At 37.5% G+C, this 121208-nt stretch overlaps 1 protein-coding gene across 1 annotated transcript; it reads right to left on the bottom strand.

The window, feature by feature from the left end:
* Window positions 1–7903: 7903 nt before the first annotated feature.
* Window positions 7904–112568, bottom strand: BMPR1A (bone morphogenetic protein receptor type 1A). The gene is made up of 13 exons (XM_072628565.1): window positions 112456–112568; window positions 77751–77866; window positions 39681–39891; window positions 22450–22615; window positions 19768–19870; window positions 19199–19295; window positions 18442–18541; window positions 17395–17539; window positions 14403–14595; window positions 12683–12980; window positions 11588–11763; window positions 10046–10176; window positions 7904–9940 (listed from the first exon to the last, which is right to left on the bottom strand). The coding sequence occupies exons 3-13, from the start codon at window positions 39745–39747 to the stop codon at window positions 9815–9817; spliced, it is 1602 nt and encodes a 533-aa protein (XP_072484666.1). The 5' UTR covers window positions 39748–39891; window positions 77751–77866; window positions 112456–112568; the 3' UTR covers window positions 7904–9814.
* Between the last annotated feature and the right edge of the window lie 8640 nt (window positions 112569–121208).

Genomic DNA, 121208 nt, shown 5'->3' with positions numbered 1-121208 from the left:
TTATTTGTGTTGACAAAAATGACCAGCTAAAGAAGGAGGAGGTTGAAGCTAAAATGCTAAAAATGGAACTATTTAGGCTGTGGAAGGCTGCTCATTTTAGTTATATTGGTCTCCTCCATTAAGGAATTCATCATTCATTAAAAAACAAAACAAACAGAAAATCTATGTACCAGACTACCAGGGCAGGTAAAGATAGAACTGAAACAAAAATCTGCTTCTCTCTCAAGTACGGCTTAACTTTAAAGAAGACCAGACACTCATAGCAAAGTTTATAAATCATCTAAGGCAATAAACTATCACACTGAGGAATTTTTACAAAATCCTCAAACATAGACTTTGTATTCAGACAAAAGGAGACTCTTAAAAGTAGTTATTCAATAAATAATTTTGAATGTTTAAATAATAAAATTTAAAACACTTTTTTCTGTACCTAAAGACACACTCCCTCTTGGTGGATGAGAAGAGAAATTTCTAGAGACCTAGTAATAATTGATTCACAGTCATTAATATTAATGAGACCCCTTGGTTCCTGTATGGTTTTATAACTTCATCCTCTTAGAAGAAAATATCCCTCAACACACCAAGAACCACACTTGAGAGTCATTTTTTTGTGAGGTGGTAAATGTAGGCAAGCATATATGTGTGTGCTGGGTATACACAACTAAATCCAAATAAAATGTTTCCTAAAAGAAACTACTAAGTGCATCTCAAACATAACGATGTACTTGATGGGGTCTTAATTCATCACTTCAAGAATCTGTGATTTCTTTCATTGGCAATGCTATTCCCGCCATTAAAACAGATCAACACCCTCTGTGGCTCAGTGAAAAACCTTCCTGAGTTGCTATGGCTATAAAAAAAATATCTCAGTGGTGGTTAGCCCTCTGGTGATGAGCCTCTGGGAACTCAGCTATATATTACGCAGCAGAGTTCCATTTAGCTATTCAGAAATCTTCCTTCTGAATGTACCGATAATTATAAAGAAAAGAAAATCTCATCTATTAATCATGTGAAATTGAATGTGCCTTTTCACAATCTGCTCTTTAGAGTGTTGGAGATGACATCACAAAACAACATGAAGGAGTGAGGAGAGAAATACACAAGGCATAAAGAAGTCATGGAGAGGTAGGTCAAGGATTGAGGGGCCAAGGTGGGAAGGATGCAAATACCTATTTCATAGGCACATCTAGACTAATGGTAAATTGCCAACATCAAAGACAAGCAACCTCTGTCATAGCAAACTTAGGATCTCATTGGTCATCCAATCCAACCCAATAAAGACATTAACACCTGCCTCCTAGACATTTCCAACTGGACATCCCACAGACACTTCCCAAACCCATTCCCCTTTCAAATCCCCACATGTCTTCTGAGGGAATTGCCATCCTTCTAGTCATCCTCAATCTCTCCCTCTCCCTCAAACCACTAACTCAATCAGTTGCCCAGGCTTGTTGATTCTACATCCAAAGCACTTCTTGCATCCACCCCCTTTTCTCCACTAGCAGGGAGGGCTACAACCATAGTGTGGGGAACTTTATTATCTTCCACCTGGACTAGTTGTAATAGGCTCCAAGATGGTCACTCAGTCTCATCTCTCCCCTCTCTGATCTGTCCTCCACACAGTCACCAAGGTGATATTTTTAAAGTACAAATCTGACCACACCACTCCCCTACAAATAAAAGCTAAGGGTTACCTATTTTACCTTTAGTGGCAAATTTAAACTCTTTAGTTTGGCATTTAAAGCTTAGTATTGTGTTTGGCATGCATCATTCTCCTTCCCATACTCTACAATCCATCTATGCTGACTTGGCTGTTACACACAACATTCCATCTATCATTTCTGCTTTTGCTCAACCTATCTCTCATGCCTGCTGCTAGTGCCTTCTACTGGCCAATATTGCCTTATCGTATATACATATATGTATGTGTATGTATACTATGCATATGCATATGTATATGTATATATATGAGTTCTCTCTCAGAAACTTATGACAAATATCCAGGGAGGTACCAACATCTATCCAGATTTAAGTTTTATAAGAAAAACAAATTTTCTAACAATCAGAGCTGTCCAAAAGTAGACTGGTCTGTCCCGAAGGATCATCAAGACGAGGCTCTAGTGATTTCATTCAAGACACATTTTTAAGGGCCTCGTGAAAGATATTGGGAAAATGAAGATCAAAATGCTTCCCTTGGGGAGCTTATGGCACCATTCAATTAACTGAATATTTATTTATGGCCTGCTATGTGCCATTCACTGCAATACACAAATAGACCCTGTTCTCAAGGATTTACATTCTATCTGGGGAAACAGCAGCCATACATACACACACACACACACACACACACACATGCACAATATGCATATATACATATACATACTTATGCATACATACATACGTGTATATATAATAAGGCAATTTTGGCCACTAGAAGGCACTAGCAGCAGGCCATCCAGAATGTCTTCTGTGAGGGCTTTTAACCCTAGAGAAAACATCTTTCTTTCTTCATTCTTCCTTGTTCATCTTGCTTCGTTTTGGATACTTCTCAATGACTCTCCCCATAGAGCCCTAAATTGTGACAAAGGAGCACAATTGAGTAAGATCAGCCAACACATTGTCTGTCTCTCTGAAAATGAATGCCCCATTCGACCCCAGAAGGCGACCACCTTTCCTGAAGGTCAGTTCTCTGAAGTCATGAATGGTCACTGCATTGATCAGAATTCTGAAATCTATCATTGTTACTTTATTTTATATTACTTTGTTAGTTACATTATTGAATATAAGTTATTCTAGTCTTAGTGGATAACAATTACCATTGGGAGGAGCATGGAGTAGTGGGTGTTGAAGTTGGAGTCAGGTAACTTTGGTTCAGATCAGGATTTTGCTACTTTTGTGGGCAAGTTGTGGAGCCTCCCTGGGCCTCAGTTTCTCCATCTGGAGGTGAGGAAGGAGTGTACTCCAGGTATGGGAGATAACCAAGGCAAAGACATGGAGATGGGAGATGCTGTACAGTATGTGAGGAACAGAGAGAAGGCAAGTTTACCTGGACCTCAGAGTGCAGGATGGGAAGGAATGTATGATGAGACAGGCAAGATAGAGTGAGGACAGGTTGTGAAGGGGTTTAAAACATATGTTTTCTCTTCTCATAGAGTATAAATTCTTTGAGGGATTGCATATTTATTGGTCCTTGTATCTCTGGTGCCTCACACCTGACACAGTAGACAATTCACTGAAATGTTTGTTAATCAACTGATTGCTATTGTTACTTAGACAGTTCATGTGCTATGTTTCTGCACATGACCTATGTGTTCCATTACTGCACACAACTCTTTCACACGTCCTACGTGTCATTTATCACAAGAGGCTTTGGTTTTATATGCGCAATATTGTCACTGACGCTATGATTGTGTGCAGTGAATCAGAGCTGTTTTGTGAACTATAGCTAGCTACCTGAAGTTCTAATGTAGAAAAGGTAGGATAATGCATACATGTGGTTGAATTGTGTTATCTATATTGACTGTGTTCTCTATTAATTTCCTCAATTATTTGATATGCTAAGTTCTACATGTTGCGTTACATATGCATCGATGTGTTGGTGGGTCCCAGTATGATTTTCAGAGACTGTAAATTCTTCATTAGGGAAGGATGTAGAGCAGCACTTAGCAGTGCCTGGCTTCCAGGTACATGTTTAATAAATGCTTGTTGACTTGACTTGATATAATTTGTCCCATTATTATGGCAAAAATCTTTCTGAGTCCAGAGACGTCTCAGCATAAATGCGTAAAACACTTGAGATGCAAGCACGTTTCTTTTTTTAAAGCCTCCCAGGCCAACTCCAATTGTCTTGACTTTTGTCTTGCCTTTGGACTTTGTTGTCTCAGGGAGAGTGAGGTTGACCACTTTGTGCATCTTTGCCTCACTTACATCCAATTCACGAGCAAGTGAAGACATAACCTATGATATCACTGATCCTCTTTGAAAATGAACAATGAACAATAACGGCCATCAGTGAGTCACTTAACCTCCATGAGTTTTAGCGATCTCTTCCCAGGGTAGCTGTGGGAATAAACTAGGAGGTCTGGAAAGTGCCATGTAAGTAAATGTCAGCTGTCATTATGATTCATCCTGAAAAGGGATACCAGAATTCAAGGTTTGCCTTGAGAAAGACTGGATGACAAATTATAAGGGAGAGGCAACATGGAGTACTGGGAATGATACCAGATTCAGTCAAAAGGTCCAAGCTCAATCTGACTTTCCTTTATGAAGCATCTACTCTGTGTTCTTGATGCTGTGCTAAGTGCTGGTTGAAATCTGGGCCCTGCTACTTACCCCTTTGTTAGCTAGTTAGAATTTTCTGAGCTTTGGTTTCCTTCTCTGCCAAATGAGAGGGTTGTACTAGATTCTAAGGGCCTTTCCAATTCAAGATTCCAAGGCCCTTTCCAATGCAAGATTCCATGAGTCTAACTTCATTTTGTCACATATATAACAAAAAAGGACATAAGGCTGCTAGGTGCAGTGGATAAAGCGCTGGATCTGGAGTCAGGAAGACCTGAGTTCAAATCCAACCTTAACCATTTACTAGGTCTCTGCCTTTCCCATTTCAAAAGGAAAACAAATTAAACTCAACAATTTTGAAATTCATGAGATGGATCTGACAAATTGTCACAAAGTACTTTCTCCATTTTCTTCCCAAACACCTCCCCTCTATCTTTCCCTCCTCTCCCACCACAAACATAAGAATATGAGCTGAGAATGGGCACAAGGGTGAAGTTCAAATATAAAGGTATTCCTCAATTATTATCATTTGAAATAAAACCGCACTTTAGCTATCATACTTCCCTCGTTGTTAGCAAGAGAGAAGAGAGAGAAAGGTAGGGGCAGGGAAGAGTGTTAATAGGTTGAAGAGCTCCACAGTTTGTCATCTGTGGCTATATTGATCGATCTAACCATTATTACAGTAGTTACCCAAATTACACCTTTCACACTTTCAGAGATGGTCTTCATGAGTTCTTAAGGTCAAAATAAAAATGATCTAGCAGTCAGCTTTCTAGTGCTGAACCTCAACAAGCCTGGTTAGACTTAGGGTGGTCCTTAGAAACAGGGCTCGAGACTGGGACTCGTGATGATTTCATTGGTATAAGCAGCTTGTGGATGAGCACATTCCCCCTAGCAATAAGGGAACAGCATCATCTCTGCAACGTAGTCTTAGACACTGAAAAGAAGTGATTCTCTCCCTCAGGGACACACACACACACACACACACACACACACACACGCACACACACACGCACACATGCACACACGCACCTTTCTAGGTAGTGGGGCTGGCCAAAGCCTGTATTCTGCTGGCATTATTTTAGAGAATCAGCATCTCTAAAATCAGATGCCTTCTTAGGACTTCAGGAAATATATTATAGTTAATTGTACAGTTCCTTTCCTATATAATGGGGAAATGAAACGTCAACCTTCCACTCCGTGCTCCTGACTAGACTATTGATGGTAGAAAGGGACTTCTAGGTATTACACAGAAACAAACATGTTCATGGTGAAATCCCTCTGGACTTGCCTGAAAGAAAACTAACCCTGGAGGTCCAACACAAGAAAAGTACAGCAGCACAAAACACATTACTAATATGTACTAAAATAAGATTATTTACTTAAAAATGATACATTGGACATAATCTGTGTACAGAACAAAGCAATTCATGGTAAACTTAATAAGGCACCTTTTAAACCAGATGCTGTACAAAATACATTTAGTGTATTACCATTTAAAAGAGTAATCTACACTTCTGGTATCTAAGCGAGAATTTAATCAAACTGTTTATCTTATTTCATTTTCTATTTACACTTTCTCTAAGCAAGGTATAATGTTATTTTCCTTTTATACAATATACTACAATTTAGATTTAAAATGGGCATTTCAAGGGCAGTCACTTGGACTTTTAAAGGTAGTGTATAGCAGTGACGTCAAACAGAAACAGATCCCTACAGGCCAAATGTTGACTTAGAAAACCACCAATTAATATTGTGTTGTATTGTATTTTTATTTAATTTGTTAAACATTTCCCAACAGCATTTTAATCTGGTTAGGCAGTATGGGAGTTTTGCTGGAAACATGAGACTAGTCATGAGTTTGACACCTCTGGTGTAGGAGAAGGAGCTTAAAGTCACCATGAGATGATATTGTATACTTTACTCAAGTGATATGAACCACACTTTCATTATAGGCCTCCCGGAACAAAGTGCCCGATGTTGGCTCTGCACCACCCTGTCATACAATAATTCTACTAGAAGTACAAAACGTGCCACTTCTCTCTCTCTGGTTTCTCATAACAATATAGTGAGGCAAGAGTGAGAGCTGAAAAATTGCCCTGTCAATATCTGATCAGAATAAAGGATAACTATAGCTCTTTCTTTTAAAGGGAATTCCAAAGGGACATTTTAAAATTATATGGCATTTTTCCTATCCAACATTCTTTACTTAGAAAAAACTCAACTTCAAAAGTATTAGGAAAAAACTCAGTGATTTAAATAGGGAACCAATCCTAGGGGGAAAACATACATAAATTCTTTATGGGCAAAGATCTCCTGAGCTGAACTTTGTATCTCTTCCAGAACCTAGAGAGCTCTGAGATACAGTTGGATAAAAGTTTGGTGAATGAATACTTCTAAACAAGACTTTCTGTTTGATTCTAGGGAAACTTGGAAGGTAAGTATTTGAAATTTTTGCTGCTCTCATTTCCAAAGGTGAAGTTAGCATAAGGAAAAAAAATTAAATATAGCTATAGTAAACTAAAAAATAATCTGGCACAATTTGGTTAAATGTTATTTTCAGGCATTTCGAAGTTTAAAAAATTTACTTAGATATTGGTGTTAAATGACAACAGTGGGTAGGGAATAAAAACTCACACTGGAAGGTATTCCAGAAAAATTATCAGAAAAATTGGATTTAGTTTTCACAACTCTGATATTTGTTTGATAAGTTATTATAAGTCTCTAATAAATTGGAAATCATTTTTAAGTTCAAGTGTACCTTCAATTCTCTATTAATAATCTAATTCCTTTATCAATTAGAAGGAAAACTGATTCAAGATAATATATCCTCTTTCATTAGAGTGAAGGGACACTAGGCACATTCCCCTCTGCTCAGTCTCACATAAACAAACATCTCAGCTCAGTTCTTAGCTTCAGGAGGAATTTGCCCTTGGCCACTTGAACAGCCTGACCCTTAGAAGCTAGGTGCCCCCACCACAAGGCAGTCATTAAAGCCTTTGCAGGCAGTGGGCCTGTGCTGGCCTAGAACACCAGGGTCACCTTCAACCCATGCGAAGGCTTTTTAGCTTAAATATCTTAAAGCTTTGGGGACACTCTGTATTTTAAGTATTTTACTATAGGATAAACACACAATTTTGAATGGAAAGAAAGGAATAGAAGAGTTTCCAAATAAGGCAACATTTATGTTTCAAGACAATGTTGTTCCTTACAAATATTCTTACTGAAATCTTTTGAATGTTATGATTTTTAAACCAATTTTCTACAACTAGAATTGAGCACAACTCTGACATTTATGTAGTATACCTAATATTCCGCTTCTGAAAATATTTTGTGATTTAAAAAAAATTGCTGGGAAGAAAGGCTGAATTTTTTTCATATTTTCTCTGTTTTATTAATAATAACATGGATTCTTTGAGAATTTGTAATTTTGTCATGTCCAGAAAAAAACAAGTCAAATTAGGCAACTAAGTCAGAGCTAATAAAGGAGCTTGAGTCACATGGCACTTTAGATTCTAGTACTTGTGTCCTTCTGTACAAACAAATGGAAAAACTGTTCTTTTGAAAGAGCAAGCTCAGGGAACACAGACATCAAATTTTTTGTTAAAAAAAAGAATGCTTCAACTTTAGAACATGACAAAGAGAATCTTTATTTTAGATTGTAAAAATGTAAAATCTTTCCAAATAGTTTCCAGTTAACTGCAAAACTGGTCTGCTTGGAAATACTCAATAGCTTCGACTTTCAATGTCAGTCAAGTTTTGGCAATGGACGGAAAAAGGTTCCAAAAATTATTATTTTAAAAAATTACAGCCCTTCGCCTTCAGTACTTCTGTAGCACAACCCCATTTATTGTCTTACACTGCATCCAAAAGTAAATTGAAGTCTAACTTAATGGGCCCATGAATTGTTCTGCCAGAATATAATATTAATACTTAAAAGACATTACAAAACTGTAATGACTTCATAAAACAGAAATGTCCCTTGAGATAACTAGGATTCTATAAAATATGTAGCACTTTGTTAAATAAAATCTGTACACTGTGATAGTAAAGAAAAACACTGATATTTCTTTCTTTTTTTTGCCTGACCCTTTTTCATTTGTTTTATAAACGATGGAAAAAAATATGTTTTTTAAAAATCCCCCAGATTTCAAATAATGACTAAAGTGGGCTAGACCTACTTAGTTGTTGGTAAGTTCACGTAGGTCCTGAAATATAAATTTCCAATTAGAAGTTTCTCTTATATGGAAGAATTTAAATGAAATTATTATATTGAAAGCTGTTATTGTATGTATATTGTAACAAAGCCCTAGATTAGCAGATATTAATTTGAATGCATTCCTTTTGAAAACCCCTCCACATTTATATGTATAAATGTTCTTCCTAACAATCTTTGGGTGTTGGCTGTTTTCTTCTGTTTACCTTGTAAGCCTGGGCTATGAGGTGCATGTGATCTGGTTTCTATGGCATGAATGGGTGTGGACAAACATGACTATCCAAAGTAAAGGTAAGAGTGATGTCCTGCAAGTCAAGCCCGTTGTGCACAAGATACGGCATTTCCCTTTTCCAAGTCACCTAGAACAAACTAAACAGGACAAGGCTATAGGCACTTAAATTCCTTTCAAAATCATCCCAATGAGTGAGTTCTTCAGGAGAGTCATCACACTGGGAGTTTCAACTAAAGAGACTATGTTTTTCACAATAACAGAGTAAAAACTGCCAAAAAATAAAAAAAAAAAAGAAAGGAAGGAAGAAAAGAAAAGAGGAATGAAGCTCAGGTTTAGAAACGTGGTCTTAATTTCTTTTGGCTTTTCAATTGACACCAACTTTCCTGATTATAAAAGGTGTTGGTAAAGAAGCCGATTTCTCCTGTAAGCTAAATGGCTTTTATGTTACTGGCCAGTCTTACTGCAACAACAATGACAAAGACCCAAAGCACCAACTATCCCCACCTTCCTGGGCATTCATTCCTCATTTTTTTCTCTTAATCCACATGGCAGCAGAGGAATCCTGGCACACACACGCAACACGGATGATAAACTGTTAAAAAACAGAGTAGTATCCCAAAATGATTTATGATCTACAGGCTGTTTTACAAAAGCAAGAATATGAACAGACTAAGTTTTATCAGGTAGAAGGCAAAAGCTTATATTTCTCCATCTCTGTTGAATTCATTTTCTTCTTAAGGCTTTCACAGAAAGCACCATAATATAAACATGCAATTCAGTACCCAGAGTTTTACTGGAGACTCGTGAATGATGACTGAAGTCTCAACATAGCTCATAACCCCTCCTCCCCCCCAACAAAAAAGAAACACATTTAAAACAAGGCTGTCCATAAATGTAGCATGTAGTGAACAGAAGTTCCCAGCATCATATTCTACAGAGTACTGAAAGGTTTCATATTAGCAGCCTGTAAAGGTGTGGTGAGGAAAAAGTCTAAGAACCACATGAATTTCCTCATCCCACTTCCATCCCACCCTTTGGGTGAAGAAAGTTCTTGGAGTCCAATACAGCTCCTGAGCATTATGTAACTGTCAAATCTTTACATCTTGGGATTCAACCATCTTGGCAAGTGTCTTCTTGATCCTCAATGCGGTAAGTCTTGAAGCAGGGTTATGGGCCCAGCATTCTGACATTAGCTTCAAGATAGCTCTCAGACACTGAAACACAGAGGAAAGTAGATAATGACATTTAAAAAAAAAGAAAAGAAAAAGGAATACATTCCTACAGACTTGTGACTATAGAGAGATTAACTTCCAACTTACTTCATCACTATTCCATCGGTTGGACACGATGGGGCGCAGTCGCTTAACACATACAACCTCACGCATATCTTCGTAGGAAGGATCATGAGGTACCATATTGTAGTAGGGCAGTTGGTACTCTTCTGCAATGCCTGTAATAGGGAGAAAAAAATCCAGATCTCTTGAGCGGCAGCAGACAAACAGAACTGATAAATCTACCATAAAGTAACTACATTGAGTTAACCTTCATTAGTTCAACTTCTACATGACAATGTATAACAGTAAAACTACAGATCAAGGTTAACTTGAATTTAGTGCAAATGTTTACAGTTTCTCTAGAAAATATTTGTTACAGATATTCTTTCACTTATCTTCTAATTTACTTCATATAATCAAAAAATAGCAAAACCAGAAAGGACCTTAAGGGGTTCCTTTGGGAGTATTCTTGGGATGCATCCCAATATTCTGTTCTGGGTCTTTTCATCTTCTCTCCCTCTATGCTCCCATGATGAGCTCATCAGCTCCCATTGGTTTAATTATTGTTCTATGCTGAAGACTCCAAGATCTCTCTATTCTGTTACTGTTTGTGTTAGCTCAAGCCACACATAATCCAAACTGGATGTTCCATGACATCTCAGGTTTAACACATCTAAAACATAACTTTCACTTCCAAACCCAATCCTCTTCCAGAGGTACCATCAAGCTTCCAGTTACTCAGATTCCTAAATTCTGTGCCCTCCTCCCTTCCTGTCTCTCATTCCGCATTTGACAATCACCTGCCAAATCTTGTGTCTATCACCACCCCCTAAGAACCTTTATATCTCTCTGCTCACACAGTCACCACCATAGTTCAGGCCATCATTACCTCTCACCTGAACTGCAGTGCAATAACATCGTAACTGCTCTGCTTGCCCACTCCAATCCATTCTTTACACATCTGTCAGAGGTTTTCCTAAAGTACAAACCTACCCACATCTTTGTTCTGCCTATTACACCCGAGACAGCTACGCTCCTCTGTCTGGCATTACAAGTCCTTCACAACCTGACCCTGTGCCACCTTTCCAGCCTGATGACCCTCTGCTCTCTTTCCATATACACTATGATCCAAAAGAGATTTCATCCCAACCTCCACACCCAACACTGCATTTCCCCTACTGATTCCCTTGAGCAGGCTGCCCCCAATGCCTACAAGGTCCTCTCCCTTCACCTCTGTGCTTCTTAGGCTCCCTAGTTTCCTTTGAGGCCTAATTCAAGTATCTATTTCTATGCAACATCTGGAGCAAGTAACTGCTCTAAGGGCAGAGCCAGGATTTGAACCCAGTTCCAGGACTCTTTGTACTACCCTTAACCTCCTCCCAGCTAAAAGACTTTTCTTTTCTTCTTCAACAAAAGTTCTGACCCATTCCCAAAGCATCTCTTCTCCAAAATGTCTAGTGCAATTTCCTTTAATTCAATAAATCCATTTCTCCTCAAGTAAAAAATATAATAAAGATTTTCTAATTATATAATCTGAACAGGTATGGCCTGCTGTTTATCTCCTGGCAGCATCACACAAATACCCACCACCTGTGACACAGCGACGAGCCATCTCCCACATGATCAGTCCAAAGCTATAGATGTCAGCCATGATGTATGGCTGAAAGTGATTTTTATTTAGACTTTCATCAAGCACTTCTGGGGCCATGTAACGCTTTGTACCTACTCGAGTGTTCAAAGGGACATCAACTTCATTTGTATCACTGAAAGAAAGAAAAAACCACCACAAAGTCAGAGGGCAGTACAAATATATTTACTTTCCATTTTCTTAAAGTTAATTTGTGAAAATACAACGAAGTTCACACAGGTAGATTCAATTATCTACTATACAGAAAAATGCAGTTACATAATGTAATAATGTTACTGCTCTATTTCCCATATTTGACCTTTAGGATACCATGTGTATGGGTCTCTGTTGATTAAGCATATGGTTTCAAACTAAAGCTATTTTCTTTTTAATTTTTTTTCACAAAATTTTACCTTCTCTCCCTCCTACCCTGCCCCACATCCCACTAAGAAAGTCAGAAAAACACTACCCTGTTATAAAAAGGCAGAGTCAAGCACAATAAATTCCCTCAATGGTCACATTTAAAAAAAGAAGTGCCCTATCAGCCCTTCACATTTGTCACCTCCACTTGGATGGAAGTTATTTTTTTCCAATTTTTTAACACCTGATTACGGAATCTTAGTTGGAAACTTAAGTCACCTCTTATTTTCCTTTTACTTAATGTTAATATGTCGACTTTTGATCCAGGTATCATTTGTGAAGAAAAGAAAAAGGAAACCCACATTTGTCAGATGGCAAGAAGGGAAACTACTTTAGCTCAACTAAACCCCAAATAAAAGGACTACTTTTAAAGTTTTACATTAAAACACACACACACACACACACACAGAAAAACAAGAAACTAAAGTAGCAGCTGAGCAGCCATAAAGACAAATTCTTGAACACAGTCTTGGCTCCTCCAAGACAGAGAAGGGAGAGCCCTATGATGAACAGGGCGCTGCCACTGAAAAGACACATAAGCATCTATACAAGTGTTTCTGAATCACATCCCTGGGAACCTAAGAAGACCCTTCTCCTCTGAAGCACGAAGACTCTTATCCTCAAGTACAAACTACCTGTTAAATTTCACAGCGAGGCCCAAGTCAGCAATACAACAACTCCCATTTTTCTTGATCAGGATATTTTTGCTTTTCAGGTCTCGGTGGGCAATTGCTGGCTTTCCTTGGGTACCATAAATCTCTGTGTGGAGATGACACAGACCACAAGCAGCTGAATACGCCAACTTGAGTAAGGCCCTAGTGTCCAGAGTGGTACATTTCAGGAAGTCATACAAAGATCCGTTTTCATGGTAGTCAGTGATCAAGTACAACTGTGTCCAAGAGCCTGTGCCCTTGATGTCAGCCGCGATAAAACCTGTCGATAAATGAAGCACAAGTTTGATGAGCTGGTTTTGACTTCCCAGAAGGTAACTGAAATTCAACTCTTGCTGGATGCATGAATCTCTGACAAAAACATTTGCTTCCCATCACTGAATGTCTACACAATATGATGGGCAATATGGTGAAGCACTAGCTTGGAATCATAGGCTGGGGTTCAAGATCCTGTCTCTGATGCTTTAACCTCCCAGGATCTTCCTGGCTCTGTCCCCTGTAAAATGGCCTTGCCAAGTCTACAACATCCTCCCGTGTGAAATTCAGCATACTTTTATAATAAAGGCTAAAGTTACCTACTTCATGAAGATCTGGGGAAATCTATCTTCCTAAACAAAAGCTTCCCTTAAGACTATGAGAGAAGTATAGCAAGAAAAGAATCAAGTTGAACTATAAGCAAATTCACTTGCAGAAGTGCAGGATTTAGGTGAAATGGCTGGCCAAAAAGGGAATCCTGTCTCAGGTTGCATTCATAATGTGCAGGGTAAAAAATGGGGGAGGGGAAGCTCCTGCTTCCTCAGCCACAGACACAATCCGGGCACCACTGTTTAGAAAGAACACTGAGAAGATGGACTATGTCCAGAGAAGGGTAGTAGTATTAAGGATAGTGAAGGAAACTAAAATCCTAAGGATCAAATAAGGCCACTCAGGATGCTAAGCCAAAGGGAATGACATGATCACCACCTTAAAGTATCTGAAGGCCTATCAAGTAGGAAAGGGGATGAGTCTTGGTGTGTTTGGCTCCAGAGAAGAGACAGGAAGAAGGCATGGAAGCTGCAGAGACAGACCAGAGAGTCATATGAGGAAGAGCTTCCTGACAAACAAATGTCCAAAAGTAGGTCAAACTGCCTAGGAGAACCCTGAGTACACCATTATTGGAGGCATTCAGGTAGAAGTGAGAGGTCCATTTCTGGCTCTTCTGTTCAAGTGTGGGTTGGACTAATGGCAAAAGATTCCTTCTAATTCTGACATTCCCATGAGGCTTAGTTTGCTTTGTTTAAAAAAAAAAAAAGGCAACCTAAGATAGGATTTGGGGCCATTCCTATAAGTAACCATGAGATACGTGAAAAGAATGAGCCCTGAATTGAGCTCAGTTTCCTTCTGCTCATTTATCTTGCTTTTCCAGTTTGCTCCTTGCGGTCAGTAGGTTCCATTAAGACCCCAGAGCATGGAAATCAAAAAAGATGTCAAAATGGAACCATCATACATCATGAAGACGTGAGGTTAAAAATCTCCACACAGTACTTTCTACATAACAAAGATATGAAACAATAATAAGGTCAAAGAAGTTACAAATATTACATACTTAAATTTTAAAGTACTTCCACATTTCATCATTAGTTAACTACTATGCCTCTCCAAAACTTGACTCAATATTTTTTCTTCCAATGTCAAATTTGCTTACCAAGGATATTCTCATGACGCATTAGAACAGTTTGATAGATCTCCGTTTCCCGAAACCAACTGGCCTCTTCAGTGGTGAAGAACACTTTAACTGCCACCTTTTCACCCCTCCATTTCCCCATCCACACCTCTCCATAGCGACCCTTTCCCACCTGCCGAACCATCTGAATCTGCTTGGCAATAGTTCGTTGAACCTGTCAGGGGAAAAAATTGTTTTGGTGTATTTTTTAATACCTTGAACAAAAGAATTTAAATTAAAACTAATAAGTTGATTTGCCTGCCAAAGTGTAAAGGTCAACTAAAATGTCAGCTAGGTGCTGATATTATTAGGAATGATAACATACTGAGCTCATGAAATATTAATGACATCAAATAAAAAGAAAACATAATGCATAATTTATCCAAAAGCAAAAGAAACTAATAACCGAGCATTCAATAAACTCAAGGAAAACTATTTACTGTCATGACTTAACAAAAACTGCTAGGAAAACTAGACAACATTTTGGTAGAAATTAGATTTAGGCTGACACCTTAAACTAAGATAAGCTCCAAATGGATATGTAGCCTATGTATAAATGTAGAGTAGCAAGAAAGATCTCACAGATTTATGGTTGGGGAAGAACGCATCATCACCCATACAACCATTCTGGAGAGCAGTTTGGAACTATGCCCAAAGGGTTACAAAAATGTGTACACCTTTTGATCCAGCAATATCACTTCTAGAACTGTATACCAAAAAGATCATAAAAATGGGAAAAGGTCCCACATACACAAAAATATTTATAGCAGCTCTCTTTGTGGTGACCAAGAACTGGAAATTGAAGGGATGCCCACCAATTGGGGAATGGCTGAACAAGTTGTGGTATATTAATGTAATGGAATACTATTGTGCTATGAGAAATGATGAACAGAAGGGACTTCAGAGAGGCCTGGAAGGACTTATATGAACTGATGCTGAGTGAAATAAGCAGAACCAGGAGAACATTGTACAAAGTAACAGCCACAGTGTGCGAGGACTGTTTCTGATAGACTTGTCATTTCACAGCAATGCAAGGACCTAAAACATTCCCAAAGGATTCTTGAGGCAAAACGCCATCCACATCCAGAGAAAGAACAATTGAATCAGAACACAGAATGAAGCAGACTATTTTCTCTTGTGTTATGTTTTGATTTGCTTTGATTTTTCTCTTGATTTTTCCCATTCATTTTAATTCTTCTATGCAACATTACTAATGTGAAAATGTGTTTAATAAGAAAACATATGTAGAACCCATATAAGACTGCATGCCATTTCAGAGAGGGAGAAGGAAGGGAAGGGGAGAAGATTTAAGACTTATGGAAGTGACTGTTGAAAACCAAAAACAATTTATTTTTTAAAAAAGAATATCACCCAAACAAAGGACAGAGAGGATCCTAGAAGATCAAATAAACAATTGGAATTGCAAAAAATTGAAAAGTTTTGTACAAACAAATCAAATGCAGCTAAGATTAGAAGAGAAAGAGTTAATTAGAGAAAATTTTGTGACAAATTTTTCTAATAATGGTTTCATTTTCAAGATAAAGAAGTAATGGAATCAAATTTATAAGAATAAGAGATATTTCCCAACTAATGAATGACCTATCCTTTGACCTAGTAAGAGAAGTAAGTCTATACCCCAAGGAGATCAAAGGTCCTATAGTACAAAAATATTCACCACACCTCTTTTTGTAGTAGCAAAGAACTACAACTAAGGAGGTGGCCGTCAATTGAGGGGACAAGCAAATTTTGGCATATAAATATAATGAAATACTACTGAATTCCTTTAAGAAATTAGATATGATACAGTTTCGGATAAGCCTGGGAAGATATAGATAGATAGGCAGATAGATAGATAGGCAGATAGATAGATAGGCAGATAGATAGGTAGATAGATAGATAGATAGATAGATAGATAGATAGATAGATAGATAGATAGATAGATAGATAGATAGATAGATATGGACTGATGCAGAATGAAGGGAGAAGAAAGAGAATAATTTACACTATAACAACAACGCTACGAAAATTAACAAATTTGAAAGACCTAAGAACTCTAAATAATGTAACAATCAACCGTGATTCCTGAAGACTGATGATCAGGAATATATTCCTGGCAGAGAAGTCTTGAACTTCTTGAAACACAGAATGAGACATATTTTTGTATATGGCCAATAAGGGAATTTGTTTTGCTTGACTATGTTTGTTACAAGGAGTTTGTTCTTCTGTCCCACCTCCATGGGTAAACAGAATAGTGCAAGTATGAGGTATTAAGCGCCTGCCAGGGGACAGCAAGGGATGTTTTTGGCACAAGAAGTGTTACAAAGGCAAAAGACAGAGCTTGGCAGCAGATCAGATATGCAGGGCAAGAGAGAGTGAGGAACTGAGGATGACACCTAGCTTTGCCGGTCTGAGAAACTGAGAACACAGTGTTGCCTCTGAAAGGAACAAGAAAGTTTGGAAAAGAGGAAGGTTTCTGGGGTAAAGATAATGAGTTCTGTTTTGGCCATTACCGTGGGACATCAAGTTTGAAATCTCTGATATGCATCTGTAAATGTGAAACTGGAAGTGAGAAGGGAAACTACGTCCAAGATAAAGCTAAGAATCATCAGCAAACTGAATCTGGAGGAGCTGTTTTTTACCACAGACAGACAGTTTTATCATGTGTTTCCTCTTCAGATACTAAAGTCTGGGACTAAGTTTCACATATCACAGAATCACAGATCACAAAATTTTGTGAGATAAGGGTCCTTAGAAACCAATGAATTTATTTTAATAAAATTTCATTATAATAAAATAGGGTGAATGCCCATGGGTTTGGATGTAAGAAAATTTTGCCTATTAGCAAAAGCAAATCTACCAAATACAAAATGTATGTGTAAACATGCATTATTTTTTGTGAAGACATGGTAAACTGGTGTAAATGCTTTACTCAACAGTAACACTACTGAAGAATGAGGGAAAACAATATACTTACCAGCAAAGGCAGTCCAGATCCACTGCCAGAACTTTGTGACTGGTCAATAAGGTCTTTCAATGACTCTCCAACTGGTATAAAAGCTTCATCTTGTTCTAGGTCACGATTATAGCAACGGCTTCTTGCTATTCTTTTGCAATAGTGCCTTAAAAAAGGACAATAATGCTAAATAAAAAATAGTGCACACTGAATTATAAGTTCTGAAAGTCTCTCAGGTTTATTCTCTCCTCCTGCTTTCAGACAAAAACATATCCAGGTAAGTTAGCCCTGTGTATGGGAGTCCATCTTATTGTAAAAAATACTTCAAAGGAGTGTTAGTGTAGTAAGGGCAGGCTCCCCTTTAGTAAGTCATTCTAACACTTTAAAGTTCTCATTAGAGAATACCAGTTATGTGCTATCTAAATTTTCCATGCTGCAGATTCAATTTGCAATATTTTTAAAAAATTCAACAGTAGAAGGGGGTTAAAGGGGTAAAATTTAGAAAATACATTAAAAGCTGATTGAAAATAAAAAGAAAGGTATGTTAGAATAAAATTCTTAAAACAGGATTTAAATACCCAGTGACATTCAAAATAACCACCATCATCTACAAAAGATTATAAACAGGTATTTTTGAAGCCAAAAATCACTTAAAAACTTACAATGTGAGTAGATTCTATGGAAAAACTACTAATCTACATGTAAGGAAGGACAATGAGTAATGAGAAAATTGGAAGCATTCACGAGTAGAGAGGAGCAGAGAAGTCTGGCAGGAATCGTTTCTTCTGCAATACATGACAACTTCAAAGCCAAACTATGTCAGTCACTTGTGGGGCACAGGAGAAGAAGCCCTCAATGACCTGATAAAGGAGTTGGGGATGCAGAACCTTCCCATGTGAGAAAAAAGGGGGGAAATGCAAAGTAATATAAAGAGTTTCTCAACTCATGTCTCTTGTCTCTTTCACAATGACATTATCTAAAATAATTAGACCACATTAAAGTGTTAGTCTTTCTTATCAAGGACAATAGCAATCTACTTCAATCTTATTAATAAAGCACTGTTCTTACTTGTAACAAAAGCAGCTGAAGAAGATGATCATAGCAATTACACACACAGCCATGGAGACAAGGACAGCTAGCCAACGAACACTGCCATCAAAAAATGGACCTAAAACAAATCATAAAAAACACTGGTGGTAGAGCCTCAAGAGGATATTACTTTACAGTCAACGCAGTCTTTTCAATTTTTATAACATCTGATTTTGAGAAAAAATACTTGGAATGTTCCGAAGACAGCATTATATTTCAATGACACAGCATCAGTTTAAGAAAAAAAAAAGATCACTGTTAATAGCCTCATGTTTCTTTCCCCCAATTTCTGATATTTCTTTTGAAATGTATTTATTAAACAAAAAGGCAATAAAAACTGAACTATCTGTTGACAGATTAGGGCACTTGAACGGCACAGCCTGTGTGATTTAATTCTTATTTCATAGAAGATACTGGTATCACAGTGAAGAAAAGCTGAACCTGTATACAAAGCTTTCTTAGGGAACAAAGGAGAATTTTTTTAATTTGATATCCCATATACCTATGAACATATTAATTTGGTAACACTGAAAAGTCTCCAAGATTGAGAAAGCATAAAAGTTGATCACTGAGAAATCTGCTAATAGTTAACAACTTTCAAATGCAGTGAACACACTGGTCTTCAAGTACATGGCATAATGATAAAGGGTATTCCATTTATTAACAAAAGGCACTGTGTATAACATTTAAAATTAGAACATTTAGGTTGTACTCTTTCTCGAGTCAATTAACCTACCTATAACAACAGGGGGTAGTGTAGGCTGCAAATATTGGTTACACAAATTGGTTCGGCAACATTCAATTGTCCTCCGCAGTTGAGCTTTTGGTGAATCCTGGAGAAGGAAAAGTGTGAAAAGTATCAATGTTTCAAATGTTAAGCAGATCATGTATTCCACAGATTTCATTATCACAGTTCTGGAAATATCTGTACCAAAAAATGAATAAATGAAGTGATTATTTGTGCCAAGACACAAATACTAGACATGGTAGAAAAGGAAAATTCAGCTGAATTTTGGCTGAAATATTACACTGTAGCTCAGGAAACACCACAATAGGATCCTATATTCTCCTATCAGTCCTGATAGAATACCAGGTATAAATAAAGTGAGGTTATAGATTTAAATCTTAGTTTTTACAGGAAGCCTTTCCCAGTCCCTCTTAATTTTAGTGCCTTTCCTCTTTGAATTATTTCCTATTTAATCTGTGCATAGTTCATTTGTACACATTCATTCAATTCTCATCACTGTTTTCAAGATGGCAGCTTGCTGAATAATCTAATCTCATAGGTCTCAAATTAGATCTTACCTTGCACTGAAAATCTGAACCTTCATACTTCATACAGCCTGAAGCTAATGTAGTTTCTCCTTGATCATCTTCTTCTATGATGGCAAAGCAATGACCATTAGTTCTGAAAGAAATGCAAAAATGTGTGCTCAAAATGTACTAATTTCACTGGGCTTCAATGAGATTGTACATTGCCCTTAGCTCTACTATCTACCTCTACTATCTACTGAATGAGCAGTATTTACACAGGCATCCTAGGTAAACTTAAAAACAAAGTGGCCAGGTAAAAACACTCTCCAGCTTTGTCTGAATTAAGACCAACAGCATCCATGAGGCAAAATCAGACCAATAGTTGAACCAGGACTAGGATGCAAATTTCTAGACATGGAGTACAATCTATGCCCCCACACTGACTCAGTAAGAAAGCATATCTAATATCTAATCTAATAGAAAAAAATTACACCCTTGGCAGCTCAGAATGTCTTTGAACAATACTAATTTTTTATGGAAGAATCTGTTTAGTGCAGAAAATACGGGCAACAGAAAATACAAGTTGATTTTATGAAAAGCTGGTGAGAAGGAGCTCTCTGGGTAGCTTTCGCCATCGAACTCGGAAGGATTCTCAGAAAGAGGCTGCCTACTCAGTCACAAAATAAAGCTAATCACCACCAGGGGGCAGACAAGCCAAAGGCAGTGCAACAAGCACAAGACAGACCAGAGGCAGCAAAGAATTCTGGTACTATCAATAAAATATTCTAATACTCAGTGAAAACCAAATACCTTAAATTTGACAATTCATTCACAATCAAAATCCAAACAGAATTATACAACTTTTAAGAACATGGTATTCAACTAACTTGTTCTTTAAGATGTAAAAAGCCAACAAACCAGTAAAGCTGGGCAGCTCAAAAGCCTGATTTACATAGGATGCCTTAGCAAGGTTTTCCTTTTGCATTTATAACTTCACGGAACAATTTATTTGCATCAGCACATCTAAAATCATACAGCACTCACTTAATCAATGAGTTCATCCCTGTACCTTTTTCCTTCCAGCCTCATTTGGGAGAAAGTGAGAATCCATTACTCTGGGTCCTCCCTGAACTGAGCTGAGACAGGCTGGCTGAGGAGTAGCCAAAAGAGTCTGTACATGGTTACGGTCAGTTTCTTTCTTTTTTTTTTTTTTTTTTTTTTAGAATAACAGGGACTATAATCCTCTCCCCAAAGAAATTCTGGTTTCTATGACCATTTTCATTTATGTCTTAGGCTTATGTGATAAAAAAAAAAAAAACAACTATTTAGCTAAGTCTGACCTATGTAAGAGATAGTGTGGCCTAATACAATAGTGCCAAACTCAAATAGAATTGATCCCTTTGGCTGCACAGTGACTCAGAAAACTGCACAGAATGTTATCTAGATTGTACTGTATTCTATTTATTTTGGAACACATTTCTCCATTTCCTCTTCATCTTTTTTCCGAAGCACTAGGGCAGTGAGTCTGACACCTCTGGTCTACTAGACAGAGAGCTGGCCTTAAACTGGGTCAAATTTTGCCTGTAACATGTGGTAACTGAGGGATTTTGAGCCAGTTTTTGTACCTCTGAGAACTCAAGACAATACTGGAAGGTCATCAGAGGCAGAGAAGGTAGCATGCCGAGTTGGTGAAGAGCATTTCCCATACCAGTGAAGTCACCTGTCTTATTCTACTCCAGAGACATGCAAACTCAGGCTTAATAAGATTTAACATGAAAGTCTGGCAAGTTTCTAAAAACAGGCACACTAGAATTCTTTTTGGAGGGTAACGCAAAAGGCCCTTTTAATATATTTTCAGGTGCAGCCTAATGAGTTGAAAATACTAGACTCCTTTTATTTCCCTTCAAAAATCTATTAATAATAACAACCCATATTCATGTGGTACACTGTAACTTGCCCACAGCTTTCCTTACAACTGTCTTGTGAAGTAGGGAGTCTAAGGATTATTCTGCTTAGAGATGAGAAAACAAAGATTCTCAGAGATTGGCTTCCCCTAAAGCCACATGGCTAGTGGGTTTCAAGCAGAGGGACTGAACTCAAATCAATTATGATGTTTATGTAAGAAAACAGGTGCCTTTGGTGGTATTTGCCTATAATTCCTACTACTGAGGAGGATGAGGCTGGTGAGGTGTATGAGTTTTTGAATTCTGAATACAGTATGGCTAAGTCAATCAGGTATCTACACAAAATTTAACAACAAGTGAGCCCCAGAGGTTTGGGGGAGGGGAGGGCAAGGCAAAATCTGTAAGGAAAGGTGAAAAAACCCAGGCCAGAAATGGAACAGGTCAAAGTTTCCATGACGCTCAGTGGTAGGGTTCAGATTCATGAATGGCTGCTGTACTTCCAGCCTGGACCAGATAGCGAGGAGGAAGGCAGAGGGAGAAAGAAGGAGAGGAAGAGAGAAAAAGAAAGAGGGGTAAAAGAGAGGAGGAGAAAGGAGAAGAAAAAGGGAGGAGGGGAGAAGAGAAAGGGAGTACTTACTCCCTAAGCAACATGCTCTATTATATGCAAAACAGAAAGCATTTTGTATCTTCTAAGATGAAAGCTATCATGTAAAATTAACTGTTACTAGTCTATTTACTTAAAAAGTCCTTAGAATAGGTGAGCAAACTACAGTATTTTGTATCTAGCATTATCACTGCCACTATAAAACCTCTTACACATAATACTCACATGCATGTGTTATTAATAGCATCATCAGGGCAATGTCCTGAACAGTGACACTTCAAAAAAGGCAAAGTATCCTCTGGTGCTAAGGTTACTCCATTTTCCTCCTTTTTCTGATTTTGGTCTGACTTCATTTCTGTACCATGAAGGAATCTACTATCTGGATTCTGTCCTGCATATTAACATATAAGAGAATTATAAACATTTTAGAAAATCATTTGAACTGGTTATTAATATTTTCAAACTACTTTATCAGAATAATATAACATTTGACCTTAGATAAAAACAATTCCTTTCAAGCCATTAAAAATGAATCTTTCAAAGATATGACTACATTCTGTTAAGTTGGGAATTTTGCTCCAAAATGTTTATTAAGTTTCACCAAGACACTTATAGCACAGTATAGAGTCTAGAGTAATCTAAAAATAATTCTTATTGCAACTGAGAGGCAAATAAGTTATCTAGATAAATTAAAGATTTCTTTGACATGTTTTTATATTATGTTATTTATATCATGTTTATATCACGGGGTGTAGGGTATGTTCAGGGAGGACTAGTACCTTTGGTGTGATGGCTGCCGAGCCCTTTTCGGGCCTCTTTCCACCTTTGGTGTCCACCTGTTCCACCTAACTCTCACCTGTGGCTGCAAGAAGCTGCAGCATGTGCAGTGGCCACATTCCAGTAAACCGTTTCGGCAGACGGGCCAAAGCAGGTTGAGGGTAACCAAGAGTTCTCAGATCCATTGGTGAGTTAGGGGGATGTCTACCCCAAGAATGTGAAGACTTCCTCTGTTGGAATGGGTGGATGAGAACAATTTGTTCCAAAGGCCATGAAGGCAGATGAAGCAGGTGATGTGAAGCACTCAGAGCTTGGTTAGACACCGAAAACACGAATCAAAAGACATCACCCATACCACTTCACTATTATGCCTCAAAGTAATGTGGCAACAGGCAAGCGATGAAGCAGCAAGTGCAGAAACACTGGGAGCTGTAGTCACAACCCTGCACACAGGCAGCCCAGGCCACAGGGTCATTTCTCACTAGAAGCAGTAGTGGGACTTGGCAGCCCCCTGGGTGTCTGAGCAGCCTTTTAAGGATCACACTGCTCACCTCCTAGTGTGAGGAAGGGGGTTAGCAAAGGTGCCCTAAACATTGTCTGCTTACCCAACCCTGGCCTGATTACCGTGGCAGGCAGGGAATCCCACTATACAATTGAAATACACAAAAAAATGTACAAAATGTTCAAAAACATCTGCAAAGATGATTCCACTCACCATTGGCACACGGGACATGAGCACACTAATAGATGACACAAAATTCAGTAGACCTGAAAGAAGAACTGCTCTTGTTGCAAGAGAACTCAACAGGTATCGCAACCAAATAGCAGCCTTGAGTGAAACAAGGTCAGCAAATGAAGGCTAGCTTACTGAAGCTGGAGCTGGATACACCTTTTTCTGGAATGGGAGCAGTGAAGAGGAACGCCATGAAGCTGGCATGGGTTTTGGAATCAAAACTAATCTAATCAGTAAGCTGCTATGCCTGCCAAAAGGAGTGAATGACAGGCTCATGACAATGCGATTACAACTCGCAGGAAAATGCCATGCCACCATCATCAGTGCCTATACTCCCACCATGACAAACCCTGATAAAGTCAAAGAAAAATTTTATGAAGACCTAGAGACCTTTATCATCAATGTGCCAAAGGTGGACAAGCTTATAATTCTGGGCGACTTTAATGCTAGAGTAGGCTCAGACTACCAGACTTGGCAGGGAGTCCTAGGGAGGAATGGAGTTGGAAACAGCAGCAGCAATGGTCATTTACTGCTGACGACTTGTCCACTGCATGACCTTCTCATCACCAACACTATCTTCCATTTACCTAAATGCAATAAAACTTCATGGATGCACCCTCGCAGCAAACACTGGCATCTAACAGACTGTGATTGTAAGGAGAAGAGACAGACAAGATGTGAGAGTGACAAAGGCAATGTGTGGAACAGAGTGCTGGACTGATCACTGACTTATCCTTTCCAAGCTAAATATTCACATTCATCAAAAGCGCCGCTCCCAAGGTAAAATAATTACCAGAAGAATTAATGTCAACAAATTAGAGCTCTTCTCTGAGCGTGAACAGTTTGTTGCTGACTTGGAGGGAAAGTTGAGCCAACATACAATGGGCAACAATGGAGCAGAAAAGGAGGGGGCAGCTTTCAGAGATTTGGTGTACAGCACTGCATTTGCTCATCTGAGTCAGAACACTTGCAAACACCAAGACTGACCTGATGAAAATGATGGGGAAATTCAGAAGCTGCTAAATGAAAAGTGAGAACTCCACAGGATTTACCAGCAGGATAGTTCATCTACCTCCAAGAAGACAGCATTTAATTCCATCAAAAGCAAAGTATAAGCAAAGCTTAGAGAGATGCACAATTCCTGGCTTAGTAAGAAGGCAGATGAAATTCAGTTTTATGCTGATTAGTAACAATCCAAAAACCTATGGTGCACCACAACTACTCAGTGCTGATGGAGCCACATTGATTAGTAATAAGGACATGATCCTAGAGAGATGGGCTGAATGCCTCCCTAGTGTTCTCACCATCATAAATCAATGCTGAGGCCACTGACCATCTACCTCAGGTTCAAGTGAATCCCTCCTTAGCTGAACTTCCAACTGAAGAAGAGGTTCTGAGGACCCTTACGCTCCTTTCATGTGGCAAAGCACCTAGTGCTGATTCTATTCCAGCTGAGATTTACAAGGTAGGGGCACCACTGCTCGTACAAAAGCTGAATGAAATTTTCCAGGTTATATGGCAAGATGTGGTTATCCCCCAGGAGTTCAAGGATGCCTCCATTGTCCATCTCTGTAAGGGTAAAGGGAATAGATTGTCCTGCGACCATCACAGGAGGATCTCTCTCTTAGTCACTGCTGGCAAAATTCTTGATAGAGTCCTCCTTAAGGCTGATCCTTCACCTGGAAGATAGGCATATATCTGAGATCCATTGTGGCTTTAGAAAAGGCCGAGGGAACAGCTGATATGGTGTTTGCTGCCCAACAATTCCAGGAAAAATGCCAGGAGCAGAACAGAGGTTTGTACACAACGTTTGTAGGCCAAGGCCTTTGACACTGTTAGTCACGAGGGCTTATGGAAAATTATGTCAAAATTGGTTGCTCGGACAAGTTAATCAATATTGTACATCAATTTCATGATGGTATGTTTGCCTGGGTTCTGGATAAAGGACAATGCTCTTGTGCCTTCCCAGTTACCAATGAAGTGAAACAGGGTTGTGTGCTTGCTCCCAAGCTTTGTAGCATGATATTTTCAGCCATGTTGACAAATGCTTTCAATGAGGATGAACTCAAGGTCAACTACTGTACTGATGGCAAGTTCTTCAATTTGAAAAGGATACAAGCCAAGAGCAAAGTGGAGGGAGTGTTGGTGCATGATTTTCTGTTTGCAGATGATTGTGCACTCAATGCAGCCTCTGAAGCTGAGATGTAACAAAGTATGGATCAATTCTCTGCTACCTGTGCTAATTTTGGCCTAACCAAATTAACACCAAGAAAACACAAGTGCTCCATCAGCCACCACCACATCACCTATACATGGAACCATCGGTTACAACAAATGGAGAAGTTTTGAGTGTTGTGGATACATTCACTTACCTTGGTAGTGTATTTTCCAGGGATGTACACATTGACAATGAGGTTGATGGACGTATTGTCAGAGCTAGTTCAGTGTTTGGGAGGCTCCAAAGAAAAGTTTGGGAGAGAAGAGGTATTAGACTGACTACCAAACTGAAGGTCTACAGAGCCATTGTGCTGACCTCATTTTTACATGCTTGTGAAACATGGACAGTCTACCAGCACCATGCCAAGAAACTGAACTGCTTCCATTTGAACTGTCTTAGGAAGATTCTGAGGATCACCTGGCAGGATAAGGTACCAGACACTGAAGTCCTTGCTCAAGCTGAACTGGCAAGTATTCAAACTATGCTTCCAGAGAGCACAACTCCAATGGGCTGATCACGTTGTTTGAATGCCAAAAGTGTGCTTGCCAAAAAGGCTATTTTATGGAGAATTCGCATGGGGCAGGTGATCACATGGTGACCAGAAGAAATGATACAAGGACACTCTCAAGGTCTCTCTCAAGAACTTTGGATTTGACTGTGCAACATGGGAGACACTGGTACAGGGCCACTCAGCCTGGCATGCCCACATTAGAAAGGGTGCTGTGCTCTCTGAGCAAAACAGAATTGAGACAGCACAAAGTAAATGCAGGATACGCAAATTTGGGATATCCACCCCAAATACTGAAATGGACTATCTGTGCCCAACCTGAGGGAGAGCATTCTGAGCTCATATTGGTCTGATCAGCCACACACTGAAATTTCACTTTATCATGGTGATGTCATTTTGGTCCTCTTCAAAGACAAAGGACAACAATCAACCAACCAATTTATATCACACAAATGTGTATGTATGTAGATGTGTATGTGTGTGTATTTATATATTTACTTAAAGCTTCTGAGATAAGTTTTAAATGCCAAACCAAGGGTTTGGATTTTATTCTAGATGTTATAGAGCCCCTGGAACTTTCTGAGCAAGAAAGTGACATGGTTTAGAGCTGTGTATTAGGAATGTCAGTTCAACAGATATGCAAGAGATGGACCTGGAGAGAGAAGAATATGAGGCAGAGACACCAAGGAGGAGGCTACTATAATAGTTTAAACAAGACATGCTGGAAGTCTGAACTAAGGAGTGATCATGTAAGGAGCAGAAGCTAGATGTTGCAGAGGAAAAATCAGTAAGACATGGCAACTGGGGGGTGGGCAATAGGGAGAAGGAGTGTGAATGAGAATGAAGAGTTTTACAGGGGTGGGGAACCTGTGGCCAAAGCCACATGTGGCCTTCTAGGTCCTTGGGTACAGCCTTTTGACTGAGGAGCCCAAGCTTTACAGAACAAATCCTTTTATTAAGGGGATTTGTTCTATGAAGTTTGGACTCAGTCAAAGAGCTGCACTTGAGGATCCCAAGGGCCACATGTGGCCTCGAGGCCACAGGTTCCCCACTTCTGGTTTAGGAAGACTTCAACACTGAGAACTTGAGTGACTAGAGACATTGTGATGCCCTCAACAGAAACAATGATTAGGAAGAGGAGTGAGTAGGCTAGGGTAAGGGGGAGATACCAAATTCTATTTTGGATGTCTTTGGAAATCCAGTTAGAAATGTCTGATTGGTAACATGGTTCCCATCACCTTTCACTGGCTGAGTCCAGATTACCATGAACTTTACATTCTCTCCCAAATGGTTCATTTGCTATTCTCTGCACAGAAAAATTCCTCTCCTCTGTCTCCAAGCCTTTGCAGACTGTTCCCCATGTCTAGAATGTACTCTTTCCTACTGTTTCCTTCAAGGCTCTGCTCAAGTGCCCCCTCCAATAGTAAGATTTTTCTGGGGCACCTGGATCTGATTTTCTGTTTACTTTGCATTTAAAGTGTGTTCTGAAAGTTTTAGTTAAGTTTTGATCTTTAATGGCCTAATCTTTTAAAGGCTTAAAACTGAACCAAGGCTTTTAGGATACTCTGTATTTTTCTACTTTTATGTGTACACATTTCTCTCCAACAGAACATAACATCTTTGAGGGAAGAGACCGTGTTTGTGTCTTGAAATCCCTAGTACATAGCACAGTATAGCGCACATTGTAAAGGCTTTAGGATAAATTAACTATATAGTATTTTTTTTAAAGACTCCACTTTTGTTTCTGTGTGAACTAATGATTGTTAAGCATCTTACTTTGGATCTAAATTATTAAAGAAAGGAAACTGAGAGTAAAGGAATTAACCACTTATTTTATCTGGTATACTGTTATTATTTTAATTAATAATTTAATTAATCATTATTATTATTCAGTTATTAGCAACTGAATGTTTGCTGGATATCTATTTGATGGTCTATTGAAAAAATAGTTTTCTTAAATTAGAAAGTAGTTTTAAATTTTAAAAAACCACCATTCCCTTTGGTATTACACCTGGCTATCTTGGCATAATACAGCACAGACCAACTGGTTCAGAAATGTCCTGAAGCACCTACAATGACCAGGGTCACTCCCTCAGGTCTGAATCTTTTGCCATTTGAAGACTTGGGGACAAATTGGAAATGAGAGTGTTATAAATGGGTTTCATATACTGCAATGAAGTTAAATGAGTAATGAAAACTATAACATGGGCTTAAATAAATTAAAGAATTTAGTCATTATGTACTTAAATGAACTATACAACAGATAATAAAGCCAGGGACTTAAAGCAGAATCATGACAGGAACCACGTGCACAAAAATATTTATCACAGTACTTTTGTTGTAGTAATGACTTGGAAAAAAAGTGGGTGCCCAATAAGCAGAGAGCAATTGTCCAAATTGAAGCAGATGAATGTAATGGAATATTACTGTACATTAAGAAATGATAAACATGACAATATTAGAGAAATCTGGGAAGGCTAGTATAAACAGCTGCTGAAGTAAAAGGAGCAGAACAAAAAAAAATTTACATGATGACCATAATAAGAAATGTAAAAAAAAAGCAACTGGGAAAGAGCACAAAAGTCTAATCAATGCCATGAGCAATTATGATGTCTGAAGACTGATGAAGACACACACTGCCCACCTCTGGTCAGAGGCGATAACAGACTAAAGCTGAATGAAACATGCAATTCAGATATGGCCAATGTGTTGAAATGTTTTGCTGCACTGTAATAATTTGTTATAATGGAGGGTTTCGGCGGGGGAAGAGAGGAGTTAGTGGGTAGTGACTGAGGAGAGAAGAAAGGAAAAGAAAATAGCATCAATAAAGCATTTAAAAAGCACATGTAAGACAAGAGAAAGTTCAGGAAAGGACACAAATAAGGCATTTTTGTCATACAATGCCAAACTTCATATGTACTTTTAAAAATTAAAACTACATCAATGTATCACAAAGATTATACCCGGGCCAGGTTGGATTTAATACCAGGAATGTAAGATTGAGTCAGTATTAAGAAAGCTATAAACAAAACATATTAATAACAAAACCAAAATCATTTAATTACAACAATAAATGCAGAAATAGCTATCATCAAAATTCAACAGTCATGTTAAAAACATTAAAAGGAAGAGGAATTAACAGACCGTTAATATGGTGAATAACATCTAAACAAAATTAAGAGGTAGGAGTATCTGTAATGAGGAAATGCTCAAGTCTTTATGATAATCTCGGGGAAGAACAAGAATGTCAACTGTCACCTTTATTATTCAATAGAGTTCTCTAAATATTAACCATAAAATAAGTAAAATAAATTAAGCATCTGCAAAGAGGAAACAAAATGAACTCCTTCAGCAGATGATATGATCACTTAAGGAACCCCAAAGAGTCAACTAGAAAATTAACTGGAACAATAACCACAGCAAAGTAGAAGAACATAAATTAAATCCACATAAATCATTAGCCATTCCATATTCTACCAACAAAACCCAGCAAAAAGAGATAGAAAGAAAAATTCCATTTAAAATATATACAAAACATATAAACTATGTCTAACTACCAAGACACACAGGAATTATATGACAACTACACAAGAACAGAGTATAAATAAAGGCAGGCAAATAATTGGAGAGATGTTTGATATTCACAGTTGAGGGATGCAAATACAATAAAAATAACAATATTACTTAAATTCATTTTTTCAGTGCCATACCTATCCAATTACCAAAATGTTATTTTACAAAATTAAGGGGGAAAATCATGGGAAGGAAGATTCTCAAGGGAAGTAATGCAAAAATTGACATAAAAAAGTGGTTCTGAAATAAAAAACATCTCAAACCATGCTACAAAGAAGTAACCATCAAAACTATGTTACTGGGTAAAAAATAGAAAAGTTGATTAGTGGAACAGAAAGTATACAATATGAAGATGCATATATTACCGACACAGTAATATAGTGTTAGATAAACCCAAAGATCCCAACTACTTCAACAGACTCCTTATTCAACAAAAACAACTGGAAAAACTGAAAAGTAGTTTCCCAGAAATTAGGTTAAGACTAACATCTCATACCACGTAAAGCTAAATGAATGCAAAACACAGATAGAAAAGGACATATCATAAACAAATTAAAGGAACAAGGGAGAAGATGTCCTTCACAACTACGGACAGAGCAAGAGTTCTTGACCACACAAGGGATAAAGATCACTGAAGACAATAGGAGTAGTTTTCATTATTAACAACAATAATAACTAGAGTTTATATTGAGCTTTCAGGTTTGGAAAGGAATGTACAAATATCATCTCATTTGATCCTAAGAACAACTGTGGAGACAGTTATTACTAACCCCATTTTACAGCTGATAACACTGAGGCAGATACAGGTTCAGTGACTTGTCCACATTCACACAGGGAGTTTCTGAGACAGGATTTGGACCTTAGTCTTCCTTGTTCCAGATTCAATATTCTATCCACTGTACCACCTAGCTTCCTGATCATGTAAAATCAAAAATTTCTGACACAAAATCAATTCAGTTAAAATTAAAAGTGAAACAGTTAACTGGGAAACAATCTTTGCAGCAAATTTCTTTCATAAATGCTTCATAGCTTAGATGTACTAGGAACTATTCAAATATATAACATGAAAAGCTATTCTCTAGCAGACAAATGGTCACAGACATAGAATGTGAAAGAGATTTCTCAAAAAAGGAAAAGAAAGTTACTAACAGTCATATAAAATGCTACAAATCACTAATAAGAAGAGAAATTCAAATTAAATAAACTGAAGTTCTACTGAATAGCCATAAAATTGGCAAATATGACAATAATCATTAAATGTTAATTGCAGGAGGATAGAAATACTGAGGCACCACTGGTGGAACTACGAATTAGGACTGTTCTGGAAAGTAAAATGTAATTATACCCCAAAGGTCACTAAACTTTTATCAGCCATTTAATTTAAGTCAAATAAAACTAAGAAAGAGGGAAAGGATCTACATGTACAAAAATATTTATTTAGAACAGCACTTTGTTGGAGCAAAGAAAAAACCAAAAGAAAGAGTTTGCCCATAATTTGGAGAATGGCTAAAACAAATTATGGTATATTAATATAATGGAATATTATTGCTACACATGAACCCAACAATGCAGATGCATTCAGAGAAACCTGGTAAGTTTGCATGAACAACGTACAGTGAAGTAGAAGTAGGAAAACAGTGAAGTAGGACTAGGAAAACAATCTATTCAATTCACAACATTTTGAAGAAAAATGATTTTGAAAGACTTAAAAACATTATCAATGCAATTAATTACCAACTATGACTCCAGAGGACAGATAACAAAGCATGATATCCACTACCAACAAGAGTGAAGAGAATGTAAGTACAGACTGAGAAATTCACGTCTGGCCATGACCAATGTTTTGCTGACTATGCTAATTTGTTGAAGGTCCACCCCCAACCCCCTTAATTGGGGGAAGGAGGATTTAGGAGGGAGAAGGAGATTATGGAGCTTATTACAATAGCTGAAGAAGAAAGGTATAAAGATGGGGTTGAAAACAGCCCACATAACCTTAGCTTTGGTCCTTAAGTAGATAAATCAATCTCTCACATATTTTAGAGTAAGTATTAAAAGGCCTTCAAATTAGAATAATTTTGCATTATTTGGCCATGCCACAGGGATCATCCAAAAATTACCAAGTTGAGTTTAAAAGAAACTGATATCCAGAAATTGGAGCATGTGTGACATTTCTGAGGAGTAACCACCTGGTGGGGGGATGGAGTGTATAGGAAAAGAGGCCTGGGCTCTGCCCTTTAGTTGGAAGGGGACTTTGCAAGCAAAAGGTGCAGAAGATTTTAGTTTTCCTATCTCCCCACCAGATAGTGAGCTCCTTGAGGGCAGCGGTTGTCTTTTGTCTTTTTTCGTCATCCCCAGTGCTTAGCACTGTACCTAGCACATAAGAACGTGCCCATTGACTCTCTCTTCATCCATGTCTTAGAGGCACCCTTAGGTCACCTGGCAGCATATGTGCAGTGGAAGCCAAGGGCAGAGGGGCACAGATTCACCGTGCTTCAAAGGAGCTGCTTGAACACCTAATGACTGGGAGAAAAGGTTTCCAGCAACAAAGAATCAAGCTGCCCTTGTGCCATGTGCTCTCTGAGTTCACTTCCTATGGACTCTGTGTACTTCTGAAAGAATGTGTCACACAAACTTTGGGGAAGATGTTTGTATCCTCATTACTATACTGCCTTCACAAATATCTTTTAACATTCCTTACAGAACCCCTCATTGTGTGTGTGTGTGTGTGCGTGTGTGTGTGTGTGTGTGTGTGTGTAATATACTTCTATTTCTACCTGTTTTTTTCCCTGTAGAGTGTAAGCTCCTATAGAGCCAGGATTTTTTACATATTATGTTATCTTCCTATCCCCAGGTCCTAGCACGCATATGTGAGCACTAGGTCTATAATCAGGAAGAAGTAAATTCAAATTCAAACACACTCATTAGCTGCGTGATCCTGAACAAGTCATTTAATTTCTGTTTGCCTCCATGTTCTCATCTGTAAAACGGGACATTATCAAAAGGCTGTTGATAAGAATCAAATTAATTAACTTGGGTAAAGTGCTTTGCAAACCTCAAAACTCTGGGACAGAGGATAAGTGCAAGTGGACAAGAATTTAAGGCAGGGAGAACAATTAGGGCGTTGCAAGAGTCCAGCAAAAGGCTCTGAACTGAGGTAGCAGCTACATAAATAGAATGGAGTCAGGGAAGACATGGTATGGAGGTATAAAGATGTGGCAACTGCCTGGATCTGTGGGGTAAGGGACAGTGGAGAGTTAAGGCTAATGCTGAGGTCATAAACCTCTAAGAATGCTGTGCCTGCCTTTGAAATATGGAAGTTAAATAGAAGTTACCATTTGGGGGGAACAGCAATGAGAAGATGATTAGCTTAAGGACTGGAGTAAAGTAAGACAAAGTGGGAAACGATGCTTTGAGGAGAGCTGATGCATACAACCAAGAAGAAGAGAGTGCTTACAACGTCTGGTCTTTCTTTTCTTGATAAAGTAGGAGGGAGATCTTCTCCGCAGACAGAAAGGCAGATGGCAGGATAGATGACCATGAAGACAAGGGGCTTAGAAAAGATGCCATGTAAAGTGAGAGTCCTTCAAGGGAGAAGAAAAAAATGATTCTGTAGTCAATCAGGGCAAAGCTGGTATTAGTTGGCAAGATCTAGTTGGAATGTGGCACCTGCATGACTTTGTCTAGTAATACTCAGCCACACATCAGTATGGGATAAGAAGACAGATGCTAGAAGATGCAAAGGTCTAAGTTTCAGAATGGAGGATGGAAACAGAGTAAAGAGGTAACTCCATCTGTATGGTAGGGCAAAAACTGAAAACTGAAGTCAAGTGGGGTCAAAGAAAGGATGATGAACTTATAAAGCAAGGAGTCAAATGACTTGAGATTGTGGTAAGAATTAAGTATAGAAAAGGTGAGAGAAGAAGAAGTGAACGTAACACAAGGGAATCTCAGACTTCAGGACTGTGAACACATGGTATAATGGAGGATGACAAGATTGAGGGTTAACCATCCCTCTGAGTGACCAAGCTAAAGAGAAGGTACAGGTCCTAAAAGGTGAGGTATTTGAACAGATATCCACCTGTATGTTGAATTCCTCAAGTATACAGACAGAGGTTGAATCTATGGGCCATCATTCTATTTAATTCCAACTTCTTTCTGTCATTTGTTTTCATTTATAGAAGATTATCAAGACTGATATGATTCAGGTCCCCTACCAGTATGTCTATTAGGTCACAGAACAAAGATCTCACATATATAATATTAGTCAAGTTAAAAACTTTTTAATAGTGAGAAGAATTTATAATACAGCATGGTGTGTAAGGATTAGGAAGCAAGTCTCACAGTCAGAAAGACTTGGGTGCAAGTACAAGTCAAACTTCTGATGCATACAGGCTGTGTGGCCCCAGGCAACTTACGCACCCTCTCAGTGTACTAGGCAACTCCTTGACTAGATCTGTAAAGCAGCTGCAGATGGGTACTGAAAGAAGTTTCTTCACTGGGAATTCCCTAAATCAACAAACTCAAATTCAGATCAAATCATAAATACCAATAAATATGATTACATGTATGGTGATCCAGAACTGTGAGTTGTTAGGGTAGGAAACTCCCTCTATCACTGCAGGTGCATGTGTGGTGTGACTAATCTAGGATCTCAGTAGTGATGGTACTCCATCTAGAAATGCAGACTGTAACCTATCCACATCTCATCCTGTACTACCCTAGTCCTCCACAGAACATCTACTCAACACACCAGAGTTCCAATTCTAGGTCTTAGCATTCCAGGGATAAAAGTACGGCACTCAAACTGTCCATCAATTACACCTCTCTCTCACTCCATAACTGGTACACCTCCTTTTTATACATGCTCTGGATTGACATCTTTTGCTGGCTTTTGTGCAAGTTATCATGGATAATATTTTGCAGTCTGTTAATGCTTACTACAGATCTTTCTAGTACCCAATGAATTACCCTCAATTTTTATTCGTTTGGAGACTGTGGTGTTCAACTCTTTGGAAACTGAGAGTGTGGAATAGTCCAGACCTGAAGTCAGGAGAAGCATAGGTTCAAAATCCGTCTTTGATACTAAGTAACTAGGTAACCACAGGAAAGTCAATCAGACTGTCAGTCAGCATTTACTAAGCATTTTTTATGCACCAGACACTGTTTTAAGTGATAGGGATACAAAGAAAGGCAAAAAATAGTCCCTATTCTCAAGGAACTTCAGTCTAAGGGGAGGAGATAATACAAAAATTACTATGTATTAATTAGTAGTTAACAATTAACAAAATATATTCAGTATAAATTGGGGGTAATCTCAGAGGGATTAAGATCACTAAAATTAAGGGAGGAAGGGTTTCTTGCATAATGTAGAGCTTTAGCTAAAACCTGAAGGAAACCCTGGAAGCTGGGAGACAGAAATGAAGAGAAAGGGCATTCTAAACCTGGAGGCTACCAATGACAATGCCCAGAATAAGGAAATAGGGTGCCTTGTGAGAGGATCAACAAGGAGCCCAGTGTCACTGGATGTGGAGGAAAGTAAGATATAAAAAGACTGGAAAGGGGCTAGACTGTGAAGGGCTTTAAAATCCAAACAGGATTTTCTATTTGATACTAGAGATAATAGAGGCACTAGAGGTTTTTAGTGTGTGTGTGTTTGTGTGTGTGTGTGTGTGTGTGTGTGTGACAGAGAGAGAGAGAGAGAGAGAGAGAGAGAGAGAGAGAGAGAGAGAGAGAGAGAGAGAGAGAGAGAGAGAGAGACGGGGGGAGGAGGAGGAGAAGATCTGCACTTTAGAGAGAACAATTTGAGAGCTGAGTGGAGGATAGATTCAAGTGGGGTTTGCGTCCCCTCGAGGTGAGTCACAAAGACCCTCCAGCAGGCAACTGCCATAGCTACCACATGAGGTGAGGAGGGCTTCACCAAGGTGGTAGCCTTGGAAGCCAGAGAGAAGGGAATGCATGTGAGAAATGCTACAAAAGTAAAACTGCTAAGACTTGATAACTTCGCTTGATAACTTGATAACCTTCCCATATTCTTCTAGTTCCCATTCTGTTATCATCTCTATACATGACTCTCAGATTTGCTTGTCCAGTCCTAACCTCTCTCCTGACCTCTAGTTTCCCTTCTGCAACTGCCTATTTAGACACCTCAGTGACCCACAAACATCTTAAATCAACATGTCTAAAGTTAACCTCATTATCCTTTTACCCAAACCTTTTATTCCTAAATTCTCCTATTACTGTCAAAGGTTCCACCACTTCTCAGCCCTGCCCCAGCTTGCAGCCTTGGTGTCATCCTCAACTCCTCATTGTCATTCCTTATTTCAGAGAGGAGCTTGGGATCCGCTGCTAAAAATGCTACATTATTCCCCGAAGATACCCTGTGTGCTTCCTTCCTCCTGCACCATTCTAGATCACTTTGCAAGCAAATTCAAATCCAAGATAAATGTACTAATGAACTGCATCATTAGATTGTCTATCCGAATGTATTTTAATTTGGGCAATAGGCTTTCTTTTTATCCATGTGTTGTGAATGATTTGTTAGGTTGAATTCTTTCAAGCTCTTGCAGATCTCACTTAGAAGGCTCTGAAAAAGCCTGATGTTCCCTTCATTGCAGACATGGGACACCATAGACTGTAAGAAGAGATCAATGAGTTGAAGAGTTTTGCTGAAGTGATTTTTTTCTCTCCTTTTTTACATCTTTCTTTTAGGGATGGCTTTATGAGGAAGACAGAGAGGAGGAATATATGCCGAGATGAAAATGTAAAAACATAAGATATTAATTAAAATAAAATTGAAAAGGAAAAAGGTTCTGTAGTATTCCAAGACTTAGTGAAAGCAGCAAAAAGTCATCTCTAAAAGACAGCATTTGGGGAACCTCACCATTTTCATACCTTTCATCAATTCCCTCATTGAAATTACAGGAAATATTTATGAGTCCTCAATCTCATTGATTCATGGAAATTTGTTTCTCACATAATGGTTGTACCATTTCAGAGATGATTGTGTTATTTCCAATCATCACCTGGAGAAAAGTTTACATTTAACAAAGTTTAATATGTAGGGGCAATTAAACTCACTCAGGTCTAGCCAGTAATTGGTTTACCACATTTTCACTACCTGAAATAATTTCTTCCCTTTGAAGTCACTGTTTTTTTAAGAATTTTTTTTTCTGAATGTAGACCCATTCACAAATAAAGCAGCAGCTCTGAGTAGACCCAAGGAGTAATCCTAGTAAAAGAATAAGCACTATCCACACAGATATGCCAAAACACTTTCATACTTAATGATGCTCAAGAGAAACTACATTTTGAATATATGTTGGTACACTGTGGCAAGAGATTCCATCTATGATTTCTGAGTAATTTAAGATTATGAAGAAGGTCCCTTAAATCTTCCTGAGTTACTAAATGATGATCGGAGGAAAGAATGTTTGCTTCCAACAGGGATCATCATCTTGCTTTTCTCCTATCTTGTCATGCCATTGAGTTCTTCCTCCAAAGTCTATATTTCTGGTAGCTCACTATATAAAAGTCTTCATGCTGATGGCAGATTTGGTACAGTATATTTCAACTTGGAGGTAATCCCTAACATATTTCTTAAAGAAAAACAACTATGAATCATTTTTAAAAATCTCTTTGAATCTACAAATGTCATGATCCATGTGTCCAGTCAGTTAGTAGTCTAATACATGAGATATTGCACATGTGAAGTTCAAGCTTTATCCTGACCACCTATTTTATAACCCAAATAAAGTTTGCATGCTTTCTTACCTGCTGAAAAAAATTTTAGTTACAGATTTAAAAGTTAGCACATGGCATACTTAAAATTATTCAGATAACCAAATTTATGAACCATAATGAAAAAATGTTTTTAGACTGGGTTTTCCATTTCACACAGTCTGGAAGTGCAGGAGCTACTTAAAGAATCCAATCCCAACTCTGAAAGTCACAGGGACTTTGATCTGAACCAATTACAACCTACTGATCAAATAAAAATTTCACAATTGACTTTTCAAAAAGAAAAGGAATAATGGGTTTACTTTCAGTTATCAAGAAAGTTCAATTCTCACTGGACTTTTCCATTATGAATTTTAATAATCAAGAATCAATTTAATCACAGGCTAACAGATTAAAGACAGACTCATAGACACCAAAATGTTTATAGCATACTTTTTTGTGATAACAAAGAATTGGAAACAAAGTCAATACCTACCAATTGGGAAATGACAAAACAGATTGTGGTATGTAACAATAATGGGTTGCTGTACTGTAGGAAACTGGGAATATGAAGACAGAGAAGGATAGAAAGATTTATATGAATGAATAATGAAGAGTGAAATAAGGAGAGCCAAGAAAACAATATACACAATGAATAATATAAACAGAAAGAACAAGCACAATAAAGTATCAATGATGAAAATTGCAAAACTATAAAGAACAAGAATGACTTGAAAGAAAAAATATTAAAAGATTCTCCCACACTACCAGAAGGTCCACACATGTTGTGAAATACATATATTTTAAAACTTTCTTGATGTACAGATCAGACATGCTGATTTTTTCCTTTCTCCTATTTCCTAAAAAATATTGTTCTATGGGATGGCTTTCTGGGAAGTGAAGAAAGAGGAATACTGGGGAAAACTGAGTGACTATAAGGTGGTATATAAAGCTTTATTTTTAAAACGTCAGGATGGTAAACTTTTGGGGAGAGAGGAGGAGGATCTAACAATAAATCTCACTATCGATTATACAATTTTTGGTTTATAAAAAGACCGAGATTCACATTCCAAGTTGTCTTATGAAAGAATTTATATATTACATAATCTTGGTTTTTCAAAAAAAGGTTATTTTAGGACAGTTTTGTATTCTAACCAAGTTAATTAGCAAATTATATGCCAAAGAATATAAAGGAAATAGATACTCACAGGTACCATTCAGCAACATTTTTATGGTGAACCCTGGTCAACTTGTTGTTGAAATACTACACCTCAACACTCAGCACAAACTTAGGAAAAGAACAGCTTTTTATTACTGAGTAGCCTACTAAATGGAGTAAAGATAAAGGTTTAAAACCTTTTTATGAAATGAAGACTTCCTTTATGTTTTAAATCTTATCCTAACCAAACTATTCAGGAAACTGTGCAAAACCAAATAGGCTACTCCTCACCATCATTACCAGTTTCCTATTCGGAAACTTTAAACACACAATAAACAGCAAAACTATATAGTGGCTTTAAAACCTAGCTAAAGACATTACAACACTCTGACTATAGAAACATAGTTGGAGCTCTAACAAAATTTCAAAAGTATCTTTATTGTGAAAAAATAACATTTTTCATAAAATTCATATTTATTCTTTGTTCTAAGGGCAAAGGATTTTTACTAGTGATAATCATTTTAAATATTTAATTATTCAAGTCATAGAGAGGACCTATTTAGCTCTTTTCTGCTTTGTGCCTCTTATTAAGAGTCAGTTTTCTAACAATGGCTCCTACTAAAAAGGAGCCATACAAGCAACTTGGTTCAGTAAGAAGTAAGTTTTCTCTGTAGCATACAAGATTTGAAATGAAAAGGATCACAATTAATATGATTTCATTATTTTACTGCCAAAAATGGAGAAAAGAATGTTTATGTGAAGATGGGCTTACCTTGAACATAAAAAATGACGAGCAGATAGGCTCCCAAAAACGTGATGTAAATGCTTAGCTGAGTCATTGTTCAGTTTTTAATCTTCTCTGTGAACTGTCCCCCTGAGCAACAAGTCTTGTTACTCGATAAATTTTAAGCTCGTCTGTTTGATGAAATTCTGCCTGCAATAGTTTGACAATTATTCCAACTTCTACTGCTGTTTCCTGCTTCCTGAAAGAAAAAACAAAAGTAAGGTAGTGAGTAAACTTAAATGCTATCAAGATTTCTCAAACCAAGAAAGGGAGAAATAATGCAAAAACGTGTTTTCAAAAGACTAGATGCAACTGAAACAATGTAAAGATCTCTTTTTGTTCCTTGATATAAGCCGCTCTGATTTTAAGAGCTGCTTTAAACATGATTTACTAACTTAGATTTTAAAGCAATATATATACTATTGAAAGCATCTGAGCATTACTGTTTAAGAAAACATTTAAGAATCACTCAAAACTCGGTAGGAATAGCTAGCCTTTGAGTTAACCTTAAATACAACCAGATATAGAGTCAGGCTAAACAGACCTTCAAAAATTTCATCATGTTTTCTTTAAGTGAGCCAGAGCCTAACAACAAGTATTCAACTATAAAAAGATCTTGACTAGTTTCCACAAATAGTGTTACCTGAAAAAGCAAGTCCACCTGACTATAAATCATGTCTAACTGGCTCTATCAGCATTTTTTAAAAAAATAATCTTAAGAAAATTAAATAAACTGGATCAAACTGCAAAAACATTATGGAAATTCTTTCCAATGGTGCTTTTTTTAGAGCCATTATTAATTAATTTAGAGTCACATTTAAAATTCTTAAATGTCAAGAAAACAACAACAACATAGCTAACAAAAACAAAGGCTATTTCTACACATTCAAGTCCTATCTGTCAGTCTTTCAAAGGCTTTTAAGTTGTATCACATAGCAGAGAGGAGGTGGACTAGAGATGGAAAATAAGATGCACATTCTCAAAACTGACCAACTGCATTGATTTCTTTTGTTTGACTGTACTTATTAGTGGAGGTGAGGGAAGGCAGAAAGTTAGAGGGTGATAGAAAAATAACATCAACAAAAACATTTTAAAAGCACAAAAGAAAATTTTTCAAGTTTAGAAAGAGGACACAATAGAGAACAATTTTATATAGGTTCTTAAATTTAATATAAACTTTTTAAAAAGCACAAACTATGTAGCAGAATTTCACAAAATCATACACAACACTCTTTGTTAGAGCAAAACATTTTTGTTTGTTTACAAGCTGAAGAGAAGTTGCTGGCCTGCATTCCTAGGGGAAGTTTCCTCGCTAGGAAATCTCCTACCTCATTTAAAACAAAAGTCCCAGTCCCCTCACCTGATTCTGTTCTCCTGGGGTGACTTTTATAAAAATTTGATTCCATGGGATTCTATCCTTTTTTGAAAATTCTGAAATCTTCTGTCCCCAAATACATGTCAGAATATACCCAGGTTTCCTATCCTTCTTAACCATGAATTCTAAGATGCCATGGTCACTTTATCATATTATTTACAGCCCAACAATCAGTTTCTCCTATTTGGTGAAAACTGGATCTAGACTAGAAGTTCCCCTACTTAGTTCCTTCACTTTTTGAAGGAAGAAACAATCACTGAGGCAAGTCAAGAAATTATTTAATTGCTTTGTTTTGAACAAGAGATGAGTATCCACAGAAGTGAAACCTCCCTCATTCCTGGCAGTCAGTGGGTGCTTTCCTCAGCTTTTAAATCTGCACTGTTGTCCACAATGTCAACAAATGGCTTCCTTTTCTACTTCTGTCATTTTTACCTGTTTCTTCCTCTCTGCTTGCTGGGTCACTTCACATGAACTCATCTCCTTACAATGTTACTCCGCTCCCCATTCCCTCCTTCTAAAAGAATCCTATTCTTTTTGAATATGCTCTTCCAAAGTCATTTTCTATTCATCCGACAAAGTCCCAGTGTCAAACTTGCTTCCTTGGAATAGGATGAATCTCTAAGTTTACTCTGCCAGCTAGTCATGTCTTGTAATTTTTTTTCCAACTGTATAGAAACAGTTGAAAATGTGAGTTTCACTGCTGGCCCTTTCCTTGAATCCTGTCTTGCAACGTTCTGGACACCTCTACTGTTATTCTTCATATGATATAACTCTATGTTGATGCCAGAAGTGATAAGTAACTAGTGGAGTTCATTGACGGGGGATGGGGGTGACAGGATCAGATCTGCACTTTGAGAAAAGCAATCTGATAACTAAGAAGATGATGTATTGGCATGAAAAGAGACCTGATGCAGGGAGAGATCAGTCAGAAAGATGTTACAATCATCCAGATGTAAGGTGATGAGATCCCACATCAGTATAGTGGGACTGTCAAGAAAAGAGAAGGAGTAATGGAGTACTATTGTGCCATAAGAAATGATGAACAAGAAGACTTCAGAGAGGCCTGGAAGGACTTATATGACCTGATGCTGAGTGAAAGGAGCAGAACCAGGAGAACTTTATGCACAGCAACAACCACAGTGTGTGAGAGTTTTTTCTGGTAGACTTAGATTTTTGTAATAACACAAGAACTTACTACCAAAAAAAAAAAAAATCCCAATGGAGGATCTCAAGGCAAAATGCCTGCCACACTCAGAGAGAGAAATATGGAAGTCACTCACATATTGTAGCAGATCATGTTTGTGTATGTGTATGTGTTTGTGTATCATGTTCTGATTTGTTATACGATTTCTTTCATTTATCTTAGTCTGACTACATAGCATGACTATAGTGAAAATATACTCAATAGGAAAGTATATGTAGAATCTATACAGAATTGTATGCAGTCGTGGGGAGGGAGGGGGGAGTGGGGGGTAGGTGGGGGGGATAAAATCACAATTGTATGGCAGTGATTGTTAAACAATACAAAATAAAAAAAATAAAAAATAATAAAAAAAAAAAAGAAAAGAGAAGGAGGTATACATATATGAGAGATGTTATAAAGGCACAACTGATAGGACTTGGCAAGAGACTGGGATGAAAGGGAGGGAGGAGATCAGGATGACCTGTAGGATATGAACATAGATGGAACTAGAAAGATGGTGATGGTCTTGACAAGTAAGAGGGAATAGTGAGAGAGAAAGGTAATAAATTTAGTTTTGGAATGCTGAGTTTAAGATGTCTATGAAGCATATGGTTTGAGATGTTTAACAGGCAGTGAGAGATGTAAGAAAGAAGTCTTGGTTGGATAAAAAGATATGGGAATCATTAACATAGAGATGATAACTGAATCCATGGGAGCTGATGAGATCACTAAATGAAATAATACAGAGAGAGAGAAATGAAGAGAACCCAAGATCAAGCATTGGAAGATGCCTATGATTAGTGGGCATGACTTGCATGAAGATCTAACAAAGGAGCCCAAGAAGTTGCAGTCAGACAGGTAGGGGTAGAAACAGAAGAAAGCACTGCCCCCCCAAAAAAAATCTTCATCCTGCACTCTAGAGGTTTTCTCAAACTTCTTCCTGTCTCCTGAAATTTCCCACCCCTCTCCTACCTGGAAGGTCTTAGAATCACTTCACCCCTCAACATCATCTGATCCTGACATCTCCTCAGTGTTTCATTCTATATCTCTTCTTTTCCACCAAAAACTCTTAGGAAAAGCTGACTATACTTTTTATCCCTACTTGTTCACCTCCCACTCACTTTTCAACACTTTTTAATCTGGTTCTTGATCATTCTACTACTGAAATTGCTCTTTCTAAGATGCCAGACAGTCTCTTAGCTGCTAAATCTAATGGACTTTGTACTCAGCCCCATCCTCTCTTAATCTTCCTTTGGCTTTTCTAACTGTGGGCCAACTCTTTCTCCTTCATAGCATTTTTCTCTCTCTCCATGGCCTTGTTTTCCCTTAGTTTTCTAACCTAACTTGCTCAGTGTCCATTGCACCCTTATGCACAAGAGCCCTCCTCCTAAGGTTAGTCCTGTGTGACCACAAGCAAATCACTTAATCTTCAAGCATTAGTTTCCCCATCTATAAAACTGAGGTAGATAATACTTGTTTTTTCTGAGAGGATTATAAGGATCAAGTGCAATGATGTGCAACCACACATTTAACAATGAGCAATATCTAGAATCCTGAAAATTAATCTTTACTCCAGAAAGTTTTAAAAAGAGCAATATCCAGAATCTTGAAAATTAATCTTTACTCTAGAAAGGTTTAAAAAGAATGAAATTATCTAGAGATTAAGACAAATAAAGTCATCCATAAGAAAATCTCAAACTAGGGACAGAAACATCTTTCTTTTGCACAGCTGTTGAAGCTGGTTACAAATTTTAGTTAACAAGAGCTAGGAGAAAGTTGTTTTAAGAGACAAATTTCTAAGGTAAAAGTTATTAGTACTGTTACTACCCTATCACATTTCTGAAAAGTTAAAAAAAAAAAAAGGAAAAGGCAGGCTTTTGGGTGCCTTTGTTTCCTTTTTAAAAAATACTGTTTACATGCAAAAAGCAAATTCAGAGACAGGAATAGGCTGTCTGCTGGAGAACTGTTTAGAGATTAAAGACTTGTGATAACTTATCTATACCCTGTCTGACCAGTAATGGAGGTTAAGTGTAAAGGGACCCTTCAAACCACAAGCTTAAAACTATCCATGTAAACACCTACAACAGCAATTTGTTAGTTCAAGGTCAATTTTAAATTCTTTTTCCAAGATAAAGTGAAGATATCTAAAGGGTCTTGTACAATGTAATTACCTTACCTTACCCTCCCCCCCCCCCAAGAAAAAATAGCTGTTTTAACATACAAGCAGAAATGATGATTGTAGCATTGGGTTTTCCTTTTTAAAGATAAGGAAAAATTTATCCAAATCAAAAGACCATTGGCTTATGCTAAAAACAAATTTTTAGTGCAGAGGGCAGTTCAGCTTGGGTTGCACTAGCATGAACAGAGCAGGAGCAGGCCTTAGTGGACTGAATCACAGGTGGCTATTGTGGATTCCAGACTTCTCAACCCACAAATGCTAAAGACAACTTCAAAGGTAAGTGGGAAAGGTCTCTTACCTGGCTGAGAGGGGACCGTGGTCCAGCCCCAACCCTAGCCTTGAGGGCTACAACCACTGCTGAAGTGGAGGCTGCTTCTGGAGACCTTCACTTAGCAAAGCTCAAAAGTCAAATAACTGGCTGGGAAAATGAGCAAATGTGGGGGGAAGGGGCGGGAAGAAACAGACTATAGATTCTTACATTCTCGATGAAGAGGTATTTTCTTACATCACTGATGACAAGGAAGATCAAAACATATAGCCAGGAGAAGACAACGAAGTCAAAGCTCCTGCACACAAGGCCTTAAGAAAAATATGAATTGGTCTCAGGACATGGAAGAGATCAAAAAGGATTCTGAAAATCAAGCAAGAGAAGCAGAGGAAAAATTGGGAAGAGAAATGAGAGTGATGCAAGAAAATCATGAAAAATGAGTCAACAGCTTGCTAAAGGAAACTCCCCAAAATGCTGAAGAAAATAATAGCTTTAAAATTAGACTAACACAAATGGCAAAAGAGGTCCACAAAGTCAACGAGGAAGAGAATGCCTTAAAAAGCAGAATGAGCCAAATGGAAAAAGAGCTCCAAAAGCTCACTGAAGAAAATAATTCTTTAAAAATTAGAATGGAGCAAATGGAAACTAATAATAACTTCATGAGAAATCAAGAAATTATAAAACATAACCAAAAAATGAAAAATAGAATAAAATGTGAAATATCTCACTGTAAAAACAACTAGAAAATAGATCTAGGGAAGATAATTTAAAAATTATTGGACTATCTGAAAGCCATGATCAAAAAAAAGAGCCTAAAAATTATCTTCCAAAAAAGTATCAAGGAAAACTGACCTGATATTTTAGAACCAGAGGGTAAAATAAAAATGGAAAGAATTCACTGATCACCTCCTGAAAGAGATCCCAAAAAGGAAAACTCCTAGGAATATTTTAGCCAAATTCCAAAGTTCCCAGGTCAAGGAGAAAATATTATAAGCTGCCAAAAAGAAACAATTCAAGTACTGTGGAAATATAATCAGGATAACACGGGATTTAGCAGCTTCTACAGTAATGGATCAAAGGGCTTAGAATATGATATTCCAGAGGTCAAAGGAGATAGGATTAAAAGAGAGAATCACCTATCCAGCAAAATTGAGTATTTCAGGGGAAAAAATGGAACTTCAATGAAATAGAGAACTTCCAAGCATTCTTGGTGAAAAGCCCACAGCTGAACAGAAAATTTGACTTTCAAATACCAGAATCAAGAGAAGCATGAAAAAGTAAACAGGAAAGAGAAACCATAAGGGACTTATTAAAGTTTAACTGCTTACATTCCTAAATGGAAAGATGATATTTGTAACTTATGAGACCTTTTCTCAGTATTAGGATAGTTGGAGAAAATGTGTGTGTATGTGTATAATATATATATGTCTGTATGTCTGTATGTATGTATAGAGAGTGACAGAGAGCACAGGGTGAGCTGAATATGAAGGAATGTTATCTAAAAAAGAAAATTGAGTTGAAAGGAATGTACCAGAAGAAAGAGAAAAGGAGAGGTAGAATGTATCATCTTACATAAAAGAAGCAAGAAAGAGCTTTTACAATGGAGGTGAAGAAGGGGAAGGTGAGAGGAAATAAGTCAGCTTTCCTTTCAATGGATTTGGTTACAGTAGGAAATAGCATACACACTCAGTTGGGTATGGAAGTTGATCTTACCCTACAGGAAAGCAGGGGGAAGAATGGGAATAAAAGAAGAGACGGCAGATTGGGGGACGGGGTAATTGGAAGCAAACACTTTTGCAGAGGGACAGGTCAAAGGAGAGAACTGAATAGAGGGAAATAGTCTTTCACAACATGACTGTTACAGAGGTCTTTTGCATGACCACACATATACAACCTATATCAAATTGCTTGTCTTCTCAATGAGGGTGGGTGGGGAGAGGGGAAGCAAGAGAATGTGGAACTCAAAGCTTTAAAAATGAATATTAGAGGTTGTCTTTACATGCAATTAGGAAATAAGATATATAGGCAATGGTACAGAAATCTATCTTACCCTACAGAAAAGTAGAAGGAAAGGGGATGGGGGAGGGAGGGCTGTGATAGAAGGGAGGGTAGATGGTAGGAAAGGGCAGTCAGAATACACACTGTCCTGGGGTGGGGAGAGGGGAGAGATGGGGAGAAAATTTGACATTCAAAATTTTGTGGAAGTGAATGTTGAAAACTGAAAATAAGTAAATTTATTTTAAAAAAAATTTTTAAGCCCAATTATTGAGCAATGAGATATTTGAAAGTGTCATCAAGGCAAATATAAAAACATCACAGTTTCTCTCCTAAGCTCCAATCTCCAATCACCAACTGCCTTTTGAACATCTAGGCATCTCAAATTCAACATGTCCCAAAGAGAACTCATAATCTTTCCCCCAAATCTTCCCTCTGCCCCTTTCCCAGATCTTAACTACTGGGTGTACCACCACCTTGCCAGTCACCTAGGCTCACATATCACCTTGGCCTCCTCACTCTAACTCACCCCACAGAGCCAAACTGTTGTCAAAGCTTGCTGTTTCCACCTTCACAACATCACTCAGAAGTATTCTTTTTCTCCACTAATAGCCACCACTACAGTACAGCGCCTCATCACCTTTGTCTCTTTCCATATTCCAATACATTATTCATTAAGCTGCCAAAGTGATTTTCTTAAAACATAGGTCTGACCATGTCATATACCCCATTCTCACTCCACCCTGATTTGGTAAACTCCAGTGCCTCCCTGTTGTCTCCAAGATCAAATAAAAAAAAGTCCCTCATTTCGCATTTGAGGCTATTTACAACCCAATCCCTTCCTACTTTTTCCCAGTATTTTTACTGTGCTCCTTCTCCACAAATTTGACAATTGAGCCCACTAGCCCACTCACAGCTCCTCCTAGATGCCTGACTCCAGGCCTTTTCATCAGCTCTTCCCCACTCCTGGAATGGTCTTCTGCCCTTACCTCCACCTCTTAACTTCCCTGGATCCAAGACTGAGCTCAAATCCCTCCTTCCATAGAAGTCAGACTTTACATATGGGGAATAGTAAGTAAGTAGTGTATGAAGGAGAAAGATGAGTAATCAATCTAGAAAGACAGGCTGGAGTTAGATTGTAAACAGCTTTAAATGTCAAAGGATTTTATATTTTATCCCAGAGGAAACGAGGAGCCACAAAAACTTTTGGAGCAGGAAAAAAATGTCATGTTCAGACTTGTACTTTTAAGAATATCAATTTACAAGATATGGAAGATGGACTGGAGAGAAAAGAAACTAGAAGAGAGAATTTGAAATTATTTAGGAGGCTACTGCAATAGTCCAGGAGTGCATGAAATGGTGTGGTTGTAGTGGTAGGGGAGAGAAGGGAACAGAAAAAACTAAGTCTTAGAAACTGAGTGGATACTGGGGGAGAATAAAAATAATAACTAGCATTTATATAGTGCTTCCAAATTTGCAAATTACTTTACAAATACTATCTCATTTGATCCTTACAACAACCCCTTAAGACAGATGCTACTGTGATTCCTATTTTACAGATGAGAAGATTGAGATACAGACTGGTAAAGTGAATGTCCAGGATCACATAGTAAGTATCTAAAGCCATATTTGAACTTGGCTCTTCTTGACTTCAAGTCCAGTACTATCCACTGTACCAACTTATTGCCTAGGATAAAAAGTAAAGGATGATTACTAGGTAGCAAACCTAAGTGGCTAGAAGAATGACAGTATTCTCAACAGAAATAAGAGCTTTAAAGGGAAGGGTGGGTTTAAAGTGAAAGATGAGTTTGGTTTTGGACATGATTAGGGCACATCAAGGAGAAGTCAAAAGCAGTGGTATTGCTGTAATGGGCCTCAGGAGAAAGACAAGGACTAAATACATAGATATGGATATCTAGATCTGGAATTCATCTGCATAGAAAAGATAATAGAATGAATGTAGTGAAAAAAGAAGAAAAACCTCAAGATAGAATCTTCAGATACATCCATGAATAAGAGATGGAACATGGCATACCATCAGCCAAAGAAGAGAACTATAAGAGAGTAGTGTCACAAAGACCCAGGGAGGAAATAGTAGACACGAGAAAGAAATGATCAACAAGGTCATTCAAAGTAGAAAGGTCAAGGAAGAGGAGGTCTGAGAAAAGATTAATGGATTTAATAGCCAGAAAGACCACTGGTAACCTTAGAACGAACAGTTTCAGTTGAGTGGTGAGTACAGAAGTCAATCTGCAATGAATAAACTAAGTAGATGGTGAGAAAGTATCTCGAACAGCAGATAAGCAGGGGTTTTTTAAGAGTCTGTGGAAAATAGCAAAGATATAGGATAATTAGCTTTAGAGGATGATAAAGGAAAGCAAAGATTAAGGATGGTAAAGTTCTGGGCATATTTATATAGCAGGGAAGGAGTCAATGGATAAATAGAGGTTATATATTACATATACTGTCACACTAGTTTGATGTGTTGGTTTGATGTGAACTGCATTTTATCCTCTTTTTAAATGCTAAAGGGATGGTTTTAATTATTCAGAAATTAATATTACATAAAAACAAAAATCAGCAAAAATAAGAAAAAAAATTTAAGGAAAACAGAAGGTAGGAAATAACCAATGATCAAACTCAAGAAGAAAAAAGAGTGAGATATCAAGCAAACAAGTAGAAGGATAAGCAAGGTAAGGAGGATTATTTCTCTCTCCAAGATGGGGACAAAGAAGAGGAAGAGAGAGAATGCTAAGACCATAATGAAATACAGATTTGGAGAAGAGAAGGAAGCTATGGATGGATGACCTCAATTTTGCAATCAAACAAAAATAAAGGTCCCCTACTGAGAGGGAGGGAGAAGGCAGGTTAATGATGCTTTTGGTTGTCCATGTATTTTGTAATTCCATTTATACTAGACTGGCATGTTACTGAGAAATCTATAGCCTGGATTCTGATTGTTCTTATTAAATACCTCTCTCTAGAGAAAATTATTGCTATGTTTTATGGGCTTCAGCTCTGCAGGAGTACTGAGGCCAAAGCCAAAAGAATCCAAGAGTCTAGGCACTGCAAAAGATTCTGGAAGTACAACAGACAGCGGCTGACAGGAGTTGAGGGCTCTTCCTCTTGGCTTGGTAACATTTTACCCCAAGGGTTAGCCATAGAAGGATCTATGAGAACCTTACTGCCAGAAAGTATGAAGGGCAAGAATAATTTTTTATTGATCTGTGGAGAGTGTGTTACATTTCTTTTGCCAGTGATAAATAATAACTAAATACACACAAAGAGCAAGTTGGTTTCCCTCATAGAGAATGTAATGAGAATAGAGAAATACCTCTCCAAGTTTTCAAGGAGAATTAAGTTGCTGGTAAGGCAAAGGGGAATCCTAAACTATATCAGGAAGTTAGTACTGAAGGACAATGCCATAAAGTAGGCAACCATATAGCAGAGAATAAAAGTAGACTCTTAAAGGTTAGCAGCCTCTCACATTCAAAAGAAAGGCAAAGTGGATCTACTAGTGCTACCTGGATAGGATTTATCAAGTGAGGATGAGATGAAGAGACAAGGACTACAGGGTCTATCTGGAGCACAGAAGAAAGCATAAGTCTTGTTACAACTGAAAACCATTATAGATTCTTAGTAAATCTTATGAAGAAGTATGTCACTGTTAGCAGACCAGAAAGCATCACTAGGAATTATATTAGTCATAGTAACTTCTATGATGCTTTCAAATTTGCAAAGCACTTTACATATGTCATCTTATTTGATTCTCACAACAGCACAGGTGGTGTTTTCCTCCCTACTGCCAAATAAAAGTAGAAGCATTTCAGAAGAGGGAGGAAAACCTGGAAAATTAAAATTTAGTTAATTAGACAGTATCTGACAAAGGGACTTAGTTTCCTTAGCCTAATTATAGATGTTTAATTATTAAAAGCCTTGGTCTATGACAAAGTACATAAAGAGAATCAAGAGAAAACTTATTAGTCTAGCATCTTACAAATCTGATCAAGATTTCAACCTGAAAAAAGAAGAGGAAGAACACTGTCCTCATCTAACTGCCAAGGAAGAAGAACAGAAAAAATTTCAGTAGAGAAGACCAGTAATCATATCCCCAAAGAGAACAATCTAGAAAATTCATTGTTTCAATTCATTCAATTCATGGTATCTATGAATGCAAATGCAAAAGGTATAAGCTCTCAAAATGCAAACAAAGTAAGGAGACAAATTCGGTTTCATAGATATCACTGAGACTTGGTAGGGTCTAATTCAATCTAATTCAACAACATTTATCAACTATATGATGGCACTGTAACTAAGTGCTGGGGATACAGAGACAAAAAAAAAATGCCACTGCCCTACCCCAGCTTAAATGCCATTCACTCTCTACCGAAGAGGAATTGTGTATGTAAAGCCTGTGAGCATGGATAAATTTGAGGAAGCAGGATAAAACACTAACCCAGACCAAGAAGGGTCTCCCCAGCAGGGGGCCCATGAACTGAACCGGCCTGCCTGGCCTTGGGGCTGAAAGCAGTTCTGGCATGGAATACTTCATTCCTATGAAACTGTCTGTATGAAAGGTGTGAAACTGTCACACTATATTAGGATGTTGTGTTGATGACAAAATAAAAAATAAGAGAGGAGGAACATGGTGGAAAGCACTTTGGTGAGAATGAACAAAGGGACAAAACCAATATGCTATTATGTTTGCCACATATCTGAACAGAAGGAACAAACAGCCAAGGAACTCAGTAAACAGATCCCAAACACAGTCTATAAGCATGCTATCATAGCAAGGAGGGACTGCAATTATTCTCCATGGATGAGACCTTTCTTCCTTTGCTAAAAGCAGGGTGGTTGATCAAGTCTTATCTCATTTTAAGACTAATTTTATTCTTCAAAAGGTAGAACAGAAAAGAAGTGCTATTCTGAATCCAATTATGGCCAAAAACAGAGCACTTATTATTGAAGAAGAAATCATGGAGAATTTGAGGGCACATCATCACTGATTTTTTAATGATACAAATCAAGGCTTGATTTTATTGTCTTATTGAGTGTTTAGAATTGAGAAAATGATGGAGAAAGTATTAATGCAGATTAAACAAAGTATATTTGTTGTTGTGCAGTTGTTATTAGTTGTGTTCAACTCTTCATGACCCCATTTGGGGCTTTCTTGGTGTAGATACTGGAATGGTTTGCCATTTCCTTCTCCAGCTCATTTTATAGATGAGGAAACTGAGATAAAAAGGGTTAAGTGACTTCCCCAGGGTCACACAGCTAGTAAGGGTCTGAGTATGGATTTGAACTCAGGTCTTCCTAACTCCAGGCTGGGCACTCTATCCATTGTGCCACCTAGCTGCCTTTTTAAAAGTATGTAGTAAGTACTTGGGGGAGAGGAAGGGGAAGAGACTGGATAAGTGTCCTTTTACACTGTAATACACTGTGAGTTCTTGTCTACCCTTTAACTTTCCTTTTAAAAAAACTCAATTTCATCTTATTTTCCTTTTCAAATTCTCTCCTTCCCATTCCTCAACCAATGAGAAAGCTCACACATGCACACACACACACACACACACACACACACACAGAGTGATAATAAGGAAGAAGTGACCTTAGAGGTCTACTCTGAAGTCTGAAGACTACTATGGATACAAATAGGGAATTCATCAACCAGTTTCTACTTCAGAGCAAGTAACCGGGAACAACTACAAAAGAAAAGTGAGTCTCTGTGATAGTTTTTAGAAGCTAAAGATGAACAATGAGTAGAGGCCGAGGATTAATGCTAACGACAATCAGTACTTTTTTTTTTCAACCTATATAAGTGACAAGAAGATCATAAAAAAGAGGACAGGCAGGACTAATCCTGAGAGTATACAGAGAGGAAATAATAGAGAGAAGTCGGCACAACATGAGTCTTACGGACTTCAGCTTCCTCTTCAAAGACAGTGATTTCTGGAGAAGGAATCCCACCAGGTGCACTATGCTGCTTCCCTTCCATCTCTCAGCTTTTCCACCAGGGAGGCTCTCAGTTCCTTGCAGTAAGTCTTCCCCTCACAATCATCTTGTACCTATTCTGTACAGAACTGCACATGTTCATGTTTTCAGTCCCTCACCCTCTGACCTGTAGACTTCTGAAGGGCAAAGATGACGGTTTTTTATTTTGTCTTAGTGTCCTCCCCAGTGCCTGGCATAGAACACGCACTGCAACATGCTTGTGGATGTGTTAATTGGTGTGAGAATTTCGTCCACAAAGTAGACTGAAACCACAACTACTTGTAATTTGGTAGATAAGTTTTTTTTTTAAGTGGCTGCCCACAGCCACAGAGCCAAGAAGTATCAGGGAAGTTTGCCACAGCTTTTCCTAATTTCAAGTGAGCATAGTCTTGAACCCAGAGTCTAAGTCCTGAGTCCAGATCTCTCCTTGGATCTGACCTGTACTGACTAGCTATGTGATCTGATCACTGGCAAGTTATCCATGAGTGTCAATTTCCTCACTAATAAACAGGAGCTAAAAACCGCAAGGGATTCTAGTGCCTCGGAGGCACAATGTGCCCTTGAGGGTTGTTTGAAGGTTCAAATTATAAGACACTTTGCAAACTGTAAGGGGAAGAAGAAATCAAAAATGGTTAACTGCTGAAAGAGAAGATATCTGTGAAAAAAGCAAGAGACCACTTAGATGACCACCATAAACTCAAGTCATCAGCACTAGATAAATTATATTTCAGGGTCCTGAAAGAACTGAGAAATATTCTCATCAGCCCACTGCTAGCAATCTCTGAAAAACTGTGGTGAACAAGAGTTGTTCAAAGGAATAATGATTTGTTCCCATTCAAAAAAAAAAGAAAGTGAATGTAGTCTACAAACTACTTACCAATGAGCTTGATGTCTATCCTTGGCATGATTATCACTATCGTTCTTGTTTACTAATGATGATGGACTAGATGACTAACAGGGTCTTTTCTAACTCTTAAGTTTTTTTTGATTCTATGATATATGCAATAAACAGTACTGTTAATCTGAAATTTGGTTAAGTAAGAAGATATACATGCTATTATTTTGTGTAATACTTATGTTAGATATTCATTCATAAGGAAAAAGAAAAACACACATCTAGGGCATATTGGTTACGATACTTATTTTTCAATTATTACCACAAGTGAAATACTAAGTATTGTTCATGTATGTGGTTTCAGAGAGCTTTTTAATGGAAAAGATGAGGAAGCAAATACCAAAAGAAGAAAAGTCACAATTGATCCCAAGGTTCAGCAATAAAGACTATCAGAAAGCACAAGTGATAAGCTACAAAAGGCAGCACCCACAAGCCCACTGACTCTACTTCTACACTGTCCCCAGAAGTCATCACTGAATGGAGTTGTGGAGAAGGGGTCTGTCATCCCCCACCAACTGCCAATGGCGAGGAAGGCAGGCCAGTCCAGGAGATGCTATAAGGCATTCTGAAAACCAAACAGGAGCTGGCATGTTCTGGGCATTGTGATCTTGGGCAGGAATCCTATTCTCTGGGCCTCAGTTTCCTCTGTAAAATGAAAAGGTCAGACTGGATGGCCTCTGAAATGCTTTCCCAGTGCTAGATCTATGATCGTAAGCACAAAAAATAATTTTTCTTCCCCCCCCCACACACAAAAAAAGCTAAACAGGAGTATCAGAGGTCAAAGTATTAAATAACCTGTCCAAACAGTAAAATCAACAATGTCTTTCTTTTTTAGAGTTACCAGACTCAAATGAAAAGAAAATTATTGGGATAAAAAGTAGTTTTAAGAAGCCAAATGAAAATTTTACCATAATTCTGGTCTAAATATTAGTTTGGTTAAATTCTGGATTTCATTAAAATTTTATTTTTCTTTTTCTTTTTTTGCCTCTACTAGGCATTTTTCACATAATAAAAAGGGTGGGAAGGAGTTAGTGATAAAATATTTTTTTCTCCTTTGAGGGGCAGTACTGGTATTTATTTTTTAAAATGGTAGCTGTAGCACTATTTTCCTCCTATGAAAGTTAGCAAACATCTTAAAATGGGGCAGCTAGGTGGTGCAATGGTAGAGTGGTAGGCCTACAGTCAGGAAGACTTAAGTCTGGCCTCAGACACTAAACAGCAGTGGGACTCTAGACAAGGCACTTCACCCTGTTTGCCTCAGTTTCCTCATCTGTAAAAAGAGCTGGAGAAAGAAATGGTAAGCCACTCCAGGATCTTTGCCAAGAAAACCCCAAATGGGATCACACAAAGTTGACATGACTGAAAAATGACTGAACAACAACAATCTAAAAATAAACCATCAAGATTGTTTTTATGATGTCTAAAACTACTGTTCTTATGGCACTACGATAAAAATAAAAAAATAAAAAAAATAAAAAAAAAAGACCATGAGACTCCTGAAATGGAGAGCCTGGACAAATTAATTTTTTAAAATGATGCTGTCTCTCCACTCTGAATAAATGAGCCTCAAGTACTCAAACTAAACTGACAGTCAAAGAAGGCAGCAGAAATCACTGGATTTGCAGTCAAATAAAATAGAATTTTTTAAATGGCTGACTGCTGACCTTGGACAAGTCTCTTACTTTCTCTTGGCTTTGGTCCTCTACTGTAAAATAAGAAGATGACACTAGCTAGAGATAAGCTATAGTCCAAACAAATAAATGTATTTTATTTTGCTAGATTTAAAGGTTAGCATAATCTTTTCTCCACAGAAAACTCAATAAGACAAATTTAGCTATTGAACAATAACCAAACATTTATATGCTTGTGTGACACAAAATAAATGGTTTTTATAGGAATAAGAGACAGCTGGACCAAAAATTCTGAGAAAAGGCCAAAGAGGAAAGAGCTGGCTGGAAAACACACTGCAGCTATTCTTTCCTGTTCCCTTCAATCTTCACTTCCTACTGGTAAGGTTTGGGATTTTTCAACTTGTTGGCCTGGAGCCAATTCCATAAACCACCTCAGAGTCCTAGTCCTCTCTCCTCAGAGCCCCTCCCCAAGGCAACTCTCGGCGCCCAGTCTGACATGCTTTTCAAGGCATGCTAGACTCCAGAGCAGACTTTCTGGCTCCACTTCCATTGTTTGCATGGCTACTTTGCTCCTTATCCAGGGCTTGGATTAGCATAAGAATATTGTCTTCCCCCTTAGCAAGCAATCCAACCATTCCTTCTCTCACTGACTCTCTCATCCCCAATCAACATATACAGGCTAACACAGAACTTTAAAACAAAAAAACAAAAACCTCATTTCTCCCCTTCCTCAACTTTTTGGTTTTTCATTTGATGAAAGACAAACCCTAAGGGTTTTAGAAACTGGAAAAACAGAAAGGTTTGTATGGATGTGTACACGTTACAGCTGGATGACCAGTGTGTGTGTCCTGTACAGCAGGCCCTGCAGATGAACCACAGACCCAGAAAGGAAGAGGAGCTCTCTTATAGAACCTGTGAAGCTACTGGGGGAAATCGGGCAGGGCTTTTAACGACTCCAAGAAACTTCTTAAAACAACAGCCCAGCTTTCAAGCACCATTTTCTTCCAATGGTACTTATATATGAATGAGAAATATGGGCCAATAATAGACATTTACATTATATTTTCAGCTTTGCAATAGCACTTTACAGATTTTATCTCATTTGAACTTGACAGCTCTCTAAGGTAGTTACTACATCTACTACTACCTGCATATTACAAATGAGGAAACACACTTAGGGAGGTTGTAAATCCCTTATGGTCACAAAGCTAGTTTCAGATTTTGAATCTAAGTGCTCTCAACTGGGGGGTACATATCACACAAAAGGCCACAACAACATACAGTGGGCTGTAGCACACTGCCAATAAAAGGCTGGCACAAGAGAAACCGAGTACAAAATATTATGTAAGAAACATATGACCAGACAGTTAGGTAGGTCATCCATGAAGTGAGCATGAGGGCAGTGGATAACTCATGTTTTCCAGTGGTGCACAAATTACATCAAGAAATCTAGAGAAAGTATCTACAGAACACCGTGGGCCCCATACAAGGATCACTGAGAGTTCCAAGAAGAGAAGGCCTATTTGACCGTAATCTGTACCCCTGGAGGGAAGAGTTCACAGATCCATTAAGGTATAAGATTATAGATGGGAATACAAGACTGCAGATGTCAGAGGAGAAAGGCTGAGCATGGGTAGCAGATTATCAACTCGATGTTTTTGAATACTACTTCTTAAGAGTTTGAATATTTACAAGCTTTTAAAATTATGTCATACTGTTGACTCATATTGAGTTCTGCTGTTCAATAAAAGCTCCAGGTCTTTCTGTCTAGTTAAATGATACCCTCCTAAACTGATACAAGTTGGGCTTTTTTCAAATCCATATATAGGGCTTGGATTACTACCCTAAAACAGCTCATTTATTTTTAGTCAGCTCTTTCAGCCTACTGAAGTTGTTGGGGAATCTCAATTCTTTTACAAACCTTTCATTCCATTCATTAATTTGGTGAGCATCGACAATAGTCTAAATCCATATCAATGAAGAAAACCCTGAAAAGGGCCAAGAAAAAAGAGCGGCCTATGGGATTCTCCTTGCTCCAGGAGGACACCAGTCCATTATGTGGGTCATAGGTATTGAGTCCATCCAATTGCATCCTCCAAAATTGTGTAAGAACACAGGTCTATCTTATATATGGTTACCTAAAAGAAGGTACTTCTCAAATCACATCCTCAATATGTCCTAACAAAATCCATTATCCAATCCAGAAACATTTCTGTAATATTGTTCAAGTAATTAATCTACTCATTGTTAACATTTACAGTATTATTCTTATGGAACTAACTGTACCCTGTAATGCTGATTCATCTAACATGTTTTCTCAGAACAATTAACAGCAAGAGGCACACTGTGGCTATATGAAATGACATTAATTATGTTTCTAGTCTAATTATTCTTAAAAATAAAAAAAATGAAATTTACTCTCACATAACTTTTTAAATTTATTGGTTTCATTTAAAAAATATGCAGACAGTTCTCACTTTGCACAAACTCTATATAAAGAATTCTTAAAGAAATCTGTATTCCAAAAAAAACCCACCTTCGTTAACTTTATTGTACAATACTGTACTTGCTCCCACCCCCATCCCACTGCTTCTGACCCTCAGCTCAGTGCTCTTCGGCCTCCAACCACCCCACCACCACAAAAAATAAAATAAAATAAAATAAAACAAAAAATCCTCCAAGTGAAAGCAGAACAGACCCAGGGAGACTGTCATTGGATTGGAGACTTGGTTTGAGACCTCCAGCACCACTGAGAGGGGAAACCTTTGCCCAGATCTGCCTGCCTAGGCCTGTGTCCAGCCTCTCTGTGTGTCTCCCCTCCCACCTTGTATCTGCCCCGCCCCCATGTTGCTCCTCTCAGTTCTGGCCAGGTCTCCAAGTGGCTGTCCCCTGTCCGAGTATTCCTCCTCCTACTCTACCTTGTTGTCCCTGAACTGTGTGCTAGGCCCCTCTCTCCTTTCAATCAGCCTCGTTCCCTTCCCCATGTCCTCAGGCAAATCTGCATTATGTAAAAGTTAAAAAAAAAAAAAAAAAGAGGTCTGACAACAATACATAAAGGGAGGGCTGTTTGTACTTCCCCAAAACCTATGGTGTAGTAGATAGGGTAATGGACTTAATAGTCAAAAAAATCTGGTTCAAACCCCATCTCACACACTTACTAGCTTTGTGATCCTGGGCAAATCACAACATTTCAGAACTTCAGTTCCTCAGCAACAAAATGAGGGGCTTGGACTAGAAAGTCACCAAGGTACCTTCCAGCACTAAGTCTATGATCCACTTACAAAATGCAATTACTGAAAAAAAAAAAGGTTAGATTATCAACACTAAAGGGAAAAAGGAACCTATTCTTTAACTTTGGTACTATGGTGCTACTAGTACCAATAATATGGCATTAACATTGAATACTATTGAGGTAGCTATGTAGGCACAGTGAGTAGAGCACTTGACCTCAAATCAGAAGAACTGGAGTTCAAATCTATTCTCAGACACTTGACATACTTACTAGCTGTGTGACCTTGGGCAAGTCACTTAACCCCAATTGCCTTGCCTTTCCCCCTCAAAAACAAACAAACAAACAAGCATTGTCTACTATAACTTGTTTTTAAGGAGCCCACATTGGTTTTCTAGATTTTCATGTTATTGTTCTGTCATATCCAACTCTTTGAGATACCATCTGGGGTTTTCTTGGCAAAGATCCTGGAGTAGTTTGTCATTTCCTTCTCTGGCTCACTTAACAGATGAGGAAATGGAGGCAGACAGGGTTAAGTGACTTGTTCAGGGTGACACAGCTAGTAAGTGTCTGAGGCCAGATTTGAACTAAGGAGGAAGAGTCTTCCTGACTCCAGGCCCAGTACTCTATCCACTTTACCATCTAACTACTATAAATCTTCACCAGCCATCCCTTTAATTATGCATTCCAGAATTCTGCTGAGAACCAAAGTCAAGCTGGCCTATGTCTTACAAAATCCATCTTGCCCTTTTTAAAAAAAAAAATTGGCCCATGTAACAATTATTTAACACTATGTTACCTTTCCTATAGTCAATAAACAAGCGTTTATTAAGCATGTATCCAATATGCCAGGTACAGTGCTAACTAATGAGGATACAAATATAAGCAAAAAGATCTCGAGGTCCTAACATTTCAATGGGAAAAGACAACACATAAATGATGTTCAATGTGGGCTGGAGAGTGGGGAGGAAGATGAGAGGGGGAATGATGGAGGAGTCCAGATTGCAACCTGAGAGAAAGGACTAGCCTGGGCATCCTCCTTAAATGGAGGTCCAAGGAGGCGTCCTCTACCAGAGGGAGGGGCCAAGGGGGCTGAGGGTACTTTCAAGGTCTGAACTCCAGGGCTGAAGTGACCTTCCTGTATGAGGTGTTTCTGGGGCTTGGTAGAAGGGTTCAGACTGCACTATACAATTCCTCAAGAGTCAATGCCCTCATTTTATAGATTAAAAAAAAAAAAAACACTTGAGGTTCAGAGAGGTTGAATTCTCCAAGATGAAACTTCTAGGTGTTTTTCTGCATAATTGTTATGAAGAGCAGCAATATAACTTTTTTTCCCAGCAAAATCCTTTGGCCAAGAAATGTAATATAACAGCTGAATTAATGAAAGGAAGACTTTTCCAACTTTTTCTGGTGGGAAAAATTAAGTCAATGATGTAGATATTAAAATAAGCCTCCTTCCACTAAAGGAAATATGATCAATACATTAGGATTTATAAGGTTAACATGAAAATGTTGCAGAAAAAGTAGCAAGATTTTCCGTGATTTAACCAGGACTACCATGTTTGCTTACATTGAAAAATCACAAAACCATTTTAGATTTCAGTCAAGTTATGCCTACTTTAAGAGGTATGGATAAGGTCTTAAAAAATAAAAAGGTCTTTTTTATACAGATATTTCAATACAATCTTTATTCTACACATTTCATTTTATTTATATCGCTGCCTACATCCCTTAACAGGAGACAAAATCACAGAATTTTTAGAATCGGAAGAGATTTCAGATATCAAATCCAACTTGCTCATTTTATATGTGAGGAAACTGAAGCAAAAGTAATTAAATGATTTGCCTAAGGTTATATAATTAAGTGGTGGCATGTATTCAAACTCTAGGGCCAGCATCTTCTTTACTGCCCCAAAATAATTTTGATATAGCACTTTAAAATTTATATGTATCTGATAAATATTAGGTATAACCAAACACTACCCTCCAAAAAAATTAAACCTACATATTCTCTTTAATCTTTATCCTTACTCCATGAATAATTCACAGCATATAGCATCAGTGTCAAATCTATCTATGAAAAAGGGTCGATGGAAATGAACTCTGAGGCTCTTTTTCAATTTGAAGATTCTATAATTCTATGAAGGAGAGAGCCCATCTCTATGCAGAAAAAATTTCGTAACTAAATAGCATTGATAGACTCAAATATGACAAAAGTTTATTACATATAAACGCTGTAATCTAGTGTTTAGAGAGAAAATGACCTATATAAACAAATGAAAGAGTGTAAAATATGACTCAATGATAAAACGCCAATGTAGAAAAGAGAATTACAATTTATTATTCCCTATAAAGAATGGTTGAATTAGAAATGACTGAATGATATGGTGGTCCATTTTTTTCCCAGAGAGCCTAAAACCAGACAGCTATACTTGAACCAAAAGGTTCAAGTTTATCATTAATATTTAAATTATATCAAATATTGATACTTACCAATATTATCAATAGATAAATGAATCCATTTCCTTGTCATTTAAGCCAAAATGATACATAAGCCATCCCACTTCCCTATTAAAAGCAACAAGGTGTATCAAGGTGCATATGGATTCTTCACTGCTTAACAGTACACATTCAAGTTTGGAAAATAAATAGTCCCTGAAATAAGTGTTTGTGCAAAACATCACTCCTTGGCATCACATGACACATCTGCAAGGACTGTCATGGCTGACAGTCATTCTTTGAAAGAGTGTGGAAAACAGGAGTACTATACATCAGACTGGAGAAAGGTAAATTATGCCCTAGTTTGCAAAAATGGGAAAAGGACAGATTCTCGATCAATAGACCAGTAAGCTTGGCTTTTGATATGTAGCAAAATTCTAGAACATGTTAAAAGAATGGAAAATAAACATCTAGTAAAGAAAATGGTGGCACATGGAGAGAGGAGACAGAATGATTTCATCATGAAGAGAAAATGCCAAATTAGCCTCATTTCCTTTTCTAACTGTACTACTAGTTTGTTTGATTAAGGGAGTGCTGGAGATCTAGTTTGTCTAGATTTTTAGGAGAGCAGATGGCAAAGGTTGTCAAGCCATTCTTGTGTAAAAGATATATAGTAATATGCACTACATAAATAGTATACAACTGGGTGGATTCTGAACTAATTATTTTGCTAGATTCAAAGAGGAGTCAATTGGAAAGCCACAACCAGAAGAATGCCCTTGGCATAAGCATTTGTTTGTAGGCTGTTTAACAGTTTTATCAATGACTTGGATAAAGACATAGATCTATCCATTCATTCAACAAGCATATGAGAAACACCATTTTGTATGAGGTTTTGTGCTAATATGGGACTGGGAGGGAAGTTCACACATTGGACTGGAGTAAGGAGCCCTAAATATATGCTAAAATGTCAGACTAATGCTAATAAGATTAAGTTCATTAAGGATAAACACAAAGTCATATATGTTTGGGGCCAAAAAGTCAATGCCATGAGAATAACATGAGACAAGGTTGGCTGGTGAGTAAATTATCCAGAAAAGATCTTGGGATTTTAGGGGATTGAAAGTTCCATGACTCGACAACTGGATAAAGCAATTAAAGAAGTTAATGCAATTTGGGGATGTGTTTTAAAAAGAACAATGTCCTAGAATAGGGAAGTAACAGTTTTGCTGTTTCTCTGTTGCCCTGGTAAGATCACAAGTGGAATATTCAATTCTAGGTACTGTATTTTAGGAAGGATATTGATACACCAAGCAATGTCCAAAGGATGACAATCAGGAGGTTGCACTATGAGAACTGACTAAACAAAGTGGAGGTATTTGGCCTGTAAAAGAAAAGTAGGAAGAACAAGTAAGCTGTCTTCAAGGGATTTGAAAATGGAAAAAAGTCTTGTTCTGAGCCTTGGAAGACAAAATTTGGAATGGGGGATATAAAAGGCAATGAGGTAAATTACAAGAACTGTTCAAAAGTGGAACCAGCTGACTCAGAAAGTAACTAATTTCTCTTTACTTGAAGTCTTCAAAAAAAGGCACATGACAACCTGCCACGTCTATTATAGAAGGGATTTGGGGGAGTTATGGGTTGGACTGGATGGCCTCTGAGGTTCCTTCTTGCTCTGCAACCTTTGGTAATCTTCTAATTCCAAATTCTTCATTTTACAGAAGAGGAAAATGATGCCCAGTAAGTGCTTCACTCAAGGTTACACAGGTAATGTGAAGCAGGACAAGAATTTGAGCCCAGGTCTTGATTCCAAACTCAGTTTTTTTTCCATTCCATCATTCTGCCTCAACTGTGATTTGCTGTCTAATATATATTTTTAAGACAGACAATGAAGTCTGTTAAATACTTCTAATATTATGTCACACACCTGTACAGCTGTATTGATTTTAATCCATTTTGGAAAGAATCTCACATAAAAGTAATACTTATCTTTGCTATACATTATGGCTTAACAAACATAAATTCAAAAGAGTATCTTTAAAAAGTGGTCTTTTATAGTACTGAGGCAAAGAAGAAGGTTCAAAGATAATATTGACACTTTAACAGTAACATTCTCTATATCTTCCTGAGTAAGTTTAGGATGATATTAAAATCAGACTGTTAAAAAATCTCTGTTCTTATAAAAACCAATCAACCATAAAAAACATAACAAATATGAGCTTTGCCAGTCTGAAGGCGAAATAAAGTAGATTCTGAGATTATACTTGCATGATTATAACACTTAAGAATTTGGAAGCCCAGCAAGATTTTGACTCTCAAGAGTAACCTAATCAACTCTAACATGTATTATTTGTACTATTTTGAGCCGACCTACAGTAGCAGTTCCCAAAGTGTGAAGTAGGGACCTCTGGGTATCCCCAAGACTGTCAAAGGCAAATCATTAAGGTCAAAATTGTTGTCATAATAATGCTAAGCCCTTTTCATTTCTAACAGTAAATAGAGACAGAGTCAAACAAAAGTTCGTTGGGAAGGTCTTCCATAATTTTTAAGAATGTGAAGAGATCCAGGGACCAAAATTTTGAGAACCATTTCCCTCTTAAGTCCAAATATGATGAGTGAATTAGCCATAATGCGATCACTGTCAAATCTGGAGGAGGCTTATAAAGAAGCCAGGGCAGTTAAGAGGCAGAGATGAAAGAGCAGAGCATTGCAGATATGAGGGACAGCCAGAGAAAAGGCACTGGGCAGTTGTTAATGTGTGACAGTAGATCATGAGAGTTTAGGGCTAGATATGTACAGATCTAGAAATCATCTGTATTAAAGATTACAGTTGAACCCATGAAAAGCTATGAGACCACCAAGTGAGAAAGCATATAGCAAAAAGTAAAGGGGAACTGGGACGGAGCTTTGGGAACACCAATGGTTAGTGGGAGTGACACCAATGAAGAACCAGCAAAGGAAGCTGAGAGAGGAAAACCAGTAGAGATCAGGGCCATGAAAACCTAGAGGCAAGAATATCCAGAAGGAAATCCACAGATTTCCACAGGCCAACGAGATTAGGGAGGAATGAGATCGATTAGCAATTTTTAACATCAGTGGTAACTTTGAAAATGGCAATTCTAGTTGAATGATGAGACTTGAAGCCAGGCTGCAGAGGGTTTAAGAGAGAGGACTAAAGAGTGAGAAAGTAGAAGCACTGTTTGTAGACTACTTTTTTGAGAACTGTGGCAGTGAAAGGAAGGTGCGAGGTGGAATGGTAGATTAAGGAGGTAGGAGGTTTGAGAAGTCTGGCCAGGAAAATAAGAACATTTATATGAATAGGGGAGTTGGCAGAATTACAAACTTTGGAGAATCAAATATTTAGAATTGGAAAGCAACCAGGATAGTTAAGGGCCTTGGGTCCATGCCATATGTGCATTGGTTCATTCAAAAAAAGCATTTATTTATTATGTGTTTCCACTTATGGCAGACACTGTCCTCGGTGCTGGGGATGCAACAACAAAAAAGTAAACAGTCCCTCGCCTCAAGAATCTTATGTTCTATTGGAAAGAAACAACATAAATTCATATAAGTAATTACAAAATATTCAAATCAATCTATGATCTCACAGATGCCGAAGTTCACTCCAAAGGCACAGAGCACCAACGCAAACATTCAGGCCTATCTTGTGCAACTTTCATCTATATCCTGTAAACGTTTAATGGTGTCCACCTGACATTGAAGAGACTTTCTCTGCTTTCTCCTGACATTTCAAGAATACCAGTGGAGTACTCTGGCAGTCTACCTGTTTTCCATCTTCTCTTTCTATCATAAAATTCTTTGACCACCTCTCCAGGCTGCACTCCTGATTCCTCAAACATCCTCTACCATGCCACAGAAACCTCTTCATCAGCCCTGAACTTCACATAATGGAAGTACCTTTTGCCTCTGGGACTGTTTTTCTGATGAGCTGGTTCCTCACAGAGCCTCCATGTCAAGGAGGATGCCCAGGCTAGCCACACCCTCTTTCCTCTGCAGACTACACTTCTGACTCACTAGACTTTCACTAGCAAGGCCCCCACCATCACTTCTGAGCTAACTTTCATGAGTTGTATTCCCCCTTGAGAATACAAGTTCTTTGAGGGGAGAGATCATTCTTCCTTCAGCTTGTGTCTGAAGTCCAGTGCTGAGCACTTGATAAATGCTTACTGACTTGACTTGACATGTCACTCCCTTTCTTCAGATTTCCTCATGCCACAAACTGCTTACACTTCTATGCACTTTCCCACTGTCCTCTGTGTGAGGCTCATTTTCAGTTCTTTGGAGGTAGGAGTATTCCAAGACTTGCTGCCTTGGGGCACTGCCAGTAAAATATTTGTGCTGAAAAGATAGGTCTTTGCTATTATGGGAAGCCTGGGGTGAGTGCTTTGCAATTTCCCAAAGCAATTCAGCCTGCTAGATTACATGCACAGGGGTTTGCTTTGGTTTTGCTTATGGTTCAGGAAGAGTGGGAAGAGGCTGCTGAGAGCATCAGCATTTCAGAGATCAGGCCTTGGGCTTCATTTAGGTGAGGGCACTGGAGCCAAGCCCTGAAGGAAGTCAGGGATTCTTTAGCCAGAAATGAGGACAAGTGTATTCTTGGTACAGACAAGTGAAGGAATGGCCAGCACAAGACACAGAAAGTAGAAATAAAGATGAATGACATAAAGAGACTCCTGGGAAAATGATGGCCCCCTTCCAAGTATCTGAAGAGGGGTCATCTCGAAAAATTAGACTCATTCTGTTTGGCCCCAGGGAGAGCTGTCTACACTCTCTTCTCCTCCTGCCTGAATCCAGACTCTGACCCCTAAGAACCTAGCTTTTGATCGGTGAACATTCAAACACAGGTTTGATGTCCCAAACCATTTCCTGATTCTCCAACCATCTCTATGCTATCCCATGTTATGCATAAGGACACCTTTACTCTTCTTGGCCCCAGCCCCATTTTCAATTCTATCTCTCACAGTAATCAACTCAACACCACCATTCCTCAGAAAGACAGTCCACTTCTCCTCACCTTCCCCTGTGACTTTTCAGATAATATCACCCCAACTCTGGCCCTCAATTTTCTATACATGATGGCTTCCTTTATTAGAATATAAGCTCCCTTAGAACAGGATCTTGTTTGCTTGCATTTGTATTCCCAGCACTTAGCACAGTGTCTGACACATAGTACATGCTCCCTAAATAATTCAGTTTTTATTTATTCAATGGTAAAAACTGCAGAGAGAACCTTGAAGTAAGGAGAAACACCCTAACAATCAATGCTACCCAACAGCAGAATGGGCCGTTTCAGGAGACAGTGGATTCCCTCATCGTACTACCTTCAAGCAGAATCTGGATGTCCATTTATTGGTCATGGAGTAGTGACACTTTTGGGACTGAAAGGACTAGAGGGCTACTGAGATCCCTTCCAATTCTGAAACAACAGACTTTAGAGGTCATCTAGTCCAACCCTATTTTACAGATGAGGCAACTGAAGACCTAGAGTGACTTGCCCAGGAAGAGCCAGGAGAGAGAAGAGATAAAGGACCTGTTAGAGGAATCAGTCCCAGCCAGAAGAAGCATCTCTATCTTCAAAAGCAAGATGGGTAAATAAAGAGATGTTTTAAATATAGGGGAAGAAAGATAAGAGAGCTTATATAGGATAGCCTCAATCTCAGTAAAAAGCAAGGTAAACTGCTGGAAAATGTTAAGAACAGAAGTGAGACAGGACTAAAGCCTCGGGAGTTGAGAAGATTTGAAACACTGTAGAGAATATGACAGTGAGTCATAGAAATAGAACATTTTAGAATGAGACTGACCCAACCCCCTCATTCTGTAAATAAGAAATCCTAGGGAGGATTTGGGGTCCACATGGGATTGGGAAAGTCTAACAACCTACAGTGAACTAGGCTAGTGAACAGGTACCTCGAGAGTATGAACAGAAAGGACACAGACCCACAGCACAATAATAAATGGCATAGTAAGTATAAGTACCAGCTCTCCTACTGGTCAGGAAAAATTCTCAAGCAAATCCAAATGTTTCTAAAGAAAATAAAAGCCACTATCTGGAGAAAAAAATAATGAAACCCACAGAGTAACCGCTTATTTAGTTGCAGCTTGAATCTTTGTACTAGCCTTGATTATCTTCCGCTACACTGCTTTTTGTCTCTTCCAAATTCTCCTATTTCTATTAGCATTTAACATCTCAACTTACCAGTGACATTTTGTCCTGCCACATTCAACCACATGTAATTTAGGTAAAGAGAATTCTTCACTGTGGTATTTAAAAACTGTAGCACATGTTATCTTCTACTGTGAACTGAGGTATAATCCATCCAAAATCTAGATAACTCTTCAAAATGTTTTTCTCCCTCTACAGTCAAATACCTTCACCCACTGCCAACACTTCTACACCACAAATTGTCATCTTAAAACCCTCCAATCTGACTGCTATCCATTGTAACTCATGTCCTACATTAAGTACCTACTCCTCAGAAAATCCAATTTTTTTTTCTCAACCAACCAATAAACATTTTTAAGCACCTAACACATTATTGGATATGCAATTTTTTTTAAAATGATGCATTCCTGTCCTCAAGAACATTTTCCTTCCCATCCAGTTGCCAGCCAGGTCCTCTCACCTCATGGCAGATTGCAGCCCTGCTTTTCCCCATAGGTACCTTCTACATGGATATCCTCAAAGCTTTTTCCTGGGACTCTCTCTCTGATCTCACTTGGTGATCTCATCATCTTCTATGAGTTCAATCATCATCTCTCTACATATATCCTGCTCTACTTTCTTTTCTGAGCTCCTGTCACACATCATCAACTACCTCTGAGATAACTGGAAAACAGATGTTCCATAGACATCTGAAACTCAAACTGTACAAAACTAAATTCATTCTTTTTCTCTTTCCCCTTCTAAAAACCCCTGTCACTGTAGATGGCACCACTATACTCCCAATTAATCCAAGCTTGCAACTTCAGTGCCATCTCAAGTCCTCACTTTCACTCACCCTAAACAGCTAATCCACTACAAAATCTTGTCAATCATTTATCTCTGTTGGGGGTGTAAGCTCAGTTCCATGTGGACAGTCTCGGGCGGGTAAAGGTGAGAGCTTCTAAACCTTAGAGTTCTCATGAGGCCCCCCAGGAAACAGCAGGGAATTGAGGTGTGAGACCGAGCTACCTCGTGCATTTCCGCCTCTTCCCGTGAGAAAAGTGCTGGGAGAGAGCATCCCCGCCCTCGAGATTGGCCCAGATCTGAGCACACCTATTGTTATCTAACAGGCACGGTATTCAGGTGCAAACTTAGCAGCTGGAGAGCTTAAGTAGGGTCAGAAAAGCCTGAAGGCTCTTAGCGCTGAGGGACCCTTACAGGACAGAAGGCCCCTCTCCCCTCTCTCCCCACTTCCACTTCTGCTTTCATTCTCTTACTGTAAGATCTTTGCCTCCTTGGGAGATTTCTCTCTCTCCTAAGGAAGAGTTCCCCCTGCACATGTAACCAAGACCCTGAATAAAGCCTAACCCTTGTTCGACTCTGGAAAGTCTCTTCTCTCATACGTTTATCCGGTTTGGCCAGCCGAAGACCTGCGATAGGTAAGGTAAGACTCGGGTAGCCCTCAGGCCTCTAGGCCTGGCATATCTCCCCTTCTCCCCACTCACATAGCCACCAACCTACTTCAAGCTCTCTCACCTGCACTACTGTAAAAGTCTTCTAATTTGTCTCCCTGTCTCACGTCTCTCCCCATCCCATCCATCCTCCACTTGGCTGTCAAAGTGATCTTTCTAAAGCACAGGTCTGATCATGTTAGGACACACCACCCCCTCCACCACTACCCCAATTCAATAAACAATAGTGGTTCCTGATCACCCCCAGGATCAATAAAAAAATCCTCCATTTAGTGTACAAAGTCCTTCATAACCTGCCTCCCTACCTTTCCAGGCTTCTTATACCTTATATCCTCCAATCCTCCCCCCACCCATACACAGTGTACTTTGTGATCCAGTGACACTGGCCACCTTGCAATTATATGAACAAGACACTTTATCTCTTGGGCTTCTCATATTTTCCTTAGCTATCCCCCTTCCCTGTGATGTTCTCCCTCTTCATCTCCATCTCTGTTGGCTTTTTAGACCTGCATTTTAGGCTTGTGACCTCTCTGTCAGGAAGTGAGTGGTGTGTTTCATCTTCATTGTTTTAGATTATCACTGTGTTGATCAGTTTTTAAAACTTTCAAAGCTGTTTTTCTCTACAATATTACAGTCATATACATTGTTCTCCTAGTTCTGTTTACTTAGACCTACATAAGTGCACAAAAGTCTTCCCCATTCCTTCTGAAGCTTTTCATTTCACAATTTCTTATAGCACAATATTATCTTATTATATTTATAGACCAAAATTTGTTTAGCAATTACCTATTAAGAGGATACCCCCTTAGTTTCCAAATTTTAACTACTATGAAAAGAGTTGCTAAAATATTATACATATATATATATTCTTTTTAATTTATTATATATATATATATTCTTTTTAATTTATCTTTGATTTCTTTGGGGGTATGGGCCTAGTAGTGGTAAAGCAGGGCCAAACTTTAGTAACCTTTGGGGAAGAGTTCCAAATCGCTCTCCAGAATGAGCAGACCAATTCACAGCTCCACCAATAGTACATAAATATGTTAATTTTCTGACAGCCTCGCCAACATTTGCCATTTTCTTCTTTTATCACTTTTTCCAATCTGACAGTAATAAGGTGGAATCTTAAAACTGCCTTAATTTGCATTTCTCTAATTTATCAGTGATTTGGAGCATTTTTTCACATGGTTGTTGATAACATCTTTATTCCTTTGAAAACTATGTATTCATATCCTTTGGCCATTCACCCATTAGTCTTATAAATTTTCATCAGTTCCGTGTGCATGTGTGTGTGTGTGTGTGTGTGTGTGTATCTTGGATACAATACTTTATCAGAGAAACTTATTTTGGAAAGATTTTTTCCCCCAGTTACCTGTTTCCTTTTCAGTTTTTACTATGTTAGATTTGACTGTGAAGGAACTTTATAATTTTATATAATCCAAATTGTTCACTTTACCTTCTGTGATTCTGTCACTTGATGAGTAATCCACAGATCTGAAAAGTCATTTTTTCTTTGCTCCTGTTTGTTTTTTTATACCTAGTTAAAATACCCATTTAGAGTTTTTCTTAATGTACGTACTGAGGTATTGGTCTAAATCTAATTTTTTCCAGCCTGCTATACAGTTTTCTCCAAATACGAAGTACTTCCCCCAAGAAATGAGTTCTTTGTGTTTATCTTTGAGTTTAAACACTAGATTACTGTGCTTGTTTGTATTATTATGTACATACTCTGCTCTATTGATTGGCTCTTTTTTTAAACATGGCCAAATCATTTCCTTCTCAGTTTTTGTCATTACTGAAATTTTTGACCTTTTATTCTTTCCATATACATTTTATCATTCTTTCTAGTACTACAAAATATTCTTTTAGGAGTTCTGTTCGAATAGCATTGAATAAGTAAATTAATTTAGGTAGTATGGTCATTTTTAATATATTAGCTTAACCTATCCATGAGCATCAATGTATTTCCAATTATTTAGGCTTGCATTTATGCAAACTACATGAGTAACTATATTGACATAATTGAATTATATTGACACACTGATTATATTGACATAATCATATAGTTTTATCATTTGTATTATTAACATGGTTTATTATTTTATACTTAATCTTATGTTAAATTTAAATCTTTGCAGGTTGTATCTGATAAGCCAAATCTAGTTCTGTACATGATGTAAAAACTTCTGGACCCTCACAAAGCAAGAAACTTCTAAGGATTTCCCCCGGTCAAAGACTAGAGAAGTTTCAAACTCCAAGATTATAAGGGCTACCCACCTCTACTACATTACTGCATGGAATGTTATAACTAGGCCCTGTCAAGGAAAAGAGGGGGCCACTGAACAGGCACATTCTACCAGGCCTCAAAGACAGAGATTTGGACTAGGGATTGAAGTGACGTTCTTGTCATTTAATCAGATCCTCTATGATGCATTCTATTTCACACTGATCTTGTTGACCTCTATGCTGTTATTTCTTACTCCTAAGCAGTTTCAGAGAATCACAATCTCAGTGTTAGAAGGGATTTTGGAAGATACTAATCTAGTCTGTTATGTCAGAAAGATGGTTTTAAAGAGCATCCCCAACGCAGTGGGAGAACGCTGGAGACTATCAGCAGTCACAGTCAACTTGGAAGCTGTGCTACTGAAATAGACTTGAGATGACACTTAGGATAACTTTGTTTGTATCTGAGACTGTTACTTCAGAAGCATGGGCAATTTCCAGTATGGAAACTCCTTCTACCAATGCAGGTGGGTGACTACTTCATTACTTAAGTCTTAGAGGATTCCACATGACACTAAGAAGTTAAGTGACTTACCCATGGTCATAGGGAAGGACTTGAAGCCAGAACTTTCTAATTCCAAGGGCAGCTAGCTATACTCTATGCCAGGCAACCTCTCTAAGAAAAAGCTACTTGGGCTATGTCATAAAAGAACAAAAGCAACACAGGGAGGTTGGTATCTGGGGAAAAAATCTCTAGCCTAAAACTTTCCATTATAGTCCTGGGTGAGTTCAAAGGTGCTGTTGACCCCTTCTTTGAGCATTACCATATCTGGCTTTCTTTAATCTCACTAACAGACTCCTTCAAAAGATATTCTAGAATTAGGATGGCCAACAACAGCCTAAGGGCCAAACCCAGCCCAACCACTGGGGGATGGGGGAGTGGCTTAAGACTGGTTTTTACATTTGTAAATATGTTGAAACTTTATTTGGAAATGTCAAAACCTGTTTTTCCCCACTCCCTAAAGGTAAGTCTGCCAACCCTGCTCTAGAAAAATCATGAGCAAGTTCCTTATACACTAATTCTTAACTGTTTTCTGAAGGTCATCCAAAGTAACTTTAGACACAAATGATCAACAAATGTTCTGTCAAATATTCTTAATATGGAATGATTCTCTAAGCTTATCTATAGCATAAAAAGGTACTAAAGTATCTTAATATATTTCCCCATCTCTATTTAAACAATATTAAATTTCCAAGTTTGACTGTTCTCTTGTCTCTTTTAGGTGGTACCTAAAAGACTTAGAATAGCCAGGGAGAATTTTAAATTCCAAGATGTCATAAATTCATGTTCAAATTCTGATTTCTGGATAATGTGTTCACTTGAATTTAACATCTGTCAAACTGGATGAATTCTAAATTAATTTTAAATTAAACAAGGTCTAAAAACAGTCACATTTCATGGAACAAAATAAGATAATGACAATGGAGATAAAAATGACAGCCATAGTTCTGCCTAGTCTTAAATCTGTTACCTGCTCTCTGAAACAGAACTGAGTTATGTCTTCTAAGTTATAGGAGTTGAACCAAAACATCCTATCAACTTGCACTTATAAGTACTTGATGCATATAAAAAACCTCAACCTTTATCGATCCATCTACTAAAAAAATAAATTAAGCACCTCCTTCAAGTCACGGAGTCTTTCTTCAACAATATCAAAATGTCACTGAGACTTGGTAAGTATAAAATTCCAGATGTATGACAAGGAAGAAGAGATACTGAAGACTTCAAGCTTGAATCTGTAGGTACACTGAACAAAGAGATGAAAGCAGTATCTACAAATATCTTGGTCTCTTCCAAGCAGGATACATCAGAATAAAAAAAAAAAATTCAGACAGTTGTAACTGAATGCATAAAGAAAATTATTAACATCTTGAAAACACATAGGAAGAATATATTTATATATCGCTTTGGGATTGTAAAAATGAACCATAAATAGACCTGAAAAGCAGTCAAACAAAAGCATACATGGTATTTATAAAAACATAATATGGCCCATCACCCTACAGCAATTATAAAAAAAATTTATGTACCTACACCTAAAAGGATAAAGAGGATTTAGAGACAGTCTTAAAACATGACAAACAGGTCAAAAATACTAAAGAAATACTTTTGGAGCAAGGTGGATCTCTGTAGTCAAGATGGCAAAGTGAAACATTACAACTGCCAAAACTCCCTCAAAATGTCTCTTACAAAATGACCTCAGAAAACATCAAACATAATTTTGAGTGGGAAAGCCAAGAAACAGTCACAGTGGGGCATTTTTCCAGCCTCAGGAAGCTTAGGAAGACAGAAGAAGTCTGCACACACTGAGGCTGGGGTTGGCAAAAGCAGAAGTGGCACCAGTTGGTGGTGATGATGGCAGGCGGCAGCAGCTGGAAGCAGTGACACCAGCATCCAGGGATGGTAAAGGGGACTAAACATCTGGTCAGAAAGAGTTCCCAGAGGATCCCTGTTCCAGCATTGGGTGTAGGTTCTGACAATATCTGGCAGCTTTGTTGCCACCCATTATCCAGTTCTGGATCATAGTCCCAGTGCAATCACAGTCACAAAAAAGCAGGAACCCTACCTTGGTAAAGAGAAGAATGTAGCCCAAGAGAGCAGCTACCAGACCTCTCCCCAGGTCACACTGCTTGGGAGGCACCAAAAACCTACAGATCTCCAGATCACACTATGAAAGCAAGACATAACATAACAGGCTAATCATCCTCTCCTCTGCCTCCCCCAAGAGGTGAAGAGAGTCCAACTATAACATAAAGTTCAAAGTCAAGAAATAAGCTAGAAAAATAAGCAAATGACAAAAAAAAAAAGAGCCTAATCTTAAAAAGCTACTAAGGTGATAGGGAAGCTCTAGATACAAACTCAAAAGACAATGACATGGAAAAACTACAAGCAAAACCTCAAAGAAAAATGTAGATTGAACAAAAACCCAAAAAGAATTCCTAAAAGAGCTAAAGAATGCTTCTTTAAAAGGGCAAAAATATGACTTTAACCATTACTAAGGTGGTAGAAGAAAAGTTGAGGAAAGAAATAATGTTGCAAGAAAGTTATGAAAACATAATTAACAGCTTAATAAAAGAGGCGCATGCACACACAAACACCCACCCACAAACAAAGTAGCATCATTTCACCCAGCATTAGTAAAGTCTGATAACAGGTGCACACCACTGGATTTGTAGAATATAAGAGAAGGTAGTTTCTCTCTGGATGGAGCCTATAAAACAGCTCAGATTCAAAAGAGATAACATCTGCATTAACTCAACCAACAACAAATAAGCTTTAAAGAAACATAGAAAAGGTTAATTCATGAGAAGTTGTTTGTGAAAATAGAGGGGTAATGATGGCAATTCATGCCTGGGTCTCTGCAAAAACTATAGACAGGTCTTCCTTAAGAAGTCAAGATTCAGCGGTCAATGTAGATTATACAAGGAAACAGCAGAAACTGTGACACTTAACAGAAGGCTATAAAAATTTAGCACTTATCAAATCTTTCGTATAAATTCTTATACTACAAACATAGAGTTCAAACACTAAACTGTATCCAAATGAGACCTCTATCACAGTATCATAAAAACAGAACTGAAAACAGCCTTACAAGTCATTGTATCCAGCCCTTTCATTTCACAGATAAGGAAACTGATGTACAGAGAGGCTAGGAAATATGTCCACAGCAAATGGCTATTAAGTATCTGAAATAGTATTTCAACTTCGGTATTTCTGACTCCCACTTCAGTATTCTATCCACTATTCTACCTAGCTTCCACAGACCAAACTGTTCAACACAACTGTCTGTATAAAACAATGATCCAAAAACAAAAGAACATTTTAAATATTACAGCAAACCAAATACTCAATCTCCAAAGCTACATGGAACAAAAAACCTATTAAAATATATGACCCGAGCAGAGATAAAAATCGCATGGTTACAGAACAAGGTAGATGGCACTCCTGTTGTCAGATATGCTACTGATGTCACCCATGGGCTCACAGAGCCTACAGAGGATGACCCTACATCCTAATTCTTTAGTTCAGCTACAAATACTAGCCATTTAATACATCTCTAAAAAAGTCATAGGCCATTCCAGATAAAATAATAGCTTAACAGTGACTTCCACAGAATTGTTCCAAGCTAGACTCCAATGAAGATGACATCAACAACAGTAATGGTGGAAGTTTTGGCTCTTAGTCCCATTTCAGATGCATACTGGCTGTGTGACCCAGGCAAATCACTATGTCTCTCAGCGTCCTGGGCATCTCCCTAAAATGTAAGTAGCAGAAAAGATGCAGATCTTCATTGGGAGAGAAAAATGTTCAATGGAAGTTCTCAACTCCAGTGAAATCATAGGTCCCATACAACAGAATATCATTATCAATAATAATCTATAAGAACACCAGTCAAGCCACCTCCTTACAAGGCATTCACACTTGTATCACTGAAAATGATCTATAAACTTACAAGAAACCAATACATTGGCTGAGGAACAAAATGGGCAAACCCTAGCAAAACATGAGAAGGAGATCACCTTAGTAACAATAATCATATTTTATATTTAGATGACTTCTTAAAGTTCACAAATTCCTTTACATACTTGACTTCAAAACAACTGAATTACAAACTAGTATAAATTAGACCCAAATTAGATTCACATAACTGGTAAGTTTCCAATAAATTCCTAATATTTGTATGTTTACTTTTAAAAGTGACACTCTATATTCAGTTTCCAAGTCTACACTACTGATTTCATGAGATATTTTCAATGACGAAGTGAAAACGTATCTGTCTACTAAATACCATTCTTAATTTCCCCTAATTGTTAATCCTTCTCCTGCAAATTACTTTATATGTGTTTTGTATGGAGGAAATTGATCAAGGAGTTCATAGTCCGTAGAGTCACTGACCTAGAGCAGGAAAAGATGGACAGTTAGTCTAATTTCTTCACTTTAAAGAGAAGCAAACTGAGGTACATGTGGGTTTACTAACTTGCCCAACAAGGTTAGCAAAGGCAGGATATGACCTCTGTAATTTTTCACTCCACAGCCAGCACTCTTTTTCAATTATTTTTTTAATACAAAAATCCTATTTCTCTCTCTTGACCCCCACAATGAAAAAAAAAGAAAAAGAAAACTCTTTTAACAAATATGCATACTAGGGCAAAACAAATTCCCACACTGAGCCAGTGTTCTTTCCACTAGTCCTGTGTTCAAGTTGATGAGCTTGCAATGGCAACAAGACTGTTTGAAACGTTTGATGGAGCACCTCCTAACAGAATGTGGACAAGCTCACTGGCACCTTGCTAAAATGACAGAAGACAACCTCAGATAAGTCTCAGTGATTGGAGCTATTCCATAATGAACTACCTAGTTTGAAGCAACGCCTTGGCAAATCCTAGGGAGTAGGTTACAATGACTGGGGCTACCCCAAAGTGATTTGATTACTCAAACACTTCAAAAACTGGAATCTTCAGGAGTCAACCTTCGGCTGGCTTATAAAATTGCGTGCAGAAACTTTTGTGGGTCTTTTCATTTTTTTCCCAGTCCAGGAAACAGACCCTAGAAGAGCATAACAAAGAGCTTTCAAATGCCCACAAGCCTCAGGGGACTGAAGCTGTGAAATGCCTTATTTTTCCCCAAATAACCTATTGCTGTAAGGCAGAGATGTCCCATACTTCTTTGCATCTTTCATACACAGAACAATAAACATCTGCTGAGTGACTGACTAAATTGTAGGATCAATTTTTAGAAACTCTGATTCTGATGACAAACATGTCCACTCATACAATTAGAAAATAAACACAGGGCTTGGTCTTGGCACACCATAGGCACTTAACAAATGTTTACTGATTGATTGATTAAAAAAAAATAACCCCTCTTCACTGAGAAGAGAGATGTGTAGGCTTTAAATGAAGGAAGTCTGAAAAGAACAGGAAAAGGAGCCAGATTCAGAAAGAGGTCAGTGAGTAAACTGTGCTCTGACCCCTCAGACCTCTATGACCAGTGATCAAGATTCCTTGAAGTTTCTTTTATTACTTGTAGTGTTATAACTAAGGTCATGATGATTATATAAAATGTAAGCATATACATTAGTTCAAATAGGTACCAGAGAACCTCTCTTCTCTTACTCAGATGGGATATGAGCAGAATTAAATTGATTTTTCTATTACTATTCACATAACAGTATTGCTGCATTAATATAAAAGCCAATTTCTATAGTAGCTTAATACATTTTAAATACTTTCGAAATCAATCTTAGAAGAATTATTTACATGTCAGTGACTAATAAGCTAAATACAAATTATTTCTGTTAATTGAAGCTGGTCCCCAACGTTTTGGACTTCTAGCCTATAGTTTACATTTCTGTATGTATTTGAAAGTAACAAACTGACCTAAAATATTCTTTAGTTTAGATCAACTTCATATTCTCTAGCTATTATATTCAATATAATAATTTCTACTGCTTGTGATAAATTATAATCTCTGAATTTGTTGCTTGGAGAGGTGTAATATTTTTTCCTAATACATAAAGCATAAAAATTTCATATGAAGATAATTAAATTTCAAAGTAAGTCCCCATTTGAGTTTTGTTATCTTTAGAAGGAGAAAGTGTGTTTTTAACTTTTTAAATTAAAATCTTTTCAGTTAAACAGTACCTAATGCCTATACTCTGTGGTTTGGATGAAGAAAATTACATGAAGAAGCAATAAACTTAACTGAAGTAACTCAAATAATAAGTGAAGGAAAATCTGCTTGAAATATAATGATCTAAAGTTTAAAGAATTACATTTAACAGGGTTTTTTTTTTTGGAGATAAATGTAATGACATTAAATATGACTAATTTATTCTACATATTCCTAAGACATAATCAATCAACAAGCATTTATTGAGTGCTTACTATGCTGAAAATAAAATGCTTTCTACCTTCAAATCTAACTTTTTAATGATAGGTATTATCTTACCTCAAGAGAATCTGATGAATAAAACTGTGTTTTCTGTTTTCTCCAAATTGCTTTGATCTATATTTCCACTTCATTAATTCCAAGGCAATATTAAAGTAACACATATTTCCATGAATCTGTTAAGACAAAAAAAGAAGTTGGTTTAAAGATTGAGACAATTTTTGTCTTTAGAAGGATACACATAATCTATCAAAATATAGATTTCTTATGCAAATCAATGTCATATAAGCATTTTTATTTTAGAAAATGAATCTTCCTTTCTAAGCAGCTCATTCCTCCAAAGGTTTTGCATTCGCAACATTTGCAACTTTTTAAAATAAACAATTTTAGTGCCCAAAAGTCAATTATTTTTTTAAAGTTTCATATTAGCTACTACTTACCCATTAAAATTTTCTAAAGGAATTTCACACCGCCAGTATTTATTATATATAAAGCTCAAATGTTATAATGTATATAAAATATTTTGTAACTTTTCAAAAACTATAAATGTCAGGTATTACTACTGCAATCTTTACACTTAGAAAATTCTGATTCACAACTAGCTTCTAATCTCCACAAATGTGTACATTTGATCATATTTTTTAAATTCTTTTAATCACCTTTATCTGCATAACACCCTGCATAACCCCTTCCATTTCTGTCAAACTTTCACTCCCTAGAATATCAAGCATCTTTCAGAGAAGGGCTGTAATACATCTGTCAAGTTTCATTATTTATATTTATAAAGCATTATTAGTACCCTGCTTGTATGCATATTTTTAAAAACCAACTCACAAACATATAACTGAAAACTTTAATTATTAAATTCACTTAAGGTACAAATAGAGATTTCTGAAAAATACGTATGAATATAGATGACAGGAGATGTTATTTCATTCAAACAACAAAATTTACTACTGTCTATTTAAAGGGGAAAAAAATCCAAAAAGTTCATGAATATTACAATCTATGCTCCATTCCAAGGTCAAAATATCTCTGTCTCCAAGTCCATTTGGAAGTATCATTTGTGCGGCACTGAGGTTTAGTAGTCTTGGCAAAAAGGACTAAATTTGTGTAAACTGGAGCAACCTGAACCAATCTGGCATATAGAATAACACTCTTTCTTAAAGACAACAGTCTTTACAGGCTGCCACAGGACCATATTAAATCTTTCATGGCCCACCTGAAGCCAGATTGACCAAGCAGAGCAATTATCAAAGGCTTGTGTCAGATTTAGGAACTTCTGACCTCCTGCTAACTATCCTATTCAATCACTTCTTACACAGGTCTTCACATACATCTGTACTTGTTTGTCCCTAAGTTCTTAGAAAAGCATGCGGAAAAATTAAGATATAAATAAATAAAATGCTCTAGAAGTTGGGATTTAATGTTTTATTTTTTCCTTTTTATTACCTAGCCATAAAAATTGCTTTTTATTAAATTAAGAAAAACTGTAAAGGCGATGACTGTTGTTTAACTTTCAGTAAAGTCAGCACAGATACATTTTTTCCAGTCAATTCTATTCTATAGCTCCTTGAGCCTTAAAACATTCTCCAACCTTTTCCACAAGTTGTTTAGAGGGGGATGAGGGTAGTGAGTGTGAGGAGTAGGAAGACATGAAACCAAAGAAATGAGGCTAATCCCATAGAAAACAAAGAATCCATCCATCTTTCCCTGTCCCTTTTTCAAGACATCATATGCCTAGAGACTCGTTTTAATCTCAAGTCCTTCTGACAAATTCATATGCATAAATCAGAAAATGGGAAACTAAATAGAATATAAATATTAAAATAATTTTAAATGTTTGTTAAAATACAGTTTATTCGGGTATTAGAAAATGATTGTGCTTTACCAATGCTAGTAAGAGAGCTTCAACAAACACATTTTGATAACTACTCAAAATCTGCTGTCCGTCCTTTCTACTATTCCAATCTTGGACAACCTTTTGTTCCCTCATCTACTTTACTATAGACTTAACTAGATTCCAAGTTCTAACCTACCTCAGCTTATTTCTACTCTTTCTACTCTTCCAAAGAAATTATTCAAAAAGGCTTCCTGACCTCCAAGGGCTTCACTAACAAATCCTGAGAAGAATGAAGTAGAAAATCAGGCTAGTAAAGAGCAAGTATTCTTCAGGCAGGAAGGAATCTATTGCTTCCCTTTGCACCCAGTCACTACGTACAGTGTAACACGTGCACAGAGTGAGACTACCTGGAGCTGCTGGTGTGAAGCAGGCCTGTACTTCCATGACCTAGCACAATCACACTTTAGAAAGGGAAAGTCCCTTACTACAAAACTATATCAGCAAGACAGGTAGATGCTATGTAAAGGACATGAACAAGAAGGTACAAAGGGGAGCACTTTTTTATAAAACATATTTATTGTGTACGTAATGCCTCCATGGCACACAGAGATTTCTTTTATGTTAAATCAAGTTGTATGTGATACTGTAAAGACCCAAATCTTCTACTGGGCAACAATTCACAGAGAGAAATAATTCCAAATGCAGTAAGTACAACATTCAAATCTTCCCTTAAAAAAAGAAATGCCTTAGCTGGTCCTTACATTGAAAATCACTTATTTTTCACCAACAGTTTAATTTTTTGAAACTGTCCAACCATGATAGTTTGGGTTTTTGAAGGTTATAAGAATAGAGCACAAACTGAAGCAAGCTTCAGTATAAAAGCTGAAACTAACTGTGTGCCTGTCTTTAAACAATAGGTTAGCCAAGGGAGGGCCCCTAGATTATGGGATCACAGCAACTCTTGCAGGTTGGGCTATCTAAGGAACAGGAATTGCAAATTTAGGCAAAGTATGGAACCACAACTCAAAATCATGCAATTCTCCAGAATAGTTGAATACATAAAAGAAATACATAATGACTTTTAAAAATAATAATAGCACTTTCCTTCCAGGGTTATTATAAGGATTAAATGAGACAAAAGAGCTACATCAATGTTAACTTATCATGCTACCGAGTCTATGCACTAAGAAAGTATATCCAGGCTGTTTATTCTTGCTCTAATTCTGGGAAGAATGGTTAGCTACTTCCCACCCACCATAATCTAGAATTGAGGCTAGGATGGAGACACTAAACTCCTCTAAAGGCAGGCATGAAGGCTCACAAGGAGGAAAAGGAAACACAGGGCCATGCCCAGCATCAATGAATGGGGAGTTCCCTTTGGGATCACCTCCTCCTACATTCAAAACATAGAGGGAAACAAAAAGCAACTGACTTGCCCAATGTTTCCTAGCTAGTGAATGGCACAGTTGAGCCTGGAATGCAGGTCTCCTAACAACTGGGCTCAGTCAAGGCTTTGCTGTCCATATTGGGTGAAGTAGAAGCTCTGACAGCCTTAGGAGGCACAGAACACCACTTGCAGATAATATGATGGCTTGCTTTTAAAAAATTAGTGTGGAAACTAATTAATAGCTTCAACAAAGCAATATGATACCAAAATAAATTCAAAAAAAAAACAACTAGTATTTCTATACAGTGCTAACAAAAAACAAAATGAACAGAAAGAGCAATTCCACTCTAATAACTACAAATTGCATTCAATATCTGGGCACTGACTTATCAAGAAAGATTCCAGATTGATGTAATAAATACAAATAAAACCACATTACAGTAAAAAAAGAAGACAAATAATTGGAGGGAAAGTCAATGTTGGAGGGGTCACTGAAGGACAAGGACACTAATGTTCGGTGAACCTGTAATCAGTGAATCTGCCCAACCATTCTGGAAAACAATCTGGAATTATGTTAGGAAAATACCTAAAATGTCCATACACTCTGACCCAGAAATTCCATTGCTTAGGTATATACACCAAGGAAATCAATGGCAGAAAAAAAAAGTCCCAAATATATCAAAATATTAATAGCAGCACTTTTTGTAGAAGAAAAGAAATGGAAACAAAATAGATACCCATTATTAGGAAATGGCTAACCAAGTTGGGGCACAAAATGTAATAGAACATTATTGTGCTATAAGAAATGATGAATATGATAAATATAAGAAAACCACAGGAAAACTTAGATGAACTGATGCAAAATAAGAACCAGAAAAAACACTATGCACAAGACAACAATGTAAACAGAAAGATCAATAAATTTAAAGTGATATAAAATAATAATGGCCTAGATAAGAGATGGAAATGTCTTTTCCTCCAATCCCCTTCTTTGCAGGGATGAGAGAACATAAGTGTTGGAACACTGCATATGATATCAGATTTTTCCAATATGTTTAATTTTGCTGAATTGGTTTTTCCCCTTTTTTATTCTGTTACAAGAGATCACGGGTTGGACGGGAAATAGGCAAATGTAAACATAACATAATATAAAATTAAAATATAAAATATTTAAAATATAAAAATATGATATCAGTAAAAATATACTTTAAAATAAATGACAAGGTACTCATTATTCAAGATTGTGTCTCACTAACATAATAAAATGATTATACTATCTAAATTAATTTAAAGATTTAGTGCCACACCCATCAAGCTAATAAGAGGTCACTTTGTAAAATTAGATTAAATAAAACAATTCAATTCTAAGACTATAGGAGATAATAAAAAAGCAGGAATGAAGGGGCATGAGATTATCAGATTTCAAACACTATTAAAAGCAATAATTATTAAAATTATCTACTACACATTAAAAAATAAGCAGTCTAGTGTTAGATAACCAAAACAACATAAACTATTGGTGAAAGGACTCCCTCTTCAACAAGAACTACTGGAAAAAATAAGAAATTTTGAACGAAGTTATGTTTAGACCAGCATCTTACACCAAATTTTTGCTGAGTTCTAAATGGATCCATGATTTAAATATAAAAGGTCATATCATGAAAGAAAATCAGAAGGAGGTACCTTTTTTGTTGGGGGGATAGGCAATGGGGGTTAAGTGACTTGTCTAGGGTCACACAGCTAATAAGTATCAGGGTTCAGATTTAATCTCAGATCTTCCTCACTCCAGGGCTGGCAAAATTAGGACTAGAGGAAATATTCTCAACCAAACAAAGGATGGAGAACACAAATAACAAAAAAGGATCATTATGATTATGAAAAAACTCCAATGGGACAAGGGAAAGAAGTACACATGTGTGACTGGTATAGAGAAAGTCCAATAAAGAAACTCCCTCTACTAGTGCAAATCAAAACTTGTTTTGAAATTTCTAGTCATAAACTGTTGCCTAAGACACTGAGAGGTTAAGTGATTTGTCTACAGTCCCATGGCATAATGTTTTGGGAAAAAAATCTGAACTCACATCTTGCTATTTCTAAGGTTTCTATCTACCATGCCATGCTACCTCCAGAAAAGCATTTATGTGAACAAAATCAATGCAGCTAGAACAAAAGCTGTGCAATGGCCCTGTCCCTACTCCAGGATTTTGTGATATTGGGTCAATGAGGCAGATGACCCCAAAAAAAGGCTAAACTCCAACTTCCCAAACTTTAATAGATAAAAGTAGCAAGGATACAGGAGACATTTCAAAAGATTATGTAAAGTACTGGTAAGCCCAATCCTCCAGGTCCCCCAGTTCCCCTACAGGAAAACACATAAATCAGCACCAAGAGCAGCCCTAATCAAAGTGAAAAATCAGTCAGGCCCCAAGAATTATGACCCTTTCAGCACTGGCTTAGAGGATTCATCAGGTCAAGGAAGGCCTTAGTACATTCAATCAATCAGTGAAACGAAGCAGGCAGAGCTCCACTGCCTGGGCTCATTCTGAGGCTCCATGGTATAAAAACCAGACTAGGGGTTGCTTATGGGACTTGAAATTCTAACTAGACCATGCAAGCCTAGTCAGGGCCTTAGGGCTCAAGGCCTACAGAGAATGTATGGAACCCACTGGGGGATGAGGGTAGGGAACAGTGATATGGCAGCATGAGTGTGTGGTATAAGGGGTGAGGAATCTGCTTCAAATTTAAGTCTGATATTCAAGCTACAGAACAAATTAACACAAATATAATAATAATAATAACGATGATGATGATAGCTAGACTTTATATATAATACTTTAAACTTTACAAACTTCTTTATAGCTATTTTCTCTTCAACCCTAGGAGGTAAGTGCTATTAATATTCTCATTTTACAGATGAGGAAACTGAAGCAGACAAAGGTACCCTCAAGGAGTGGTTCTCTCAGTCCACTTTCCTAATTTCTTGCCCCAACCTCACATTTATGACAAACTTCAGTTGTTCTGGCTATTCTGACAGGATCTTGCTCCTTCTTTTCTGTGTTCTTCCTCATTAGTGACTAAACATTGCATCTATCTTCTAAGTGTGTTTTTACAAAATAAAATAATTACGTGCCATGTACACTAATCTCTTCACTACCATCCTCCTCCTTGTCATTAGTGTCACTGGTTTGCATCCTTATATTCCTGTTCTTAGGCATCTTTGTAGAATCTTAGGCCACTTGAGGTCTAATAAGCCTTTCTCCAAACTCTGTCAAATTCACTTTCCCAATCTTTTTAAAAATATTTCACAACTCTGAGATGTATGTGCTATTATGATCCTCATTTTAAAGATGTGGAAACTGAGGCAGAAAGAGGTGAAGTGACTTTCCCAGAGTCACACAGCTAGTCAATATCTGAGACTGAATATGAACTCAGCTCTTCCTAACTCCAGGCCCAGCACTCTCCCCACTGTGCCACACTGTACTCAGGGTCCTCTTCCTATGGCTATCTCAGGTAGTAGGATCATTCCTTCCCATAGGTGTGTCACTTCTGTTTTCTCCTCACTGGTCAGAACCAGTTCCAAAACAGCAGTTCCCATAGGTCTCTTTCCTCTGCCTTATGAAGGGTAAGATCAGCAAGATAAAGGGGAGAATTTTTCAGCTGTTATTCTTAGCAGATAGAGGCCTACAGCAGAAATTCAAGCAGCTGAAATGGCCCCTCTCTCCTATATCCTGTTTCTCTGCCAGCTTCGAGATCTCTTATCAGAATTCATCATCTCTTTCTACTCCTTTTTCTAAGATCAATGTTCTAGGATATCCTCCCACTAGAATATCACATCTCTGTCTACCTCCTTTAACCCTCACAGAAATGTTGCCCACCACGCTTCCTCTTTCCAGGTCATGGATTCCCATCCAGGATTATATCTGCTTCATACAGAATGCTATTCTACCCCTCTTTTTATCAAATCTGTTTGTTATAAATATGCTTCTACTGTCGCATTCCAGACACAGGTAACACCCACCAAGTCTTAGGGATAATTTATGAGGTTGTATTTACCTGCATAGATTAAGATCTCTAATTCATTTTATTACAAATATGTTGTGAATTTGTATCCATATGTGAGGTCACTAGTATTTTTTACTTCTACTATCCTTCTTCCTGGATGTTTTTGGTAAATTACTAGACAGCTCTAGTGCTCTTCTTGGGCTCCTAGACAGGATTTCAAAAGACATTAGGAGTCCCCTCCCCCACCAAAGAATCTAAGCTTTCTAAAGAATAGAGCTTCTTTTCTGTTTAAGTCTGTATCTCCAGGACCCAGCACCTTGTATATATAGAAGGTATTTATTAGCAAATGCTGGCTTGAATTGAGGTCAACTAAGCCATAAGCCTCATTTTATAGTTAAGAAAACCACAGAAAAGTTAAGTAATTTACCCAAGGTCACACAGGTAAGAGCATGTACATGCTGTTAATCTGAATATGGCTTAATAGTTACAAAGGCAAGTTTCTTCTTCTCCATCTATTTTCAGTTTAAAGTCCTCTTGATCAGATTCACAAATCTTCAAGCAAACACAGGGCATTGCATACAAACCTGGCTAGCAGCCCTATTCTATTCTCAGGCACCAACTTTTTAATCATCTCTTTACTACCTATTATTTTCTTTCCTTTCTATACCTCCTACATTCAATCACTAACAGTGATGAAACCACCACTTTTCCCCCTAAAATCTGGTTTTCCTAACCAAAGTTTCATCTAAACATTCTACTGCTAGGCAAATATCCCAAGGAGGTCCCTAACAAAAAAAAAAGTCTCCATATAAACCAAAATATTTATAGTAGTACTTTTTGTGGCAGCAAATAATTGGAAACAAAGCACATGCTGCCAATCAATTAGGTAATGGTAAACAACTGTAGTAAATGAATATAATAGAATGCAATTTCGATGTAAGAAATCATGAATATGAGGAATACAGAAAAAATGTAAAGGTTTACATGAATTAGCACAAAGTGAAGTAGGGCCAAGAAAACAATATGAACAATGACTACAATAACATAAATGGAAAGAACAGTCACTTAACTCTCAAAAATGAACGTTGAAAAATTACAAAGAACAAGTATGACACTGAAGAAAAAAATATGAGAAGATGTCTCTCCCCTTTTCTTTACAGGGGTGGAGTATTTACAATTTAGAACAATGCATTCGTCAGATTTCTTCAACACCATCATTGGTTTTGCTGATTTTTTTCTTATTATTTCTTAAAAAATTCTTGGTTATATTAGGGATTGTTCTCTGAGAAAGGGAAGTGGAGAGATACAGGGGAGAAAAATGCAATGTAATAACAAAAGAGTTAAACAAAAATTTATTTAAAAAAAAAGTAAAGAAATGTTCTAGAATTACAAAAAAGAAACTTGTTTCCAAAGAAGAAATATGATGTTACTTCCCCTAACTTTTTGCAGTAATGGGGGTAGAGCAAAGAAGATTCCCTGGTGTATAACATTGTATGGGTTGCCAAATTTTCAATATGTTGATCAATGTCGCTGATTTTTTAATCCTCTTTTTTCTTTTTCCAAAAAACTTTGTTATATGGGATGGCTCTCTGAGAGGGGATAAGGAGAAAAATGTAGAGTAAACTGAGATTGTGCAAAAACAAAAGACAATAATTTTTTTTTAAAATCATCTAGAAATGCTTTCTAAGGGCTTAATGGGTAGGCATCTTCAGATGTGATAAGTCTAAGCAGATAGGTGGTTTGGTGGGTAAAGTGTTAGAGCTGGAGTCAGGAAGACCTGGGTTCAAATTCAATCTCAAACACTTCCTAGTTGTGACCCTGGGAAAGTCATTTAACCCCCTGTATGTCTCAGTTCCTTCATCTGTAAAATGGAGATGATAATAGCACCTAACTCTCAGGGTTGTTGTGAGAATAAAATATTTGCAATATACTTCACAAACCTTAAGGTTCTATATAAATGCTACTTATTTTTTTTACAACCAGTCCATATTTCATGTCAATATATAGACTCCTTACTAATAACCAGAACTCATGTTTTTCTTTCTTGTAATCAGTCCTATACCCTCCAAGTGGCATCTGAGGAGCCTCCTCATCACCATTCTTCCTAGAGTTGAAGAAAGGTGTTTACTCCTCAGAGGGTACAGTTCTGTCCTTTGTGGGAAGATCCTGAAAACTATTATGGATACACACTATCCTCGCAAAACTGAGCATAATATTTACTTGCCTTTTTTTGAAAGTATGACTCGATTAACATTTTTCAGGGCCTACAATGTGTCAGGCACCATACTAAATGCTGGGGCAAAGACAGCCCCTACCCTCATGGAGTACACAATCTAATGAGTCAAACAGGTGACTAACACTTTAATCCTTTCTCTAAAATGTCAATAAAATAAAAGATTGTTGAGATACAAAAATTGATTTTCTCCAGGACCGATGGCAGAACTTTAGCAGTGGAAGCTTTGCCCTAGAAAAATACCTTGGCTCACATACATAATTTTCTGAATTTATATGAATAGTGTTTATATTTAGTTCAGCATCTGAGTGAATCTGTGTTTTGTCTGACTCATCTGGAGTAGTAAGAGAAGACTAAAGTAATGAACATATATATATACGACCATGTCCATTTCACCTCAGAATGAAATCACCACCTAGATCAGTGATGAAACAGAATAAAGGCTTGAACCAAAAACTCTCTCACTCCAAAATACTTAGAACTATACCTCAGGTCGGGAATGAGACATCTCCAGATTCTTGGAAGTTCATTTAACTTTAATTTAAAGGCTATGGAAGAAGAAAGCTATAGCCACTGGTCAAAAGAAGCCTGATGCTAAATTCTCCTCTTTACTGTAAAGTTTCTAGGAATCAATCCATGTGCAGAAATTTGTAGGCACAGAAAAATAACTAAAGCCTAAGGGTATAAGAGTTTCTCCCTTTTTTAATTCACCTCACCCTTCAAAAGGAGTTATGGAAATGGAAAGGGGAAAATGACCCCACTTCCAAATAGGATTCCAATGTTTCTTGGCCTGCCTTCTTACTATTCTTGAGCCATACATGGCTCTTTCCACCAGATGTCTGGTTTAGATATTAGCATACTCTACAAGGAAAACAAAAATTAGGTGGCTCTTCTGGTTAATGGCAATTGCAATTATGGCCCTAGAATCACAAAACTAGGCATCACTGTCCTATACTACTCTCAAACTTGTTAAAAAAGCATACACTATTAGGCAAAGGCTTTATAATTAAAACTCCTAAAAGGAGAGGCCTTAGAATGTGACCCAAACTTCCCTATGAACTCAGTCAGATACTAACTGCTAACAATAGTGTATTCAAGGCTGTGTAGGACTGTTTTCTTTCATATGTTTTGTTATTGTTAAGAGAGAGTGGGGTATACAGCAAATAAAACTCTAATATTTATGGTGTTCCCATCTTCCAAAAAACTTGAAGCCCACAGATCAAGTAGGGAGCAGTATGATTCTCTTGAGCTCTAACAGTCTCATCTGTAATGGGCAATTCCAACTGGATGTACCATGAACAGGCCAAAGGGTTTCAAACTCAAAATGTTTCAAGCAAAACTCAATGTTTTCCTCTAAATCCTTTTCCCTTCCTAACTTCCCCATTTGTCATCCACATGACTACTCTTCCAGTCATCCAAGTTCACTACACAGAAATTACAGGATCACAGATTCAGAAATAAGGTAGAAAGAAACTATAGAGATCATCTAACTAAACCCCTTCATTTTACAGATGAAGAAACTAAGGCTCAAATTGTTTAAGTGACTTAACAAAGGTCACACTGCTAGCAAATGTGTAACATATGCTATGAACTAGGTATTCTTGATTCCAAGTTCATCATTATATCTACTACATCATGTCTCCAAATATAAATGTCTCCTCTGTGGCAGAATTGAACCGATGACCTACGGATCCTCAAAAGACTTGGATTCTACAGTCCTCCATTATACCTCTGAGTTATCAAGGGTACATAATCCTCAAATTGATCTCAGGACTCTTACTCATCCTCAAACCTCATCAGTTGCCAAATCTGGTGCATTCTGCTTCCACAATGCAGCTACCATTATCTTTTGCCTAAATTATTTTAAGAGCCTCCTAATTGGTCTCCCTGGTTCAAGTCTCTCCCATCTCTAATTCATCTTCCAAAAATCTATCAAAATGACATTAGAATCATAGATCTACAACTACAAAGTATCTCACAGCTCATGTAATCAAATCCTTTCATTTTACAGATATAAAAGTTGAAGTCCAAGTAGGTTAAGTACTTGCTCATCCACTTGCAATGAGTGTCAAAGATGAGATTTGAACTCAGATTCTCTGACTATTGAGCCAATGATCATTCCACAGTACTCCATGACCTCCGATTTAAGCCTAGGTCTGGCCACATACATCACTACATCATCCCTGAAGCATCAACAGACTCCTCAGAAAGGTTGGCAGGGGTGGAGAACCTGTGGCCTCAAGGCCACATGTGGTCCTGTAGATCCTCAAATGCAGCCCTTTGACTGAATCCAAACTTCACAGAACAAATCTCTTTAATAAAAGGATTTGTTCTGTAAAACTTGGACTCAGTCAAAAGGCAGCACCCAAGGACCTAGAAGGCCACATATGGCCTCAAGGCTGCAGGTTCCCCACTCCTGGGCTACAGGATTATACATGGCCTTTAAAGCCATTCAGAGCCTGACTGCTGCTGACCTCATGAGGCAGATTACTAAGACCTCCGCTTCTTCATATACCCTATATATGACAGCCAAGGTAGCTGACTTGCTGCTCCTCACACACATAACATTCTACCATCCCCTATATCAATTATACCCCCACACTCCATCTTCAGCTCTGCCCCTTAGAATCCAAGGTCTTCCTCCAATAGGAAGGCAGCCCTGCTCCCACCACCATCGGCTGAATCTTATGATCCTTGAGGGCATGGACCATTTTGTTTTTGAGTTAGTATCTACCTAGCCCAGAAAATGGTATGCATTTGATAAATACTTGACCATCAATATAGCTCTAAATACAGATGTAACAACAATACTAACAGTAAAAATACATATTTATTGTAATGAGGATCAGCTGTCAAAGACTTAACTACTCTGATCCACACAATGATCAAAGATAATTTCTGAAGGACTCTTGATAAAAAATACTATCCATCTCCAAAGAGAGAACTGATGAACTCTGAGTGCATATCAAAGTATCATTTTCAGAAATTTTTCTTGCTTTTTTTGTGACATGACTAATATAGAATATATTCTGCTAATATGTTTTACACAATTTCACACGGGTAACTGATACATTAATTGCCTTCTCCGTAGGTGGGGGAAGGACTGAAGGGAGGGAGAGAACTGGAAACTCAAAAACCCAACCTTTGCCATTTTACAGATGAAGAAACTGAAATTCAAAAAGGTTAAACGACTGGTTCAAAGTCCCAAGGCTACTTTAACAGTAGAACAAAGATACACACATTTAACTCAGGGAAGCTAGCTGGAGCTTCTGTTAGGGTGGGTTTCATTTGGTTCAGAATCGTTTTTGTTTTAACCTTTCCTGTCTGCAGTCAATTTGAGTCATTTTCTATACTATCCCATGGGGTGTTCTTTCCTGTTGAATGAGATTAGAAGAGCAGGGGAGAATAAAGCTGGTTTTGTCATGAGGCATGTAATAATGTATTACACAAATATAATACCTTTCATCTGTGGACCTCAAAGCACTTCACAAACAATAATTAAAAGTAGGTAAGTATTATTATCCTTATTTTATGGATATGGAAATTGTGACACAGACTGCATAATTTCTCCAGGGTCATATGGCAAGAAAATGGCCAACTAGAATCTAATCTTAAATGTTCACTAATTTTGTGTTCAAACTAGTAGACCATATAAGTCATTTTATATTTATATTTACATCAAGCTATAATGTATTTCTACATCAGGTGGGATATAAATCATATTAAGAAGGTACACATAAATGATGAAATTCAGAAATCAGAGGGGGGAAGTATGATAGAAGGTTATCTGGGTGAAGCTCAATGGAGGGAGAAATGGACCTTATTTTTTTTTTCACCAAAGCATACTAAAGACTACCTGGGCAGAAAGGGCAAAAAGATGAGGAGTTTGGGACATATACCACAAGTCTGGCACTAAACCATGATTTGGAGAGACAGTGGACTTCCATTATCCAGATGTTTACTGGAATTTCTCCTTTGTTGCCAAAAGCAGAGTACCTAATTATTTCTGAATTAACTTCATCTTTCAAAAGATAGAAGAACCAATAAAGGCAAATTCTATTCTGGATCTGATTCTCACTAACAGGAAGAAAATGACTGCCAGGTTGGAAATGATAGAAACCCTGGCCTCTCTCTTCTAGAATTTGAGATAGAAGAGAGGAAATCCGGGCATAGTCTGAAATGTATCCTAGGTTCTAGGAAAGCAGATTGCAAATGGTTCAGAAGATAGGTAGGCTCTCATAGACTAAAAAGCTAAGAGGAAGTCAGCCCAGGAAGGATTGGACATTCTCAAGAGTAAAATTCTGAAGACACAAAGGGAAATAATTCCAGTGAAACAAGATTTGTCTGAAGAGAATGACATAAATGCTGGGGTAATTCACTAACTTAGATTTTAAAAAGAAATGGAAAAAAAGGACATGCAACAGAGAATGAAAATGTAAGACAAGCCTATAAAAAGTGTTTCAAATGCTAAAGCTCAGAATAACCTGATATTATTGTGCTCCCTCTGCCCTCTATAGACCAGTTCTAGTAGTCCTTTTATGAAGCAAGGTGAGAAACATCCCTTCAGCTACAGGGAGGAGAAGAATAGAGAGAGTAGTATCACCCCAAAAGGAAAGAATATCCATGAAAATGAGGCATCCACAATGTCAAATGCAGCAGATAGGTTGAGAAGAATTGGCATTGAAAAATAAATAGATTTAGTAATTAAGAGATCATTGGGAACTTTTTGGGAGGAGCCAAGATGGCAGAGTACAGGCTGGGCCCCAGTTGAACTCTTCCAACATTCCCCTCCAAACAACTTTGAAAGAATTCCTCAAATCAAATTTTGGAGCAACCGCAACAACAAAAGGGCTCCTGCTCCCCTGCAGTCACAAATACTAGTGCTCCTTCTGGCCTTTTAACTGTGATCCGGTCCCTTTTATCCTATGGCTACCAGTGTAGTTCTGGATTGAGTTCCAGGGTGGAAAGAAATGCTAGCACTTACAGCAGAGGCCAAAATTGTAAAGAGATTTTTTTCAAGGAATATGGCTGAGAAAGAGAGGGGAGATATCTAAAATAATAGTTTTAAGGGTATGGTAGGATCTGTGAGGAGTTGGGTATATAGGCAGTAGAGATAAAACTGGTTGATATGGAAGCATTGAAGACTTAAGGGGGGGGACACTTAATGATGCTAGCTGTTGGAGAAAAAGAGGAGCTGGGATGAAGTGCATATGTGGAGGGGTTGGCCTTTGTAAAAAGGGTCACCTCATTGTTTTGTTTTTCTTAATTTTATTTATTTTATTTTGATATTTAATGAACTCTAGAAAACAAAACATTCCATATACAAAATAGAGAAGAAAAAGAGACTGTAAAACCATGAATCTTTATTACATACAGTTTACTTCGGAAAAAAAAAGTACATAGCAAGTGCAACATGTTTTTTCCTTACCTACAAGTTGTCAAGCTGGTCTGCTTCCTTCTGAACTCCCTACTGTTCTCTTTTGTATATTTTTTATTTTTTCAATTAACTACAACTTATTTTCTCTCATTCTCACCCTTCTGCCCCCACTAAGAAAAAAGAAAAACAATACCCTTGTAAAGACATGATAATCAAGCAAAAAAATTTCCATACCAAGCCACCAGGAGGTCAGAAATTGGAGGAAAAGAAGAGAGTGAAAGATGATGCCAAGCAGTCTGAGATCTAAAAGAGAGGAACAGAGGACCTGTCTGTGAAGGGCCTCAGTTTTCTCAATAAGAGGCAGTGAACTCAACTAAGAGAGGGAAAGAGAGCTCAGGATGCTTGAGGAAGAAATAAGGCTTGAAGTAAGACAGGGAGTCAATAGGACTAATAGGAACAAAAGAATTTAAAATATGCCAAGTGCCAAGTTGTATAACTACCTACAATTCCAATCAGTAAATCTAAGAGTGGAAAGAAAAGAGCTTGATAGTGGGCTAATAGTTTGGCAAGAGATAAACTGGCAATACGACAAGGGGACAAGAGATGTGAAAACAAAGGGCAGTGGAGAATTAAAATGGCTAACTAAAAGGTCAAGACTGGAGAAACCAAAATGAGGTCATACCAAGAATAACGGTCAGAGAAAGTACTAAGAGGTGGAGAGATTAGATAATTGATGATAAAGGCAAGGAATGAGTTTTATGAGTTACAAGACAAAGGGTCAACTGGAATGAAAGGTGGAGGAAATGGAATACCTATAGATAATGCTGAGGGGTCCAGAGAGTGATTGGATATCCCTATGTGTGGCTGAGATGGAATAAAGGGAATATGTCATGGAATTTTATGGAAGCTGAGAACTTAGGAAGTTAGGGAGATGGAGGGAGCATCAACATGAATGCTAAAGTCTCTTACTATAGGGGCAAGATTTGAGAAAAATGGAGAGGAAGGTACTGAACAATCTCCAAAGAGGGTGACCTGGGGGGTTAGTATATAAGTCAGCATGAATTGACTGGGTTGGAAAATACCACTATATTTTAAAACTAAGGATTATTGATAATTCTTAAAGTTCATGTCATATGAAAATTCGTTGAAGGAACACGATATGTAGCCTGGAAAAGAGAAGACTCGGAGAAGAAAAAACAGCTATATTCAAGTACCTGAAAGGTTTTTGTATGAAAGAGGGATTAAAACTGTTCTTTTTGGCCTGAGACAGTAGAACCAGAAGCAAGAGGTGGAAGCTGCAAAGGAAACAAATTTGGGTGTGATGTCAGAAGAAAAAACTTCCCAATAAATTAGCACTGTCTGGCACAGTAGACAAGACAGTGAACTTAGAATCAGGAAGACTCATCTTCCTGAGTTCAAATCTGGCCTCACACACTTACTAGCTGGGTTACCCTGGGCAAGTCACTTAATTCTTTTTGCCTCAATTTCCTCATCTGTCAAATGAGCTAGAGGAGGAAAGCACTCCAGCATACCACTCCAGTATATTTGCCAAGAAAACCTCAAAGGGGATCATGAAACAACTGAACAATAACCAACCGAAAAAGAGAAGAAAATCAAATTGTTCATTTGGAAAATGAAAAGGGAGAATTCAAAACAAATAAAGATGAAATTCATCTACAGAAAAAAAAGTCAAGAATCTCAAGGGAAATAATTTTTAAAATGAGAAGGAACATGGCATATGAATACCACAAATGATTATGAAAATAAAGAACAAGCACTGAAATTCAATCCATAACTATTTATTACACACCTACTATTTTATACAAAGCACTATATGCCCTGTTGGGAATAAGAAGACTATAATATTCCCTGCCCTCACACTACTAGTATATCTCAGTAAATTGAAATAAAAATGTCAGTATTTTAAATAGTGTGACTATTTAAGGCTCTACATTTAGTTCTTTAGTTATCAAATATTTTAAAATGTCATTCTCCAGTAAATCATAACTATAACAAAATAAATTTAAACTGTTACATTTATAAAAAGTCAAATTAAAGTCCCCTATAAGCTATATAAGTTCAAGGCTCACTGACTTTTTAAATAATTAAAGCTCATTATATATTTATAAAATGAAAGAATAGACAAAAATCAATTCCATTTAGGAAATGACTGGAGGAAAATAGTTGGTTAAAACTCAAAGTTTTCAATATCAAAGTATGAGTTAAATGCTGATTTTTTAAAAATAAATTAATAATAACCCACTTTTAGAAAATAGGGTCAACAGGCCAACTACTCAAAGAAAAAAAATGTCCTTAATGTCCCAGAGATTATTCAAAGTGAATGCCAAAATGGATGACTTTATCCTAGGAAAAAGTATAACATAACAGGGAAAAGCACTGTAATGTGAAACAATGAACTCAACACAAAAAGTAGCATACAATAATAATTACACAAAAGTACATAAAAATATGTCAAATATGAATTTGATCAATCACTTCTGGTTAACATAAAATGGTAATTTCATAAGATCTTTTCAAATAAACTATGCTAACTAAATTTGTTCCAAAAATGAAAAACTTCCCTTAGTCCTTTTTTGGGGGGGAGGGGCACGAGGACAAGCACCTGTGACTTGATCTGAGTAGGGATTTACAGTGAAGAAACCTTGCCACAATACCAATTATATACCTGTTGTGTAATCTATTAGAAGTTAAACCTATTCCAGTGCCTGTTCTCCTGGAGGGCAGAGACAATTGTGCTTCTATCTTTGTATCCTCAAGACTCAGCACAGTCCCTGGAATACAAGAAGAGAGAATATCAACTCCTTTGTAAATCCTAGTCTTTGAAAGTTGCCAAGGGCACTGTGAGTTCATAGATTTGCCTATGACCACTAAGCTAAATGCCAGAATCAGAACTTAAATTCAGATCCCTGACTCTACAGTTCACTATACCCTCACAGTGTCTGCCTCCCTTTATCCAGGGTACCATTTACAAATATGCAAATCTTCCTACTGAATTTTAATATAGGCATGAAACAAAAATGTAACAATAGCGATTTCCATTACATATTATCTTCATCTATCATTTTAATATTGGCATAAAATGTTCTTTTTCTTATAGCAATACTCTCATATATAAGAAACATTAACGAGATTTGAACACTAAGAAGGAAAAACTAATCATTCAAACTAAAAACCTGATTATTTTGAAAAATATAGGTCCTAAAAAGGACCCTCAAGTTTTACAATTAATAGAGTTCAATATCTCTTGAGACTGTTAAAAGATAATTATTAATGAAAGATCTGCCAAAATCCTAAAATATGATAATCTTTCACTTCTACAAACTATTCTTTAAAAACAGTGAACCAAAAATCAAAAGCCATTCCCTAATACATAAATAACTAAAGGAGATTAATAGAACAGATCTAAAAAGATTTATAAATTGTAAACAGTCATGTAAACGACTGCCCCAAATCACTAATAAAAGAAATGAAAATTAAAATAACTCCTGGTTTCATATTACACCCTGCAAAGATGACAAAACATGGGAGTAGCCAATATTAGAAGGGTTGTAGAAAGACAAATCTATTAATACACTGTTGGTGGAGCTGTGAATTGGTCTGATCCTTTTGGAAAATAATTAGGAATTATGCTAAGAATGTGATTAAATTTCCATAACTTTTGACCTAGAGATTTCATTGCTGGGTATATACTTCCAAAAAAAAAGTTAAAGATAAAAAGAAAGATCCCTATTACAACAAAATATTAAATGCAGCATTTCTGTAGTAGGAAAGAAATGTAAACAAAGTAGATGTTCTTTGATTGGGGAATGGCTAACCAAAATATGATGAGTATGATGGAATTAAGAGAAAAATGGGAAGACATACGAAATGATATAAAAAGAAGTAAGCAGAACTAGAAGACTATAAACTATGACTATGTAAACAGAAAGAACAACTAAACTCCACTGAGTGCTGTGTAATTTGATAATGACTAAGCCTGCCTCTAAAAAAACCAGTGAACAAGCACCTCTCTCCCTCCTCTTCATAAGCAAATGACTAGGAGTGAACTTTGTGCATGTGCTGTCACACTTAGGTGCTGTAAGCCAGTTAATTTCACCAGACTGCTTTCTGTTCTCTCTTTTTTAATTCTTTATTATAAAGCTCAACTGTCTAGGGAGGGAAGAAGAAAAGATTGCATTTGGATACGTAGAAGAAGACTGTATAAAAACAAAAATTAAATAAAATTTAAAGGATGTGATAAACTAAATAAGATGAGCCAATTCAAATCAAATATTTACTAGTGTACTATTGCATGCACTATCGGACAGTGTGTGGGAAAGTCTAATAGTTACTGGAGATACAAAAATGTACATGTGAAGATAAGATATATTATATATTACATACACAGGTGTATAACATGTATGTATGAATGTATACACACATATATAACTACAGGGAGCTAAGTAATACAATAGAGAATGCTGGCCTTGGAAACAAAGATATCTGAGTTCCAATCTGGTCTCAGATACCAGCTGTATCGTGATCCTTGGCAAGTCACTTAACCCTGTTTGCCTCAGTTTCTTCATCCATAAAATGGGTTGAAGGAAATGTCAAACCACTGCAATAACTTTGCCAAGAAAACCTCAAAAAGAGATTAAGAAAAGTCAGACATGACTGAAAATGGCTAAACAAAAAACCATACACATATATCTACCTATCTAAAAGAAAACTACCAGGACGAAATAGCACATCCTAAATTCCAAATGAACAAAAAATGTTAGGAATTAAGAAGCCTGCTCACCATAGGCTAAGGCAAGAAGAAAAAGTTTCTTGGGAGAAAAGGGATTTGAGTTAAGATCTAAAGAGTGACATTTAAAGTAACAGAAAGCAGGGGAGAACACACCACACAAAGGGAGAGGTTGTTTTCTTGTACAAGTAGAGTAGATTCATTTGGCCAGAGCTTAGGGAGAAATGTATGAAACTAGTAAGGTAGTAAGAGAAAAATTTCTAAATGTGCCAAAGGGCATTCTTTTGCAAATAGCTAGAAACAGAGTAGGAACTTAAGAAATAAATTAAATCTATATCACCTGCTTTATTCCAGTTCTAATCCTTGGAATACACCATTATAGTAACTGCACCTGAATTTATGTCCTGGACAATGCAGTAAAGAGCATGCTGTGAAAATAATCCAAAATTAAGAAGATATACTCCCCAATTGCCATAGGGAGCTTGAAGCAACACAATCTAGTGGAAAGACTCCCTTTGCCTAGATTCAGAGTCTAACTCCAATACTTACTTGATCCTGTCTAAGGCTCTATGAGAGCCTTAATTTCTTCATCAGCAGTATGGGGATAATACTACGTTTACTATCTCACAAGGCCGTTCTGAGGAATGTGTTTTAAGCCATAAATTACTATATAAATGTGACCCATTATCAGAGAATGAATTTATACAGTCGCAATAATAGTATCACTTAGTGTTTCAATGAAACTACCAAAAGTATCATTCATTGTAACAGTTTCATTAAAACTTAAGTAATTATTAATAATACTTTCAAGTCTTAAAGGATCTGTAACTCAATCAGTGAAAGTACTCCCTTCATCGACGTGTATAACCCATTATATCAAAGTTAACCAGATGATGAGCTACTTTAAGCTTGACTAAGGCTGGTCCCTCCAATAAAAAGGCATTCATTCACCCAATCACTGGGCCCTGGTCAGTTTTATAGAATAGCCAGAGATGACGTTCAAAACCCAGGCTTACTGCCACACCATGATAGGTATCTCACCACACTGAGATAGGATTTAAGTATAAGATAATGCATAATAACAATAAAAATTCATAAATCAAATTACGTAGAAATGGAATTAGAAAAGCCTAACACATTTTTAGATGGACAAGTTCTGTGGTATAAAGATTCAAAAATAACATTTAGTGATTTTCGCCCAGGAAACAAACCCTAGTTAGAAACTAAATGAGTATTAAGTATTTTAATATACTGCAAATTGTTTTAATTATTTCTGAAGGGCAAGAAAAGCAAATTCCTTTGTACTCTAGCCAGGAAACAACACCCTGTGTGATCTGAAAAGTAATATATAAATGAATCAAAACTGAAGTGTGTAAATGTGAACCTAATATCTTTGAAAGCCTTTTTTACTTGACTTAAAGGATTCTTTGAAAAAGTTTCTAACTAACACTAGAGGAAAGATAATTTTATTGATTTAGGGACCTTTCTTCCATTACTACTAAATATACCCTCCCTAAAACCTTCCATACAACTCCAAATCACACAAATCCAACTTACAACATACTTCAGTAAACTTATTTTTAAATAGACGTACACATTAAAGACTACATTTAACTCCAAGTAAAATAATACAGATGAACCCATCTTTACATTTAAACTTCTGACAGAGAAAAATAAATCTATATATCATACAAATTCCCATGAAAATGGAAGGAAACTCTTCAAAATTCACTCAGTTGACAAAAGCCTCAGGCAAAGAATGGTAATCTATGAATGGCAAAAAACAAACAAAAACCTTTAAAGAGAAAAAGAAAAGTAAAAACTTGAAGGAGGGAAAGCTTTATTTTAATTTCTACATGGTTCCCTGCTTCCCTTTTACAGGCCTCTGTTGATGAAAATCTCTAGGTCTCTAGTCCCCTAAGTGGGGGGCAGGGCTAAAGAAAATTGTGGCAAATGTCTCTTTCAGCCTAGCCAGGGTGTCTCCAGCCTTCAAGTACAGGGGCAGGCTCTGGAAGGAAGAATGTGTAACTTGATCTCTTTCCATCCCCTCCTCCTTCATGGCAACATTTCGAAAGTAATTTAACCTCTCAAAATGGCATCTCAGCACTGCTTGGAGGGGAAGATCTCTCCACAGCTACAGCTTAAGGCAAAAAAATCCAACAAATCAAATCTTTGAAATGTGATTTTTACTTAACTCAGTGATACTTTAGTATCAAAAATAAACTACATAGAAACACAACATTTGTAAGTATATGCTCAATGTATTACTTGAATAAAATGTCTGCTGCTCAGAACTGAATTCTATCTGAGGAGCTCCTCAGCTGAGAAGCTTAAATCTTCCTAATACAAAGATTTGATCATGTTTTTCTTCAACTTTAAAGTCAGAATTTAGATTCAAATAAGGCAGAAAAGTATTCACAAAAATAGTACAAACTACGAATAAACCTAGCAAATAAGGATTTCGGTTCAAATTATCTCCAAGTAACTATCAATAACTTTGAAAGTGCCTAGGTAAGGAAAGCAGATAAATGAAACTAAAAATACTAAATAGCAATAACATGAGATCTAAAAAATATCCAGTAATTGAATACCAAGTGATGATTAGAAAGTATACAAAGGCTACTGTAATAATCATTCTTAACAAATGATTATCTTCTGGTTTTATATTTTGATAGTAATACAATCTTATACTTAAATAACTTTTAACACTTTTTAAAACACTTTCATTGTCACTATTTCATTGGATCCTTGAGGAGGTAAACAAGAAAGCTATAAGTAACAATAGCTCACATTTTTATATAATGCTTACAGCTTTGCTTAATATTTACATACACTAGCTAGCATTAATATAATCTCCATTCTTAAGATGAGAAAACAAACAGATGTTACTTAACTTAGCCAAGGTCACAGTTAGTGGTGGAGCAAAGGCTCTTTCATGCTCTACGTTTTCAATACTCTGAATACTTCAATACTCTGTAATGTCATACAACTATTGAACATAAGAAACAGATTCTACACATTAAGAACTAATAAAATGGGACAGTGGACAATAGGTGGCACAGTGGATAGAGCACCAGCTTTGAAATCAGGAAGACCTGAGCTGAAATCCAGTCTCAGGCATTTGACACTTCCTAGCCATGTGACCCTGGGCAAGTCACTTAACCCTGGCTGCCTCTCCCCCAAAAAACCTAATAAAATAACATAAGTAGCCTAAACAACCCTTTAACCATACTTTGGCACTCTAAATCAAGAGCAGTAATGGCAGCGTTGCTCAAAACAGAAAATCTGTGCTATCACTGTACAAACTGATAAGCACACTTGAATCCTTAAAAATGAAATTCACCAGTTTCCAGAATATACAATACTCCTAATGGTTTGAAGTATACAAACTACCCAAAATTATCTATTTAGGAATGTTATTAAATTATCTTAATTCATTTAAAACATTTTTTACAAGGTTTCTGCCCTGAATGGAGAAAATACACATAAACTTTGTAAGATGACAACTCAACACTAAAACTGATAAACAGTCCATTAACACTGCTGCCAGTGACGAGACCCACTGCTATCAACCACAACTCTTTTACCCTCCTGGTTAGTACCTCATATGTGCAGAAGCCTTTAAATCATGAATCTAAGATTCACCAAAAAAACCAATCATAAAATTCACAGCCTCAGATGTCTACACTGTAATGCAGAAAGAATGCATAACATAGCAAGATAAACTAGAGATCTTAATACAAGAAGGCAAATTTGCCCTCATGGGTGTCACTAAGACTTGGTATCATAAGCCCCATGACTAGAATCAGGGCCTGAAAAAGCATATCTTATTCAAAAGGAACAGGACAGGTTAAAAAAAAGGGGGGGGGAAGGAGGTTGTATATTTGATCAACAAAAGCAGAAACTGAAATGATATTGTTATCAAAGTACATGACAAGACATCTGGGGAAACAAAGGAAACGTAAGAGCTATGAGAAATATCTCTCACTCTCTCTCCTCTCTCTCTCTTCTTTCCTTTCCTCTAACCCTTGTGTTCCTTCTCTGTCCTTCCCTCCCCATCTTTCTCCTTTCTTCCCTTCCTCCTTCCTTCTCTACTCTCTCCCTTCCCTTCCCTCTCTCTCTCCTCCTCACTCCTTAATAATAACTTCATCCTTCAAAAAATGAAAGAATCAATAATGGGAACTTTTATCCTATATCTTATTTATCTTATTCTCAACAAGGAGGTACTTGTTTGCTGGGGTGGAAAAGGTGGAACCTTGGGGTAAGCTTGGAATTTGTAATAGAGAACAGAAAAGCTGGGTATAAATCAACCTTCCAATTTGGGGATCACAGATTTCAAAGGTTTCGGAGAAAAAGAAAAGTAGGCTTGATGTTTCTCAGTAATGTCCAACTCTTCATGAATTCCATTTGGAGTTTTCCTGACAAAGACACTGGAGTGGTCTGCCATTTCTTTCTTCAGCTCATTTTACAAATGAGGGAGGTCTGAGGCAAACAAAGTTAAATGACTTGCCCTGGGTCATACTGCTAGTAAGTGACTGAGGCCAGATTTAAACTCAGAAAGACTTCCTGACTCTAGGTCTGGCACTCTATCCACTGTTCCACTTAGCTAACTAGGCTACTCAGAACCAAAATTTGACAAGGTACTCACTCCAGAAGAATTAGGAAATTATCAAGAATTAAATTTCTAGTCATAGAATAGCTATCCTACTCCATGGTAAAGGTACTCCCTTTACCTGGGGTCCAAGTCCAATCTCCTTCCCTGTCTTCCAGAGTTCTGCTCCAGAAATCTCCTTGCCAGGATCCCACCCTCCCCCTGACTCTACCACCTCTACAATATCTATCACGAATAGATTTCTTCCCGTGTGTCAAGAATCATGCTCCATGTTCCAATCTCCTTAATAGTATAAAAGCTTTCCTTGGCCTTTCTATCCTATCTAGTCTCATCTCTTTCTTACCCTTTAAAATAATAAAGTTCTTGAAAAAGTTGTCTATGCTAAATGACTCTTCCTCACAACTCCCTTTCTCCTTAATCCCCTTAGGGGATTAAGGTTCCATTGAGTCAGTAAGTGCTTACTATGTGCCAGGCATCGTGCTAAGCACTACAGATACAAAAAGAGGCAAAAGACAGTCGACCCTCAAGAAGCTTACAATCTAATGGGGAGACAACAGACAAACAAATATTTACAAACAAGCTATGTACAAGATAATAGGAAATAATAAAGGGAAGGTACTGAAATTAAGAGAGTTTAAAAAAGGTTTCCTGTAGAAGATGGGATTTTAGCTTGAAGTTAAGGGAAGCCAGGAAGCAAACATGAGGAGCGGAGAGCCTTCCAAACATAGGGGACAGCAAGATAAAATGCCCAGAGACAAGAGAGTATAGTGTTCAGAAAACAGCAAGGAGACCAATATCACTGGACTGAAGAATCTGTGGCAGAGAGTGAGGTGAAAGTAGACTGGAAAGGTAGGAAGAAGTTAGGTTATGAGGGCCTTTAAAAACCACTCCTCTACTGAAATTCCCGAACAACCTATCTCTCATCTCTGATTACTTCCAAATGATGCTGTGTGCACTCTATGCCCCTCAATCTCATTTTCCTCATGCAGAGCTCCAGTGGGTGAGATTTTGTCATCTCTTGCCCAAAACCAGGCTTCCATATCACTCCCCAGACATTTCCAAACCATGTTACATGCACCTTTCCTTAAGCCTAGCTTCTGGTTTCCTTTTATGTGATGTGTTCCCCCATTAAAATGTAATCTCCTCCCATGCAGAGATCATCTTGCTTTCTTTTATTTCTATCTCCAGTACTTACACAGTAAACTCTTCACAAATTTTTTTTTCGTTTATGCATTTCTGAGCTTTTGTACTGGCTGTTCCAAAAACCTCGAGTGTCCTCCCTCCTCCTCCTTTCCTCTCAGTATCAGCCAAGTTCCCACCATCACCTTCCATATCCTTCTTGATCCTTCCAGAAGCTGGTCCAAGCCACCAAAAATGTGCCTTGAACTGATTTTGTCTATAATTATTTATGTACTTGTTTCCTAGCCCACAGAATGTAAGCTCCCTGAGGGCAGGCAATGTTTCACTTTTGTCTTATTCCCCCCAGCATCAAAAACAGTCTCTAGAATGTAACAGGAGCTTAAGAATAATTCAGCTACCTGCAACACTGTAAAGACAAACACCTTTGAAAGCCTTAAGAACATTGATAAATGCAATGACCAACCATAATTCTGCTCAGAGACCTCCAGTGAAAGTAAATTTGTAACCCCTAGAATGAGGAGAATCCAGTTTGGTTAGAGTTCTACTTATTAGGACAATTTTCCTTACTGCAAGCCAGTCAGTCAATAACCATTTATTGAGTGATTACTATGTAGCAAACCCAAATCTGCTTGCTTCATTTCCACCTATTCCTCAGATGTCCATCTTCAGCACTCCCCAAAAAAAGTTTTACAGGATAATCCTTAAAATTAATCAATAAAGTATTAAATGATTGTGTATAAATCACTGTGTTAGGTGCTAGGGATACAAAGACAAAGATTAAATAGCTCCTGCCCTCAAGAGCCATACATTCTATAGGAAGACACAGTTATGTACATATATAAGCATACTCAAATAAAAAGTGATTTTTTTTTTTAAGGGAAACTATTAGCTGTTGGAGATAATTAGGATAGGTTTTATATAGAAGGTGGCATTCAAGCCAACAGCTCTATTTCTGCTCCTTTTCAAGACCTCAGTTCTTTATCCAAAGGCCTAGGCATCACCATTACACTTCTATTAATACAGCCTAAGATCCTATTAGGCTTATTGGCCACCATGTGGCAATACTTACTAGCAATCAGTTCTTTTAATGATGTTGTTTCTCCCTAAAATAGAGACCTATATTTTTAATACCACTATGCTTCTGGTGATGCTATACAGCTTTAAATCACAGAATGCCACAGTCTCAATCATCAGGCATGGAGAGACACACAGAAGGCAAAAGTCTGCCAGAGCACATCATGAGATATACCAGAGATGGCTAGAAAATGAAGGACAAGAGAAAAAGAGGGGCTGGCCAGTCAGAGTAGCACTGGGTAGCAGACCAATGTCAAGAGAACTAGAAAGCATCCTGGCATGCTGAGTGGAATCCCTGAGATAGATTTTCAAGAGGCTATGGCCTAAAGTTACATAGCAAATGGGGTCTAAAAAGTGCCATTATCAATGAGATCATGGATGGACTGGTCTCTAGATTTTAGCACACCAAAATCCAAGAACTTATTCTAAAAACATTTTTCATACATATATACACACTTTGTACCATGCAAGGATTCTGAACGGGACTTTATATTTATCCCTGACTCGTTAAGATCTTTTTAGATGCTGAATTTAAAGACGTTTAGTCATCCTTCAAAGCCTCAAGTAAAGCACACATTTTGAAATGAAAACACCTTAGAAAAAACCCAGTCCAATTCCTTCGTTTTTCAGACATGGAAACTAAGTCCCAGAAATGGTGAAGGTTTTGCCCAAGGTTACTCAGCCTGACTTAAGTGTTCCCTAGGCTCTGAATTCACAGTCTAATGCTCTTTCGACCACTCTTCACACAACTCCACTCTTTAAAAAAAAAAAAAAACTTACCATTTTTCTTCCAGTCAATGGTCCTTTTCACTTAGTAACATAAAAATTTTCACTCTTACTATCTGTAATTTGCATTACAAATTCTGCAGAATTTAAATACTTGGCTGCTTTTTCAGATTGGCAACTTAATGCTCTGTTAAGATATCACAGATCTTAACTCTAAAACTAAAGTCAGTCTTCCTTTGATTCAGCTATTTTTAAAATTTAAACTCAAATCCAAGCTTTTAGAGCCAACCTACACTATAATTGTGATCTAACTTCAGGTTGTTTAGTCATTTTCAGTCATATCTGACTCTTCATGACCCCATTTGGGACTCTCTTGGCAAACATACTGGAGAGCTTTGCCAATTCCTCTCTAGCTCATTTTACAGATGAGGAAACTGAGTGAAACCAGGTTAACTGACTTGCCCAGGATCATACAGCTAGTCAGTGCCTTAGCCTGTATATGAACTCAGGTTTTCCTAACTCCACGTTCAGTACTCTACTCATTGTGCCACCTAGCTACCCTAACTTCAAGTTACATGAGCCCTAAAATATCAATCTCATTGTTCAAACTTTATACATTATTTCTGGAACACAGGAGAAGTAGCTCGAATTTCCTGACAAACACCGAGAAAGACGAAGAAACATGTCCTACTGGACACTCAAATGGAGGATGCCATCCAATTCATCTCAACCAATATTTATTAAGTACTCTACTCTGTCAAACAGTCTAAGGAAGTGAGGGAGATATTTTTTAAAAAGACAAGATTGCTATCATTATAGCCTGTATAACAGAGAGTTGAAATGTTAAGTACAACATATACAACCAATAATGATAATACAAAATAGAACATGATAAAAAAAACAAGTTATTACTCTTGGTCTGTGTCATAGTTACCATCATCATTCTCCTCCTCCTTCTCCAAGTAACAATTTGGGAGAGGGGGTCAGTAGAATGAAAAGAGAAGTGGTTCTAGAACCAGAGGACCACAACTAAGCTATGAGCTCTGCACTTTCCCACCTGTGTGACCCAGGGCAGCAAGCAGTCTCTTTTAAAGTCTTTGATTCTCAGTTTCTCATCCATAAAATGAGGGGGAGGAGTTGACCGAGATAATCTTGGGGGTCTCTTAGAACTCTAAATTCAATAACCCTATAAATTCTTAAGAGGTACAAAATATGACCCGAAAAAAATCAAGATATAGAACCAAGTTAATGCAAAATATTCATGTTTGATGATCACACTCAAAATTCACTGGGAAACAGAATCACTGTTCAATGAAATTTGGAAAGCTGTACAAAAGAATGTGTTTGAATCCATCTTACACCATAATCAGAATAAAACAGATCACTAATCTAAATAGAATAAAATCATAAAAATGGAAAAATGGCATATTTGTCTCAGCCATGGAGAGGACGCTCATCATCAAACAAAAAAGAAAACCTCAAGAGACAAATACTGGTGTGATATAAAAATGGAAGCATTTTACACAATAAAAAAAGAGTAACCAACAATGTTTGAATAAGGAATAAGGTTTAAATGTGGGAGAGTAGAATTTTTTATGATATTATATTCAACTTGGAAAAAGTCTAAGAAAGGAGTTATATTCTGAGCACCCTCTTCTTCTTTGCTCCCATTCCCCTCCCAAGCAAACTCCTCCAGGTAAGGGGTGTGTGTGTGTGCATGCGTGTGCGCATGTGTGTGCATGTGTCTGTGCATGTGCATGTGTAGGGGGAGGGGTGGTCCTATTTGGATTTTGCTTATCTTTGTATCCCCAGCACTTAGCAAAGTACAGAAACAGCAAGCTCTTGATGAATCTTTGCTTACTGATACACAAGTAGCATTTACTCATAGCTTTCTTTAGGAACTTTTTCACTCAAATATTAAATGGTCTTTTTGGCACTACATCTATGTTCCTATGACTAAATAGAGAATACATGTATTTATCTGCTTGGACAGGAAGAAACAGGTAAAGAAAAAAACACATCTATAGCTCTAATATATATATACTGCTTTATCAAACACACTTAACGTAGGCTATCATTTGATCTTCATGATAATATTATAATGTAGTTACTTTCACTATCTCCATTTTACAGATGAGGAAACTGAGGCTCAGAGAGGTTAGATGATTTGCCCAGGCTCACTCACACACCTAGTAAAGGTCTGTTGTGGGATTCAACCCCAGAAATTCCTGATTCCATGTCCAGTGCTTCTTTATCTAGTACCCTAAGGTTGCCACAGAGCAGGCCCTGACACATTGGCTCTGGCACCCTGAGAGGCATAAGTTTCTTTAACAAAGCAATGAACTGTATGAAGCTCACATTTGTAATTACAAGCACAAGCACAAGGCTCTCAACTCTCCCACAGGGTATGGCAATTCCTCATGGCAAGAAAAATACTCAAAATATGTGAGAACCACTGCAATGATGTCCTGGGGGAGGGGCCACGCTGTGCACCCCTAAGGTGAGGGGCTCTACTGGAGCATAAAGAAAATACAATTGAGCAGAGGAGCAGCTGACCTTTGCACCCTTGCTTGCCCCTCTGTTGGTTGCTCTCTTCTACCCCAGCCTTCGAGGCCCTCTTTTGCAGGCAAGGAGGGAAGCAGTCACCCCCGCCCCAGTCCAGTTAAACTCCTACACTTCCCCTGACCCTGCCACAGAAGCAGAGGACAGGCCTCCTTAAATCCCTCACAAAAAGGTTCTTTGTACCATTAATTAAAAAAAAATTATTGCTTAAAAGAGACCTTATTTCATTTTAATCCTTGTGTGTAGAGTTTTATAATGTACATGCGAGTATGGAAGAACATGTGTAATTTACAAATAAACATGCATGTATCTGGTGTTTGTGCATTTTTTTTTACCCAACAGAAGTGCACAAAGAAGTTTATAGAGACCCCTGGTGTGGAGGAACAGATCCCAGGAGCAATCAATCTCGTCATTCAAGTCTGCAGAGAGGCAGACATTGGTTTGATATAAAGAAAAACTTGCTAACAACCAGAGTTGTCCAAAAATGGAATAGACTGAGGGGAAAGAGAGGCTTCCTTTCACTAAAAGTCTTTAAGTGGAAGATGACTGACCAACCATTTGTCAGTAAATCTGTAGAAAGGATTTTTGTTCAAAATTTAAAACGTAGTCAGAATTGCAGAGAGGTAAAGCTAGGTTTCATACAAGTAAAAGTTTTGTGGCAAGCAATGAAAGCTACCCTACGGTGGGAGACAGTCTTCAAGGAAAGACTAGATGATCATGTGTTCTATGTGTGGCAGGGGAATCCTGATTTAGAAATCAGCTGGATTGATTGGCTTCTAGGGTCCCTTATAAATACTGACAGTCTATAAATACTGACAGTCTATGATTTCCCTAGGTAATACAAGTGGTATTTTTCCCCATTGTACAGATAAGGAAATAGGCTTCACACAGCTATAAATATTAGAGATAGAACTCGAAGCAAAGGTCCTGTCAAAATCTGGGACTTTGTAATTCTGTGTACTGTTGCATTTATGTAAATGAATGAAGACAGTAACACTTCTTGTGTGCTAGGCACTGTGCTAATCTTGGAGGAAGCAGATAAAAGAGAGACAGTTACTGCTCTTAAGATAATTACATTCTAGGGGTGGTGTCAAAATGGCAGCATGAGAGGCAACATTTTTGCGTTAGCTCCTCCATGACCTCCTTCACAACAACACAGAAAATGAGCCAGACCAAATTTTGATGGGGAAAGACAAAGTCACAGTGAATCTTTTTTTCAGCTCAGAACAACTTAGAAGGATAGGAAGATCTGCAGGGAGGCTGGGCAAGAGTAATGACGCAAGGCGTAAGGAGCACTCCAGCGCCTGAACACCAGGCCAGTAAACACCTGGGGAGAAAAAGATCCCAGGGGACCAATGTCCTAGCACTGGGAGCAAGAACAGGTGCCATATGGCATCTGTAGCACCCAGTACCCAGTACCAAGTGAGGGAACAGGGGCAAGAAACAAGTTCCAAAACCTAGCTGTGTGACACTGAGCCTAAAAGCACAGTAGGACTCAGTTCTAACCTTCACCCTCACACATAAATCAACTGAGGAATAAACTAGGACAAGAGACCAAAATCAAGGAAGGGACAGCAATTCAGTTGTTCTGAAACTATAGAACTTCACATGAGCTAACACTGACCCAGTCCAGCAGGAGTCTATAGGAAACTTAATCACACACAAACCAATAGACCCAAACCTGGGTCAGGGATTTGCAAAGCTCAGACCAAGAGGGTAATGAACTGACCTCTCCCTGGGTCAGACCACTTTGGAAGCATGCAAAACTTACAAGAAAGCCTCAGGAGGCCATAAAAAGACAGAAGTTCAGATCAGACATCCTATCCTTCTCCTCCCAAAAATGAGCAGAGCTCAACATTAAAATGAACAAAAATTACCAAGTAAATAAATAAATATTAAAAAATAAAGTAAACTAACAAAATTAAGAAGTAGGCTGGGAAAATGAGCAAACAAAAAAAGAACTCATAAAAAGTTACTATGGTAACGGAAGCTTACAACACAAATATAGGAGAAAACAATAACTTGAATACATATACAAGAAGGAAAAAGACAGACTGGACACAAGGTCAACAAGAATTCCTAGAAGTGATAAAGAAACCAATTTTTAAAAAGAGAAAAAAAATGTTTTAAATCAAGTAAAAGTAGTATATAAAAAATTGGGAAAAGAAATGAGCGCTTTGCAAGAAAATTATGAAGAGAATTAGTAGCCTGATAAAAGAGGTCTAAAACAACACTGAAAAAAATAGAAGAAAATGTGAAATATCTCATAGGAAAAACAAGTGACCTGGAAAACAGATCAAAGAGAGAGAATTTAAGAATTGCTAGACTGTCTGAAAGCCATGAAAAAAGGGCTGAGACATCATATTTCAAGAAATTATAACGGAAAATCACCCAGATATCTCAGAATCAGAGGGCAAAGTAGAAATTGAAAGAATCCACTGAAAGACACTGCCTCCTGAAAGACACTTACATTCTAATAAAAGACAACACAAATTAGAGGGCAGAAGCCAAAAAAAAGAGGGGGGCAGTTTGGTCAGGGAAATTGTGGTGAGTGGAATTACAAGGAATCATCACACCCGTTCCAGAACCAACAGAAGTGTTCATTTGATTACTCTTACCCAAGGTATATAAAGGAAGAACATGGCAGAGGTAAAGCATGGAGAGAGCTGGTAAAGAAGGATCTCTGACCCTCTAGATGCAGTGAACTCTCACCAATCAGGGTAGCACGGTCCCAAAGCACAGTTCCAAACTTAAGTGGCTTAGTTCCTGCAGGGCATGGTTTCTAGTGGCCTGATTAAGAGGGGTAAAGCAGCTGCAATGATAGAAGCAACAGGGCAGCATAAAGGGAAGATAGCCCAGGTAAAACACAAAGTAAGTGCTCACATGGATAAATAAAATGGAATTCCAAGTTTAAAATGTTTCCTTTTATAATTCCCACCTTAACCTCTACTATTAAGACATCATAAAATTCATTTTAAAATACATAGCTATTTTTAAATAGATAAAACTTTAAAACACAACACAAAATTTGTCCTAAAGATATTAACAAGTAAACTATCTCCAACTCTCCAATAAGAATGGGTCAAAATTGAAAAATCAATGCAAATGAACAAAGATGAATACCTTTATGAACTACAGTCTTCTAAGTTATTGACAATGCTATGTCTCAAATTTCAAGTCAATGGGATAGAAGCTTGTGGAAAAGATAGATTGCTAGAGATTAATAGTAAATATTTTTTCATACTTCTTAATTTCAAGTTTTAAAACACTGTGAATAAAAACCTAAAATAAATATATTTTAGCAAATTTAGTGGTTAGAGTTAAGAAAGGCAGAAAAGTGTCATTGCAGTTTGCAGTAGGGATGAATATCTGAAAAATGTACAGCAAAATCAAGGTGAAGTACAATTAAATTGGCAGTGGTGCATCACCCTCCAAGGTAGTTACAATCACCAAGAAGAAAAACTCCATAATAAATACATAATAGAATAATAATTCAGTGTGGAAGATATAAATAGCAAGTCCAAATTTAGTACAAACAGTCCAGTAATTCTTCGTGAAGTTTTTTTTTTTTTAATCAGAACTCCCAAACTTTGTTAGGAAGGGGAAAAACAATCTATTTAAAGATGAATAAAATATATACACTTTAAAGGTATTATAATTAGTCATTAGATACAAAATAAAAGGCTTGACTTCTTCCCAAAAAGTTTTAAATCTAATGTTCTTAAATGTTCACAAAAAATATATACTTCATACACTTAGGAAATGTTCTCTTTTTCAAAGTTTCAATTGCTATTTCTGTAACTGAACCTTTGTATAAAGAATGCACAGCTGCTCAGCAGATGTATAATTTCTCTGTTTAGATTCCATTATTTCTAACTTCATTTTGCTGGATGTTTTTGGATGTTCTATTTCCATCTGGTTTTTGACCTCCCTCAGCTCTGTTCCTTCTTCCCCCAATCTTATTCTGTTTTAGTTCATTCATTAAGTACCTCCCCCCCCTCAAAAAAACCTTCTTCAAATTAGAAACATCTTAACATTCATAACTTGTAAGCTTTCTAGAAACCTAGGAGTAGGGATTTAGGAAGGGAGACGAAGGCGGAGAAGGAACAACAATCACATGACTATGCCAAGACAGAAAGCTATTTCAACTTAGCTCCTTGTTTTTTTTTAGTTTCCCTTTCACTGAATACACACCAATGCAATTATAAGAAATTAATGTGAGACAAAATATAATTTCAGTATTATTCACTTTCTTCTTTCTCCAAAGTCTTTAGTGTTAATAGAAAAGTTAAAATTGTATCATATGTTTATATGAATAGCAAATAAAAAACATTAAAATTAAATTAAATTTTCAATGACTATAACTACATTGAATAACTTTTTTTATAAATTGGAACAGTTCAGGAGCAGCCCACAAAATAGACTCATACAATATTAAGTGATCATAAATCTAGAGCTGGAAGGGACCTCAGAGTTTATCTAATCTAGCTGCCTCACTTTACAAATGAGAAAATGAGGTGCAGAAAAGTTAAGTGACTCGCCCAAGGTCACATACATAGTAGAGATTTCAACCCATTTCAGAGCCAGTGTTCTTCCCATGACACTCTGCTGACATGATATGTACTTGCTTTCAGACAGATTCTAGAGCACAAGAGTAACATTACTAAACTGCTCATTCTATGAACACAATATCAAGGAATATCAGGAAAACACCTGGATCAGTTGCAACTATTGCTAGATGAGGAAAAACACTGCTTTCCCTGCTATTGAAAGCAATCTCTTCCCTTTCCTCCCCTCCCATATTCAATCAGTTGCTAAGTCCTATTGATTCTACCTTCCAGTCTTCTCTCCTCTATGCTCTCTGCTCTACTCTAAGGGTACCACCATCTCAGTGCAGGCCCTACACCTGGACTATCCTGAAGTACTGAAGTAGGTGGCTAGTTGATATCCACATTTCAAGTTCTATCCACCACTCAGCTACGAAAGTGATCTTCCTAAAGGTGAGGGTCTGCTCAAACCCACACCACCCCCAATTCAGTAAATCCCAGCAGCTCTCCATTACCGTCAGGATGAAACAGAAAGTCCTGTCAGGTTTTTAAAGGCTTTCATAACCTGGTCCCTTCCTATCTTTCCATTTTCCTTAAATATTGCTTCCTTCCCTGTATTCTATAATCTAATCACCCTGGAGGCTTTGCTGTTCCTCGAACAAAACATTCCATCTCAGGATTCCAGGCATTTTCTGTGGATGGCCCTCACGCCTGGAATGCTCTCTTCCTCAACTCCACCTCCTGCTTCCCTGGCTTCCAAGTCTCCACTAAACTCCCATCATTTACAAGAAACCTTTCCCAATCTGCCTTAATGCTAATTGGAAATTATCTCCAACTTATCTTGTTTTCATATTGTTTCTGCCATTAGAATGTGCGCTGGCTGCTTCAAAGACAGAGGCTGTTTTTGCCTTCTTTGTATCCCTGTCATTTAGCACAATGCCTGACACATTAAGATTAAGTGTTTAATAAATGCTTCTTGTTTGTGGTTTATTCTCATCTAATCAATGGTTTGTTGAGTACCATACTCTGTACATGACACTGTTCTTGGATGCTATGAAAAATAATCCCAAAAGATATGCACTCCACATATTCTCAAGAAGTTTACAATTTAAGATAAACATGAACAAACACATACAGCAATGATTATTTTTTTAAATGATTTAAAATGATTATTTTTTTTTAAATATACCTAGAAGGTCTGGAATAAAACATTGGCTTTTTTAAAAATTCCTATATTTAAAACTTTTCACCAAAGGGATAAGCAAGATAAATGTTTGCTTAACTGAACTACAGATGTAAAAAAAAGGCCTATTTGCTGTTTCTCATTTCTAGGAAACACTATAGGAAGCAATAAAGAGAAGACTCTCACCCATGAGAAACTATACAAACATCATATTTTCATTACAGGAATCTTACAATCTTGCAAAAAGTATAAGCTTTAGAAGGAAACACATGTAAGCTTTTTTAAAAAAAAAAAGCCTAATTAGAACTTCCTGTGGATATTAATGAAGGAAAAAATTGCCAGACTTTAGAGGAAATATGATGCCATCATGTATGTTACTGAAAAAGTAACTAACATAGGAGAAATCATAAAAATTAGAAGAAAAAAATCTTCAGGATCAAAGTAAAAACATTCTTACTCTAATTTGTTATAAATTCTACCACCACACTTACAGGAAAACACTTAGCATTTCTATTAACTAGCTTATGATTAATCCTTTATTTTCAATCCAGAGCAGGATAAAAACCTCAAGTCCTTGTTGCTCAATGAGATACACCTGTATATACTACACGTTGAAGCAGTACTTCTACTGATATTTTCATCAGTTTCAAAATTAAGTCATTCAAAATAATACAGAATATTGGAGAATAGGCTGTTTTGGTTAATGTACAGTTTGATTCAATTCAATAAACATGTAGGAAATGCCCTCTATTTGACCAATATAATGTTAGGTGTTAGGCATACAAAGACAAAAATGAAAACTGCTCTGGCCAAAAGAAGTATGTTTTGTTTGTTTGTTTGTGGTAGGATCAGTGCTTTGACTGTCGTTACATGGAGCTAATCCCTCTTCCCAAGGCAGATGGCAGTTGTCAAGAAACCCAGGAGATGCCAGGGTGGGAAAGAGTTAAGTGATTCACCAAGGGTCTCACAGTCGGTATAAGTCAGATGCAGACTCTGAATCCACGCTTTCAAAGCTAGATTCCTCTCTGTGCCAGCCTCAATGCCTAGGCACACTCTGATGTAAACATCCAAGTATACAAAGTAATAAGGGCAGGGGCTAGGCAGAGTTAATTATAGGACCTCCACTTGCAGGGAAGTCCTGGCCTTCAGCAATGCCTCCTGTGCTCCTCAATTCTTATCCTATTCCTTCTTTACCTTTTCCTTAGTTAAACAAATTACCACTTACCATACATGGATTACAAAATCTAAAAGAATTAGAATTTTTAAAGGCATCAATCTAAAATTATATTGACTATAATTTAATCTTTGATGATTCAGAAACTACTTCAAGATTGTGCTATGCCTCAAAGCCCCTACGAATGTAAGTCACTGTACTAAGATGAAATGTGGATGGAAGAGATGTTTGCACTGACCAAAAGAACCCAGATGTATTATTTTTTAAATAAAAACTAATATTTAAAACTTAAATTGAATGTTATTTCTCTATACTGGCCATGCTTAGTCCCCCAGAAGAGAAGCAGAATACTTCCCCCTTACAAAGCTGAGGATTTCTGCTTTGAGACACAAACACTTTGTTAACATGCTAGTTAGGTTTGCTTTTTTAGTCATAACTTTTTTCTTTTTCTTTTTCTTTTCGTTATAAAGGATAGCTTTCTGAGTGAGAGACAGGGAAAAGATCTACTTAGAAATGAAGATGATGTGAAAAGACATGAATAAAAATTTAAAAACAAGTCTGTTATCAACTTGTCTCTTCCCCTCCCCCCCAAAAAAAACTGGGTTTCAGAATTCTGTCATCTCTAAAAAAACATTAAAACATTAAATTTAAAGTTATATGACCTTTCTAGTTGTCTCCATTCAGAAAAAAAGGGCATTAAATGCACATTCATATTATTCTTTAAAAAATCTTTACAAAGGGAAGATAATAATTCCATTTGCTTAACCTCAACTAATTTTTTCAATAAAAAGTGATCAATCTAACAACCTATTACATAGTGTTTGCTCTTTTATGCAAATTGATAGTTGCTAGTAAATGAAGAGCAAAGGTCTAGTTAAGTTACAAATGCAATTACACTAAAGAGGTGATGTCACACAGTTAACAACTAGTTTTATTACTAAATGTATATATGCACAGAGCTGACACTAACTCCATAAGGTCAAAAGTGAAGCTTATCTTTTAAATTTTCTTATCGAATAAAAAAAAAAAAAGCTTTCACTGAAAAATCTCCACCAATCAAAAGCAGGGCTTGATTAAATGTTACTTCATGTTACTTTGAGGATTATGATCATTTTCATTTTATTTTTTTGAATGGAGCTTTTGTTTTTACATCACTTTTATTTCCAAGTCTCTCTCTGTCTCTCTGTCTCTTTGTCTCTGTCTCTCTCTCTCTTTCCCTCTCTCCTTCCCTCCCTCAAATCACTTCTACACACACAGTCCCACTCTCCACCTAGGGAACTATCCCTTTTATCTCTTTTTAAATTTATAAAATGCATAATATTTAAAAAGGAAATCAATTATATTGAAAAGCTGTTATTAAGATTAAAAAAAAACTCAAATTCATAAACCCCAAACTACAAAAATCTTCTTAAGAGTCTTTATTTTTATTTCAAAAGTTATTTAATTATTTTAAAAGAGAATAGTGTGAAATCCTTAAAGTGAAAATAGAAAATACCCCTTCGGACCTGCCAAGGCATTTTCATAAATCAAACAATCCAAACTCCTCATTTTATAGAAAAGAAAACTGAGACCCAGAAACAAGAACTTAGAATTTAAGTCCCATGGCTGGTTTATGGAAAAGTCAAAGCAAGAAAGAATAATCCAGGCCCACTCATTCCCAATTCAATAACTTCTCCCTTACAGAATATTTTCCTTATAGAAGGCTTTCTCACTCTCTACTTATCCGTCTTTCACAGACAGAGCACACCCCTTTCTTTTCCTTTATCAGCATCTGCTAAATACTCAATTGGTCACAATTTTAATCCAAACTTTTCTTCCCTCCCCTTTTGCCTCTATCATAAATTCAAATTTTGATATAATGTAAATAAATATTCCTCATAGGATTTAGGAGTTTTAGATAAATGCCCGTTTAATCATTAAATTCCACCTATTTCCAATAACAGCACACCCACAGCATAGATTACTATTTAATACAGTACTAGGGATGACTACCCAGGGGTGGGGAACCAGTAGTCTCAAGACCACATGTGGCCTTCTAGGTCCTTGGATGCAGCCTTTAGACTGAGTCCAGATTTTACAAAACAGATACTTATATTAAGGGAATTTGTTCTGTGAAGTTTGGATTCCGTCAAAGTGCCACACTTGAGGACCTAGAGGGCCACATCTAGGCCACAGGTTCCCCAGCCCTGTACTACACTGATCCCAGTAAAAGTCAATCAAAGGAATTAGGAATGATTACTTTTGAGAAGACTTCAGAGAATGAGGATCATGGAGTTAGTTTAAGGTTGGAATGACCCTTAGAGAGATCAATCTAATCTAATTCCCTTATTTTACAGATAAGGAAATTGGGTCGCACAGACATTAAGTGACCTAAGAGGCATTGTGATCTGGTGGAAAAGCACTAGACCAGGGGTGATTAGACTGAAGTGTGTGGACTTTTTAAATATGTGATAAACTACATTTCAATACATTTGGTTTCCTTTCCAATCCTATGCATTTTATTTAAAAACATTATTCTGAGAAGCAGTCCTGAGGCCACACACACACACACACACACACCCTCTCTCTTTTTCCACACACACACACATACACACACACACACACACACACACACACACACACACACACACACACACACACACACACACACACACCCTCTCTCTTTTTCCCTCTCTCTTCTTTTGATAAGAAAATCTATACTAGACAAACAGAAGTCCTGGCTTGGATACTGTCCATTTCACTTCTCCAACCCTCAGTTTCTTCACTTGTAAAATGGACATCGTATTCACACTACTTGCTTTATAGGATTGCTATGAAGAAAATTTGGTCAAACTGACATAATTTTTAATAAGTTATTATCACTGCCGAAGATCAAATGGGTAGCAAAGAGAAGATATGCAGATGCAAACTTTCAGGGGGGTTTTCTCAGTAGTCTTTCTAGCAACTAGGCTATAATATGATCAATCTTTTCAAAATTGGAAGTCAGGAAAGAGAAATTAGACATACTCTAATTCTAGAAGCCAGAAGGAGATATGGATGGCAATTATGAGGCATCAAAACTTAGCACAATGCAATGAAGAACTTCCTATCTGAACTGTATAAAAATAAAATAAAGGGCCTCAATAGACAGTGAGTTCCCCATCACTGGAGGCCTTCAAGTAAAAGCTAAATGATCACTTGGTGGAGATATGGGCGGAAGGGAGAAAACTTTACTTCAAGCAACTGGTGGTGAACAAGATGACCCTAAACTGAAGTCTTTCCAAGGGTCTCAAAGGTGAAATGCCATAAGATCAGTGTGCTTAAAGTCAAATAGTTATCTTTTCAGTTAAATGTTGAATTTTTTAAAAGAATTTAATTTTACCTGTTATATTTGTTCCCTCCTAGATCTAGTATCTATGCATCAATAAATATCAAGTTTTCATTTTGTCCCTATGTGTAAGCACTCTGCCAAATATTAGAGGAAACACAAAGAAGCACAAGAAAAAAAAAACTGTTAACATTTATCCCCACTTCTCCCACTCATTTTTCAACCCCTTGCAATATAATTCCAACCTCCTCATCACTCAAAAGAACTTGTTCTCCCCATAGTTACCAATAAACATTTATTTGTTCATTGTAATAAGCTTTTTACAGCCTTCATCCTTGCCAGATGAATTTGATACTGCTGAATTCCACTGTCCCCTCCAGGTTTTCATGACACCATTCTCTCCAGAAGCATTTTCTCAGTTTGCTTTGCTGGCTCTTCTGTAACTGGGTGCAAACTCCAGGAGTTTGTCCTGGACCTTCTTCTCTTCCTTTTATACATTCTCTCTCTCAGAGATCCCATAAATTTCTAGGCAGATGATTCCAGTCCTAGTCTCTGTCCTAAGAACCAATCTCATATTACCAAGTGCCTACTGGACATTTCCCCTTAGCTGCCCCACAGCCATGTCAAACTCCACATGTCCAAAACAGAACTCATTTTTCTCCCCAAATGCACACCGTGTCCTCCTTCCCCATTCTACTGAGTGTCAGACCATCCTTCTAGTCACTCAGTTTCACAATCAAGAGTCATCCTCAACTCCTCCCTCTCCTTCAACTTCCTATCAAATTACTTAAGCCAATTTTCCTAGCAAAGCTTATCTTATATCTGCCCCCTCTTCTCCACTCAGACTTTCAGCCTAGGTCAGGCCCTGATCACCTCTCTCTGTTGCACTATTGCAACAACATTCTATTAAGTCTTCCTGCCTTCACTACTTTCTCTTTGCAATCCACCCTCCACACAGCTATCAAATTGATACCTCTAAAGCACAGGTCTGACCGTGTCACTCCCCTGCTTTAAAAGCTCTAGGACCAAATACAAATCTCTCTGGCATTTAAAGACCTTCACAATCTGATATCAACCTACTTTTCCAGGTTTATTACATATATCCCTCCTTCTATGCAGGAACTGAACTGGTCTAGCTGCTATTGCTCACACATCATATTTCATACCCTATCTTCATGCCTTTGGAACAGGCTGTACCCCATTCATGCAATCCTTCTTTAGCTCTACCTCATAAAACAACTGCTTTCCTCAAACCCCAGCTCAAGGCCATCTCTGATTTTCCCCTGCCACCACCACCACAAAATCAACCAACATTTAGTAAGGATATAAATTATATGTCACGTACTACACTAGGCATTGAGGATACAAAGACAGCACCTTCCCTCGAGGAGCTTGTATTCTGTCAGGTGACATGTAAATAAAAAGGCATCTGCAAAATATATGCCAAATACATGAAGGTAATTAATTGGAGGGATTAGTAAGGGCTTCATGAAGAAGGTGGTGCTGTAGTTGAGTCTGGAAGGAAACAAGGAATGCAAAGAGGCAGAAGTGAGTAAAGAATGTTTTCTAGACCCAGGGGACAGTCGGTACAAAGGCAGAGACATGAGATGGGGAAGGAACATACCAGACTGGCTAGACCGGAGAATATAGAAAAGGAAGTAATATACTACAGAAGAGAAAAGTAAGGGAGGGCCAGGTTGTATAGGATTTTAAAAGCCAAATAAAGAAGTTTATGTTTGCTCCAAAAGGAAAAAGGAAGCCAGTGAAGTTGACTGAATAGGGAAGTGATCTCGTTAGACCAGTGCCTTAAGAAAAATCATGTTAGCAGCTGTGTGGAGTAGACTAGAACGGAAAGGTTGAAGCAGGGAGACCAATGAGGTGGCTACTTCAATAGTCCATACAAAAGGTGCCAATGGCCTGCAAGAGAGTACTGGTTGTGTGTTGGATATAAGATGTGGAAGGCAGAGATGTTAAGATTTAACATGTGAGTACACATATGGGGTGAGGGAGACCGAAAAGTTGGGCATAACATCAAAGGGGATAACTTGTATGACCAGAAGGACAGAGATGCCCTCAAAAGAAGCTCAGGAAGTGGAATGTGTTTCAGGGAAAGAGGAAATTCTTTTCTGGATATGTTCAATGGGAGAGGAATGAATGAAAAAGTATTTATTAAGTGCCTATTAATTGCAAATCACCATAAATTGGCTATGGGACATTCATTTAAAATGTCTAACAGGTAGTTCAAAATGCATAACTGGGGCTCAGGAAAGAGAACATGATCTGCACAAAGATAACAAATTCATGGAAACTGAAGAGATCACCAAATAAAAGAGTGAAAGGGGTTCAGGACAGAGTCTTGGAGTACATCCAGTTAGGTGATCATGATGTAGATGATGAACCAGCAAGGATACAAATAACAACAACAAAAATAATAATAATAATAACCACTAACACGTTGAAATTTGCAAATCTCATTGGAGAGATGGAGGCTATGATGATCTTCATTTTATAGATGAGGGAAACTAAGGCTCAAAGAGGTTCAGTGACTTGCCCAAGGTCACAGAGCCAGTAAGTACCTGAGGCAGAATTCAAAGTGAGATCTTCCTGACACCATGTCCAGCACTCTAATTCACTATACCAACTACAAAAGAGACGTACAGAAAGCAATATCACAAAAACTTAGAGAAGAGAGAATATTCAGGAGGAGGAGGTGTTCAACTATATCCCACATGCTGAGGGTTGTGAAAAAGCTATCAGAATGAGCAATTAAGGGAGTGTCTTTTTCAGTGGAGAGAGCAGTTTTTAGTTGAGTGATGTTGGAATCCAGATTCCAACGTGTTGAGGAGAGAAGTGAGAAGTAAAGGCATTGACAGTAGAGAGCTTTTTCTTAAAGTTTGGCAGTGAACGGAAGGAGAAATGTAGGACAATGGACTTAAGGGGTCAGTAATATCAGTAATATCTAGGATTTTTTTCAGGATGAAGGAGACTTAAGTAACCTTGTAAGAAGAGGGGAAAAATGTACAGACAGGTAGACATTAAAGATTACAGAGAGAGAATGACTGTGGGGACAATCTACCAGAGATACCAGAAGCATAGAGGATCCCGGAAACTTGTAGACTGCTTGACCTTTACAAAAAGTTTCACCTCCTCACTATAAAAATGGAATAAAGGATGGAATGCAGAATAATGGGGAAAAAAATGGAGCTAAATCTATTTTTTCAGCAAAATATGAAGTCAAATCCTAAGCTGGAAGAATATAAGGAGGGGGTGGTAAGGGAGGCTTAAAGAAATGTTGGAACACCCTTCTATGGGAATTCAGATAAAAAATCAACTGTTGTTGTTCAGTGGTTTCAGTCACGCCCAGTTCTTCATGAACCCATCTGGAGTTTTCTCAGCAAAGATACAGGAGTAGTTTGCCATTTACTTCTCCAGCTCATTTTACATATAAGAAAACTGAGGCAAACAGGGTTAAGTGACTTGGCCAGGGTCACACAGCTAGTACAGAGCAACAACAATAACAACAAATCCCTAGCGCCTGTTAATAAATGTTTCATTTGTAAGACCAAGTTCTTGCCTTCAAAAATGTGTAATCTGGCAGGGGAGA

Source organism: Notamacropus eugenii, chromosome 1, assembly GCF_028372415.1.
Source record: "Notamacropus eugenii isolate mMacEug1 chromosome 1, mMacEug1.pri_v2, whole genome shotgun sequence".
Lineage (NCBI taxonomy): Eukaryota > Metazoa > Chordata > Mammalia > Diprotodontia > Macropodidae > Notamacropus > Notamacropus eugenii.
The sequence above is the reverse complement of the archived record's forward strand: the minus strand, read 5'-3'. Positions and strand labels throughout refer to the sequence as shown.

Excerpts from the sequence above, each read along its gene's own strand:
- BMPR1A (XM_072628565.1), bottom strand. The coding sequence starts at position 39,747 with ATGACTCAGCTAAGCATTTACATCACGTTTTTGGGAGCCTATCTGCTC. Across the intron at positions 19,871-22,449 it reads GCTATTAATAACACATGCAT|AACTAATGGTCATTGCTTTG; the intron begins GTGAGTATTATG and ends CATTTCTTTCAG. Across the intron at positions 19,296-19,767 it reads GTTCAGATTTTCAGTGCAAG|GATTCACCAAAAGCTCAACT; the intron begins GTAAGATCTAAT and ends TTCCTTCTCCAG.